We start from the raw sequence: 144,179 nt of genomic DNA, 5'->3' as shown, positions 1-144,179 counted from the left end.
GCGCGTTTGCAAAATCGGTTTGGCCAGTATGCTGTTAATAGTTTCAACTGAGGGTGCACCCATAGAATATGTGCACCCATAGGGTCAGTCGCACTGGTGCTCCTAAATACTTTTTCACTGTCGCACGCAGTAAAGAAAAAAAAAAAAAGAAAAAAAATTGGTTGCACTGTAGAGCCCTGGGGATGTCACCACAGTGCATTTAATACAGCACTGACACTCACCCAGAACCACACTTTTCAAAATGAGCCCTTTGATTGCAGGCTTCCTGCTATTATTTTTTTAAACCAACGGTTGGGTTTGTCCATATTTGACCCAACATGCGTTGAAACAAGTATTTTTTAATTGTTAATTATTAATATTTACAATTTAATATAAATGTTAATTTGCTGTTAATAATAAAAAACGGCTATATAATTATAAAAAAAACGTTTAAGTTTAGCCTAATTAATAGTTAATTATTAATATTTACAATTTAGTATAAATGTTAATTTGTTTATAAAGAATACTGAATTAGAATTATTCATATCCATTGTCATTTACAAACTACATGCGTTCTTGATCGTGTCTGCAGTGTGTGACGCGAACGTGGGTGATTTTATTTAATTTTTTTGGGGGGTGGGGTGGGTGTATTGGAGAGTAGGAGAGTAGAGTGGTTGTCGGTTAACCGCCAAACCGCAAGATTTGTTGCTTCTTCACAGGGTCCGAAATTAACTTTTTGGCTCACCTGCCACGGGGACTGGTAGATGAAAAAATCCACCAGCCAAGCATATTTTTTACCGGCCAAAATAATAAAACAGCCTTTTTGTGTCACATATACATTAATTTCAGTACATTTAATTGAGATAATAAGGTATTATGTTGAATACAAACATAAAAAATTGTCCAGAGCAAAATTTGAAATGTATAATAAATAAAAAAAATCTATATATTAATTTAAACAGTATTTGAAGACAAACATTAACCTAATGTTACAGAGCCATAGGAAAGCATGGAGCTCTCAATGTCAGCATCAGCAGGCCTATTATTTTACTGTATTTACACAACTATTTTGAGGTAAACCAAAAGCTTAACAAAATCTGAGAAATAACCAATACTGGCCCACGTCTGCTAAATAGTCTTTAAAAACTACCTACAAACACACTAGTCTAGCTACAGGAGGAAAAACATTAAGGCGGGCGTACACGGTGCGATTTTTGCGTCATGTTATTTTTGTAGCTCTGAACAATCTGATTATCCCGGCAGCTAGGACATCCCACAAGATTTGTGTCAACACAGAAAACATTTAATCACTGGATAGTTTTTTTCGTTTATTTAAAATGTGGTTTATGTCAGCTGAATGTGCGGAAACGCTTTTCATAGAAGGTGTTTTAGCACAATTCACACCCAGCGGTAATCCAGGAAAAAAATATATCCGAATGCTCCACAAGAAACTATGGTCTTCCGACCTTTTACCATCGTTTCGATTTATTTTGATTAATATATGCCAGGGAGAGAGAGAGCAAGACAGCGCTTAGGAGACGGTGAAGCCTTTATACTTTCGCCTGGCTCCACTGAGAGAGAGAGAGAGAGAGAGAGAGAGAGAGAGAGAGAGAGAGAGAGAGAGAGAGAGAGAGAGAGAGAGAGAGAGAGAGAGAGAGAGAGAGAGAGAGAGAGAGAGAGAGAGAGAGAGAGAGAGAGAGAGAGAGAGAGAGAGCGCGACCGGGGCTGGCTCTCTCTCTCTCTGCTCGTTCTTCAGTTAAACATGCACCCTGTCACACGCGCAGCAGTTCGTCTACATTCGGCTACTCACCGATCAGATAAGACTATGGCGGGACAAACATTTTATTAAAAACATTTTATTACATTACTATTTTGGTATGAACATTCACCCGCCAGTGTGGCGGATAGCCTTTTGAGATTTACTCGCCAAACGGAAAATCTACCCGCATTTGGCGCTTGGCGGGTGTTAATTTCGGACCCTGCTTCACCACGGTAAGAAAAAATCCCATACCGTTACACCCCTAGTATAGTCTGTATGGTCAATACACCACTGACACTCACCCAGAACCATACTTTTCAAAATGAGCCCTTTGAATGCAGGCTTTCGGTTGGCCCCACTCCAATTAATCAGTCTGGCCAGCGAAGTGTTCATTGCTCTTTTCAGGACCCGCCCCACGGTGTCTTTAAGAGTCATGCCTCCGACCATTCCACGGAGAACAGTCTGAAACAAAAGACATGTACCTCATAAGTTATTTAAGGAATATAGTATGAGTGCGAGTGGGGACTGACACTTAGGAATGATCTGATTAATAACTTAACTCACCAGATTCTTCTTCTCCTCTGGATTCTTTAATGTCTCCTCCAAACATTGTAGCTCCTCAATAGTTGAAAGTGGGAGCCCAAAATGTGTTGGGTCTGGCGTGAAGTCTGGAACTGCTTGACTGCTGGAGATTTTTTGGAGCTGCACCAGGATGAGCAACTGCTGCTCTCTGATAGACTCAAGCTGGATGAGGATCTCCTTGGCAATTGCTGAAAGACAAGAAAAAGCAGGCATAGCAGATTAGTAGCAAAATATTGTACGTAGATATGTCAGAGTAAACCGAGAGAGATCACTTTGTAGAATTCCTAACTGTAGGCACAGCCTCCCGAGAAGACCTGTTTTGGGTGTCATGTACTTGTGGGGTGTTCTAAAAAAAAGAAAAGAAAAAAAATCATGTTTTAATCTCATCACACATATACCAAAGTGATTTTTTTTCTCTCCATGAGCTATAGAATAGCTTTCTTGCCCTTCTTACTTGATATCCAGTTTGGCCTGATGACTGACTTCTGCCAGCTGCTGCATGGGTTGGGGTGTCAGTAGGAGGTGTAGCCCTCAGGCTGTTGGTATTGGAGACTGGAGACCACGGTGGTGGACTAGCCGCTGTAATGTTCGCTGAAAAGGGAGCCGCCCACGGACCTACAGAATTCCTACCTGTGGGCACAGCCTCCTCACAGGACCTGTTTTGAGTGCCATGTATGGGTGGGGTGTGCTAAAAGAAAAGAAGAAAGACTTTAAAAAATATATATATCATTACACATATACCAAATAGGGCTGGGCAAAAAAATTATAATAATGATTTTTCGATTAATCGCTTTTTAAAATGTGGTTGATTCAATATCGATTCTCAAAAGCCACGAATCAATTTTTTCTGTATTTATTTCCGCAAACATTGAACATTATATCTGAAAGGCGTTACGGTTGAAGGAACCATCAATGCAGTGGCGTATCCAGGACATTTTTACTGGGGTGGCCAAGATGGGACACAAAGCTAGTGTAGGGTGGCCATTTAAGATCTTGTGAATCTGAATCGATTCGGTACATCTGAAACGATACCCAGCCCTAATACCAAAGTGATTTTTTCTCTCTCCATGAGCTATAGAATAGCTTTCTTGCCCTTCTTACTTGATATCCAGTTTGGCCTGATGACTGACTTCTGCCAGCTGCTGCATGGGTTGGGGTGTCAGTAGGAGGTGTAGCCCTCAGGCTGTTGGTAGTGGAGACTGGAGACCACGGTGGTGGACTAGCCGCTGTAATGTTCGCTGAAAAGGGAGGAGCCCACGGACCTACTGCCGAGCTGTTTGCATCAGAAGGGGGATCAACTGTGGTCTCTGAAATATGGCCTGGGGACCAAAAGCCTTGACCAGCTGGCAGACTCCCTTCACCTAGAACGGTCACAAAGGTACAATTGGCGGTTATGTTAGTTTCACCCAGATGCTTAATAAAAGATTAATGGAAACCACTGTAACAACTGCAACAGGCCTACCACTAAGATATGGGATGCAGGGGGCTGGTGCAAGTGGAGTGTAAGATTTCTTTTTGGTTGGGGCACGAGGTGGAGCAGTACTCCCCTGCTCCTCTTCCTCCTCTTCACTGCTACTTACTATTCTTTTACAGCCTCTAACATTGATTACATTGGGATGTCAGTTTGTCATTGGAGTGAATAATAAATTATATTTATAAATTATAAAGTTGGTTTTGTCAGGAGTGCATTGTCAGGCCCTTTAGCTTGCGGCCTAATTGTTTGCCCAGGTGTATTGTAACTTTTGACGCGGCCATTAAAGGAAATTATGGACCACACTCCTACCTATTCTTTCTCTTCTTGTACTCTGACCTGTTATCCTCATCTTCAGTATTTAGATCAGAGGTTAAAGTTGCCTCTAGCAGCTTTGCACAGGCAATCTCATACACGTCTGTCAACACAAATGCAGATTAGGTCTAAATGGAAGGGCTCCTTATGTTACTTGTGCAGTAAGGTTTCAATTCAATAAGTGTGGAATTGTGTAATTTGAGAATGAAGCATTACTATACCATGTGAATACATCACACGGACTCTGAAACGAGTCCAGTCAGCACCTGGCATCACCCCATCTTTAGTTGCCCTACGCAGCTTTGCAAGAGATACAAAAGGGGGCCAGAAACTTTCGCCTCCTTTCAGCCAATTAGAGTGGACAACTTCAACCTCCTTTGAATTGACAAACTCCACGATATGATACATTCTATAAAGAAGAAACATCATATTACGTAACCTACTTATTCACAAAACTTCCAAAGACTTACAAGTCAAAACACATTGTAGGCACGAAAAGAAGAGAAGAATGCACTATACACACACACAAAATGATTTAATAATATTTGTAGAATGGGTTCACTTCTATAATCTGAGAAACTCGAGCTCCTATCTACGAAAAAACACCAACTAATTCCTACCTAGTCTTCAAAGGTATACCGGGCTCGGGGCGGCATTAAACGCTGAACTCCGTGACGATCAGTTAAACTTAATGTCCGAAAGCGTACCCCCTACAGAGAGTTAAATCTCCACCCAGGATAACCCTTAAAAACAAAAAAGGCAAAATAATAAACAAAACAACAAATAGTGTTTCCGTCGGAAGGATTGTATACACAACCCAGCTGGATACACTCTGACTAACCGGAGTTCTCTCATTCATAAAGCTAAACATTCACAAAAATAATCACAAACTCACCAACATTCCTACACCAAAGGATCACGGACGAGACATCCAATTTATGTCACGGCCAGCTCGTTCTCGACAATAACATAAAGTAGGATCACACTTGCACAGCTCGCGCACTATACCCGATACTGCTATCGGTATATCCCTACTTCCTAACTAAGTGGTAATCAGTGGCATAAGTAATGAGCTAGAACAATATCTCTAAAAATTACACTTAATCTCGCAACACAACCATTAAGTCTAATGTAAATGCAACAAAGGCATTCCCACATGTTTGTCTTTGAAGGGGAGGAGGACATATTTACGAAGGCCATCATCAACTTTAACACACTTCAAACTCTCTGACAACTGTGAGAGAAGAAACACACCCAGGCTAGATGAACTGAGGGGATATGTGTAGAATGGCTCAAAAGCACGGAACTGATAGTACACCAAGTGTATATTACCTTCAAGCAAGATGATATTCTGAAGCAAGCCAATGTCATTACCTATTTTAATACAGTTATCCCCCTCTGTAATTTTAACACAAAATTGATCCGTGCGCAACTCTTTAAACTCCTGTATTCCTCCTCTAACACCCTGTGGTAAGGGGCCACCAACATGCTCTTTCCTTAATACAGTTCCAGCTTTCACATGGCCATCATGGACCCTTCTGTTATTGGTACGCTCAGACAAGCGACGGACAATCTGGGCAACTGGGAAATTGGGCCCCCTCACCATGCGCTTTACCTCACCAAGAAAATTCTCAAAAGGGAACCCAGATATCACATCAATACATCCATGTCTCTTAACATCATCGCTCAAATGAACAAGGCCATGCAAATTGTACACCAGAAAGCCCTCACCATAAAGTCTACCAAAATGTTCAACAAATGACACAAGTAGTGTCTTTGCACAGTCACATATCCCTACATCCACCTCAGGATTAGCCAGCATAAAAATCGCAACCGACAGCAGCATAAAGTTGTGGTAGACTGGAGCAGCCAGAACATCTATGAGAACGACAGGGCCTGTATACAACAAGAACTGTCGTAGCTCCGAAGCCTTCCATCTCCCTCTTTCCTCAAAAGCTCTAGGCTTTCTAGCAAACTCACACGGAATGTTATTATTCAGTTCCTGTAGGTTCTGAGATAGTGCTTTAACCAGCTGACCAGACAAGCGAGTTGGCAAAGGCCCACTACACCACAGGTCAAACAACCGACGTACAACCCCAAGACACACCAAATGCATATAATCGTGAGGAAAATCATGTACCATGTCGATACCAAGTCCAGTCAGAGGAGACTGTGCTACATGATGATCTTCATCCAACATTTGCCTGAAACTAGCATTCGTTCTTAAGGCGGAGTCTGTCTGTGGAAAAGTCATGCGATTTCTTATATATACACCAGTCTGTACACATTTATCACAAGCTGAATAGCCTGAATGACTCTTTATGCCTTCAACATAAGCCCGGGCTGGAGCGTCACACACAACAGAACAGACTCGCAGAAAAAACAGCTTTCCTTTGAACCAAAACCCAGACTGAAGACTACTCAACTCACTCACCAGGTCCCTCAAGTACTCAGTGAGTGATTTGGGTTTGCAATCCCCTCCAAAAACACCAATCATGAAGGGACATTTACCTACTTCCTTCAATAAGCCTAGAATGGGCCACAGCTGCTGGTTATTACTCTTAAACAATGGGAGCCCGTCAAAGTTTAACTGTAACTGCAGGCAATGGTTGCTAGGGAGTTTCATCCACACATTTTCAAGAAGGCCTGTTATAGCATTCAATACGCCAAAGTAAAAGAAGGCACCTCCTGCTACAAGTAGGATTTTGTAGTCTGTGACTGTTTTGAGGAGAGTCCTCCCATCTCTTGGCAAATTGGGGTGGTGAAACTTTAGGATAGACAACAAGGCAGTAAGTGCAACCATGGTGATATTAAACTCCAAAGCCCAATTGACTAAATCATCAACCAGGCCAGGTCTATCCTCAGAAGGGCCCTCTCTATCATCACAGTCACTGTCAAAGTTCCAGTCACACATCAATTCATTACTGTTGTCACAGTTTAAAACAACATCTAAGTCATGTACAGTGTGGTCATCAGTCAGATCATCGTCAACAAGCTTACTGTCATTCTCAATACCTTGCAGCAAATTAGACACTGATTTAACTGCCTTGCGTCTCAGATTAGATTTGAAAGAATGCATTTGATCAGCCATTCTTACCTCAGAGCAGTGTTTATTTAAATAGAACAGCAAAAGCAAGAATACCTGAGGAAAAAAGAAAAAAGATTAGCATTGTACAAAACCATACATAATGTCTTATTATACTAAAGCATTACGATTTCCCTTTTTTAGTCCAAACCCAACCCAATAACCATTATGACATTACCCCACTACCAGCATAACTGTACACAGTGCATGAAGTAGGGTCCATCAAGACATGTGCAAGTTAATTTGATAAGAAAGCATGTCATACATTTCTGAATGAGATTAAGAAAAACTCACATAAATTAAATAAGTCTTTTGACCTACGTTATAACGAGTCATTAATGTATTAACTAAGTGTTTTAACTTCGTTATATCATAAGCCTCATAGCATAATTGCCAAATCATAATTTGGCCAAAAAATGACAATTAAGCTATGAGGCTAACGATATGTTTCACCGAAGCTATAGATTGTGAATTTAAACATTTCTCGTTTACCAGCGGCAAACGTCAGGAGGACCAGCAGTAGGCTAATTCAAGAAGTAAATCTCCGAACGCGCCACGTGAAACTTTGGTCTTCCGACCTTTTACCATCGTGTTAATTGATTTTGATTAAAGGAGAACTCCAGTCAATTTTTTGTAAATTTGGAGTGCTGTCAATACAGAGAACAACGACAAAAATCGGTGTTGCCTACACCGTGTTATCCTCTTTTTAAAATTTGCACCCTGTTGACTTCAATGGGGCATGTTATAAACCCGCTTTTAGCCTCTTAACATCTTTGATGTATCATTACAAGTGCCCAGCCATGTTAGATGATTCCTTCAGAGTGAACACGAGTGCAGTAAGTTAGATGTGAAAGATATGAATAAAAATGATGTTATTTCAGCCAGTGCAAATACCTGTATTTACATCCGGTTTACGGTCGAAGTCCAAAGTAGTCAATTGTCGAGTTCAAGCGCGTGATCATAGGTAACTAAACCTATGCGCGTGAACTCGACAATCGACTACTTTGGACTTCGACAGAAAACAGGATGTAAATACAGGTATTTGCGCTGGCTGAAATATTTGTCGTTGGTCTCTATATTGACAGCACTCCAAATTTACAAAAAAATTAGCTCAATGTTAAATTTGACCGGAGTTCTCCTTTAATATGAGCAAGGGAGAGAGAGCAAAAGTGAATTGAGTGCGCGCTGCGCGCGTCCGGGGCTCTCCCTCGCTCGTTCTCCCAGTTAACATGCACCCTGTCACAAGCGCAGAGAAGTCATCTACATTAGGCTACTCACCGATCAAATAAGGCTTTGGCGTATTGTAGAGTTAATATAGGTTAAGGGAACTCGATTGAAACTATGCGTGAAATGTTGATGCTTGAAAATGAACACACTTACCTCAAGTTCACGGCGCAGGATCGAAAAGGGATGATTCCAAGTCAGGCGTTGACTTTTATTTCACCCAAAGTTGTGCACACGTCACTCCAGTGATGAGCTGAGCATGCGTGCTGACGCTTGCTGCAGTAACCGTTGAAATCGGCTTCATTCTGGTAAAAGGGTCTAAGCCGAGCGCCCAGATTAAAACAGCCGTGGTTGTAAATATTTAAAATAGTCAATTAAATGAATTGCAGAATCAATGTTGCTAAGACGTTGTACATACCCATCCTATCCCATTAACACAAATAAACACGATAGTCATAACATGTTGGCATGAAAATATTTTGTTATACAAATTGGAGTATTATTAATATTTTGTTTTGGACAAGTCATGACATTAACGAGTAGCTATACATTATCAGATACGGTCAATAATTTACGTCAATTTTAAAATAATTTTTATGTTAATTATTCCTACATTAAAACCATCCTTGATTTAACCTAACGTTCAGCCGAGTCATTTCCAGAAGTGGTCTAGATCATACAAAGGGTTACCAGTTAAGGTGAACATGAATCGGCCCAGTGCTTTACAGCCGTAACAAAAATGCATGTGCCAGAGCGAGCTATGTGTATAATGGCAAAGATAAGTATGAGAAATAGAAGGCTAGAGGTACAGCAAAACAAAGATTGCCACTACATCAAGTGAGAACTATGCTCTATGAGTGAAAATTGAGCCAAAGTATTGGAACTGGATACAGATTGTTTTCTTTCATAAAACGGACGCCGCCATTCCCAATCGAGGGAACATTGACGTCACCTGTGCGGAGCTGATTGACGGAGATTGGAAACTCTGAACGACAACGCACAGGCGGAGAGGTATGTGCAACATTAAGCTTTATTGGAAAAGCTATGAAACCGTGACCAGAAACTGCTACACTAATGGATTACGTTGACTAAAGCCTATACTGTCACTACATTATCAGCTGTTTGAAACATTCTGCCATCAGCCGTGTGGTTTCCTGGATCACGCTAAAATTTAAACATGTCTAATGTCAAGTCTGACGTTAGGTCACAAGATGACGATGTTGCACTGGATTCTGAAAAAGAAAAAAGGGTTATTAAACACACTGTTAAAGGTTTGGAAATGTTCATTGAAAACTGTCAGAAAACAAGAAACTTGAAATGTAAAGAGTTCAATGGAATTAAAGAAGGAGCTCATGAAATCAAAGGAGAAGGCAAATGAAGTGCAATCTAACTTGGTTAAATTAATCAACATCTGTGATGAAGCCAAAGGAAATCATGAGTCATTGGTGAAGTTACCACTGCCTGAAAATGAACTTGAAAAGCAAAATCACTGGTTTCAACCAAAAATGGAAGCTTTTGATGGTTTTATACAGGATGTAAAGGTGTGGTTTTCAGACATTGGACATAAAACACACACCATTGCTGAAAGTGTAAACACAGATGACATTGGACCGGATGACAGTGTTTCTAATGTGTCAAAACCTAAATCAAACCACAAATCAAGTTCTTCATCAAGTGCATCTTCAACATCCTCTGCTCGCATTAAAGCTCAAGCAGAAAAGGCTGCTCTCATGGAACGGGTTGCCGCTCTGCAGAAAAAGCATGACCTTGAGGCACAGGAAGAACAACTGAAAAGGAAGAAAGAAAAACTAGAACTAGAGACTGAACTGGCAGCGACCAATGCAAAAATCAACGTACTTGAATCAATGGAATCAAGAAACAGCTCAAGAGTATCTGATGGGATGAACTCGTATTTGAGAAAAGGAACTGCTCAAAAGAAAACGTCAGTCAAATTAAATCCACATGCAAGCACCTATCTACCTGGTCAAGTGCAACAAAGACAGAATGTGTGGATAGGAACTGAATCTTCTTCCCAGCAACAGGTTGTTCGACCAAAGAAAAAAGCTGATGGACCATCTGTTAGAGCTCAGGATATGACTCCTCTAACACAACAACCTGTATTTAATGATGACAATCAAGGTGATATCCATCACATAATGCAGAGGCAAAGTGACATCACAGCTCTTCTCGCTCAACAAAATCTCTCTTCTACTTTACCACCAAGAGACATTCCTGTTTATGATGGTGATCCATTGCAATATGGAGTTTTCATCCGGGCATTTGAGAGAGGAGTGGAAAGAAAGACAGATGATTACAGTGACTGCCTGCATTTCCTAGAACAATACACCAGAGGGCATCCAAAAGATTTAGTCCACAGCTGCCAACATTTGTCTTCAGCTGAGGGCTATAAAAGAGCAAAAGATCTACTTAAAGAACATTTTGGTAATGAACATAAGATTGCCACAGCATACATGGACAAAGCATTTGCCTGGCCAGCAATCAAGCCAGAAGATGTGAAAGCATTGCAAGCGTTTTCATTATTCTTGAGAGGTTGTTGCAATGTAATGGATCAGCTCACCTATATGGAGGAGTTGAATGTTGCTTCCAGTATGAAGACCATTCTTCTGAAACTGCCTTACAAGCTCAGAGACAAGTGGAGGAATAGGGCATGTCAGCTCCAGGAACAACATGGACGGCGAGCTAGTTTCTCTGACTTGGTAGACTTCATGGAGAGACAAGTGAAGATATTGTCGGATCCACTTTTTGGAAACATCCAGGATGCTAAGACAACTTCATCTGTCAAAAGCTCCACCTTTGTCAAAGCAACAGAAAAGCTGAGACCAAGAGGAAGTAGTTTTGCAACTACTGTAACACCTGTAGAAACACTGAAACAAGAAGAAATGACAACAAATGGAATGAAAAAGGTATCTACCACTAATTCTCAAAATTCCTGTTTGTTCTGTGATATAGGTGGTCACACATTGGTGCGGTGTCCACAAATCAGGAAAAAGATGCACAGGGAAAAAATAGACTTCTTAAAGAGAAGGGGAGTCTGTTTTGGATGTTTGAAGGTAGGACACATGAGCAAAGACTGCAATAGTCGTTTGACTTGTGACATGTGCAACAAAAATCATCCTGAAATACTTCACATTGAACAAAAGGACATGGGAAAGAAAACAGAACTGAATGAGAAATCAATTGGGAGCAATGCTGTTCTCTCACCTCATACATGTGGGCATATTGGGGCCGGTGAAGAAGCCTGTCTCTTCTCTATTGTTCCAGTACAAGTAAAGACCCCCAAGGGAGACACAGTGTTGCAAACTTATGCATTTTTGGATCATGGAAGCTCATCTACCTTCTGCACAGAAAGCTTGATGAGAAGACTGAATGTAACAGGACAAAGGGCTAGTATTCTTCTGCGTACAATGAACCAAGTGAAACCTGTGACCAGTCATCATATCTCAGGTTTAGAGATATCAAGTCTGGACAAAAATGATTTCATACAACTGTCCAATGTATTTACACATAAGACCATGCCTGTTTCCAAGCTGAACATTCCCAGACAAGAAGACCTGACTCGATGGCCTTACTTGAAGGATGTCAAAATTCATGAAATAGACGCTGGCATTGACCTGCTCATCGGCACAAATGCTTCTAAGGTATTGGAACCTTGGGAGGTGGTCAATAGCCAAGGGGATGGACCATACGCTGTGAGGACCCTACTGGGGTGGGTCATCTATGGTCCCTTGAGAGGAGACAACATCAGGGATGAGAATGGCTGCCCTGTTGCTGCTGTCAATCGAATGTCTATTGTGAATCTACACAAGCTACTGGTTAAACAATACAATCATGACTTCAATGAAGTAACCAGCATGGAAACAGAGGAAATGTCCAGAGAAGAGATAAAATTCTTGGATATTGTGAATCACTCAACAAAAATGAAAGATGGTCACTACTGCCTAGACTTACCTTTCAAGCAAGAAAATCCCAGCATGCCAAATAACCGTTGCATAGCAGAGCAACGCATCCAAAGCCTGAAACGCAAGTTTGGTAAAAATGAGATGTTTCACAATGAATATACAACTTTTCTCAAAGAAATGATTGACAACGACTATGCTGAAATGATACCAGTAGATCAACTGAATCGTAATGATGGGGAACTCTGGTACATCCCACATCATGGGGTATATCACTCGAGGAAAGGAACCTTAAGAGTGGTCTTCGATTGCGGTGCTGGCTTCAAGGGAACATCGCTCAATGAACAATTGCTACAGGGTCCAGATCTTACCAACTCACTCATTGGAGTACTCATCAGATTCAGACAAGAGACGGTTGCCCTGATGGCTGACATCAAAGCAATGTTTCACCAGGTCAAAGTGTCAGAAAAACATATTGACTATCTGCGATTCCGATGGTGGCCTGATGGTGATGTGCAGCAGCATCTCGTCGAATACAGGATGAAAGTACACCTCTTTGGAGCAGTGTCATCACCGAGTTGTGCAAACTTTGCACTAAGAAAGACAGCTGAAGATAACAAAACTCACTTTCCAGCAGAGGTTATAGACACCATAAAGAACAACTTCTACGTAGATGATTGTTTGAAATCCATGTCCATAGAACAGGACGCTATTCTTATGGTGAGAGACCTGACAGCTCTTTGCCAGAAGAGAGGATTCATACTGTCAAAGTGGATCAGCAACAGCCGTAAAGTATTGGCATCAATTCCACAAGAAAACAGAACTAAAGAGACAAAAGAGTTGGACTTGGACAGGGACAACCTGCCGATGGAAAGAGCACTAGGATTGCACTGGTGCGTTGAAACCGATGTGTTTATGTTCAGAATTACTGCACAGCCACGAGCATACACCAGACGCGGCATCTTGTCCGTGGTTGGCTCTGTATACGACCCTTTAGGATTCCTAGCTCCATTTATTCTGCCAGCCAAACTGATTATGCAGGAACTCTGTAAAAAAAATCTTGGATGGGATGAAAACATACCCCAAACTATTTCTCAACAATGGACAGGATGGATGGCAGATCTGGACAAGATGACAGAGTTTAAAGTGGACCGTTGCATGAAGCCCACAAGCTTTGGTCAAATCAGAAATGCACAGTTGCACCACTTTTCAGATGCCAGCGAGAGTGGACACGGTACGGTTTCATATCTTAGACTGGAAAACAACGACAAGGAGGTGCATGTTGCTTTCATGATAGGGAAAGCAAGAGTATCACCATTAAAGCAAGTAACGATTCCTAGATTGGAGCTCACAGGTGCAGTTCTAGCCGTCAAAGTTGACAAAATGCTTCGGCAGGAATTACAGCTTCAGCTGAACAAATCCATCTTCTGGACTGATAGCACAACAGTGCTGAAATATATCAACAACGAAACCAAACGTTTCTGAACATTTGTAGCAAACAGGATCTCCTTTGTAAGGGATAATACTGATGTGTCACAATGGAGATATGTTAGCACAAAGGAAAATCCGGCAGATGAAGCCTCTAGGGGGCTAACAGCAAACCGCTTCTTAAGTTGCAAAAGATGGATCAAGGGACCAGAGTTTCTCTGTCAACCAGAGAATGGCAGAAACCTCATTTGGAAACTGCAATCTCTGCCAATGATCCAGAAGTCAAGCAAAACATCACAAGCAACCTCATTGTTAAAGATCCATTGAACCCCACCAGCTCTCTGATAAGCTATTTCTCTTCATGGAGAAGTCTGATGACAGCTGTAGCTTGGCTACTTAAAGTAAAAACAACTATCTTACTGCTGACTAGAAAAAGAAAGGAGATCCAGACTGCTGTGAGTAACTTTAAAGATGAGTCCAGCCAATTAAAGGAGATGCAAGTTTTTAAAGAAACACTCCAAAGACAGCGTTTGAATCCTGAGGATCTGATGCAAGCAGAACGTGCAGTTATTTCTTTCAGTCAAAGACAAAGCTTTGAAGAAGAACTATCTGCGCTAGAGGCTGGTAAAAAATTGTGTGAAAAGAAGCAGTCATCTGTACAAACTGGACCCGGTGTTGGATGATGGACTTCTCAGAGTAGGTGGTCGCCTGAGTAAACTAGCAATGCCTGAAGAGGCCAAGCATCCAGTTATTCTCTCGAAAGACCTGCACATATCCACACTATTGCTACGACATATCCATGAACAACTTGGCCACGGAGGAAGAAATCATATGCTGTCTCGACTCCGTAAAAAATACTGGATTATCAAAGCTAATTCAGCAGCAAGAAGGATCATAACAGACTGTGTTGTATGCAAACGACAACGGGGAAGAGTTGGAGAACAGAAAATGGCAGACTTACCCCTGGAAAGGATTCTACCAGACAAGCCTCCATTTACAGATGTAGGAGTAGATTACTTCGGCCCTATAGAGATCAAGAGAGGACGAAGTCTTGTTAAAAGATATGGCGTAATCTTCACCTGCATGGCAAGCAGGGCAGTACACCTTGAAGTTGCATATACTCTTGACACAGACTCCTGCATCCATGCATTACGAAGATTTATTTGTCGACGAGGTCAAGTGTTGTCTTTAAGATCAGACAATGGCACAAATTTTATCGGAGCTGAAAGACAATTGAGAGAAGCACTCAATGCCTTGAATCAGGACAAAATCCAGACTGCTATGCTTCAGAAGGGAATAACATGGTACTTTAACCCCCCAGCAGGATCTCATCACGGTGGTGTATGGGAACGTTTGATCTGCATGGTTCGAAATGTGCTGCACTCTGTCCTTAGCCAACAAGTTCTGGATGATGAAGGATTGCAAACTTTAATTTGTGAAGTTGAAGCAATTTTAAATGATCGACCCATTACAAAGCTTTCTGAGGACCCAATGGACCTGGAAGCACTCACCCCAAACCACCTTCTTCTGTTGAAAACCAAGCCAATACTACCACCTGGACTCTTCGTAAAAGAGGACTTATACCTAAGGCGCAGATGGAGACAAGTGCAATACATGGCAGATCTCTTCTGGAAAAGGTGGACACACGAGTACTTACCTTTAATCCAAGAACGACAGCGGTGGTCAAAGGTAAAAAGGAACTTTGCTCCAGGTGACATAGTTGTGGTGGTTGACTCCACTGCACCACGAGGCTCCTGGTTAATGGGCAGAATACTGGAGACGAAAGCACATGCACAAGGCCTTGTGCGTATCGTTCGACTTCAGACAAAAAACAATATATTGGAAAGACCAATAACAAAGATATGTCTGATTAAAGAGACTGAGATTTAACAAGGACTGGTGGTAAAGACCAGATCCCACCACTTGCCATGTTCTGGAACCTCTGGCCCAAAAAATGACTATTTTGAAAAAAGAAGACTGAAGAATCACTAACGAAAATTAACTGCTTTTTCTTTTCTTTTCTTTTTGTGTGTGTGTGTAAAAAAAGGGGTGTAATGTATATAGCTCCTTTCATAATTTTTTGGTAATTGTTATTTGTTATATAAGACAATTAGGGGCCGGTGTGTAGGAGCCATTTATGTTTATTGTTGGCATAATATTTAATTTTGTTTGGATATATTTATATTATTATTTTGGACACTAGGTGGCAATGATTAGATTCACATGGTTGTATATAAGGGGCATAGGTTACAGGAAGTGGTAGGCACAGGTAGGGGGAGCACACACAGTTCTCACCAGACCACAGACCACAGATCACAGATCACACGCAAACTACTGGAAACAAGTTAAGTTATCAACTGGTATGTTCATCTGTTTGTACTATTTACTGCAATAAACCACAAACCTCAACTGCAATAATCTCTGGAAAACATTTGTGTGTCTGCGTAAAAACTTCACTCCTACCTGTGTATAATGGCAAAGATAAGTATGAGAAATAGAAGGCTAGAGGTACAGCAAAACAAAGATTGCCACTACAAGTGTTATTATACTTCCATTGCTCAGTCACAGCATGCACACAAAAAGTTATGTAAACAAACACTTTGACACGTCTTCCGCGGTATTTTGTACAGTTATTCATTCATTAATTAACCCATCAATGCGATATAACCTAGTAACATTTATTTACAAAATTAGTTTAAATTTTTAACACAAAATATAGGTAGCAGACGCGATCGTGGTCCGCTGGCTCCCATTGGTTTCCGCTGGGTATAGACGCCTAATTGCAGAAATTCAAAGCTTTCTTTCTTGATTCAGGCTGTTTAGGTACGCGGTAGAAGCTCTTGGGGTTAACTCTTATCGAACCTGTTAACACAGCCGATCACACTACACGATACAACCATTTTTCTTCTGTGTTTGCGCTGCGCTTTAAGCGGTCATTACTTTTCTTCTGCCAACCAGAGCGCACGTAACCGCGTCGTGACATCACGGGCGAAGATCGCTGTATTAAGGATTGTTGCGCCACAGATTCAACACCAGTCGCCACATATTGCGTTTCGTTATTTATAAAAACATTTTTTAACGCAATTTAAAACAGGCAGCGTATTCGTTCAGCTGCATTTCCTTTCCCTGCTCTCCCTCCGTCTCTCTGTCACTCACGCGTCTCTCTCACACACACACTGTTAACACACACACCATGCACACCGTTCCTGTCTCCATGAATACTATACTATAACCCCCCCCCCAAAATTAAGTTGTTAACGTTAATTCAAAACAACTTACCACCAGTGTCAGCGAAGACTTGACAGACAACCAAAACTGGCACCAGGAACTAGGCCTACCAGGCAGCAGCTTTCCTAAAATTCAAATCCAAACAATAATCCGTTTTAGTTTTACAGTTTCAAAGTGTACCGTTAAATTAATTTCTCACATTCATTTCCGCCTTCGCAAATTTAAAACATAAAACATAAAATCCGCATTCATATTGGCATTGAGCGCCTGGAGCAGAGACAGTTAGCCTAAACTCTGAGCGGGAAACGTTACCGTTACACGTCACTCGCATATTGAGGTGATTCATTTAACGTTAATTGTCGGCAAAGAATGCAATATACTCAAGCCTTAGTCATGAATACAACTTTTTTTTACAACATTCAGAGTGAGAAAATATTTTTTTCATTTCATAATATCCGCTCAATCAGTCTATCTATATAATATTAAGTAAAATGACGCCATGTTAACGATATAACGTTACCGCTAATGTCTAAATTAACGTTATAATAACTTCTAATCTGCGTGTCTGTTCATTAAAATGATACGTTAATGCTATTCAAGTATTTAAATGCTGAAATATGCTAACGTTAGATAGTTCGCGCTAGCCTGAAAGCTGTAACGGTCACTGCCATTAGATAACCTTGCTATCAGTAAAACTGTGCCGGTGGAATCACCTTATAAAAATTCAACTAGTCACCTTATAAAAATTATAGTGTGAGTGCTGAGATAAAGTGCAAGGATAACGCAGAAGTGTAATTTTGATTAATTCCTCCCTTACCTGACAAACGTGTCCTGTTCGCTTCGCGCTGTTCAGCAGATAACCCTCCGACTTCTGCGCGCTCGGTCTCTTCCAGAACTTTCTCTCGAGTTCCCTTTCGTAGGGAACTCGCACTGCGTCGTTGAAAACGACTCTTTGGGGACGCTCCCTAAGCGTACGCCTCTGAAGTATGAATGAAACTAATCCAATCCTGATTGGTGTTGCGTCGTGACGTAACATGTGACGGCATAACCGGATGCATAAAAGTGTCGCCGGCGCACACACACATTAACTTTCGCTCTTCAGCAAGCGCTCTCTGTTTTTGTCTGTCTTATTTGGTGTTGTCTGTCTGATCCAGTCACTTTATTATGGCGAGTGAGCAATTCATTAGATGTGTGCACCCCTGCCCAAAATATATTACGAGTGGGGACACGCATCAGTTGTGTGTGAATTGTTTGGGAGTGTAACACGCACAGGCAGCTCTCGAGGGGGCTGTCTGTGATCTCTGTGAAACACTCCCTATCAGTACTGCGCTCGCGTTCCCCGTGGTTCAGGTCCCGCGTCCGTTGAGGCGGCGCGGTGACTCAGATCGCGGGGTTCGCAAAGGGATCTTGCAAGACGAGGATGAGACTGCTGCGGCACTTTCTCATTCTTCATCTGAAGGTTCTAGGGCTCTCGTTCATGGTGCAGAAGCCCACGCTGCGGCTTCTTCTGCCCGTGACGAGACCTCGATGTTTGAACTATCTGCTTCCGAGGGAGTGGATGTGTTCAGCATCGAGGCGGCCGGATGAGCGTGAGTTAAATTCACCAGCTCGCGTTCCCCGCGGTTCGGGTCCCGCGTCCGTTGAGGCGGCGCGGCGACTCAGATCACGGGGTTCGCAATAGGATCTTGCATGAGAATGAGACTGCTGCGGCACATTCTCATTCCCTATTTGAAGGTTCTGTGGCTCCCTTTCATGGTGCAGAAGCCCGCGCTGCGGCTTCTTCTGCCCGTGATGAGAACCTGATGCTTGAACTATCTGCTTCTGAGGGAGTGGGTGTGTTCAGCATCAAGGCGGGTGAGCGTGAGTTGAATTCACACAGCTCGCGCGCGGCGAATCAGATCGCGGGGTTTGCGATAGGATCTTGCAGATGAGAATGAGACTGATGCGGCATTTTCTCATTCACTATTTAAAGGTTCTGGGGCTCCCGTTCATGGTGCAGAAGCCCGCGCTGCGGCTTCTTCTGCCCGTGATGAGAACCTGATGTTTGAACTATCTGCTTCTGAGGGAGTGGGTGTGTTCAGCATCGAGGCGGATGAACGTGAATTAGACTCGCCAGCTCACGTTCTCCGTTGTTCAGGTCCGCGACTCAGATCGTGGGGTTCGTAAATAAAATAAATAATAAAATATTAATTTTGCTGATGAGAGTGAGACTGCTGCGGCACTTTCTCATTTTTTATTTGAATGGTTCTAAGCCCGCGATGCGGCTTCTTCTGCCCGTGACAAGCACCCGATGTTTAAAATAAAAAATCTGCAACATCGAGGCTTAATAGCGTGTTGTGATCCGTCAACTGGCCACATGTTAGACAGGAAGCGCTTAATAAATATCTAAGAAAAAAGGATATGAGCACTTCCTGCAGCAACAATCACAACATCAGTGCCAGAGCTTACCATTTTTATTTATTTATTTTTCCTGACTTATATAATGAGTTATCTAAGTCATGGGATATAACCCCACTCCTTCCTCTAGAGCCCCTCTCTCGGGAGTTTGGCAACAGAGAAATCTATCTCGCTCTTTTGATCAGAAGGATGACCAGAGGGCCGTCCTTCACGCAAGAGGGCTTCAGGAAAGAGGTTCTACCTGAAATAAAAATTAGACCCTTAGTTGTAGAGCAATTGAGGTTGTTCTCACAGCGGAGCCCTTAGGAAAATTATGTGGTTGCCCGCCGTCCAAGACCCTTCGGGCCACATCAGTTTCCAGCGAACGCATACCGTTGTGTTCGCTCCAAAAAGCTTGAAAAAGGGCATTGACTATGGTTACAAAATCGGTCTCGACTAATCCCTGCCGGTCATCTGCTTCAGGGGGTCGAGAACAATGCTCAAAGAATACCCGAAACCAGCCTCGAGGGGCTGGTTCCCGTAATAGATTTTGTTGAAGCGTGTCAAACGCTTACCCAACATATCTGCATGGGTCCTGCGTATAAGCAGGATTGGGTGATGGAACAAAAAGTATACTCTTTACTGGTCAGAGAGGCCATATGATGGGTTCCTCCTCCAGACAGGGAGTCCGGATTTCTCAGCCGGTACTTTATAGTTCCAAAGAAGTATGGAGGGTTCCTGCCGATTTTAGATCTGAGTCACTTAAATCGTTCTCTGAGGAGCTTCAGGTTCAAGATGCTCATCGTGAATCAAATCAGGTCCGAGGACTGGTTTATCACGATAGGTCTAAAAGACGCATACTTCCGTGCTCCATCCTTCCAATACACAGGAGGTTCCTGAGGTTCGCTTTCGGGGGCGAAGCGTACCAAATTCAGGTTCTTCCGTTTGGCCTAGCACTCTACCCTCGCAAAAGCTCCAAGTGTATGGATGCAGCTCTGGTCCTACTGAGGCTTCAGGCCATCCTTACACTTAATTTAATCGACGACTGGCCCATTCTGGCTCAGTCTCGAGCAATGACAGTTCGGCATCGAGATGTCGTCCTTGGCCGTATTCCGAGCTTGGGGGTGAGACTCAACACGAAAAAAAGCGTGTTGGTACCAGCTCAGAAAACTACGTTTCTGGGCGTGGTATGGAACTCGGATACAATGTGGGCACATATGTCTCCCGCGTGTATCGAGTCCATCCGGGCCATGGCGTCCGGGATAAAGCTAGGCCAGGCCATCACTATAAAGCAATCTCTAAGACTGCTGGCCCTCATGGCAGCTGTGTCCAACATAATACCTTTTGGACCTTCTACACATGAGGCCCCTTCAGTGGTGGCTGATAGCCAAGGGGATTTCCCCAAGGGGGAATCCGTTCCGAACAATCAGGGTTACGCGCCGATGTCTTTGTTTCCCTAATTAATATGGAAGAAACCTTGGTTCCTGTCCCAAGGGCCAGTGTTAGCAGCGTCATGTCGCCGGAAAACCGTTTTCGACAGGCGCCTCCTTCACTGGCGTGGGCGCGGCCGTGGATGGCCGCTTTGCCAGGGGTCTGTGGCAGAACCATCAACATTTTTGACATATATTTTGCCTAGAGATGTTGGCTGTGTTCAGGGCTCTGAGGAGCTTCCTCCCAGACATCAATTTATCTGAACCGACAAGGGGGACTCAGATCGCGCCCTCTATCCAGACTGGCGCATCAGATTAATCTATGGTCCCAGGGGAAATTATTATCTATTAGAGCAATATATGTCCCGAAGGTTCAGAATCAGGTAGCAGACATCCTGTCGAGGCAGGGGCGGAGGCCCGGGGAATGGAGACTTCACCCAGAGGTGGTGAAGTTGATATGGCAGAGGTTGGACCAATGGAAGTGGATCTGTTTGCGTCTCGAGAGACGTCCCACTGTCCACTTTGGTTCTCCCTCACTCATCCAGCCCCACTGGGGTTGGATGCCATGGTACAGGCCTGGCCGAGGCTTCGCCAGTACGCTTTTCCCCCGATCGCTCTGCTCCCGGGAGTCCTGGAGAGGGTCCGTCAGGAGGGCATCAGTCGTCTTCTGATAGCCCCGTTGTGGCCGGCCCGAGTATGGTTTTCAGACATAATTTCACTTCAGATAGTTCCGCCGTGGCAGATTCCTCTGAGGAGGGATCCGTTGTCTCAGGCGGAGGGCACAATATTCCACCCTCGCCCGGAGCTGTGGAAATTGTGGGTCTGGCCCCTGAGGGGGTCCAGTACCTAGATGCCGGTCTATCAGCTGGGGTCGTCAAAACCATACTTAGCTCTAGGGCTCCGTCTACTAGGAGATTATATGGCCTCAAGTGGTATGTTTTTCCACTTGGAGTAGAGAACATGAGTTAGATCCAGTTAACTGCCCAGTGGCTTCAGTTCTGGAGTTTCTTCAAGATCGTTTCTCTCTGGGTCTCTTCCCGTCCACACTTAAGGTGTACGTGGCTGCCAGTGATGGGCGTTTGGGGAGGCACCAGCTGGTCATACTATTTCTCCATGGTACATGGAGGATGAGACCGACAGTCAGGTCCAGGGTTCCTTCCTGGGACCTGGCGGTGGTTCTCGAAGGGCTATCCCTGGCTCCATTCGAACCCCTCCAGTCGGCTTCGCCTAAGACCTCACGTTCAAGATAGCCTTTCTCTTAGCTATTTCTTAAAATATTAAGAGAGTGGGAGATCTCCAAGCCCTGGCACTAACGCCAGCTTGCTTGGGGTTTTGCCCCCGGCAGAGTTAAGGCCATCCTGCACCCGAGACCCAGCTATGTGCCTTAAGTGCATTCTAACATGGCTAGGTCCATGGTCCTGCGAGCATTTCATCCTCCACCTCAAGTGTCGGCAGAATAAGAGAGGTTCCTTTGCTCTGCCAGTCAGAGTATTTACCTGAGAGGTCCTCTTCTTCGAGGAGGTCGGACCTACTGTTAGTGTGTTTTGGGTCACCTATTAAGGGGCTCCCGGCATCCAAACAAACCATAAGTAGGCCTACAAGGTGCGCAATTTGCCTTCACCTTTGGCCGTAAGGGCTAATTTTAACAGAGGCATGGCGTCCTCTAGGGCCCTCCGTTCGGGAGTGCCCCTCCAGGAGATCTGTGAGGCAGCCGGTTGGGCTACCCCGCACACTTTCATCAGGTTTTATTGTCTTCACCTCCTTAGTGCGTCTGGCGCACGAGTGCTCTCGTCCTAGCTTAAGTGCAGGAGATCAGCTTCACTCTAGGACAGGCTTTTTCGGTGCGTGGCCTAGTGGGTATTCGTTCCCCAAAGAGTCGTTTTCAACGTTTTTACGACTGTAACCCTTGTTCCCTGAGGAGGGAACGAGACACTGCGTCGTCTTGCCACGCCCCTTAACGCCTGGGAGCGGCTTGCTTTATCGCGAGGCTAATGTGTGTGTGCGCCGGCGACACTTTTATGCATCCGGTTATGCCGTCACGTTACGTCACGACGCAACACCAATCAGGATTGGATTAGTTTCATTCATACTTCAGAGGCGTACGCTTAGGGAGCGTCCCCAAAGAGTCGTTTTCAACGACGCAGTGTCTCGTTCCCTCCTCAGGGAACAAGGGTTACAGTCGTAACCCGAGACGTTTTCATGTGTGCGCATGCGCAATACAAATGCTTAATCGAATAAAAGTAGTTTGATCGAATGTATAAAAAGTAGTTTGATCGAATGTATAATTTAAATTTCATTGTAATGTTATAATTTTATATTGTATCAATCTAAGAAAATAGATTGAAAGACACATACAAATTACAAAATGTAATTTTACTTAACAATCTAATAATTTTTGGCTATTGGAATGAAAAAATATATATCAAACGAAAAACAGCAATGTTTTACTTTTTACAGTGTGTGAGTAAATCTATATTTTTTTCTGTATAGTGTTTTTCTCTAAAGAGATATGTTGTTATACGTTTGATTGACATATGAGAATGCAGAAATGTTTGCATTAATGTGAGACAATACAGAGACTCAGAAGATATTGCAGCAGCTCCGTGTCCTGACTCTATATCTCCCCTAACCAGGCGGTCAGGGTGCTACACACACATCTAACATCAGACCGTTTACTTGCACTTTAGACAGAACCAACGGTGTGTGTATTTGGCAGTATTAGATGTGAAAGGGAAGTCCAATAATCAACAGTGTTGCCACTTCCCAGTATTTTACTGTAGAAAAACCTGGTAAGGTCTAACAGTGAAAAAAAAAAAAATGCTTTTCTTATGCTCTTAACAAATGTAACTAATTTTTTTGTGTTTTTTTTTTAATCACAACTTTCCCCCGGTAGTCAGAATTATATAGTAGTTTGATGTTGTACTGACTTGAAAATCTGTAAAATTAATTCTCAGTAATTTTTATTTTATGTGATTACAATACAGATCGCTACAATCCACGATACATATTGTTGTATTTTTTAATTGTGATAGTGTGACATACAGGCTTGGGAGCGTTACTTTAAAAATGTATTCCGTTACAGTTATTTTACTTCCTAAAAAAAGTATTCAGTAACGTAATCCAAGTACCACAATATGAAAGTAATGTAATCTGATTACTTTTGGATTACTTCAAGGTCAAATATTAATAAATAAAAGTTAGAATTTCACAGCCCTGAATATATATTTATGTAAAGGATATACAGACATGTAGTGGCTACAGTATGGTATTACAGATTATTTTGTTTTATTTTTACATATAGGCTGCAAGGAAAAAATAAAAACATTTAAAATTCTACACACAATCTACATTAGTTTACTTAAAAATAGGCCTACATGTTGACTAAAGTCGTGATCTTTCTTAATTTGCCTGACTGAACTTGGGCGTTGGCAGTGGGAGTTCCCCTGTGTTACCTAGACAGTGAACATCCCATTAAGTGAGAAGTGATTAAGAAAGGACATTTTGGGTACAAAAAATAAAATAAAAAATAATAAATACTCTCCTAACTTCTACAGATTCTAGCATCTATGAATTGAAAGCGTTTTTACCCGCGGAAGCATCGTTTCTAGAAGCAGTGATTCATTCTGCGCGTCCGAGGAGATTGTAGACAGCTGTTATTAGCGCATGCGAGTCATTACTGACAACAGGACCATGAACTACTGTATCAAGCAGCGCTTAATATAGTGTTATTATGCCAAAATACTGATTTATTTAGTTTTAAATTAAATCATTGTAATCCTGAAAGTATTCCCCCTTTTTTCAAAATATAACTAATCTGATTACTACGTTTTTTGACGCAACTAACTAATTAGTTACTGGATTTTTGTATCCTGATTACGCAGTTACATGTATTCCGTTACTCCCCAACCCTGGTGACATGATATATTGTTACATCCCTAAATGTTACCATTTGATGCATGCATATAACATGTGATACACACCACACTTCATAATATCATTACCTCATTTGAGCCTTCCTCTGCTGCCACTGCCTGAATGCAGCTCTTTCCACAGCATGGAATTTCCTTGAATTCTGCCTCCAATAACATGAACCTGTATTGACAATACTGATTAAAGTCTGTAACATCACACTTGTAGAAAGGTAATGAGAAACCAAACCCATATTTACCAGTTGTGCCTTCTGACTCCAAGACCTCATTGCCGTGAACATCAGTAATAACATAAGCCTCACTGTTACCCATTGCCAGTTTAATTTTGTCCAGCATGCTGGGTACATTTGCTTCCGACTCCATGAAGCGCACCACCACTACCCTGCTTGATGCAAGGCGCCCGTCTCGGATATCTGACAGGTGTATGGATCTATAAAACCTTACAAAAAAGATATTTGTGAAGCATGCAAAATGATGAATTAACAATAACATTATAACAATGACATTATGAATTAGAGCTAAAAAGCACCATTGATCAGGCCCTTGCACAGGTGCCACTACCACCAGTGGCTTTAGGAAAACAGTGGGCAATATTGCAAATTTAAAAGGGCCACAGACACGCTCTTCAACAATCTAATTAAACTAATTTAGTAGTGTGCACTGTGCAAAGGCCTTTAAATGTACAGACGAAATATCATGTTGATCTGAATAAAAGTCTGGGAGGCATTAGTTGGTGATGCCTGGAAATGGCAATTTTGTTTAGAGGAAATTCAAAATTGCTGACATGATACATGAGCCTGCCGAATATAGTGTACATAAGTAGTGAGTGTGGGGTTTCTTTTAAACTTTGTAGGTATGGAGCAATTTGAGCCATTTTTTCCACACTTAAATCTGAAACCGAGGGAGAGCAAGGCAGCACCGAACATTTCGGTTTTGGCTCAAGAGTAAGAGCCGAGTATGGCGTTCTCATAAGCTACAATTACACCAAAACTGACAGAAATGCAAAATAATGTTACTGTCACGGGGTGACAAATAATCCCCGGAACTGATTTCACAAGAGAAGTGTTCCCGCCGGGGCGCTTTCAGTGTAACACTGTCCCCGGGCCGGTGTGTGTATCTGTTGTCATGACAACTAAACGGCAGATTGGCAACAGGTGCGGAGACTTCACTTTGAGTGTCTGATTGAGGCCACGCCAGCATTTTGAGAGGATAAAACACAAGGGGAAGAGAAGGCTGTTGTTGTTTCTTCTCCGTTGATCTGGAGTGTTCTCTCTCCGTGCGGGCTTGTTGTTTTCTTTGTCTTCCCCCGGCGATCTGGTGTGGTTCTCTCCCGTTGGGAAATGTTTGTGGAGTGTTGCAGCTGAAGGACCATCGTGAAAGAAGAGGAGTGTTGCTTGTGGGATCCGAGGGCAGTTGTGAAGAGTGGAATTCGTCGTCTGGACTGGGAAAGAGTGAGATGAGTGATTGACAAATTGAATCTCATAAACGCATGTTTTCTACACTAAATTGGATACTGGTTTGAAGTGCTTGGATCACGTTGTATACATCGCACTGAGTGAAATATACTGATTCCTTGTCGATCTCTAGCCTCCCCCTCGGCCATTGAAACCAGCGAAGTGAAGCCGCTTGTAGTGGTGAGGAAATTATTCGCCGCATCTGTCCCAACTCTGACTATCATCGGCTCTTCAGATCGAGACCTCTGGGTGAGTGTTGGCCTTACTTTGCACTTGAAGAGTGGATTTGTAGTGCTGAAATTGACGTTTCCCATCACGTTGCATGTTTGGAATTGGACTGTCGTGTGTGTGTGGAAGATTTACCTTTTATCGCCGTGCACTCCCCATGTGTTATGCTGGTCTACCGTCCATCATAAGAGTCTAGCAAGATCGATTGCAGTCACCTGTTGGATGTCAGAAGGAGAAGCCCCCGTGCGCACACTACACGTGAGAACTGTTTTCCTCTGCTTGAAGTTTATGCTGTCTGTCCCAGTGAGAACCCTGCTCAGCTTATGACTTTGTCTCCTGCCACCCATGTGAGAACTGTTTACCTCTGCTTGAAGTCTGTGTGCTGTCTGCCCCAGTGAAAGCCCTGCTCAGCTTATGACTCTGTCTCCTGCCACCAACGTGAGAGCTGTTCACCTCTATTTGAAGTGTTGACTCCGTCTGTTCCAGTGAACGCCCGCTCAGCTTGTGACTTTGTCCCCTGCAACACACGGGAGAACTGTTTACCTCTGCTTGAAGCTTGAATGCTGTCTGCCCCAGTGAAAGCCCTGCTCAGCTTATGACTCTGTCTCCTGCCACCAACGTGAGAGCTGTTCACCTCTATTTGAAGTGTTGACTCCGTCTGTTCCAGTGAACGCCCGCTCAGCTTGTGACTTTGTCTCCTGCAACACACGTGAGAACTGTTTACCTCTGCTTGAAGTTTGAATGCTGTCTGCCCCAGTGAAAGCCCTGTTCAGCTATTGACTCTGTCTCCTGCCACCCATGTGAGAGCTATTCACCTCTATTTGAAGCGTTGATTCTGTCTGGGCCAGCCAAAGCCCCGCTCCGCTTGCGACTTGAGTCTGCTGTAGCCCTGATCCACCTACTTACCTGCGATACTCACCCGTGCAGTACCTACCACTGTGAGTTGGCACCAGCGCCAGAAGGAAGTAAGCCTGACTCATTTACTCATCTGCGATACCCACCTGTTCAGTACCTACCACTGCGAGTTGGCACCAGCGCCAGAAGGAAGTGAGCCTGACCCCCCACTTGCCTTGGATTCCTGGGAAGAGGAAGGAAGAGGAATTTTAGATTAGGATTTTCAAATTGTTTTTATATTTAATAAAGCCTGTCATTCTTTTTATTCCTGTCTCCTGCCTCCTCCTTTGACACGCTCCTCAGGGTGATCCTGGTCTAGGGGTGGGTGCAGTCTGGCTTGGCCCACCTCGACCTGTGACAGATTTTGGCGTAGTCGGCAGGATTCACCTTGAGTTGAGCGATCAGAGGTTGAGATGGCGGAGGAGGAAGAGCCTGGAGCTCGGCAACCTGTCATGCCGATTTTCATGGGTGCCCCATGGGCCTCGAGGTACGGAGGCCCGGGGTCCGAAGTAAGTCTGTCCCTGTGGAAGACCCAGGTGGAATACCTGGCGGGGCTTCAAGGTCTGAGTGCTCTGCAGAAGGTCCAGTTCGTTTTGAACTCTCTGGAGGGGGAGGCGAGAAGAGAAGTTCAGGCAGCACCAGAAGCCAACCGTGCGACGGTCCAGGCTATCTTTGAGTTTCTTACGGGGCAGTATGGAGATACCACTCCGGTAGCCGCTCTGAGGACGAAGTTTTTCAATTCTCGCCAGGGTCCCCGGCAATCTGTTCGGGCATTCGCCTTGCAACTGCGGGAGCAGTTTTCCAGACTCACGGGAAGGCAGGACCATGGCCTGGGGGAAGGAGAGGTGTTGCTGCGAGATCAATTCCTGTTGGGGCTGCGAGAGGGTCCCGTACGTCAGAGCCTGCGGGTGCAGCTTCGGAGAGGACCAGACATGACTTTCGAAGAGCTGAGGCAAGAAGCCCTGGCTCTTGAGCGCGACCAGGCGGAGCATGTGGAAACCCCCAGCTGTTTGGCTACCAATGTCGTTGAATCCCCCTTGGCCATCACGGCACCCGATTGGAAGCAGGTCCTCCGGGAAGAACTGAAGCGAGATGTTCAGGAACAAATGTCCGAGTTGTCCAAGTCTGTCATGGAAGAGCTTCGTCGAGAGCGCCTGCAGCCACCTTTTCACTCTCGGGAACGGGCTTACTCCGACGGGAATCGCCCTTCTGAACGCCGTCCTCCCCGGTCAGTGGGCTCCCGATTCCAGTGGGACGAACATGGGCGGCCCATTTGTAATGGCTGTGGAGAGCCGGGGCATTACTTCCGCCAATGCTCTGCCCGACGGGCATCACAAGGGGGTTTTTAGAGTCTCCGGCCACTGTGGGTCAAGTGGTCGGGACCCCCGTATTAGACCCCTCTTCTTCCACATCCCCCCAGAGTCGCCTGATAGGCCGCTGCCCGGTGGTGGTGGCCCAAGTTAATGGTCAGGAGATACATTGTCTCTTGGACACAGGCTCCCAAGTGACCTTATTCGCCGAAAGTTTGGCCCATGAGCTGTTTGGCACCAACGGTAGATCGCCTGTGGATGCCCCCTGGTTGACGCTGCGTGGGGCAAATGGACTGGACATACCGTACGTAGGATACCTTGTGACCGATTTGAAGATCCATGGAGTTGTAGTGCCTCAGAAGGGGGTGGTAGTTGTCCGAGACCCGTGTCTAGGGTCCCATCGTGCCCTGATTGGGATGAATGTCATCTCGGATTGCTGGGAAGAGCTATTCCGAAGTAGACCGGCACGAGCAGCTGTAACCCCAGCCGGACAGGAGTGGGACCGTATCAGGGCCGATTGCCGCCGGATATGTCTGGCCGAACAACAGCATGACCGGGAAAGCACGGGGAGAGTGGCCTGTCGCTACGCCCTGTCCATCCCAGCTCGAAGTGAGGCTGTAGTCTGGGCCAGGCTGCCCCCTCGACGTTACCATCCGCAAGAGTGGGTGATGGTGGAGCCCCACGAAGAGGGTCCCAAGGTAGAGATAGCTCGAGGACTGGCAACCGTTCAGGGAGGCCGAGTCTCAGTAAGAGTGAGGAACACGAACCCCTTTCTTATCCACCTGTACCATCACCAATGTTTGGCCCGGGTGACCTCAGTAAGACCACAGCAGGTTCGTGAGCAGGGCGAAGTTAACTTTAAGCGGGTGAGTCCTACAGTGGTCGAAGTGGCTTTAGCGCGGGCCGGTCCAGGAGTGGAGGAGGTAGAAGGAGGATTGCCTGCTCACTTAAAGGGAGAGTCTTTACGGGGTGACGGGCTGGAGGAAGAACAAGTGGGACAACTGCAAGAGTTCTTGAGGGGATGGCAACACCTGTTCTCTACGCACGAGGAAGACTATGGCCGCACTGACGTGGTAAAGCACCAGATTCCAACTGGGGATGCTGCACCAAGCCGAGAGCGCTACCGACCTGTGCCACCGACCTTGTACACCGAGGTCCGCACCCTGTTGCGAGGAATGCTTGACCGAGGGATTATTCGTGAGAGCAGCAGCCCTTGGGCCGCACCGATAGTGTTGGTCCGCAAGAAGACGGGTTCCTGGAGGTTTTGTGTGGATTACCGCCGGTTGAACCTGGTGACCAAGAAGGATGCTTTCCCGTTGCCGCGGGTTGAAGATTCTCTTACGAGCCTCACTCAAGCTGCCTGGTACTCTACCCTCGACTTGGCCAGCGGTTATTGGCAGGTGCAGATGGACGAGCGTGACCGGGAGAAGACGGCATTTACCACCCCTTTCGGTCTCTATGAGTGGGACCGGATGCCGTTCGGCCTCTGCAACGCTCCAGCCACGTTCCAGCGGCTGATGCAGCGGTGTTTGGGCAGCCAAGTGATGGATACCACCCTCGTCTACCTTGACGACATCATCACTTACTCCCCCGATTTCAAGTCCCACCTGGAGCATCTTGGGCAAGTCTTCCGCTCCCTAGAGCGCTACGGACTGAAGTTACAACCCGACAAGTGCCAGCTCTTCCGTAAAGAGGTCAAGTTTCTGGGGCACGTGGTCAGTGCGGCAGGGATCTCCGTTGATCCAGAAAAAGTGAGGGCGGTGCAAGAGTGGACCGCTCCCCAGACGGTGCGTCAAGTTCGGTCATTCCTGGGCTTCGTGGGCTACTATAGGCGCTTCATTAAGGACTTCTCCAGAATCGCCAAGCCCATCAACCAGCTGTTGGGAGGCACGGGTCGAGCACGGGGTCGAGGGTCCCCTTCCATCCGATGGGACCCAGCCTGTGAAGCCGCTTTCCAGCAGCTCAAGCAGGAACTCTTGCAGGCCCCGATATTGGCCTATGCCGACTTTACTCAACCATTCATCCTGTACACCGATGCAAGCCAACTAGGGTTGGGAGCCGTTTTGGCGCAGAAACAACAGGGAGAGGAGAAAGTGATCGCCTATGCAAGCCGAAGCTTACACCCCGCAGAGAAGAATGACTCGAATTACAGCTCTTTTAAACTCGAGCTACTGGCCATGAAGTGGGCGCTGGGCGAGAAATTTAAAGACTACTTGTGGGGAGCCAAGGTACGGGTTGTCACGGATAATAACCCGCTGGTGCATCTACAAACGGCCAAACTAGGGGCAGTGGAGCAACGCTGGGTGGCGCAACTGGCCAACTTCGATTACCAGATCCAGTACCGGCCAGGTAGAGAGCACACCAACGCTGACGTGTTGTCCAGGTTACCAGGTGAAGGATCGGCAGGCCATACACTGACCTCAGAACTGGGGTCCGACGAGGGATTAATGGTGGGAGTTGTAGAGGCACCAGGGCAGACACCTGAGGACCCCCCTCCGTGTTGGGGGTGGGACCCGCAACGCTGGAGACTGTGGCAGGGCGAAGATGGAGATGTGCTGCGGGTACGGACCTGTTTGGAGCAGAAGATCTGGCCCGAGGGGGCGGAACGTCGAACTCAGACCCGGAGTGTGCGAGGCTTGCTGGGACAGAGGGAAAGGCTCTATTTGAGGGATGGGGTGCTTTGTAGGACGCTTCAGGACCCAGGCCGAGGAGAAGAGGTCTGTCAGATCGTGGTCCCTGCAGGTCGTTGGCAGGCTTTACTGGAGGCGTACCATTCTAGGATGGGACATCAAGGGCAGGAGAGGACATTGGCTTTGTTGAGACGACATTTCTACTGGCCTGGGATGGAGGGTACCACCAGGACTTACCTTCAGAGATGCCCACGTTGCAACTTGTTCAAGTCCAGGAGGGAGGCGCGGGCACCGCTGGTCCCGATTCAGGCCAGGGCCCCTCTGCACATGGTGGCAATGGACTTCCTCACCCTGGGACGGCCGGTGGACCAGATCCAGAATATTCTCGTTGTCACCGATCTGTTCACTAAACATGCTTGGGCCATCCCCACTATGGACCAAACTGCCCTGACCACTGCTAACGCCCTCTGGAAGTACGTGATCCAGCCATTCGGATGCCCTGAAATCCTCCATTCAGACCAAGGGGCCAACTTCGAGTTAAAGGTGATCCATGAATTATGCCAACTGTACGGATGTAAGAAGACCCATACGACCCCTTATCATCCTCAAGGGAACGGGGGGTGTGAAAGATTCAATCAAACATTGCTGGGCTTGTTGGGGACCTTGGAGGAAGAGCAGCAGGGCCACTGGGCTGATCGGCTCCCAGCAGTGATGCAGGCGTACAACAATAGCATACACAGTACCACCGGTTATGCCCCTACCTACCTGATGTTCGGCCGACATGTGAGGCTCCCAATGGATATGCTTATGGGAACCACTGGGGGAGAAGAGGGAAGTAGTCTGTCCGACTGGGTAGCGAACCACCACCGACGCCTCCAGTCCGCATACGAACAGGTCGCTGGCCGGATTAATCAGGCGGCGTTAAAGAACAAGAGACTGTACGATAGGACGGCCCGAGAAGCCCCGCTACTGCCCGGGGAGAGGGTGCTGCTACGGGACAATCGCCGACAAGGGAAGGGAAAATTGAGCAACCGATGGGAGGCCCAGCCATACGTCGTTCAGCGACAACCCCATCCGGACCAACCTGTGTATGCCTTACGGCCCGAAGGGAAGACGGGCCCCGAACGGGTGTTACACCGTAACCTGATCCGCCCTTGCCCGAATTACCCAAAGCCAGTGGTAGAGAACCCACCGGCCGAGACGACTTGGATGCCCCCGCTGGTAGGATGGGCAGTGATCCCGAGGGGCCTAGGTCTAGGACCACGACCTGAAGCACCCATCTCCCCACCACGACCTGAAGCACCCATCTCCCCACCACGACGTTCTCAGCGAGAGAATCGGGGTCAGCCTCCAGCCAGGTACGGAGACTGGGTGTCTGGAGACCGTTCTCGGGACTAGAACGGTTTGGCAGGGGGGTATGTCACGGGGTGACAAATAATCCCCGGAACTGATTTCACAAGAGAAGTGTTCCCGCCGGGGCGCTTTCAGTGTAACACTGTCCCCGGGCCGGTGTGTGTATCTGTTGTCATGACAACTAAACGGCAGATTGGCAACAGGTGCGGAGACTTCACTTTGAGTGTCTGATTGAGGCCACGCCAGCATTTTGAGAGGATAAAACACAAGGGGAAGAGAAGGCTGTTGTTGTTTCTTCTCCGTTGATCTGGAGTGTTCTCTCTCCGTGCGGGCTTGTTGTTTTCTTTGTCTTCCCCCGGCGATCTGGTGTGGTTCTCTCCCGTTGGGAAATGTTTGTGGAGTGTTGCAGCTGAAGGACCATCGTGAAAGAAGAGGAGTGTTGCTTGTGGGATCCGAGGGCAGTTGTGAAGAGTGGAATTCGTCGTCTGGACTGGGAAAGAGTGAGATGAGTGATTGACAAATTGAATCTCATAAACGCATGTTTTCTACACTAAATTGGATACTGGTTTGAAGTGCTTGGATCACGTTGTATACATCGCACTGAGTGAAATATACTGATTCCTTGTCGATCTCTAGCCTCCCCCTCGGCCATTGAAACCAGCGAAGTGAAGCCGCTTGTAGTGGTGAGGAAATTATTCGCCGCATCTGTCCCAACTCTGACTATCATCGGCTCTTCAGATCGAGACCTCTGGGTGAGTGTTGGCCTTACTTTGCACTTGAAGAGTGGATTTGTAGTGCTGAAATTGACGTTTCCCATCACGTTGCATGTTTGGAATTGGACTGTCGTGTGTGTGTGGAAGATTTACCTTTTATCGCCGTGCACTCCCCATGTGTTATGCTGGTCTACCGTCCATCATAAGAGTCTAGCAAGATCGATTGCAGTCACCTGTTGGATGTCAGAAGGAGAAGCCCCCGTGCGCACACTACACGTGAGAACTGTTTTCCTCTGCTTGAAGTTTATGCTGTCTGTCCCAGTGAGAACCCTGCTCAGCTTATGACTTTGTCTCCTGCCACCCATGTGAGAACTGTTTACCTCTGCTTGAAGTCTGTGTGCTGTCTGCCCCAGTGAAAGCCCTGCTCAGCTTATGACTCTGTCTCCTGCCACCAACGTGAGAGCTGTTCACCTCTATTTGAAGTGTTGACTCCGTCTGTTCCAGTGAACGCCCGCTCAGCTTGTGACTTTGTCCCCTGCAACACACGGGAGAACTGTTTACCTCTGCTTGAAGCTTGAATGCTGTCTGCCCCAGTGAAAGCCCTGCTCAGCTTATGACTCTGTCTCCTGCCACCAACGTGAGAGCTGTTCACCTCTATTTGAAGTGTTGACTCCGTCTGTTCCAGTGAACGCCCGCTCAGCTTGTGACTTTGTCTCCTGCAACACACGTGAGAACTGTTTACCTCTGCTTGAAGTTTGAATGCTGTCTGCCCCAGTGAAAGCCCTGTTCAGCTATTGACTCTGTCTCCTGCCACCCATGTGAGAGCTATTCACCTCTATTTGAAGCGTTGATTCTGTCTGGGCCAGCCAAAGCCCCGCTCCGCTTGCGACTTGAGTCTGCTGTAGCCCTGATCCACCTACTTACCTGCGATACTCACCCGTGCAGTACCTACCACTGTGAGTTGGCACCAGCGCCAGAAGGAAGTAAGCCTGACTCATTTACTCATCTGCGATACCCACCTGTTCAGTACCTACCACTGCGAGTTGGCACCAGCGCCAGAAGGAAGTGAGCCTGACCCCCCACTTGCCTTGGATTCCTGGGAAGAGGAAGGAAGAGGAATTTTAGATTAGGATTTTCAAATTGTTTTTATATTTAATAAAGCCTGTCATTCTTTTTATTCCTGTCTCCTGCCTCCTCCTTTGACACGCTCCTCAGGGTGATCCTGGTCTAGGGGTGGGTGCAGTCTGGCTTGGCCCACCTCGACCTGTGACATTACAACTTATCCCATGGGTGACGTTAATTGTAACACTTGCTTGAAAATATTTTTATATTGAACACAAAGAATTCAAAACTATTCTATCTATATACTAGATGGTTTAAGCATCCGTCTATAATAAATAGATATCCACATATCCATCCCTCATTTAACCATCCTTTTTTTATGGATGATTCATTTGGATGGATATTTTAGAAAAGGCTTGTCACAGTCATGACAAGAAATCATAATTGTCAATTGTTTCACCGGATACTGAATTGGTCATTTCGATAGATGAACTTACATGGCTTCATAGTTTTCAAATTTCATTAGTGTAGCACACTTAATATATAAATTGACAATGAATAAATTGACATGGTGCATAACCAGATAAAATCAGAGAGAGAAAAAAAAGGAAACGAAAGGAAAGTAGAAAGAAAAAAAATAGCCTAAAGAAATGTACCTTTGATATGACCTCACAGTACTCGCTCTCGGTGGCGGGGTGAAGTTAAAAGCTTGTGGTGAACTGGACGGCGCTTGCATAAATGCAAAGCTGCGTTGAGGCGTTGCTAGAGCTGGCCTTTCACCTCCGTGGACCTCGTAATGCCCCCTGTCATCCAAGTCTACACTGCAGAAATCGCCATTGTCCAGTGGAAACACAGCTACGTTGGTCGAGTCAGTTAAATAAAGATAGCCGTATCCACCTATAAAATGTAAACCAAACATGGTCAAATTAAGTAGGCCTCAACAAACGTCCCACGTGGCGAGGCGCATTTATTGTTAATAGCATATCATATTAACAACCAATTAAACTAATTGGCTTATTAGACACACCTGGAAAATCCTAGCGATCTTATCTGCCCGCATGTCCTCCAGTTTCAAAGACACTCTTTTATTACCTTTAAACAAAAGATAATTCATCTTTGCTAGTAAGTAAGTAACCTTCTTTGGGAGATCCAATCTGGCAATGAATTGGCGATGGCACTTCTTCAAATGGAAGAGAGGGGCGGATAGATCTGTATATGGACCATACATGGATACTTCCGATAATGACAAGTGCCGACAAAAGGCCTAACGTGAAGTACGTTTTTAAATTAATTGGCTATTTATTTTGTCTATAAGCACTTTCAAGTTCAAATATAGGCTAAACCATACATTTTTTTAAAAAGAACTCTTAAATGTGTTTTAATGCCTATTAAGCCTATTATCCGAACCCAGGCAGAAATCAGCTAAAGTAATCAGCTATAGTTCCAGAAATCGAATAATACAGTAAAATTATTAATAGGGGACATTGAAGACACTGGCACTGCTTTTTGAATAGCCTATAAGTTGCATTGAAACATTCGCAGAGTTTCCCCTAGAATATAAATAGAACTGCAGATTAGGCTTTTAATCTGTTAAAAGATCACATATTAATAAATTAAATGTGTAGCCTAAGTGATGCAGGTTTTGTGTTTATTTATCTACTGGCACAAAATAAATGAACTCCTAAAAATCCAGAAGCAAAATCACCTTTACTAAAATTACCTACAGATTAATTTTTCTCCAGGATATTTGCAGGTATCCTGTAGGAATGATGATATCATGCATGGCATATTGACAACATGTGAAGGACATTACCAGGGCTCGACATAAGCAATGGCCCGATGGTCCGGGGCCAGTAAAAGAGTATGTCGGGCTAGTTGATTGGCCAGTCACTGGCCATCAGCAAAACAAACAGCAATTCGTCACACACAGTGGCGCGAAGAGTGTCAATGTTACTTCAGGTTATTTAATATTCCGGCTGTGACTTATAAGCTCTGCCTCCGATTGAGCTAAAATCAGCCAATCGTCGAGGTAGTTCAGTAATCGCATACTCTGTTGTTGGGGGGGCGAGCGCCGTGTCCATGCACTTCGTGAACGTGCGAGCCTGCGAGGTGCTAGGGACAGACCGAACGTCAGGACATTGTACTTATAAGCTCAACCCTCGGAGGCGAATATCAAGAATGGCCTGTGACGGGATGCTATCTGTATCTGAAAGTAAGCGTCTTTCAGATCCACTGAGATAAACCATGCAATCTCACGGGCGAATTTGCGCGAGGATTGGTTGTATTGTTGGTTTGAACGAGCATTTCATAAGCGCTTGTTCAAACGTCTGAGGTCTAGGATGAGTCTGAGACCACCACCCTTTTTGGGGACGAGAAAGTAGCGTCTGTTAAAGCCCGACTCGCTCTGCGTTAGAGGAACGGTCTTTATAGCCCCTTTTCCCAGCAGTTTCGCTATTTCGGCGCCAAGTAGATGTGATACTTCGCTTTTCACCGTAGGGGCTGGCCAATGTGGGCCGGCCCACTCGGAAGGCTACACGAATATATTTTAAAAATGACGGAAATCATAATATTACATTTATTTTCTATGCAAATGGATGAGTGAATCGATCGCGCGGGCGCGGCCGACAAGCAGTGTGTTTTGTGTGCATGTGAGTGTATTGCCCTCCCTCCCTGTTAATTAGTTTGGTCTACTCCATTGAGTATCTTGAAACACGCCCCCTTTCACGTTTAATTTTACAGCGAGAGAGAGAGAGATATTGATCCGTTACTGCGAATTTATCTGAGCAGATAATTACAAATAATTGTCTATGGATGAAAAGCTGGAAGAAAAGAAGCAAGTTTAATATCACATGATAGCCTAATAGTAGCCTATGCCATGAGGATTCATGTTAATGCAAAATGTTAATGTCTTGATAGTTTTATATTAATATTGTTGTGTGTCTTAATGTTCTTCTGTTTGTTTCCCTTTGTTTTACAAATATTATTTAATATGTGTTGTGTTATTTAAAATAAATGTTTAAATAGCATTTATTTTTGTATTGTGTAATATTTTTATGCTATAAGTAGTGTTAAAAATTATTCTGCACATTAATGAGCCAATGTGTTATGATGTGGGATGTGGTGGGCTGCTGTGGGTCAGAAAGTCCAGGGCCACTTTTTGGTCTCAGTCCGCCCCTGTGCGGCAGTCTGCGAGCGAACTGCAGCGAGTAACCTCGTTTTATTATGTTCAGCACCCATTCTGATATGCCAGAAATGGTTTCCCATGCTTTTCCTTATATTTCTTTCAGGGCCAGTAAAAATATAGAAGGGGCCAGCAAAACTCTGATCTACTGGCCCCGGGGGCCAGTGGGGAATTTTTTTTATGTTGAGCCCTGACATTACATTATATATTTTGAACTTGTGCTGCAAAGACAAAGAACAAAGAACTGGAAACATTGGACTGTAAATAGTCAACCAAATGAGGAGTAACAAGCTAATTAACAATGGACAGGAATGAGAAAGAAACACATGTGAAAACTGGGTCAGCTGAAAATGAGCGAACAGAAGGTGAACACAATGCAAACAAAGACAAAACAGAATAGTCTTGACAATGTGCACCTCATGCAGAAATAAAACAAATGTACAAGAAGGAAAGTTGTCTTCCTGCAGGGATTATTTCCTGCAAATGAAAAATAAATAAACTAATAAACCAACATGTTTTGGATTCTACAGGATAATAAAGACAGTAAAAGTCTGATATTTTGCAATTTTACCATTTTTGTTTATTAGATTTAAGTACAACATTTTTTTTATATAATAGCTATAAAACAAACTATATATATATAATAAATAGTAGTAGTAAGGGTAAGAATATTACAGGCAGTTATAAAAAATAATGATTACTCACCATTACAAAATTATAAATTTATGCAAACATCCAAGACATTTCAACATTCAAGAGGTATGAGTATACTGTATACACTTTTACTGTATAAATAATATGTCAGTATCCAGCTTTTTGCCCTTTTGATAACACTATTTACATCCATTCTCTCCATTGTTTGACATTCTCAGCACTGAATCACAAATGCAAAGCAAACGGTAAACAAGGACTAGCCTGATTTTTATCCTTTCCACTGGCAAGGAACCCCATGGTTTTCAAGTCTTCGCAATGTCTTAACAAATGATTGCAGAAACTAGTTCATTTCTAGGCCCAAACCACAAACTGCCAAGAATAACATGCTTTGCCCTCAGATTAGGGAGGAGCTTGTTGATTGTGAGTTGATGTGGCCAGATGTGAAAAGATTTGAAAATTGAAACACATTCAACATTCCATGACACTGAAATATTCGTCAATTTTGGGTCATTTAGTGCACCGTAAGATTTGTAAATAGTGCCACCAAATATGTTTTTAACGTTTTTTTAAGTTGCTCTTTGTCCTTGACCTTTGTAATCTGGACTTCAAAAGTGTCACAATGAAAGGATTTCATGAACTTGTATAAATTATCTAGAACACCATTGGTTGAATCAGGATGTGGAGATTGATAAGATCTAACAAGGCACTCAAAGCCACTTTGGATGTTTGGATGTCTGAGGCTGGCAAGTATGCACAGTATAGCTATAGGGATTCTTCATTAGTATTTTTGGTATTTTTTCATATATTTTTTCCTCACTGACACAACACTCTTTCTTCTGTGCTTTCCTCACAAACAGTGGTTTCTGAAATCTAAGTATTGCATTAATTGAGACATATAAGTGTGTAAGACTAGAAATTATCTAGAATAAGCCTTGACTTCAGTCACAGTAAGATGTTTACAAGACACAAGCAAAACTCTTCACTTCCTTTTACATGCAATTTTCACCATTCTGATTATTCACTAAGTATTATCTTTTTTGTGCCTGAACTACAAGAAAGAGCAGACTACTTTATTCACTTCTGAAGGCGGGGTTGGACTTAACATCACAACTCGACGTAGCCTAATTAATATTTATGAGTCGTGGTCGTCTGATTTGGCGCTGAATTCGTTCTTGTCAGTTGAGTTTCCTGCTGTGGCATGGAGTCAAAACTGGACCCGTACTTAGATTCTATACAAAGAATGATAAATGATGGACCCACGGACGAGCAAGTGTCAGATTTTCTTCGATTTGAATGTGGCATTTCAAGGGGTGCATCAAAAGCTAACATACGCCGCGTTAGTGCTGAACGGGGGTTAAAGAGAGTGCGTGTACAGGATTCCCAACTAGAGGTTGATGTCGCAAAGGCAATTACCGAGGTAAGCAACATAAAACTAAATGTAGGCTGTTAAGTTAAATATTTCTTTGCATTTTCATAATCATGAACCAAAACGACCAGCTACAAGTAGTTGACTATATACCTGACCCTAAAAACAAAGAAATGTAGATGTATAATTTACAGGTTGCATATCAATGATACCACAATGTGTAACGTATACCGGTATTATTATTCGTTTAAAAAAATAAGTTGAAGCAGCACCACAAACTATCAAGCCAACCATCCTGGCCGAACTCCTCCATAATGTCATTATTATTATTGTTTTTAGTGATATAAATGTGTGATCTGCAAGTTTCTTATTTTTTTCCATTTAGACTTGTAGCGACAATGGCATCTGGTCAAATTAGGGATACAAACACATCTTCATTGTATGAAAAGACAAGACATCTCTGTAACTCCTCCAAAGAGACATTAGTTAAACACCCCCCCCCCCCACCCCACCCCACCCCACGGCGTCTTTAAGTCTGTTGAAACTGTCTGCGCCCTGAAGCAGTCTGCGCCCTGCTCCGAGGATTAACGAGGGAACGCGCCTCGGCACGAGAACCTGCGCTCCTCTCAGACACTCACACAAAGAACTGTGCAAGTATCAACTCTAACGAGTTTTAATGTTTTAAGGTTCGATGCATTTAATGGCTCTCAAAGGTCTGTGATTTTGCCATTTAATAGATCACTCGTGATCTATTCTCTCTCTCTCTCTCACATTCGAACCTCCTGCTCCAAGTCGCTCTCATCCTCAGAGCATTCTCTCATTCTCTCTCTCTCTCCCTCTCTCATCTGTTCTCCGTTTTGTCTTGTATTTGTTTTACTGTAAGTTATGTACATAGACATATAATCAGTGTATATTGTGTAGTCCGTATATTCTGTAGTTTTGCATTTATTAAAACAATATTATAAAATGACTGGTGACTGTTTTAATGCCATAAACACAAGGTCAATGAGATTTGCGACATAAAAGCTACCTGCTCTTATTATGGTTATTATTACATTAAGGTAGTTTAATTTTATAAACCCAGGAAAGTTAATATTTCTTGGAGTTTATAAGAAGGGACAACTTTATTGAGAAATTGCTAGGTTAATCTTATGGTCGTTTGCTGGACGAACACCGATTTGATAATTACATTAATTTCCCTTAAGGATTATCTCATAATCGATCTGAAATAAGATTATTGAGTTTGTGATTGATTATTCATATATTCATATAATCTATCTATTTTCAATTTCGATAATTTAATGTATCTGTAATATGCAATATATTAAAGGTATAGCGGAGGATTTTCTTCTTCCGGGTGGGTAGTGTATACTATTGGTCCACCTAAGTGTCAATCATTCTGGTGATATGTTTACGTAAGGCCGTTCACACGCTGGCGTGCGCTAAAAGCACATGTTGGGCTTCCCACTGATGCCGCAGTCGCGAAGATTCTACTAGACAGGTAAAGTTTGTCATGCTATTTGGAGAAATCCATTTAAAATCACTGCTAGTAGGCGTTCCCTCTCGGTCGGGAGCAAATAGAAATTGGAGAGGGCGGGTCTTTTCTAAAAGTTGGAAAGATCCTCCGCAATACCTTTAATCATATTCATGATTAGTCATTAAAATTCCCTATAGATCATTTGAGCTAATGTTCATGGTATGACCCAATGCCGTTACAGACTGGACCAACCTATGGAAGGAAAATGATGACTGGGTACCTGGCGTCAAAAGGAGTTAAAGCGTCAGAAGGCAAAGTGGGACAATTGCTTCGAAACATTAATCAGCCCTATCATATGTCACAGGTCGGGGCGGGCCAATCAGGCTGCACCCACCCCTGAGACCCGTACCACCCTTGGGGAGTCGGACAGAAGCCAGGCAAGGAGGACAGACACAAGGCTTCAAACAAACAGTATTTTATTGACTATAAAAATGGATAAAATTAATTAAAATGGTGAGTCTTCCGAGCAGGGTCGTTCCGTCCTGCGGACCCGCCGAAGGCCCACTTACGGCTGGGGAGCTTCACTGCAAAGCAGTCAGGTGAGTATACAGGCACATATTCCTTCTCTTCTCCACTGGGGAGCTTCACTGCAAAGCAGTCAGGTGAGTATTCAGGCACATATTCCTTCTCTTCTCCACTGGGGAGCTTCACTGCAAAGCAGTCAGGTGAGTATTCAGGCACATATTCCACCTCTTCTCCGTTGGGGAGCTTCACTGCAAAGCAGTCGGGTGAGTATACGGGCACATATTCCTCCTCTTCTCTTCTCCACTGGGGAGCTTCACTGCAAAGCAGTCAGGTGAGTATTCAGGCACATATTCCATCTCTTCTCCGTTGGGGAGCTTCACTGCAAAGCAGTCAGGTGAGTATTCAGGCACATATTCCATCTCTTCTCCGTTGGGGAGCTTCACTGCAAAGCAGTCAGGTGAGTATTCAGGCACATATTCCATCTCTTCTCCGTTGGGGAGCTTCACTGCAAAGCAGTCAGGTGAGTATACAGGCACATATTCCTCCTCTTCTCTTCTCCACTGGGGAGCTTCACTGCAAAGCAGTCAGGTGAGTATTCAGGCGCATAACCCTCTTCTTCAGCAAGTGACAGACAGAGAACTTACGGCTGGAGAGCTTCACTGCAAAGCAGTCGGGTGAGTATACAGGCACATATTCCTCCTCTTCTCTTCTCCGCTGGGGAGCTTCACTGCAAAGCAGTCAGGTGAGTATTCAGGCGCATAACCCTCTTCTTCAGCAAGTGACAGACAGAGAACTTACGGCTGGAGAGCTTCACTGCAAAGCAGTCAGGGGAGTATACAGGCACGTAATCCCCTTGAAGGGCCGGCAGACACAGAGCTTACGGCGGGAGGGAGTTCGCTGCAAAGCAGACAGGTGAATATACAGGTACGTAATCCTCTTCACAATGGGCTGTCAGATAATACACTCAAATATCTGTGGAGTACAACAGTGTTAGCCTCTTCTTATGTCTTTAGAACGTGATAGGAACTCAGGTAAGTAATGGACATCCAGCGGGTTTAAGTTTACACTTCACACATCAAATCAGTGCATCACATCACTTCATCACTTCAGTTTCAGCACTCAGTGGGAAATACATATATAAATGGACGTCGCCCATTTTCTGACCTGGCATTCACATCAGGGAGTCCCATAGACACGAGAGAGAGGATGGAGATCGATTGGACTACTCACAGTCTCTCACAACGATCTTACTGTCCAGCGATTTTCTCCTTCCAGTTGAGTCAGCATGGTCCTTCTCTTAAACTCACAGTGCCGCGCCTGTCTGCCAGCCCCACTTCCTCCTCAGCCCCACTTCCTCCTCAGCCCCACTTCCTCCTCTCCCCCGCTCACGCTTCCTCCGAGATGCCCAGTCCCCAAATAACTCTCTCCCTTTCTTCTTCTTTTTTGTTTTTAACGGCGGTTGGCAACCAGCTTTCGGTGCATTACCGCCACCTTCTGCTCCGGAGTGTGAATCAGACGATAGGTTTACACTCTAGGTCCCAAAAAATTAAAAAAATTTAAATAATAATAATTCTAATCACACAGACAGTCAATCATTACCCAACTCACTTTTCAACTCACATATCTATCTCTATTCTTATAACCTATCAAATAAACCCGTTTCCCTTAAAAAAGTTATCAATATTCTAACCTGTGCTCTGTCATCTATGTTCAACAACCCTTTTAATGTTAATTCCTGTACCCCTACTTCCCTCAAATGATTCTTCATTATCTCTCTCTGTACCTCATACTTTCTACATCCTATAATTATGTAACTCTCTCCCTTTGGTCTGTACTCTCTCCTATTATCCTCCCCTAATGGCAACGTGTCCCAATCGCGGAGCTTCAATCCCCTCGTGCACAGCTGCCGGCGATTTTGGCTGATCACCCCATTCGCGGGGATTTTTTCATAGACAGTATATAAACTGGACACAGCGACCCCATAGGTTTTAACGGAGAGAAATGAAGTCAATTAGAAGCACTCACTTCCTGATCGCAAGGCGAACTGCGCAGGCTCAAACTGAGCTTGACGACGTAGATGTGACGTGAGCAACCTGTAGGTCTTCTAGTAGCTGTGCCGAGAGAAATCTGAATCATTCCCTTCCGAATCCCGCAGAGACGGAGAGCGTGGGTATTAGCTGTCCATGAGCTAGCAGCGGGAGCAACTTTATCCCTCTCTATGGGCTTCTCCCTTGACTTTATGCCTCCACGTCCTCCCGATTGCTTGCGAGCTTCTCTGCCTGTCCATACGGTAATTTTTCGACTTGTGCAACAGAGTCGCGCTTCTTTTCGTGTTTCTTTAGAAATAAACAATGGACAAACGGTGTCTTTAAACGCCTCAGATGTAAAGTTATTCGCTGTCAAAGTGACGCCAAAATGAATGGGAGTCAATGGAATGCTAACAGCAGGTGGGGGTCCGCTAGCCAATGGCGGCGCCCGGGGATGCTTCAGTGTCTTCCGAAACACTGCCCCCCTGGATTTTTTGCGCTAACCCGGAACTAGCCCGGTGTTCCGTTGTTATGGGTCCGGCAGGAGGCAATCTCGGCGAATATTAGTTCCGCCTTGCAAGAAAAAAAGTTTTAATTTCGTCACCTTGTGACAATATAGCTCGATACAATGTAGGTGTTGTAATTTTATATTTTTATAGATGTGTATTATATTTGTATTTTGGCAAAAAAACGTGTGTTGTCTGCTATTTCAGTTGGTTTAAATGGCATGCTTTTAAAGTTGTTAGATTAAATAAAGGTTAATACAAAAATAATTCTAGCATGAATGTAAAACTGTAACTGAGAAATCCTGTAAAATTGTGTTGATGTTACATGATATTTCTAGTGTAGGCAATACATAGTAATCGCTGTCTCTGTGATTTATTTTCTCTTTTTCACATGTATGAATGTAATCTTTTAATTTCAAAGGGATGTCGGAACATAAATCCAGTGCCTTACAGCGCTGACTACACGGGTCACAAATTACACATAGACCAAAATAAAAAGATGGTCATGTTTGGTGTGACCCATGTAGCAGCTATAGATGGATTCTCCAGTAAAATTGTTGGACACTCCACTATGCCAGTAAAAAACAACTTGGTCATATATCAAGATGTTTACAGGTAACTTGAAATTTTCTGTCTGTGTATTTTTTGGGCTGTCTTTTTGGGTAGTTTGATGTGCTTCCATAAATTTACGATATCTGGGCTGGATTTCCAGATAAAGCTGGATTTCCCTAAAGCAAGATCTAAAAGCTGTTGAATTTGCTGCCGTGGCAGGCGATTTTATTTTACTTATTTATTTATTTTTCCTCTGACATAGTAGCCAGGGGACTAAAGTTTTTACAGATGAAATAGAGCACATACACTAAATTGGTCCGCGGAAGGTGCCGCCTTTGATATAGCACAAGTTACTATTCGCTGTATCTCTGCCATAGTTTGCCTTTAAATAGACTTCTAAGCCTTTACTAATTAAAAAGCTAACAACCATCAGTGTAATTACAATTTTATTCTTTGCATGAACAAAATTAATTTAGCCTAATTGAACACTGGTTTTATTACTACTTTAGAATTATATTTGTATAGACTGAGATGTAAAGAGACTTTTTGCAGTGGTGGCCATTAGCAAAGTGACACTGTCAACAGTGATAAGGAATAGCTAAGAGTGAACCAGACCAACCTTACAAACGAATGTCTTAAAGAAGGTATACTTAACTAAGAATGTTTCAGGAATCACGTATTAACATTAAGGTACAACTTAAGGTATAGTTTAAGAAACCCAGTCCTGTAGTGAAGCCCGTCTTAATAGATTATTGGATAAAAAGAGATGGCAGATTGTAGTCCAGAAACAGGCCATAGTCATATTCATCCAAAACTTTTGGGAATAAATAGTTGTTTGTTTTGTTGTTAGAGAATGTAATGGATAAAGATTATAAACATACGTTAATTCTCGTTTTTTCCCCGAAACTTTACTTGATTCAACTGTTATCTGAGCATTTGCCCTGAAAATGTGATCATATTCAAACATATTGATTAATGTGTAATGTGTATTTTGTGCATAGTTTACCATCTAACCTGTATAAATATGCCTTTGTTGTCTTGCAGAAGTGCTGTGCTAGAATATGGCATTTGGGACCAGGTCAGGGTGGATCTTGGGAAGGAGTTTTTCTTGACACTTTTCATGCAGGAGAAACTGGTGTGTTAGTGTGTGAATGCTCCACATTTTAGGTTGCACAAACTATGTTATTATTTTCATAGTAAAAAGATGATTTATTATAAACATCATACAACTTTTTTACAAATATTTTTTTCATTGTGGAACATCCAAATTTTTACAATGAAATCCAAATATAGTTTTTGAATTAACTAATAACAAACAGAAATATAATTTTGTTAAAATAAAACTAATAACAAACAGAAATATAATTTTGTTAAAGACAATTTATTAACTTATCTCAGGTAAAATTTCTGATCTGTACAGTGTAGTTGGATTAGGAACAAAACATTCAGAGCCCACAGCCTAAGCACAATCGTTACTCTTCAGCACAATGGTAACCACAAAATTCAGTCACAGAAACAAATCTAAATGTCCAACATAAATGACCTTTAAACATTATCATAAACTACCAACATTGTTCCCTGCAAAACTAAAAAAAAATAACTCTAAATTTACTTTCCTAATGCAGTCCCTGGCAAAGCATGCTGTGAAATACAGATCCGCAGCACATGGCAGCGTTTAGCATCGTAAGCCTAAGTAGATGGTAGAGCCTTTGCAACCAATTGTCTCTACAATCAACTTAGCTCACGATTATAGACGACGCCCTGAGTGGTGGATCTGTAGCATGCTTTGTCAGGGACTGCAATAGGAAAGGGAATTTAGGGGTTTTCAGTAAAGGGAAAGATGTTAGTAGTTTGTGTCAATGTTTAATATTCAGTTGGACATTTAAAGGAGTTTCTGTCATAAAATGTTGTGGTTACCATTGTGCTGAAGAGTATCGCTGTCAATTGCGATTTTCACTTTGATTCAACTAAATGTTTTTAATGATCCCAAATCACAATTTCTAATTGAAGCAAAATTCGTCGATCAGCAAGGAGCAGGTGCACATGTGTCGAACGTGTATTGTATGTTAAGTCGACGTAACTCAATTAGGTTAAAACGGCTTTCCCCTGTTTTATGTTTCAACAAATTGATTGAAGTAGGTCACTACAACAACATTAGAATTTGTATGTAGAATCAGGTAGAAATACCTCCTTAAAGCAACCAGATTTAAGAACCACAGCTCCAGAGGTCCAAGATTGTATGTAATAAACTAACTTCCTTAACTGTATGTAGCTGTTGTGCTAGTCTAATTTTTTTCCTTTAAAAAAATCAGAATCACACTATTGAAAGAATATGGCCTGAAGTAAACAACAGGGTGAATTATCCACTGAAAGGGGCACTAATGCAATCAGTGAACCAGGAGGAGCTGGACATGGAAGATGACCTGATGACCTGTACTATCTTGATGACCTGCACTATCTTGATGACCTGCACTATCTTGATGACCTGCACTATCTTGATGACCTGCACTATCTTGTCAGGTAGCTACAGTTGGTCTTGAACGTGTGGTGCAGTCCTGGAATGCTCACCGGATTCCAGGTAAAACGTTTAAGTGTGAATTATTTATTAGACATGTGCAGGTATCAACATTTAATTTCACAGTAATTACTTAAGGTTACATTTTTTTTTAACAGTATTGCAATAAAGACCAGGTTTAAAAATGTTTCTCTTTCTTAACGACAAGTTACAATTCGTGGGATGTATATTAAAATAGCATGCAATATGCCAAAAAAAGTTTAAACGTTTGATTTAAGAAACAAAATTAACCTAAATAAGCAAATTACTAATTGAAATAACCCCATGCCAAGGTCTGTAGGCCAGAGGGTCACGCTCTCTTTTTTTGGATGCTGGCCGGCTCTTGAGCAAAAGGCTCTCTGCCTTTGTCTCTCTCTCTCTCTCTCTGGTAATATTTACGTATGCTGGGTACAATTAATGGTTTAAGTTATTTTCATATCATGCATCTAATTTTAACAATTTTAAGTGTAAGCATAATCTTATTTTGTCATATTGAACCTTTTTAATTCATGGGTTCAAATTAAAACGAGATAATTGCTTATGAGGAAAATGTGTCTTATTTAACCAAATTACTTTGAGACGCTGAAAAGACGGTAACACGCGCGTCCTTCACCGGCTGGCCGGAAACCGGAAGTTGGGCGATCAGCCGGGCCTTACACTTAACATGTAGCTAATTAATCATGTCGCATTTATATTCTGAGCTCATATGCTTGCCTGTACGTAGTATGCTGTATTAAGAGGGTGTTCTGAATTTCGTCTTTTAGTATAACGGTCTTAATGCATTAAACCTCATGCGTTTTAGAATGTCCCAAAGCAAGTCCACTGTGGATTTGTTTATATTCTCTCTGGGCTATACTCATTCAGCTTGTGTGCGTGTTGTTATTTACTCCATTTAATCTCAGTTGACGTGGTGTGCTAACGTGCCAGATGGACGTCTTTGACTATTAAAAAAAATAATAATAATTATTGAAAGGATCCCCATTAGCTACAGCCGTGCTGCAGCTATTCTTCCTGGGGTCCTGAAAAATATGTACATAAAAAATTAAAAAGGTAAATCCACAAACACATACACATACATATACACATGTATATACACATATCAACGTACATATGTACCCTCATACGGGCATGAGATATACACATATAAAAACACATTCTACACATACGCCTATAAATATACCTACACATGTGCATGTACATACATATTCACACACATCTATAAATAAATATAAACAGTCAGATGTATTATTTTGATAGATGCTGTTTTACATTTAATTTAAATTTATTAGCATTGTTAGTAAGCATGATATGTTTTGGTAGTTTATTCCATTCCTTCATACCTCTGAACATAACAGTGTTTTTTATGGCATTTGTTCTTGCTATGGGTAAGGTGAAGTTGCCTTTAGTTGCATGTCTGGTACTGTACTGATGATTGTCTACACTAAAAGAAAGATGCTTGAACAAAACAGAAGGCAATTTTGAGATGGAAATGTTTCTTATGAAAATGAACAGTGAATACAACAGTCTATCTTCGACCAACAACCAATTAAGATCTTTGTGCATTAATATAATATTTCTCCTAGCTGCACCTAAGTGCTACACGAGCTGCTCTATTCTGTATAAGTTGTAATTTATTCATATTTTCACCAATGGCATTCGACCAAACTGCTGGGCAATAGTCGAGGTATGTCAATATTAGTGCTTTCATCGCATAATTCATAATATTTGTAGTTAAAAAATGTGCATGTCTTCTCATAATAGATATACCTCTTCCCATTTTTGCAATAATATTATTAATATGCTTTTTCCATGATAATCTAGAGTCAACTATTACACCCAGCAGTCTGGTCTCATGCACCTGTTCAATAATTGCGTTATTAATTTTAATATTAATTACAGGATTTTGATTAATGTTATAATTTGAACCTAAAATCATGCAGTTAGTTTTTACTGTGTTTAATGCCAGTTTATTTAATTTGATCCAATCTACTACATATTGTAATTCTATATTTAGAACAGTTTCTAATTCCATATGTGTACTTGCTGATGTATATATAGTTGAATCATCAGCGTACATGACAATGTTAGCCTTGTTTAAAATATACGGTAAATCATTAGTAAAAATATTAAATAATATCACTACAAATAAAATAAATACTATTACTCCATGTCTATGTATTTTTGTAATGTTGTAGCCGTGAGTGTCGTGTTTTTTAAGATGGAATGAAAATACAATTAGTGCTTTAGACACATAATGTAACCTGTAACCTGAAGGACCTCCAACACTGCACGTTTTCTTTGTCTCCCTAATCAAACACATTGGATTCAACTCATCAGCTCATTGACCCATGTGATAATGAGCTGATGAGTTGAATCAGGTGTGTTTGACTAGGGAGACAAAGAAAACGTGCAGTGTTGGGGGTCCTTCAGGACAGGTTTGAGAAACACTAGCGAATAAATGTCAGTTTGAAAACACTGAATGGACCAATTAGATGTACTGTATCTGGAGTTGACCCTTTTCGTTAACCATTCCCTAGTGAAAAAAAAGTATACTTTATTGTATTTGAAATATATTCCCTTGTTCAATAGTACATTGCAAATATACTACAAAAAAATACTATCTTTAAATATATTAAAAGTATATTAGCATCATGCTTATCTATTTTTATAATACAACTTTTAACACACTTTAAAATAATAGTACTTTAGTATATTTTCTAAAAAATATATTTAAAAGCAAGCATACTTTTAACATATTGCTAAGAAGTGCCACTCTCACTTGACATATTGCTTCCGGTTGGGTGAACGCTGGCGTGTTTGTCTGCCGCTGCTCTCCGGTGTTTGTTTTGTTTGTTTTTGACGTTTTGTTTGTTTTATTTTCTTTCCTGAAAACTGCAACCGACTGACACAATGTGGATTTACCATCCTTTCTCATGTGTTGCCATTATCTGGATTGTTTTAACGTCACTGTTTCATTCAACGACGTCGCTGTTTCTGTATACAGCGACTGAACTCCACCGGCTGCGGTGTTACTCTGCTGGACCTCCGCCTGCACTCTACCCTCACCTGGATATCCTTTATCGTCCCCGTCCCAAATACATCCATCGTGGGTCCCGTCGGGGCTTTCGGTATGATGACTCGAAGGATATAAGATAATTCTGGACCTCGACTCCCCGAGCAGCAAGGAAAACTCGGCGGACTACTGACCTGAGCGCGCTGACTACCATATCCAGAATGGCCAGCCCTTTGCTCTGTGGAAATAAACTCAAAGTTGTTCTTCTTAATATCCGTTCACTCTCCAACAAGGGTCTCCTAATCAGTGACATTATCGACAATAGTAAGTTCGATTTTTTTCTGCTTAGTTGAGACCTGGCAGCAAGAAAACGACTTCCTAGAGTTAAATCATGCATGTCCTCCTGGGTTTGTTTACACTTCGCAACCTCGCATCATTAGACGCGGGGGAGGTCTCGCGATACTTCACAACTCTATTTATAAAACATCCCCGTTGCCTGTACAAACGTATGCCTCCTTTGAATCGGCTGCTTTACTCATCAGCGGTCCATCACCCACAGTCTTAGCAGTTATTTATCGACCTCCAAAATACTGCAATACTTTTATAAATGAACTGTCTGTATTTTTAACCCATCTGTGCACCCTATCACCTAATCTTATTATCCTGGGTGATTTTAATATTCATGTGGATAGTCCCAACAACCCACTCACAAGAGAGTTCACTTCCTGCTTAGACAGTTTTGGTCTTCAACAATACGTGAACTTTCCAACCCACTCTAAAGGCCACACTCTGGATCTTGTCTGTTGTTCAGGAGCTGTACCTCAGGACTGTGCTGCAGATGCAATACCTATAACTGATCACAAACTGCTCTCTTTTAATGTTAATGTCCCACTTTCTAAATCTAAACAACTGCGCTTGATGTCATTTCGGAATATAAAAAAGATTGACACCTCAGCCTTGACTACTGCAATTACTAATTTCCCACCCAGTGATCATCTTACTTCTCCTGACAACCTGGTCACCTTTTATAACCTTGAATTACAACAGCTTCTTGACAGTTTTGCACCCCTTAAAACTCGGACAGTATCATTCACTCATTCTGTGCCCTGGTATACACCTGAACTCCACCAGCTCAAAACCAGGGGCCGGCGCCTGGAACGCCTTTACAAACGAACTGGTCTCATGATACATAAAGAACTTTATAGCGAACACATTCATCTATACAAAGATGCTCTTAATGCTGCCAAAAATGTCTTTTACTCTCACTTAATTGAGACGAGAGATGGTAATACTAAAGCATTGTATTCAACTGTAAATCGTATTCTGAAACCTCCTGATGCACTTCCTGCACACCTGTACTGCACTGCTCAATGTGATAAATTCATGTCTTTCTTCAATGGAAAAACAACTTCCATCCACCAACAATTGGCCTCTTTGGCTACTCCTTACTGTAATTCACCGCACAGTGTCTCAAATAACTCTCCCCTCTCGCTCCTCTCTTCTTTTAATTTGCCACCTGAAGAAGAAATTTTGCAGTTAATAAATAAATCTAATTCTTCCACATGTTTACTTGATCCTTTACCAACTCACCTGGTAAAGGCTTGCTGTTGTTCCTTATCTTCTCTTATAACTCGTATTTTACATACCTCTCTTAGCTCCGGCTTTGTTCCACCATCACTTAAAATTGCTGCCATTACCCCAGTTCTTAAGAAACTCGGTGCTGACCCAAACAACTTAGACAATTTCCGTCCCATCTCGAATCTGCCATATATCTCAAAAATTCTTGAAAAAGCAGTGGAAGCACAGGTCCATGCACACCTTAGTCACAATAACTTGTATGAGTGTTTTCAGTCAGGATTTCGTTCTCACCATAGCACTGAAACAGCATTGGTGAGAGTAACAAATGATCTGTTAATGGCTGCTGATGGTGGATTATTATCTATTCTTGTTTTACTCGACCTGAGTGCAGCTTTTGACACAATTTCACACAGTATTCTTTTAAACCGCTTATCTGACATTGGTATCACTGGTATTCCTCATGCATGGTTCTCTTCATATCTCTCTAACCGTACACACTTCATACAATTGAAAACATTTCATTCCCAAATTTCTCCGGTTATATGTGGTGTCCCCCAAGGTTCTGTCCTAGGACCCCTATTGTTTCTAATTTACATCCTCCCACTTGGCAATATTTTTTCAAATTTTGGTATTAAATTCCACTGTTACGCCGATGATACACAGCTTTACATATCTACCAACCCTGACTCCTTCCTTCCCCCTGCCTGTCTTACCAACTGCTTGCATGAACTAAATACCTGGTTTTCTGCAAATTTCCTCAAACTAAATAGCAATAAGACTGAAATCCTTCTCATTGGAACTAATTCTACTCTCTCTAAGTCCAGCAGTTTCTCTCTATCCATCGACGGTTCATCCATTTCTCCTTCCCATCAGGTTAGGAACTTGGGGGTCATCTTCGACAGCACCCTTTCATTTCAGGCTCACATTAATAACATTTCCAGGTCTTGTTATTTTCACCTCCGTAATATTGCTCGCCTCCGTCCATTTCTCACTCCGCACAGCTCTGCTATTCTTGTTCATTCACTTGTCACCTCCCGCTTTGATTATTGTAATTCCCTATTATCTGGTTTACCACATAAATCTCTTCATAAACTTCAGTTGATTCAAAATTCTGCAGCCCGTATCATAACCCGGACTTCATCTATGCAACATATCACCCCATTACTACACCAGCTACATTGGCTTCCTATCAAATTCCGAATTGATTTTAAAATTCTCCTCCTTACATACAAATGTCTTCATAACCTTGCTCCACCCTATCTTTCTGACCTATTACAGCTTTACACCCCTTCTAGAACTCTCCGTTCTTCTTCACTGGGTCTCCTCCATGCACCTTCTGCTCGCCTAATCACCATGGGTCACAGGGCTTTTAGCCGTGTTTCTCCACATCTTTGGAATTCTCTCCCAGCCAACATCCGTAATTCAGATTCCTTAGTCCAATTTAAAATCAAACTTAAAACCCACTTATTCAGAACTGCTTATCTTCCTTGACTAATTTTGTGCACTCAAGTCTAGCACTTTTATTGCTGTTTTTATTGACATTGTGTTTATTGATATATTGTGATTGCTACTTCTCGTTGTAAGGTGACCTTGAGTGTTTTGAAAGGCGCCTCAAATAAAATGCATTATTATTATTATAAGTGCACTGTAAGTAAATTGGTAATAAATATATGCTTAATTACACTTTTAAGAAATATGCTAAAAACAAGCATACTTTTAACATATTTCTAACAAGTGCACTATAAGTACATTGGTAATAAATATGTGCTTAAATACACTTTTTAATGTGCATTTGTTATTGAAGACAAAGTGTGCTATTTGTAGTATTTGGATTAAGCCAAAGGTATTACGGAGAATATCATTTTTACTCAAAAATAATAGACTTGTATATTGCTCGTAATGATTTTGTAATGTACTTGTAACACAGATAAAGTACACTTTATTATCACTAATCAAGTATGTAACTAGTCCCTACACAAGCATATACTTAAAGTATACTAAATATACTTGAAGTTGTTCCAATTTAGCACACAAAAGTACACTAAATACACTTAAAGTTATGCTTTACTACAATTTAAATACAACTAAAATATACTTAGTACAAAATTAGTTGTTTCAAAATAGCACACTTAAAGTTAACTAATCCTTAACACACTTGAAGTATACTTATAATTATTGTGGCTGCAAGTATACTTAATATATATTTTTTATACATTTATGTTATATTTCTTGTATGTTTCGAAGACACTTGTAATTAATTTGTAATGTACTTGTAACACAAATAAAAAACACTTTAATACACTAATCAAGTATGTAACTAGTCCCTACACAGGCATATACTTAAAGTATACTAAATATACTTAAAGTTGTTCCAATTTAGCACACAAAAGTACACTAAATAGATTTAAAGTTATGCTTTACTACAACTTAATTACTACTAAAATATACTTAGTACAAAATTAGTTGTTTCAAAATAGCACACTTTAAGTTAACTAATCATTAACACACTTGAAGTATACTAATAATTAGTCTGGCTTCAAGTATACTTAACATATATTTTTTTCACCAGGGTTTATGAAGGTTAATGTGTCAGTCTCCCTTTTGCTGTTTTTAGTTCAAGAACGTTTCCTCTAAAATTTTTATGTTGAAAATCTTTGGATGTAAATTATTCTACACCACATTCAGGAAAATCTAACATGTTTGGCAAATATTACTTCATGATAGCGCCTGTTAATTATCGCAGTAGATCTTAGTGTTCAGGCATATGTAATTGTGAATCAATCGACTGCCACTGTAAATGCCACAGGCCTTAACTGTCATGGATGCCTCCGATTTTGTAAATGACCTTCTATCATCTGTTAAAAGTCCCTTTCCTTATCAAATTACTGAAATTATGTTGATTAGATGCATGTTCTTTTGTCTAATTTATTTATTTATTTTTCCCTAGCAAAGGGGATTCCTAATGTTTTGGCTCATGGAGGATGCCAAAGAGAGTGTCTGTGGATCTTTTGCCAAATGCAGTGGAGGCTGCAGGCTGGTATGACCATGAAGCAAGTTCTTCATTGACACGAGTTTCAACTTTTGGGAGGAATCATTTCAATCGCCAGAGGACCAGGATGCTGTGGAGAGGCAGTTCCCTTTCGTTGTCACTTCGAGTTACGTCGAATGACGACGAATGGGGTTCGCTTAGAAGCCTATCCTCTTCGAATATTAATAAAACGAGCCAATGGCAAGCAAATGCCATGGGTCTGCTGAATTTGCATAGCGTAACTCCGCCCCACAGTGTGGGTATATAAGGAAGTGAGCCGGCAACATGCAGATATGTTTTCGCTTTCGGAGCCAAGTTAATCCTTCACTCCACAAGCCATCCTGAGTATCATCTCTTTATTCCTCTTCGAGACGAGCTTCCCTCCAGGTGTTGGTGTGACAGCGAGTTCCAGCGAGTGCACATTCCCTGCGATCTGAGCAGTGATCTGCCAGTGTGTGTGTGTTCTCTCCCTGGTCGCTTCAGTATCTGCGGGGATCTTCCTTCTCTCTAAAAGAGCAAAGCGCGTGGCACGTCTTTTTAAAGATGCATCGCCCGTGCCCTTCTGGTTGTGGTCACTGGCTGTCTGATTTAGATGGGCACAATCGCTGTTTTTTTGCGTGTTTGGGCTTAGAGCACGCCAAAGCAGCGCTTGTGGATGACTCATGTTTTCATTGCGGAAACATGACCATCGCGACACTACGGTCGAGACTCAGTGATCTCGAAAGAGTGAGAGTCCCCTCATCCACACCCCGATCTACCAGCTCTAGTGCAAATAGAGCTGGTACTTCGGCTGGTGGCCAGGGTGACCTGAGGGTGACGGTGTGGCAACAACAACCGACGATTCGTCCTCGGGCCACATCCCCCTCTCAAGTGCCGCAACCCGCGAGCCGACCAGATGATGCGCTCGATCAGTCCCGGCCAACGGTCGGCGGCGGACCGAGTGCGCCGTCTGGCGCTCCTAATGACGATGCTATGTCGATCACAGCATCACAAGGTGGGCAGGAGTCCTCGGGAGATGAGGGGTCGGCTGTGCTGCCGCCTCCGGGCGCGTCAGCATTGCCCGATCCTGATCCCGAGCTGACGGCCATGCTTTCCCGGGCAGCCGCGAGCATCGGGTTAGAGTGCAATCCGCCACCCTGCCCCGAGCGCTCGCGTCTGGACGATTGGTTTTTGGGGGCGGCCGCCGATTCACGTCGGCGTCCAACCCCAATGCCTTTCTTCCCGGATGTGCATGAGGAGGTCTCGAGGTCCTGGAAGACACCCTTGTCTTCCCGTGATCGCTCGGCGACCTCCTCCGCCTTTCCTCCTCTCGATCAGGCGGCTGTTTACGGGTACACTGGGGTACCTATGGTTGAACGCTCTGTTGCGATGCAACTGTGTCCTCAGAGCGCTTCTTCCCGTGGTGATCCTAAGCACCCCTCCAAAGCCTGTAGGTTTTCGTCGACCCTGGTGGTCGAAGACCTATAGAGCTGCGGGGCAGGCAGCCGCCTCACTGCATGCCATGGCCACTCTGCAGGTCTACCAGGCCCAGATGCTCAGGGACATGCACGAGGGGAGGACTGACCCAGGGCTCTTCAATGAGCTGCGTGCCGCCACTGACCTCGCTCTCCGGGCGACGAAAGTGACCGCACGCTCCCTGGGTCAGGTGATGTCCACTAGTGTGGTCCAGGAGAGACACCTCTGGCTCAACCTGGCCGATATGAGGGACGCTGAGCGGACTCGTCTGCTTGACGCCCCCATATCCCAGGCTGGCCTCTTCGGCGGAGCGGTTGAAGACTTCGCCCAACAGTTTTCAACCGCCCAGAAGCAGACTGAGGCTATAAGACATATTCTGCCCCGACGGCCCGCTGCTGCCTCCACCCAGCCGTCGGCTCAGACGCCTCAGCCTGCTCGCCGCCGAGGGCGCCCTCCCGCGGCTCCCGCGGCTCCCGCCCCTCCCGCACGGCCCCAGCAGCAGCCTTCACCCGGGCCGCGTCGTGGAGGACGCCGCAGGCAGGCGCCTCAGCCCTCTCCAGCCCCGCGCCCCGCTTAACGCCAGGCCAAGCGGCGCTCCTGAGATGGGCTGCTCAGAGATGGCTATCAGTTTTTCACAGGAGATGGTAGCAGGACCACTTTTGAATCTTTTGTTCTCCACTCCCCGCTGCTCACCCACGGGTGGGCAGCACCCTAATGTGGTTAAAGAAAGAACTGATATCCCCATCTCTGAGCCCCCAGAAGGGAATGACAGTGCGCGCCGCCCACGGGCCCCGCCGCTCTCATCCCCTTCTGTCGCCAGACCCCTGCCAGAGCACGCCCCCGTGGAACGCTGGTCCTTCCCTGGCCTCCTCTGGCAGGACGCGGCTAATGACCGTGCCCCCACACCGGGCCGCTATGCCACCCACGTCCGGGCCGGTCATTCCGCTTCGCTGCACCCCCGGGGGGACGTCTGTCGTTCGCATGACCCCGCTGGCACAGTCCTTGGGAGCCTGGTTAGAGCTTCCCAACCTGTCCCGCTGGCTCGCGCGAACCATCAGGCTCGGCTATGCGATTCAGTTCGCGCGATCTCCTCCCCGCTTCAGGGGAGTCCGCTTCACTATGGTCGTGGAGGACGCCGCAGGCAGGCGCCTCAGCCCTCTCCAGCCCCGCTAAACGCCAGGCCAAGCGGCGCTCCTGAGACGGGCTGCTCAGAGATGGTTATCAGTTTTTCACAGGAGATGGTAGCAGGACCACTCCTTCCCCCGGTGGAGGGCCGGGGGAGAATCTTTTGTTCTCCACTCCCCGCTGCTCACCCACGGGTGGGCAGCACCCTAATGTGGTTAAAGAAAGAACTGATATCCCCATCTCTGAACCCCCAGAAGGGAATGACAGTGCGCGCCGCCCACGGGCCCCGCCGCTCTCATCCCCTTCTGTCACCAGACCCCTGCCAGAGCACGCCCCCGTGGAACGCTGGTCCTTCCCTGGCCTCCTCTGGCAGGACGCGGCTAATGACCGTGCCCCCACACCGGGCCGCTATGCCACCCACGTCCGGGCCGGTCATTCCGCTTCGCTGCATCCCCGGGGGGACGTCTGTCGTTCGCATGACCCCGCTGGCACAGTCCTTGGGAGCCTGGTTAGAGCTTCACAACCTGTCCCGCTGGCTCGCGCGAACCATCAGGCTCGGCTATGCGATTCAGTTCGCGCGATCTCCTCCCCGCTTCAGGGGAGTCCGGTTCACTATGGTCGGTGGCAATGCCCCTGTCATGAGAGCGGAGGTCGCCACCCTGCTGGCGAAGGGTGCGATCGAGACCGTCCCTCCAGCCGCAATGAGGTCCGGCTTCTACAGCCCCTACTTCATTGTCCCCAAGAAAACCGGTGGGTTACGGCCAATCCTGGATCTGCGCGTCTTGAACCGTTCCCTTCACAGGCTTCCGTTCAAGATGCTCACGGCCAAGCGCATTTTCGAATGTGTGCAGCCACAGGATTGGTTTGCAGCGATCGACCTGAAGGACGCCTACTTTCATGTCTCCATTCTTCCTCGACACAGACCGTTCCTACGGTTTGCTTTCGAGGGGCAGGCATACCAGTACGCGGTTCTCCCATTCGGGCTGGCCCTGTCTCCTCGCGTCTTCACGAAGGTCGTCGAGGCAGCCCTTGTGCCGCTACGGCAACACGGGGTTCGCATCCTGAATTATCTCGACGACTGGCTAATCCTAGCTCACTCTCGGGACCAGGTTTGCGAACACAGGGACCTAGTGCTCCGGCACCTAGCCCGTCTGGGCCTTCGGGTCAACTGGGAGAAGAGCAAACTTTGCCCCGTGCAGAGGATCTCTTTTCTCGGTATGAAATCGACTCGGTCGCCATGTGCGCGCAGCTTACGAGCGATCGCGCGCAGTCACTGCTGACTTGCCTGAGACAAATCGAGGGCAAGAGTGCGGTTCCACTGAAACTTTTTCAGAGGCTCCTGGGGCATATGGCATCTGCAGCCGCGGTAACGCCGCTCGGATTACTTCATATGAGACCGCTTCAGCACTGGCTTCACGATCGAGTCCCGAGGTGGGCATGGCACCAGGGCAAGCTCTGAGTACCAGTTACTCCGACCTGCCGTCAGACCTTCTCCCCGTGGACGAACCTCAGCTTTCTACGGGCCGGAGTGCCCTTAGAACGAGTTTCCAGGCATGTTGTTGTGTCAACGGATGCCTCCTCCACGGGCTGGGGTGCCATGTGCAATGGACATGCTGCCGCGGGCTCCTGGACAGGTCCCCACCGCCTATGGCATGTCAATTGCCTCGAGTTGCTGGCAGTACGTCTCGCTCTGAGAAAGGAGGAAGGACCTCCTTTCTCAGGGACGGGGCACCCTTTGGCACCCTCGTCCCGATCTTTGGAACCTCCACGTGTGGCTCCTGGACGGGACGAGGCAGGTTTGAGTACCCTACCACCAGCGGTGGTGGCTACCATCACTTCCGCTAGAGCATCGTCCACTAGACATGCCTACGCGTTGAAGTGGAACCTCTTCGTCTCTTGGTGCTCTTCTCACTCAGAAGACCCCAGATCATGCCCGATCAGTGTTGTGCTTTCCTTCCTGCAGGATGGGTTGGAGCGAAGGCTGTCTCCCTCCACCCTGAAAGTATATGTTGCCGCTATCGCCGCACATCACGACGCAGTTGATGGTAAGTCCGTGGGAAAGCACGACCTGGTTATCAGGTTCCTGAGAGGAGCAAGGAGACTACAGCCTCCTCGCCCTCCTCTCGTTCCCTCTTGGGACCTCTCAGTGGTACTAACTGCCCTGCAGAGTGCTCCCTTTGAGCCTCTGCAATCAGTGGAGCTTAAGTTCCTGTCAATTAAGACAGCGCTCCTGGTTGCTTTGGCCTCCATCAAGAGGGTAGGGGACCTGCACGCATTTTCTGTAGACGTAGCGTGCCTGGAATTCGGGCCGGCCTTTTCTCACGTGATCCTGAGACCCCGGCCTGGATATGTGCCCAAGGTTCCCACCACTCCCTTCCGGGACCAGGTGGTGAACCTGCAAGCGCTGCCTCTGGAGGAGGCAGACCCAGCCTTGGCATTGCTCTGTCCAGTACGCGCCCTCCGTGCTTACGTCGACAGAACGCAGTGTTTCAGGACCTCAGACCAGCTCTTTGTCTGTTATGGTGGGAAGCTGAAGGGAAGGGCTCTCTCCAAGCAAATGTTGTCTCACTGGATAGTGGACGCCATTGCTTTGGCTTACCAGCAGCAAGGTCGACCGTGCCCCCTTGGTGTGACGGCCCACTCCACCCGGAGTGTGGCCTCCTCTTGGGCTCTAGCGCATGGCGCCTCGCTAACAGACATCTGCAGAGCTGCAGGCTGGGCGACACCCAACACATTCGCCAGATTCTATAATCTCCGAGTGGAGCCAGTGTCCTCCCGAGTACTCGCTTCAACCAGCCGGTGCTAGGACCCGCTCAGGTGTCTTCGCTTGCTCGCCATTCCACTCCACGGACTGGATACGTGCGATATTCTCCTCAGGTGAGCCTGATAAGCCCTGAGTTCCTCCAGCGCTGTTGACGTCAACGCCAGAGTTATGCCTCCGGCAGCTTTCGCGTTGGCTAGGTGCCACCATGTGCATGGTTCCCCCGCTGGGCGACCCCCACGTGTGTATTTCCACTGTAAGCCTCCTTCGAGCATGTGTCTTTCCCTTGGCAAGCCAGTCTGCCACCCCTGGGGTTGAAATACTCCACCCTACGGGCTGGACACCCCAGTGTTTTCCGTATGCACCCCCCTCCGGGTCATATGTGTTTTCTTAAGTCCCCCCCCCCCCTTCGGGCGGGCACTGATTGCATATTTCCACTGTGATATGCTTCCCAGTGTACCTTGGTATTCCTGTTTTAAGTAGGAGTCCTTCGTCCGTGCTAGTCTCACGACAGGGAGCTCAGACTTACGCAGGGCACTGGAAGACAGCCGAGGTGGCGTGATTGGACTGGGAACCCCATTCGTCGTCATTCGACGTAACTCGAAGTGACAACGAAAGGGAACGTCTCGGTTACGGATGTAACCCTCGTTCCCTGAGTAGGGAACGGAGACGTTACGTCTTCCTGCCACTTCCGCTGTACCGCTGGAACAGCCGAGTTCAGCCTTGGCTCCTTCAGCGAAGAAACATATCTGCATGTTGCCGGCTCACTTCCTTATATACCCACACTGTGGGGCGGAGTTACGCTATGCAAATTCAGCAGACCCATGGCATTTGCTTGCCATTGGCTCGTTTTATTACTGTTCGAAGAGGATAGGCTTCTAAGCGAACCCCATTCGTCGTCATTCGACGTAACTCGAAGTGACAACGAAAGGGAACTGTACATCAGACACACACATAACTAACTTCATATACAATAAAACAATAACAATAAACATTCTGTGTTAGAGAGATAATGTACATGTTTAAAAGTTACATGTAAACTTTATATCTTTGAAACATTTGTGCTATACTTGTCAATCACATTCATGATTAGAAATATTTTAATAATTATGGATGAGTTCAACCCAAACATGATTATATTTGCAGGCCTGATAGTGGAGATTTCTGCGGACACTCATCTGAGCTTCTTCCTCTGTTCACCTTTAATTACAACTAAACCATCATTTGGCTGAATAATAAACCAACATTAATCTTTCAATATCACATGTTTCTAATACGCATGCTAACACACATGCTGCTTTATTGAACTGTGAAGTCTGAGTCTCTTCCTCCTGTATGACACACATTAATCACACAGTTATTCTCCTCATAGACAGCAGTGACTCTTCTGTGGATCTCCTAATGGTTTCTGCTCCTCTCATCTCCGTTTCACAGATTTAAACCATGATGTAAACAATCCACCGACGTTTGGTGATCGATCTTCATCTACACTGTAAAGTAGAACAGAAGAGAAAACAATCAGAGGAACAAAGAGCAAATTATTATATTTCAATTACATTTTTTTGAGTACAAATAAGTTAAATTGAATTCCTGTAATCAGATTAATTACCAACTTTACATGATCCTGCATATGTATTTGTGTATTTAAATATACAGTAATAGATTTAAAACCTGAATAATGTTTGTGTGTGTGTGTGTGTGTGTGTGTGTGTGTGTGTGTGCGACTCCTATTGAGTCTCTGTAAAGGAGAAACTAATGAGTGTACGGCGTATGGAATAAACCACAGGGAGCAAATACTAATGTTACTTTGAGTTCAAACACACACCTTTAGTTAAAGCCGCTTGTCCTCTAGTTTAAACATGTCTGTCGGCTCTTAGTAAATCACTGAGAGTAAAGTAAGTGTAGAGGAGTGTGACGTGTGGCTCGTCCCAGTAAAAACACACTGGAGACAGAGACATTTCTCCTGTGAGCTGAAGCTGGACCTGCACTGAGTTTAGCAGGAGTGCAGCGCTTTCCTACAATCTGACCAAGTCTGTTTTCACACTGAAATGATTCACTTCTACTGACACTGTTCATAAAGCAGGTGTTGATGTGTAAGCTGTGACCGTGAGCTTCTGTTCTCTTTCCTCCTGTGTGTTCAACATTTCAATAACTTCACATTGTGTTCTCACACAAACCCTTTGTTGCAATAAAGCTTAATGATCATTTCCTTTCACGAATGTTTGAAAGGTGTGTTCACATATCAGAGGAAAATGAAGATGTCTTTAATGTCTCAGAGTGATGTTTCCTCACCTCAGGACACAGTTTGAGTCTCGTAGCTCGTCTCTGAGCCGCTGCTGTGGGTCTCCTATATTATTGTCTCTCAGCTCAAGCTCTTTTAAAAACTGCAGTGCTTTTGAGTCAGTCAAAGACTGAGTTAGAGAAGAAACATCTGTAATGCCACAGCGATATAGACTAGAAAGACACAAAGGAAGAGAGGAAGAGAGATTATCTTACAAACAAATCATGAATTTTACACAGATATAATGTGAACTCAGACTCACTGTGAGATATTGAGAATAAAGTGTTTTAGTTTAAAAATAACAATAGTTCACATCTATGATGATCATCTTATTGAAGAGCTACAGCAGCATTTAGTGTCCAATAGTCTGTTCTGAAACCCAGTCACACTAGTTCTGTGCGCTGGAAGACACGGTTTCTTCTCTTTCATTTTAACTATTTATTTGACGTCTCTCTTCTTTATTCTCTGTTGAAAAGGCAGATTTCTGCATGTACACAATCAGTACATTGTATCAAATGCTGGAAGTTAAACAATTACTATCTAGATAAAAACATAAAATGTGAGCAATAGGGAAACTCCAGAAAGTGCACTGCTATAAACAATGAAACATAAGCCCTGCTGTCTTCAGATAAATAAACTTCAGTCACACTGTAATTGCTGTACAGTATAATAACACTAACTGTAGTTCCTCCAGCTTGAGTTGTGGGTTCATCAGTAGATCACTGAGGTTTTTCACTCCAGAGTCTCCTAGTTTATTCCCGCTCAGGTTCAGTTCTCTCAGGTGTGACGGGTTTGAGTTCAGAGCTGAAGTCACATCAGAACAACCTTCATCTGTCATATAACAGAAACTTAACCTACATTAGCAGAGAGAGAAGAAAATAAGACAGAAGAAAAGAAAACTGTTTATTCTGTAACGTCACATCATCTTCATCAGCAAATAAAGCAGACAGAGGAAGAGAGATCTTCATCTTTATTTCACCAGATCTCAAAATACTACGGTGAAAATGTGTGCAGAAATATAATGTGAACTCAGACTCACTGTGAGATATTGAGTATAAAGTGTTTTAGTTTAAGGAGAGACACGGCAGGCAAAAACATTGTTTTTTTTTTCACTGGTCAATTTTGAGATTTTGGGATATTTGTCTTCAATAACATGTCTTCTTTCTCAGACTTGTGGTGGAAAAAAGTCAGAAATACACATTTAGGTCTTTATTTTATTACACTTTGTCTGTATGCGTGTGTAGATTTCTCATAAATTCAACAAAAGTTGGTGTTATAAATCATCCGCTGCTCCGCAATCTCTGTCAAGTCAAGTCAAAAATATTTGTATAGCGCTTTTCACAATACAGATTGTATCAAAGCAGCTTCACAGTATTAAATTAAAATACTAATAAAACGTCCATGTTTGGTAATGCTAATCAATAGTATTATTCATTGATTAATTAAATTGAATATCCCCAACTGAGCAAGCCAAAGGCAACAGTGGCAAGGAAAAGAAAAACTCCATCTGTGACCCAATGGTGACCTAAAACTCCATCAGGTGACCTAATGGAGAAAAAAAAAACCTTGGGAGAACCCAGGCTTAGTCAGGGGCCAGTTCTCCTCTAGCGGTTATGAACTAGAGGCCGGATTTAACTGTAAGATTAAAACATTTATATGAATACCTGGCTGAAGAGATGCGTCTTTAATCTGGTTTTGAACTGTGAGAGCAAATCTGAGCAACGAACAGTATCAGGAAGGCTATTCCAGAGTTTTGGAGCTAAATGTGAAAATGCTCTCCCTCCTTTGGTGGACTTAGATATCCTAGGTACGACCAAAAGCCTCGAATTTAGCGATCTTAAAGAGTGCAATGGATTATAGGGCAATAGAAGATCCGTTAAATAGACTGGAGCTAAGCTGTTTAGGGCTTTATAAGTCAGTAACAATACCTTATAATTAATACGGAACTTTATAGGTAACCAGTGTAGAGATGATAAGATTGGTGTTATATGATCATATTTTCTTGATCTAGTAAGAACTCTAGCAGCTGCATTTTGGACTAACTGTAGCTTGTTTACGGAGGATGCAGGACAACCAGCTAATAGAGCATTACAGTAATCTAGTCTCGAGGTCATGAATGTGTAGCAGTAGAGGATTTTCACTTTCCTTTGTTGGCGTCATTGCCCTTATATGGGAATGGGTGGATGAGGTAATCAGGGCCAGCGTATTTAAATGTTTAGACAGGAAGCCCTAGAATGTAGGCTTTGTCACACCCGCACCTCTTCCCGTTTCACTATAGTCCAGGTAAGCGACGGAGGTTATGCACGGCTTTGTGTGGTTTTAAAGTGTTTAGACTGTTTTTATCTTTGAAGGATCGCTGTAACAGTTTCGTCTGCGTACCCTGGGAGTTGCGTCGAGCGCTCGTAGAAAGCTTTGAGGTATGAGGTATTAGTCAAGTTTAATGGGGGTTATTGTGTTTTAGTGGAACATTCGCGAGTGCATCCTGACATCGTGATGTGTGATTCGTGATGTGTGTGTGATTCTCGTGTGGTACGTATGATTTAGTAATGTTTTGTATTTGATGATTGGAGTAGATCCTTGTCTGATTGTTATGTTTTGTTTTGCAGTCTTCCGCGTACCACGTGATTTAATTCAGGTCGTGCTGCTGTTTTTCTTTGACTAGATTATTCCCTTTGTCCTTCGTGAACAATTATTTTGTTAGGTTTTCATGACTTTAATAGTCACTGTGTGTTTTTGATTTAATTTTATGGTTTGGGTTATCTTGCTATTTCTGTAATGGAGTTGGACTGATCAGTGTGATTTGGACAAAACAACCAAGAGAAATATATGTCTACTTCAAATGTAACATTTGATCTGTACATCAGCATCGGGGGAATAACATTATAATCTCAGCTGTAAAAACAGCTCTCGTAATAATCACAAATACACTTACATTTCTATAAACGGGTTTTTATGAATGAACTGTTGCTCTGGTCTTCGTCAACAACACGTGCTTGCGCCCCCTGCTGGTGAGAACGAATAACAGCAGGTGGAGAGTATGCTCGGTAATCTACTGCTTTTCCTGCAGTTCCTGGATGTCAATGTTGAATTTACTGTCGAATTTTAACCACTGAATTTGAGGAAGCGAATTTTTAAAGCGAAATAAAATGGACTGAAAATTCCCTGTTGAATATTAAAGGTTGTATTTTTAAACCGTTAGAATATTTTGGAATTGAAATATGAAAGGTGAATATGGATTATTGAATTTTTAATAATGAAAATGTGTTTGAAATGTTTTGAATTGAAATATTCACAGCTTAAATATACAACCATGTTGAATTTGAGGCAATAAAAAAATGCAAGTCCTAAAATACAATGCATTAAAATGCAAGCATGGTTAATGCAATGCATATTTTTTTCAAGTAGTGCAATTCAACAGGCTTTTTGTTTCAAAAACATTTGTCATTAATTTACTTCCATACCTGCAGCTCTGATTCTGAGAGACATCCCTGGCCTTATTTAAGCAAGTTATTTGAAATTAAAGGTTCAAAGAATGACTCCTGGCGTTTTCAATGTGTCAAGTGCCAACCTTAACGCAAAGAACTGTTGGCGTTTAAAAACTCCCCTTCAAATTTGAAGAAACATATAGAGGTAAGACATGCAATGCTAGTTATTCATATTTAAGTTACAAACTTGCTATGACATGGTGCTATGACTGTTATAGAAAAACGGATGTCAACATAACAAAAATATCACACCAGTATAATATTTGTTTGACGAAAGTTAGTGGTACCCTAACAGGGCAACTTCATTAGCTGGTTATTAGCACAGCAGGGCACATTTTTTCTCCCAAAAGAGGCAGGCTAGGATCAAAAAGCTTTAAGAACCAAATTTAGTTGAAATTGAACAAAAACTATTGGTAATGCTATGCGGAACCAAATACAGTATTAGGGCTCTAATACTCTCATATTCTATAGGGGCATTTTGCCCTTTGATTGCCTGGCCAAAATTTTTATTTGAAGGTCCTTTGTTTTTAAGTTTCTTATCGTAACATCTGCCTTTATATTGACTTCATTGTTTTTCACATAGATTCTTTTATTTTTTTGTCCTATTAATGTTAGGTTGATCAGAGTTCTAAATAGCATTATTGCTTGCATGTTTTAAGAGAAGCACTCACCCTTGTCAAATTTTGTTTGGTGCTTATTTTTTCTCATTCTAATGTGTTATACATTATTAGCCTAATGCTTTTGGATTTTCTGCAATCAATGGAGTATAAGCCTCAAATGCAGTTTTAGCTACATTTTCCCCATGCAGGCCAAGGTAAAGGACTAAAGCAACTGTTGTCGAGCAGAATAAACTGGTCATACGCATTTGATTAAAGTGTTCAGAATAACACTCACCTGTGTGCTTTTGAGTTTTTTTTTTACTGCTCTTAATAGTATAGTAAAAATAAAATAAATTGTATGTCATAATTGGCTTAGCTTAATTAATATTTAATGAGTAATAAGTAAATAACCAGATTTTTACAGTGTGTCAGTATTGCAGAGAGCTTGCACAACAACCCTTTCCAGTACACAATATAAATTGTTTGTGATTATTACAATTGAACAGCCCAGACATCGAGACAACTGATTGTACTTTTACTTAAAAAAATACTTTAAAGTAAATTTAAAAGTATGTACTTATGACTTTTAGTAGATGATGGGGTATGTGAAAAAAAAACTTGCATCACAATAAGTTGTGATTGTCAAAACATTTGGTAACTTATTTTTATTAAGTTTACTGACAACATGTTACAATGTTTAGCTGCATGGTTACAATTACTGGCTGGTTACTGTATTTATTATTGCTTGACATCTTGATTCAATATCGATTCATTTTTATAATTATTAGTTACAGTAGAAACATGTTAAAAAATAAATCACTAATGCTGTAAACAGAGAGCCCTAGGCTATTTTTTTTAAAGGTTAAAAATAACAACTTAAATGAAATATAATGCGTTCTTTATTATAATAACAACTTTATAATATTTTAATGATATAAGTAAAAATATAATATGTAGCCTAATATAGTGGACATATTTAACAAAACTCTATAGCTAATTTTTCCAGCCTATAAATGGTCATTAAATTGCTTTCCTGATGTAAATGTAACTTATGTGACATTGTTCTAGCCGACCTGTTTTATTGACTTCTTACCGCGGTTGAAAAACACTGATTGATCCGATATACATTTCGGTAAGTTCGGGTTTATTTACTAATAGTAAAGAAGAGCAGAGCCGAGAAGAGTTAGAGATGATCGGTTCACGTGCCGCTTGAACTGAGGCACTACAGAGATCTGTCACGTCAAAAGCGCCAAAACGGTATTTATTGTTTGAATTGCGTAATAAAATTGACAGAATCTGAGAGCTGATCATTTATTTTATATCAAAAGTAACCCCTGCTCTGTCTTGTCTGTCGTTGTCAGTGTCCTCTTTGCTTCACAATTTTTTTCTGCGTGAGAAAATGGATGTGTGGCTTGAGAGCGTGTGAAAAGGGCCAATTGCGTGAGTTTCAGGCTCAGTGCGTGAGAGTTGGCAGCCCTGACTAAAGCTAGAAAAGTGAAATCATAATCAACCACCCCTTTAAAGCCCGTTTTCTCAAAATTACTTTTCTCTCATTCTCCAAGTCTGAAATCTCCACTTCAGTCGCACCGATATACACCAAACCTTCCAGTCTTGTGCCTAGTTATATTACGAAGACATTTACAGAGGGATTTGTAAATATATCATTCCTTGCCTGATTTATATAACATTTTATTCCAAAAAACGTGGCGAAAATCTATTTAAGGCTATTCACAGTATATTCTGATTTACAGGATAACAAAAGTAGATATCCATAAATCCCTCTGTAATTTTCCCCCATCTAATATGTGAACACAATAAAAAAAGAATTTTGAACCTGGCTTTATCCAATACTCGGATATTATTATTTTTTTATATGCAAATTAGCACATATTTAATTAGACAATGCCTAATTTGCATATTTAAACATTAAATGACAGAAAACTTGTAATACATTTTTTTCTCATCTTAATGTAGGCAATCAACTGGGAAAGTTTCATGGTGATATCTGCTAGTTACACATTTTACCCTATTCACCTGTAGTGTCTCGCCTTAAACTGTTGAAGTGATTTTAAAGGGTTAGTTCACCCAAAAATGAAAATAACGTCATTAATGACTCACCCTCATGTCGTTCTAAGCCCGTAAGACATCTTCGGAACACAGTTTAAGATATTTTAGATTTAGTCCGAGAGCTTTCTGTCCCTCCATTGAAACTGTATATACAGTCTACTGGCCATGTCCATAAAGGTAATAAAAAGATCATCAAAGTAGTCCATGTGACATCAGTGGGTTAGTTAGAATTTTTTGAAGCATCGAAAATACTTTTTGGTCCAAAAATAAAACAAAATAAGACTTTATTCCGCATTGTATTCTCTCCCGGGTCTGTTGTGAATCTGCGTTCAGGACTCCACAGTGACGCTGCTGACGTAAGACGCTGATGACGTGTTATCTGGTGCGCCCGAGCTTCGTTTACAGTCTGAGGGAGACGCACGCTATATTCAAGCTATTCTACATTGTTTGCGTGGATATCATTTTTTTAATGGTGCGTAAATGTGCATGTCGCGGATGAGACACTTTTACAGCGTGCGTTTCCCTCAGACTGTAAACAAAGCTCGGGCGCACCAGAAATACACGTCATCAGCGTCTTACGCCATCAGCGTAACTGTGAAGGATTGACAACAAACCCGGGAGAGAATACAATGCGGAATAAAGTCTTATTTTGTGTTATTTTTGGACCAAAAAGTATTTTCGATGCATCAAAAAATTCTAACTAACCCACTGATGTCACATGGACTACTTTGATGATCTTTTTATTAACTTTATGGACATGGCCAATAGACTGTATATACAGTTTCAATGGAGGGACAGAATGCTCTCGGACTAAATCTAAAATATCTTAAACTGTGTTCCGAAGATGAACGGAGGTCTTACGGGCTTAGAACGACATGAGGGTGAGTCATTAATGACATTATTTTCATTTTTGGGTGAACTAACCCTTTAAGCATTTTGATTCTTGTATGTGAACGTGACTGACCTCAATCTCTCCAGTTTACAGTGTGAATCCTTCAGTACGGCACATAAGTGCTTCACTCCAGAGTCTCCTAGTGTATTCCCGCTCAGGTTCAGATCTCTCAGGTGTGACGGGTTTGATCTCAGAGCTGAAGTCAGGATGAGACTCTGTTCCTCTGTAATACTGCAATAACTCAGACTGAAGACAGAGAAATAACAATAGTTCACATCTATGATGGTCATCTTATTGAAGAGCTACAGCAGCATTTAGTGTCCAATAGTCTGTTCTGAAACCCAGTCACACTAGTTCTGTGCGCTGGAAGACACGGTTTCTTCTCTTTCATTTTAACTATTTATTTGACGTCTCTCTTCTTTATTCTCTGTTGAAAAGGCAGATTTCTGCATGTACACAATCAGTACATTGTATCAAATGCTGGAAATTAAACCATTACTATCTAGGTAAAAACACATAAAATGTGAGCAATAGGGAAACCCCAGAAAGTGCACTGCTATAAACAATGAAACATAAGCCCTGCTGTCTTCAGATAAATAAACTTCAGTCACACTGTAATTGCTGTACAGTATAATGACACTAACTGTAGTTTCTCCAGCTTGAGTTGTGGGTTCATCAGTAGATCACTGAGGTTTTTCACTCCAGAGTCTCCTAGTTTATTCCCGCTCAGGTTCAGTTCTCTCAGGTGTGACGGGTTTGATCTCAGAGCTGAAGTCACATCAGAACAATCTTCATCTGTCATATCACACCAGCTTAACCTACATTAGCAGAGAGAGAAGAAAATAAGACAGAAGAAAAGAAAACTGTTTATTCTGTAAAGTCACATCATCTTCATCAGCAAATAAAGCAGACAGAGGAAGAGAGATCTTCATCTTTATTTCACCAGATCTCAAAATACTACGGTGAAAACGTGTGCAGAAATATAATGTGAACTCAGACTCACTGTGAGATATTGAGAATAAAGTGTTTTAGTTTAAGGAGAGACACGGCAGGCAAAAACATCGGGTTTTTCACTGGTCAATTTTGATATTTTGGGATTTTTGTCTTCAATAACATGTCTTCTTTCTCAGACTTGTGCTGGAAAAAAGTCAGAAATACACATTTATTTTACTGCACTTTGTCTGTTTGCGTGTGTAGATTTCTCATAAATTCAACAAAAGTTGGTGTTATTGTCACGACACACACACAAGACAGGTCCATGGAGGGGAACAGGAACAAGGGGGAACGGCTTAAGCGACGGCCAGGGCAAAGCAGAAGACCCCTCGGGCAGCCACGGCGGTGAAGACCCCTCGGGCGGCCACGGCGGTGAAGACCCCTCGGGCGGCCACGGCGGTGAAGACCCCTCGGGCGGCCACGGCGGTGAAGACCCCTCGGGCGGCCACGGCGGAGACGACCAGGGTGAGGACGACCACTCGGGCGGCCATGGCGGTGAAGACCAAGGCGGAACAGAAACAGACCCTGGTTCAGGAACAGTCACAGACACCACCGGCTCACGAACTGGAACAGCAACAGACACCACCGGCTCAGGAACTGGAACAGCAACAGAACCCTATGGCTCAGGAACTGGAACAGCAACAGACACCACCGGCTCAGGAACTGCAACAGACACCACCGGCTCAGGAACTGCAACAGACACCGGCTCAGGAACAGCAACAGACACCACCGGCTCAGGAACTGCAACAGACACCACCGGCTCAGGAACAGCAACAGACACCACCGGGTCAGGAACAGCAACAGACACCACCGGCTCAGGAACTGGAACTGCAACAGACACCACCGGCTCAGGAACTGCAACGGACACCACCGGCTCAGGAACTGTAACGGACACCACCGGCTCAGGAACAGCAATAGACACCACCGGCTCAGGAACAGCAACAGACACCACCGGCTCAGGAACTGCAACAGACACCACCGGCTCAGGAACTGCAACAGACACCACCGGCTCAGGAACTGCAACAGACACCGGCTCAGGAACAGCAACAGACAAGGCGGCCATCTTCTCAAAAGACCCTGGATCGGCAGATGCGCTGCGAACAGTCTCTGGATCGGCAGACCCGCTGGGGCACTGGGGTGGCGCCGGGAGGGCGAGACGCTGGGGCGGGGCCGGCAGGGCGAGCAGCTCGGGCGGGGCCAGCAGGGCGAGCAGCTCGGACGGGGCCGGCAGGGCGAGCAGCTCGGGCGGGGCCGGCAGGGCGAGCAGATCGGGCGGGGCCGGCAGGGCGAGCAGCTCGGGCGGGGCCGGCAGGGCGAGCAGCTCGGGCGGTGCCGGCAGGGCGAGCAGCTCGGGCGGGGCCGGCAGGGCGAGCAGCTCGGGCGGGGCCGGCAGGGCGAGCAGCTCGGGCGGGGCCGGCAGGGCGAGCAGCTCGGGCGGGGCCGGCAGAGCAGCATGCCTGACCGGCGCGTCAGGGATGGCAGTCACCTCTGGGATGGTCTCTGGGTTAGGAGCCACCTGACAAGTCGTTGAAGCGACCTTTCTCCTCCTCCTCCGTCTCCGGACCACCGGACTCGGGACCACCGGACTCGGGACCACCGGATTAGGGGCGGTGCTGGCATGGCGAGGCTCCGATACATCCCACTGGCTCCGATTAATTAAATAGCTGGTAAACCCCCAAAAATCCAGTATCTCCAGCCCCTTCATCTCCCACACAGGCAATGGATCATCGAGACAAACATTAAAAAAGTCTTTCAACGTTGCCTCACTATAGTCCAAACTAGAGGTCTTCACGGGTCCAAAAATTCTTACCCGAACCGGAAGGGACCCGTAATTTGCTACACCGAACCGACCCGGACCAGACTATTATTTCAAAAGCTGGACCCGGACCCGTGCAGACCCGATAAATGCCTAACCGGACCCGACCTGGACCCGTCGATTATTTTTGTAAGCTGGACCCGAAACTGCCGGGAAGACACAGACCCGACTGGACCCGATTGTCACATTTTCCACCTTAAACTGCTATTACAAGTCAATAAACCTGTTGCGAAAAATTACAACTTTTTGTCTTACCTAATTTAAGGAGCCGTAGCAGCGTAGTAACGTTAGTCTCTCCATCCTTTCCTTGTAACGTTACGTTACCTGACTGGCTGTGATGCATTACAATCCTTCGGCTCCGACAAGAAAGTTATCCATGTTATTCCTCTCGTTATTCCACCAAGTCCAAGCTTAATCCTTGTTATTTCAGCTTCAAAAGTCCACTTGATGTCACGGACTCACGGTGACGGATGACAAATTAAACGAGTTAGCTGCTAACTCGCACAATAACTTTTGGCTGTTTGCCTTTTTGAACTATAATAACGATTGCTCGTTCAGTGCCATGGCCGCTGCGCTGACGTTATTTATCATCTCCGTGCTCTCTGCTCTGCATCATCGAGTCTGAATCTGACCACTAAAACTTTAAGATTGAACAAAACGATTAATTGACATTGTAAAATCTAAAGCGCGGTTTGGCTGTCCCTCACTGAAGCTCTGCCTCTGGTAACTGGTTGCCATAGAAACATGACACGCGCTTGACTGCAAATGCGCGCTAGCTGGATGGATCAACCTAAAATATGCTTTTTAACGCAATTTATTTTGAGTGTCAAAGTAAACATTCATGTGACAGTTCACCTCAGATTATGTTACTGATTTAAAATATATTAAATATGAGTGTGACAAGACGCATTTTTGAGATTTGATGACTCGCACGGGTATTACACACAATGTTAAACAGACCCGGGACCCGAAGTAATAGATTCGACCCGACCCGGACCCGGCTGATCATTTAAAATATAGACCCGAACCCGTACGGGTCCCGGGTCGGGTCCCGGGTCAACGGGTCAACGGGTTCACCTGAAGACCTCTAGTCCAAACCTCTAGAGAGAGTCCAAAACTTCTGAGCCAGACAATCCACCGTCTGGCCCTGCTGTCGCAGGGTCATTAAATTTTGGACTCTTCCCCTCCTCTCCTTCCCCGTTCTGGGGGAAAGGATACGAACCCCCATACCGCTGGATCTTTGCATTGACGGAGTCCTTCTGTCACGACACACACACAAGACACGAAGATCCAAAAGCAGTATTCTTTAATAGGGTAATCCGTACTCACAAAACCAGTCCAGGCAAGGGTCAAAATCCGATAGGGCAATCCAAAGACACAAGACATGAACAAGGACAAGAAACGGGCAGCAACAGGAACGGAAGTGTGGGGACAATAAACAAGGACTCCGTGACAAACACTGAAACAGACAGGGTATATATACACAAGTGCAAACAAGGTGACGAGAAACAGCTGAAGGAAATGAACAATCAGTGACAGACAGGATTATGGGAAATGTAGTGAAAATGCCTAGACACCGTGAAAACTGAGACCTCTAATGTTAAACCCAGGGAACCACCAGACACTGTGACAGTTATAAATCATCCGCTGCTCCGCGATCTCTGTCTGCTCCCTGTCATCACACACACCGTTAGAAAGCTCTCTCTCTCCTGTATAATGCTGTCGGGTCCAAATATGGTCGTTTCCTGTTTATCAGCAACCAATCGTGAAAGTAAAAGGGGGATTTAACTCTAAATGTGCAATCTCATTGGCTGATGCAATCTTTAAAGGGGCGGTATAATGCCCTTTTCACAAGATGTAAAATAAGTCTCTGATGTCCCCAGAGTGTGTGTGTGAAGTTTTAGCTCAAATACCCCAAAGATATTTTTTTATAGCATGTTAAAGTTGTCACTTTTTGAAGTTGAGCAGAAATACATAGTTTAGTGTCTGTTCCTTTAATGCAAATGAGCTGCACAGGGGGCGGAGCTTCAACAGCTTGTGTCCTTTTACCTCACACACACACACACACACACACACACACTGGAAATTTCAAAAACTTTTAGTTCATGTTCAACCCGGAGTCAGACAATGATGGAGAGACTCAAGAAGAAGTGACAACATGTAGAAGCAACAGGACATTTCTGAATGGTTAGTTGATGAGTTTATGCAGCTGATGTGGAGTTAACTATCTTCTAGTCATTGATTAGCATCAGTGTTTGGGATTACGCCGTTTAAAAGAACGGCGTTAGGTAACAACGTAATTTTTTCAGTAAAGGGGTAATCTAACTAATTACTTTTCCCGTCGCTACAACGCCGTTAACGTTACTGGACGTTAAATGCGGTGCGTTATATGCATTGATTGAATAAACTGTAATCCGATTCCGAACGCACCGCTGGCTCACAGCTAGTGAGGAGGTGGGTTAATAACGAGGTGAGCAATTATGATTGGCTAAGGCTGAGTCATGTTTCATGGTAGCCAATCAGAGCCAGTGTTTTTACACACATGCCAGCACACGCGCCAGGCACCACACACACACACACAACAGCTAAACAGATTTGACGGAGCAGCAGAGATGGCGAGTCAGGAGCAATCCGATGAAAAGCTGGCATTTTCAAGGTGGAGATATAAGCACTACTTCAAATTCATTGTGGTCAAAGGCAAGAACGTGCATGTAATGTGTACATTATGTCCAGGAGCGAAGACTTTGTCGACACCCGCTGTAAGCAACTCTAATTTAATGAAGCATCTCACATTGACACACGCATCTACAAAGCTAGTGGCAAAAAACACAGATACCTCCACCACAGATGCTAGTTCGCCAGGTTGTTTTCTTGACCAGTTGTCTCAGGTTGAGAGAGTTTGATTTAATTTGCTAAAGTTAAATGCACTTTATATGGTGTAACTGTTTACTTTTCTTACAAAGATAATACTTGAAGTGCAGGATAAACCTCTTGCTGTCTGTCGACGTGCAATAAATATAGAAAATGATGTACAAACACCGTCTGTTCTACTCATTTCAACTGAAAACTGCTCACAAAAATCTAAATTCTTTGGATTATAGCAACTTTTTTTTTTTACAGTAACGCAAATAGTTACTTTCCATGGTAACGAGTTACTTTTATTATAGAGTAATTCAATTACTAACTCAGTTAGTTTTTGAAAAAAGTAGTGAGTAACTATAACTAATTACTTTTTTAAAGTAACGTTCCCAACACTGATTAGCATATTCTGTCATGATGATCTATAAATCGTGTTCAGGGGGCGGGGTTATGTAAATTTTAGGGTTGGTGATGTCACTAACCCGGGAGGAATGTCGTGTAGTTCCTACCAGCCGTTTGTTGTCGTCCTTTTCTTTAAAAGCAAATATCTTCCTTTGCTTTGAACTCTGAGCATTGTAACTTTGCAGATGTTGTTTATGATCAAACAGCAACATTACACACTAACTAAAGCAGCGCTGCCAACTTTTGAGTTTAGCTTGGAGTGAGATGGTGGTGATGTTGGGGTATGTGGAAAAAAAACTGGCATCACAATAAGTTGTGATTGTCAAAACATTTGGTAACTTATTTTTATTAAGTTTACTGACAACATGTTACAATGTTTAGCTGCATGGTTACAATTACTGGCTGGTTACTGTATTTATTATTGCTTGACATCTTGATTCAATATCGATTCATTTTTATAATTATTAGTTACAGTAGAAACATGTTAAAAAATAAATCACTAATGCTGTAAACAGAGCCCTAGGCTATTTTTATTAAAGGTTAAAAATAACAACTTAAATGAAATATAATGCGTTCTTTATTATAATAACAACTTTATAATATTTTAATGATATAAGTAAAAATATAATATGTAGCCTAATATAGTGGACATATTTAACAAAACTCTATAGCTAATTTTTCCAGCCTATAAATGGTCATTAAATTGCTTTCCTGATGTAAATGTAACTTATGTGACATTGTTCTAGCCGACCTGTTTTATTGACTTCTTACCGCGGTTGAAAAACACTGGTTGATCCGAGGCATATATATTTCGGTAAGTTCGGGTTTATTTACTAATAGTAAAGAAGAGCAGAGCCGAGAAGAGTTAGAGATGATCGGTTCACGTGCCGCTTGAACTGAGGCACTACAGAGATCTGTCACGTCAAAAGCGCCAAAACGGTATTTATTGTTTGAATTGCGTAATAAAATTGACAGAATCTGAGAGCTGATCATTTATTTTATATCAAAAGTAACCCCTGCTCTGTCTTGTCTGTCGTTGTCAGTGTCCTCTTTGCTTCGCAATTTTTTTCTGCGTGAGAAAATGGATGTGTGGCGTCAGGGCCGGATTAAGAGTTCAGAGGCCCCTGAGTTTTTTTCCTACTATGGTAGTCAATGGGGACCAGCAACCGCCCGGTTAGCCACACTCCTCAAAATATCTTCTTTTGTGTTCAGCACAAGAAATAAATTAATACAGGTTTGTAACAACATTAGAGTAAGTGAGTAAATAATGACAGAATTTTTATTTTTGGGTAACTATCCCTTTAAGGATAAGCGGCTGCATGTTTACTAGGGCTACTGTCACTTTAAGATCTGCATGCGACGAGTCTACACGCATTTGACAAGCAGATTTTTTTCTTATTTTCTACTACTGTTCTTTCACTTTAGACATAACCAACTTTGTTTATGTAAACCTTGTGTGTATTTGACAGTATTAGCACAATAAGACTCGAAAGATAACTTAGTCCAGTAACAGGCGCTGTTAGACAGGCTTTTAGTGCATGCGCGCGTCGGGTGTATTGCGCTCAGATAAGCGCTCGTTAGAACAGCGCATCAGCAGCGAATGACATGTTTAACCGGCAAGCCTTTAAAGCACATGCAAATAATACATTTTTATAAACTACAGTGTCCCGTTCCTCTGCATTTCATGTGAATGTACGTCGTGTTGTACAGTATGTTGAGACGGAGGCGCCAGAACTGCAAACTGATAGAATGCACGATCCTACGATATTTCTTCAAAAGCAGATCGTGGAGATATTTTAATCGTCCACGATCAAAAATCGTGATATCGCACACCCCTAATCTAACATAATATTTGACGGTGCCCAGGGCCCCTTAGATGTCCTGGGCCCCTGCCCAGTTGCCCTAATGGTTAATCCGGCACTGTGTGGCGTGAGAGCGTGTGAAAAGGGCCAATGGCGTGAGTTTCAGGCTCAATGCGTGAGAGTTGGCAGCCCTGACTAAAGCTAGAAAAGTGAAATCATAATCAACCACCCCTTTAAAGCCCGTTTTCTCAAATTGACTTTTCTCTCATTTTCCAAGTCTGAAATCTCCACTTCAGTCGCACCGATATACACCAAACCTTCCAGTCTTGTGCCTAGTTATATTATGAAGACATTTACAGAGGGATTTGTAAATATATCATTCCTTGCCTGATTTATATAACATTTTATTCCAAAAAACGTGGCGAAAATCTATTTTTTAAGGCTATTCACAGTATAATTCTGATTTACAGGATAACAAAAGTAGATATCCATAAATCCCTCTGTAATTTCCCCCATCTAATATGTGAACACAATAAAAAAATAATTTTGAACCTGGCTTTATCCAATACTCAGAATTTTTTTTTTTAAATATATGCAGCAGCTACAGCAGCAATAACTCAGACTGAAGACAGAGAAATAACAATAGTTCACATCTATGATGATCATCTTATTGAAGAGCTACAGCAGCATTTAGTGTCCAATAGTCTGTTCTGAAACCCAGTCACACTAGTTCTGTGCGCTGGAACACACGGTTTCTTCTCTTTCATTTTAACTATTTATTTGACGTCTCTCTTCTTTATTCTCTGTTGAAAAGGCAGATTTCTGCATGTACACAATCAGTACATTGTATCAAATGCTGGAAATTAAACCATTACTATCTAGGTAAAAACACATAAAATGTGAGCAATAGGGAAACTCCAGAAAGTGCACTGCTGTAAACAATGAAACATAAGCCCTGCTGTCTTCAGATAAATAAACTTCAGTCACACTGTAATTGCTGTACAGTATAATGACACTAACTGTAGTTTCTCCAGCTTGAGTTGTGGGTTCATCAGTAGATCACTGAGGTTTTTCACTCCAGAGTCTCCTAGTGTATTCCTGCTCAGGTCCAGATCTCTCAGATGTGACGGGTTTGAGTTCAGAGCTGAAGTCAGGATGAGACTCTGTTCCTCTGTAATACTGCAATCACTCAGACTGAAGACAGAAAGAGAAAAGAAAATGAATCAGATTTATGATGATCAACTAGCGTGTTTAGCTTCATCCAGCAGACTTTTGCTGACAAATAAATAGGGATATCCAGATGCAGGTAACAGAGAGAAAGACTACACACTGTTCATTTAAATATACTACTTTATGTTCGGTTACACATTCATTTCATATAATTTTTAAAGGGTCATAAATTTTTTGAGATGTGAACAGATATGTACAGGCTGCACATCACTGAAAATAATAAAAGCACTTATAAGTTTGACCAAAATAAGTGGAAATGGGTTATTTTTGTGTTTTTCTGAGCAATACACATAAAAACTGCCCTCATAATATTCACAAATACACATACATTTCTATAAATCAGTTTTTATGAATGAATGGCTTGCTCTAACTGTTGCTCTGGTCTTCGTCAACAACACGCGCTTGCGCCCCCTGCTGGTGAGGACGACTAACAGCAGATGGAGATTATGCTCGGTAATCTACTGCTTTTCCTGCAGTTCCTGGATGTCAATGTTGAATTTACTGTCGAATTTGAACCACTGAATTTGTGGAAGCGAATTTGTAATGCGAAATAAAATGCACCGAATATTGCCTGTTGAAAATTATAGGTTGTATTTTTAAACAGTTTGAATATTTTGGAAGTGAAATATGAAAGGTGAAAATGGATTATTGAATTTTTATTGTCCAGGAGTAATTAGCTGGTGAAGTGGATTTACTTATTGTAGAGTTAATGAAAGTTATCATGAGCATGGTAATGTTTTAAGCAGATGTCTTAACAAATGTCAGTAGACCGGGAGGATTTTAAAACGGCTCGTTCATTCATAAATACGCAAGATCGCTGTGAAATGCAGACCGGAAGTCAAAAGACAACGAGCGCAGCGCTGGAAAGGGGCTATACAGTATATGGTCTATATAATGAAGGTTGTGAAATAATTGTCTAATATTAACTCTACTTTGGTGCTGTAATGATATTGCACATCACCACGATAAAGACCTCATCTGAGCTGCTTCAGCGGACTAACAACACTCAATGTCAATGTCACCATGTTTTAGATGACCAATCAAGTAGACGCGCTTTATGTTCACAGAAGCTGCGAGTCGAGCGCGAATTCCAGCGCCGCTTCACGACCCGCTTCAGTTAACGGTCATAAAGTGTGAGATATGATGCAAGCAGCAAAACTAACCCGCTGTTTTACGATAGAAGTTATGAACAACAGACAGAAATAATCAGTTTGCAAAGACTGTATCAATCAAAGCTCAGCTTTGGGAAGGGAAGATATACAGGTGAAGATAAGGAGATGAGAGAAGAAGAAAGAGAGAATGTGATGAAGATGAGAGAGGAAGAGCAGGTATTGCATACTGTGCCCACGGTGAGATTATCATTATTACAATGGATTCATATTTAACACAGATATTATGTTCTTCACTATTACAGCGGAAACTATAAACTCAGTTTAACAGCACAAGCACCTATTAAATATATTTCCATAATAGTATTATTGTATAAATATATATTTGTATACCTCGAATGTGTTTGAATACTTCACCAGTATCAGCACTGGGACTGTTCACTGTATTACTCCACTTGTCTGTGTAACTTGCATCATTAAGCCAGAAGGGGGCGACACGTGACTGTCTTTATGAGTGAGCAACTGAACCATTAATTGAATCGATTAGTCCAAAAACATTGATTAATTCAGGAAAGAAACAAGTTGCTGAAACTGATCTTTGATGCTCACACATATTGCTCATATGCCTCTGGACACAGAAGGATTGCATTGGCGTTTGATTGAAATGTAACATCTATGCAAAATAATCATTGAATCATTTCTCATTCCTGTTTGGAATAAGTGATTGTGTTTTGTCCACAATAAGCATAACATCTATGCATTAAATTGTGTAGTGTGGATCATTCATTGCGACATTTAAGCTAAAAAAACCGCTATATAAATATTAACAAATTATTATTATGGTTATTAATCTGATTCTCATGTTTAAGAATCTGTTTTCTGCTTGACTAATAATGTATGCTTCTGCCCACTGACATGCTTTTAAAGCTAATGATATCCATTTTTTGGCCTTCAAACACCTTAAATTGCACATGTGTAGATCAGGAAAATCACAAATGTCCCCCGAACCCCCACAGCAACATCAATTTTGGGACCTCAGTCTTTATAAAGTCCTGCGTACGGCCCTGCCTTCATGTTGCCATTGTCTTCTGTCTGGCTTTGTTCCCTGTGACTGCTGTTGGTGACCTTCATGTTTCTCAGTCAAGTCTTTGTTTTTTTAGTTTTGTTCACGTTTATTTGAATACAAACAAAGCTTTTCAAAGCTTCAAATCAATTAAACCAATTTTGTCCTGGCAGAAAGCAAAGCATAAGGATGTAGTGTGATGACACTGGTGAGTTTTGCAAGGGACTTTTACTGACTTTTCTCAACTCACCGAAGTGACGTCAACGTCCGGTCTAGCAGTAGCATAACCCATCAGGCAAGTGTTATTTTAATAAACTTATGATGTACATTGGAAAGTTTGTGAGTTTGGAACCTATTTGCACTAATATAGAAGTTTGGTAACATTATGGACATTATTAGTGGGGTAAATTACGAGATACATATTTGGAGCCGTTAGCGCCTGCACTAAGCCATTCTGCTGATTTCTCTAAATAAGCTATAACTTTAATATTTACAATATTTCACAAACACTTAATCTCAGTAAATCTGCATGATTCATGGGTTCACAGAGATCATCGCCCCTCAGTGGTGAACCATTGACATTTTGAAATGTGTCGAAACAGTCATAACGTAACGAAGCCTCGTTTACTGAAATCATGTGACTTTGCCAGTTTGATACACACTCCGACCCACTGATTTGAAACCAAAGATTTGTAAAGGTTTCGTAGCTTCATGAAGCGTGTTTCTAAAGCACTCATCACTAGTGTTCAGTCAACTTGTCTTCAGTGGATCTTATTACAGGCAGACACTGATCACAGACTTTTAAAATGCACTTCTTCAATTTTTACAAGTTGCATTATATACTGCACCAAAATTAGATATTTTACATTTTGTGAAATATAAACATTGATTGAAAGCAGTTATGAACAGTTCTGATTCTGATGTTACAAAAACATTGTTCTGCCTCTACAGTTACTGAAATAATTATTGACCCATGATCAAACTGTCTGTCTTAACCAAATATTTAAAGCTTGATATCACGTTTTAAGTGTGTTTTTAATTTGCTGTTTAATTGTATTACTTTAAATTGTTGTGGCTCTTTGTGACGCTGAGGAAAAAACTGCTCTGACTCAAACAAGTGAGGAAATATGATCATCAGCTAACATTACAACTAAAAGTAAAGTAATATTATAAATAAATGAGCAATACTCACGTCAGTGTGTTGAGTCGACAGTGTTTATCCTGCAGTAGAGCAGCGATCTGATTCACTCGTGTGTCTCCTAGTTCATGTCCACTCAGATTCAGCTTTCTCTGAAGTAACGGGTTTATACCCACAACTCTATTCACATACTGACAGGCTTCCTCTGCAGCAGGACTCACAAACCTGCAGAAGAGTCAATTCAGTTCTCAACTCAATGTCTGTTGCACTACAAAAAAGATTGATACGATATATGTATTTTTATTTTTATTTGAACATGTAAATACACAAATAAATATAAATTTGAAGGAAACTAGAGCGGCACTCAGTCCTAAAGCAAACTCAGTCATCACTTGGTCGCCTCCAGTTGGTACAAAATGCAGCTGCAAGGCTGCTGACCGGGAACAAAGAAATATGATCATGTCTCCCCAATTTTAGCGTCCCTTCATCGGCTCCCGATTCATTTTAGAATTCAGTTTAAAATCTTGTTTCACTGTTTGTTTTGTTTGGTTTTACGTTTCTGTGCTTTTATTTATATATTTTTCATTACTATGTTCAGCACTTTGGATAGCTCTGCTATATTTAAATGTGCTTTATATATATAATTTACTTACTTGCATAAGAACAGAAACGTCTCACAGAGCAGAAGGACAAAAGCTCACTAGATCATGGTTTTCAGTATGAATACAGAGTGTGAAATTAAGATCTTTCAGGCTTTTAAGCAGGAGAAGTGAGAAACTGCATGTTTGTGAACATCTGGAGACTCATAGACCTGCTGTAGAAATGCAGTGAATCTGGGCTTGATGCAAAACTATTGTATTCAGAAAACTATTTCACTAAAAGGATATCTAGAATTTTGATGAGAAGTGTGCACAAAAATAAAATTGTTCGTTTCAATTATCAAGGTATACTCCAGAATAGCAGCCCATATACTGACCCATAATGTCTATTTGACCTTTAGCTCGTATCACAACTAAACTGTTTTGACGTTTATCATCATCGTGACAGAAGCTGCAGCATATGATCTGAGGGTTGTTCCATAAAAGACGCCAAGAAAAGCAGGGATTAAACTCCAAAACCTGACTTGAATGAACCTAACAAATAAGTTGGGGCTAAAGCGGTTTCATTAAAGGTCATTCAAGTTCACGCAATCCCACTAATTTGATCCAGGTTTATCTAGTCTAGATAACTGCGTGTGCACGCGTTTCTTAAGCAGCCCTAGAGGTCGATCATAGATCAAATCGATCCACCATCAAACTGCATATATTTTGTGCCATTTTATGCGTTTGAAACATGGTGTTTGCAAAACTTACATTTCACAGGAATATTCTCCATCTGTAAATCTTAGAAAAATCGAGCAAATATTTCCATTTTGCTGCTAAACCTCATATAGAATGAGCGCTGCTGCGCGCTTGTGCGCCAAATCGGAGCGCGATAATTCTGACTATATACATTTTGCTTGGAAAAATGATAGGCTATGCGATATTTTATAACATCAGAAATATCTTCTAATTATAATAATTTATCTTTAGGAAGTGAACAGTGAACTTAGCTCATTACACTTATATTTTATACTTAAAATAATAATAAAAATTAAACGGAAGTAATTCAGGGAAGAATTTAAGAAACCAAATATAATAAAGATACAAAATATAGTTTTGGGTTTAGGACCTAAGCTACTTAATAAAGATGACTTATTTAGAATGCTGAGAATTACAGCTTTTTTTTCCTTTTTTTTTTGGAGAAAGCAAGAATGTTTGTTTGGATTTAGTTTATACGGTACATTATGGAGAGGATAACATGAAATTAAGAGCAAAAGTATACATTTTGAAAAGATATGTGCAACTCTAAAATCAAAGAATATTCCATAAAATAAAGGAATACATATTAGCTCTCCACCGGATAAACACACATCTGTTCTTCTGTCCCTGTAACATCCAGACAAGACTCCCATAACCTCTGTGATTTATGAGCTCAACACTACATTTACATGTTGAGGTTGTTTTAACTTTTTATCCAACATAGATGTTCCTCAATTTATCAACAGTACTAATGGACAAATAAAATAGATAACTTATGTTTAGTTAATTTATAGATTTGTTCTACATAATAGCACACATACCACTCAGATGTATATTTCATGTTGTGCAATACTGCAATACTTATAAAAGATTTTCCTGTCAGATGTAAATAGACGTTTAAAATAAGCGTCTTTAAGATGTTTATGTAAGTCCCTTTTAGAGACGTAACTTAACGTTACGTGTCCTTACTGGAGCTCCCCTGTCAGCTAGAGCTATACATAATAAAACGTGTTTTTACAGCAAAATCACAACTATACTATACTGTCTAACTCCTTTACACCTTCAACAGTTAAAACGTTTACTCTATAGTAGTTTAACACATGCAATTTTAACACAAGGAACCGTGTTTACTCACATTTGAAACCCCGCGCGTCGCTGATCTCCGTGATGTTTGATAATGACGTATCCCCTCGCGTGGCCTCCTGGGATAGAAGAGTATCCATCGGACTGCACTCGAAAATCTGTCTGGAAGCAGTAAGCCATCCGGGAACTCCTCGCCTACTCTTTTATGAATACTGATGTTTCGAACGTACTTCTTCCTTCACGTACTGTTTTCGCCTACTATATAGTAGGAAAGTAGGCATATTCGAACGCACTTAAGTCCGAATCTCGCGATAATTAGTACGTCACCCAGGTAATTCTCGCCTACTCTTTTATGATTCGTACATACTTTTTCGCTCGCCTACTCTTTTCCCCTACTATATAGTAGGGAAGTATGCGGTTTCGAACGCAGCCATTGGCTCATTGAATGCATTGTGTTTGTGTGTGTGTGTGTGTGTGTGAGAGAGAGGGTGATGAGCCAGGTGGTTGATTGGATCATTCCATTGGTTGCCATCATTGATTGGATAATTTTTGTATGTGAGTGAGTTTTTATTTGAAAAAAAAAAAGAAAAAGCCCAGCTCTGTCATAGGCTCATTGAATGCATTGTTTGTGTTTGTGTGTGTTTGTGTGTGTGTGTGTGTATGAGTGAGAGTTTTTGCCATGTTGAGAATGTTGTACAGGATCAGCCCCTCAGTTGTGTGTATGTTAGATATACATTGTATTGGATTTATTGGATTTATTGATTTTTTTTTAACAAAAATACAACAAGAATACTCTGAATTTCAGTTTTTCCCATTCATTCCTATGGGTGCCCATTTTTGTCCACAAACACAAGATTAAGGAGTTTTTTTTTTTCACCCACTTAACATTGTAGAATCGAGTATTTTTTTTTTTTGTGTGTGTTCAGGTGGCAAACTTAGGAAAAGTAGCCAAGTCTTGTACCGGTCAGATCAAGGGAAGTATTTTTAAAAAATAAATCAAAATTATTTTGCCCACATTTGTCCACAATACGGTTTTAGGGTTAAGTTGATTTTCTTGTCTATTTATTTTTGGACTGATAGTGGTTAATAAAGTCAAATAATGGTATGAGAGAATATCAGTCATTGTGTTCCTATTGGTCAGTGTTAGAGGATCTGTGCAGAGGATCTGTGCAACAACTGAGGCTTAGCCTGACAGTTAGCCTGCCCTGGACCAGGCTAGTTTCCCAGCATAAGTTGCCAGAGTAACTGAGTTTGAACTATTTTAAGTTTGCTTTATGAAAAAGAATCAATCGACAATAAGTTTGACTAACCAAAATAAGCCTGGCTTGTATTCTAATCTTGTTTTATGGAACAACCCTCTGATCTTGATCATTTTGATGCAACAAATTGTCAAGCTAATTGTATAGCTAAAATAATATATTAGTTATGAATATTTAGCCTCCATATAACTAATTTAGTTAATTATTAGATCCCGTCTCACCTCAGTGTCTTCAGTTGACAGTCTGGATCCTGTAGTAAATCACTGAGCTGCTTCACTCCTGATTCTCCAGGATCATTCCCTGTGAGATCCAGCTCTATCAGGTGTGAAGGGTTTGATCTCAGAGCTGAGGCCAGAGCTTTATAACCTTCTTCTGTCACACTGCAGTTAGAGAGTCTAGAACAGAGAGGAAAACATTCAGCTGACTAATCAGTTAAACCTGAACAATATAAATCTGAATGATCGCTCTTCCAGTCGCCTCTACAATAATGAAGTCCCTCTTCGTCGTCTTGTTAAAGGGATAGTTCACACAAAAATAAAATTAGCCCATGATTTACTCACCCTCAAGTTATCCTAGGTGTATATGAAATTCTTTCAGATTAATACAATCGGAATTATATTAAAAATATGTCCTGGCTCTTCCAAGCTTTATAATGGCAGTGAATGGCTGTATATTTTTCCATCAAAGTGCATCCATCCATGATAAAAGTGCTCCACACAGCTCTGGGGGGTTAATAAAGGCCTTCTGAAGTGAAGCGATGGGTTCGTGTAAGAAAGATTTCCTTATTTAAAACTGTATCGACTAAAATAACTAGCTTTTTTATTAACCCCCCAGAGCCGTGTGGAGCACTTATTTTACAAGAAAAGATATTTGCCAATGGCCCTCAGGATCTTTAGCTCTTATTCTGATATTTAATGTTAGATCTTTCCTTGTCTTGGAACAAAATTAATGCTTAATGTCACTTCAATATTTCTCGATGAAAAAACACAACAACAATAAAATAACAAAATGACAGGATTGATATGGTACACCCACGTTGTAACAAATAAATAAAAGATCTTTGAATTTTTCACAAAAGTTCTCTTGCGCTTTTGCCTCCGGCATCGTCCTGTCAGTCATCGCACCTCACTCTAGTCATGTGACTCCTGTGGCTCAACTTACCTCAGTATCTCCAATTTACACGTTATATTCTTCAGTCCAGTGCAGATCAGCTCCACTCCTGAATCCTGCAGATTATTACTGTTCATGTTCAGCTCTTTCAGATTGGTGTCTGATCCAAGAACTGCAGCCAGAGCTGAACAGCTTTTGTCTGTTAAGTTACAATCATTTAACCTACAATAAGTCACAACACAGAATTAGATGGAACACATACAATACATGTTCTATATACAAATATTAACCCCCTGGGGTCTGAGGTGTTTTCTGGGTCCTGGAGGTGTTCTGACATGCTCTAACATTTGTGCTTATTTCTGTTACTTGTGACATTTTCATGGCTAAGGTCTTATTACACTGCATTCAGCACAAACTCTGCTACAATAATATGTCAGCAGCATGTATGTAAAAGTTTGTAGTTTTGAGATAATAACATTTATGCGTGGTTTGTGAAAATGACCCAAAAAAAGTCACTGAAATAATGTCATGAAACACAAACTAATTATTTGTTCGCAAGGCTTTTGAAAATTGTATCACGTAGCCTAGAATATTTGCTCCAAAACTATGTGAAAATCATCCTGAATACTCATTCAGATAAGACAATATATTGATTTAAAATTTGTATGACATGTTTTGTGTAAGAAAGCTTTATGCGAGGAGGCGTTAACCACCATGAATATTGAGTGTTTCACACCTGAGAAAAGACAAAGGCCCTCCCATAATGGCCCTATTAGGAGCTCTCAGGCACTATCATTACATTACCTTGCACAAAGAATGAGGATATTTAAAAAAGAACGGCTTTTTGATTGTTTGAATTTATTTACAACACAACATAATCCAAAGATACACAACAAATGGCAAAAAGCACATTATTTAACACACTGAACTAAAGACAGAGACTTAACCAGTCACACACCTTTCCTTTCCTGAAACATAGTGCATACCTGTCATTTCCAAGGTGTTTGATTTTTCACTTTACCTCCTCATGCTCATGTTGAAGTCAGCAGGACGGGTAGCTACCTAAAATAAATATATATATATAAAAAAGCTGTGAACATGCTGATATCAAGAAGAAACCAGGGCTGCATGATTGTGGGAATACATTTTAGATTTCTGGTGAAAATTCCTTTTTAAAATTTACAAAATACACACACACACACATATATATATGTATATATATATATATATATATATATATATATATATATATATATATATATATATATATATATATATACATATATATACATTTGTTGTGCCTTGTAGGCATATACCTGCAGGGCTGAATCAAATAATAAGAACAATAGTATAGCAGGCATAGTTAAAAAGGAACACTTCAGTAACACTACACTAGAGAAAAACATATTGATTATCATATGTTACTTCAAATGTTTACAATCGATATGACGTTATGAAATGAGATTGGAGTAAAATCATGGTGCGTTTTGCTTTTCAAACGCACGTCGCGCGAATGACTCAAACTCTCACAGCGCGTGCAGGGAACATTCACTGAAGCATCGAGCAACAGTTCAATGGCAATGTGAAGTTTATGCAACAATAACACTAACTAATATAATTCAGAATTATTTCTTACCTTAAAATCGTTCTTGTCTTCAAATCGCGATCTTCTTCTTCAGATGTAAACCCTATAATCTCACAGCATGTCTTCTAAACTCGACGACTGCAGGACTGATAAAGTTTGCCGCTTTGTTGTTGAGGTAATGGGGGCGTTCGCGCGACACATGGACGATTTGCATCTCTATATGTTTTGCGCGTGTGGGTGTGGTCACATTAAAACTAATGAGGAAGGGTTAGAGAAACTGAATATCTTGTTGGTTTTATACAAATTACTTAAACAGAGAATATTTGTTTCCGTTTTGAATCAGATAATTTAAAACTACACACTTAAATGATTATAAATATATAGAGCTCACAAACGCTGAGTTTTTTAAATGTTTAGAGAGGTGCTCAAGAAAAAAAAGTTCACGAGACGGAGAGGCAGAATGCACACCCTGTTTAATTTCTTTATTTTACAAAAGCACAGCGTTTTGTTTTGATTGTAAGTGGACACATACAAAAGTAGACATCTCACAGATTCTTTTTTAATTTTTATTAAGTCTGTATGACCATATATGACGGAGTATTTTAAGTTTATTCAGCTGCTATGTGAAAAAAAACGTGCAAATCACGCCGGCGTGATTGCCGACCCCAGGGGGTTAAATACATTTTCCATTTATTTTGTTACATAAACAGCATATACAGCACAGAGGCTTTTTGTGAAATCGATGGAAACCTGTTGAAATATGAACTATAGACAGGTAGGCAACCTTTCAATGATATATAAATATAGCCTATACAACACAAGGATGTTTTTATGTTCATAATAAAACACAGCATGCTATAAAAGTAGGATATGAAATGTATGATGCATGTTATAATGTTTAGACTAGTGTTTACTGTTAAATGCTGTGTTCATTGATATCTGCTCAAACTTGGATGTTTATAATGTGCTAACAATAATATTTCATAGTTTAGAGCGGTTCGATCGCTTCAATAATGTTCTCTGCACGCGCTGTGAGTTTGAGTCACTCGCGCTGTGGCTTTGAAAAGCAAAACGCACCAAACATTAGGCTTCATGTTTTTACACCAATCTCATTTCATAACGTCTAAGGAATATATTTATATATTTCCCTCTAGTGTAGTGTACTGAAGTGTTCCTTTTTAACCATTTATTAAAATATATATATACACCATATATTTATATACCATAATATATATATATATATATATATATATTAAATTTGAACTTTAAAAATAAAAAAATGTATTCCCAAAATCGTGCAGCCCTTTAGTTTATCTTGATATCAGCATGTTTAAATTTTTTTTTTACAGTGACCAGATGACACTGATGGAGTCCTGCTGACTTGGTAAAATGAAAAATCAAACAATATGGAAATGACAGGTATGTACTATGTTTCAGGAATAGCACAAAGGTGTGATCAGTGTGTTCAATAATGTGCTTTTTGTCCTTTGTTGTATATCTTTGGATTATGTTGTGTTGTAAATAAATCCAAAAAGTCAAAAAGCCATTATTTTTTAAACTCACTCCTCATTCTTTGCGCAAGGTTCCTCATAATGATATGGCCTGATAGCACCTGATAGGGCCATTATGGGTCTTTGTCTTTCTCAGGTGTGAAGCACATCAATATGCATGGGTGGTTCACGCATACCTCGCATACAGCTTTCTTACACAAGACATGTCTAACAAATTTTAAATCAATATATTGTTTTATCTGAATGAGTATGCAGGATGATTTTGATTCAAATATTCTAGGCTACGTGATACAATTTTCAAAAGTCTTGTGAAGAAATAATTAGTATGGGTTTCATGACCTTATTTCAGTGACATTTATTTATTTTTCACAAACCACGCATGTCATTATCTCGAAACTACAAACTTTCACATACAAGCTGCTGACATATTATTGTATCAGAGTTTGTGCTGAATACAGTGTAATAAGACTTTAGCCATGAAAATGTCACAAGTAACAGAAATAAGCTCAAATGTCAGAGCATGTCAGAACACCTCCAGGACCCAGAAAACACCTCAGACCCCAGAGGGTTAAAGGCTTTTCAATATAATTCTAAAAATGCCTCCATTCACATGTACATGTCATGATTCTGTCACCTTGTCCTTGATTTTCTCTAGTCTTAAGGCAGGATCATGACAGACCCATGTTTTGTGTGCAAGCACATGGCCTTTTGTTTGGGCCATGTGCTTGTTGTCTCGTTACTCAACCCCGCCCACTGGTTCTCCTCGTTAGTCATTATTGTTTCATCTGTCACCTGTTGTCATTATTAGTTTCTCCCTATTTAGTCCTGTCCTGCGCTGGTTCATTATCTATCCCTGATTTTCATTCTATGTCATACTTTGTGTGAAACAACCCATGAGTAACCCGTTGAAAGTCTTGTCTGGAAAGAAGTGTTTGATCCTGTCTTTACTGTTAGTTTAGTGTCTAGTTTATTGTCTGAGTCTTAGTCTAGTGTTGTCAGTCTAAAGTAGTCTAACCTGTCTTGTTTTGCCCCCTCGTGGGTTTTGTTTTCTCTGTTATTTGTCTTTAAATAAACGTTAAACGTTGTGTGTTGCATACTGTCTGCGCTTGGGTTCATCCTCATAACAGAATGAACCGGCCAAAACAGAACCCAGCAGACAGTATGTCTTCTCCCACCATTCTACAGTCGACTGACCAAGGACTATGGTGGCAGTCAGCTATCGCTGACAGCATGAAGGGCAAGCTTCCATTCCCTCCCCAGGGTGAGTTGCTCCTGAGGAAGTACGCCCAGGTTGTGGAGGAGAGGAGGTTTTTCTTGCCGGAGATCCTGGTCAATCGCTACCTCATCGCGGGTCTCAATGTCCCTCCTCCTCTGGCTGAACGGGAGATATTGGCCTGTCGCCCGTTCCACAATGTGGTGGACTGTTTGTCTCAGAAGGAGCTGCGGGGTCCCACCGTGTCTTCATCGCCTGGCATGCCTGTGATCCCAGAGGGTCGCATTTTGGCCATCATTACGCTTGGGGACCAGACTTGTTCCACCACGACTTCTGAGACACGATCCGTGTCCATCAGTCTTTGCGGAAAGCGTGGAAGACGTCCGTCGTGGGAGTCGGAGTCGTCCTCCACCGAATCCTCCTTGCCTGCGGCGGGCTTCCCAGTTCGTGCAACGGCCTCCGCTGCGCCCCCCTCACTGGCCACAAGTCCGGCTATGGTCTCTGTCCCATGGCCAAGGAGAAAGAGAAGGAAGAAGGGAGCTTTCTGTCCTCCGTCTCACTCTCCCCCTGGGTCCGTGTTGGCATCACAGCCTGCCGCTGAAACTGTGACTGCTGATCCTGAACTTGCTGCAGAAAGCGCAATTCCGAAGTCTGCAGCAGCAGAGTGCTCTGTTCCTGAACCTGCTGCAGAAAGCGCGATTACGGAGTCTGCTGCGGGGAAAGCTGTTCCAGAGTCTGCTGCAGAGAAAGCTGCGGCTGACTCAGCTGCTGAAGCTATCCTGCAAGCCGTATCAGCTCGCCGAAAGATGCCTGTCGTCATAGCCGCAGAGGCTTTATCTGATTATATCTCAAGTCTAGTCAAGATCCTTGAGAGTCCTGTCTTACCTGTCGAGTCCTCAAGTCCTGAGTCCACACCTGAAAGGCACGCTGTTCCTGAGTCAGCTTCTGTCGACGCCGTTCCTGAGTCTGCTGCGGAGAGCGCCATTCCTGAGTCTGCCGCAAACAACGCTGTTACTGAGTCTACTACAGAGAGCGTAGTTCCAGTTTCAACCGCTGAGAGCGCTGTTTCCGTGACTGATTCAAGGAGCTCTGTTTACGAGTCTGCTTCGGAGAGCGCTGGTCCCGAGTCTGTTTTCATGAGCGCCGAGTCCGATTCAGAGAGCTCTATTCCTGTTCCCGCTCCCGCTTTCGTGTATGCCATTGTTGTTATTTGTCATGTTTTGTAGGTTTGTGTCTTTATCACAGTCTGTCTTGTCTCGTGTTTGATGTCCTCTTGAGGAGCGTCTGGAAGCCGCTCCTTAAGGGGTGGGTTCTGTCATGATTCTGCCGCCTTGTCCTTGATTTTCTCTAGTCTTGAGGCAGGATCATGACAGACCCATGTTTTGTGTGCAAGCACATGGCCTTTTGTTTGGGCCATGTGCTTGTTGTCTCGTTACTCAACCCCGCCCACTGGTTCTCCTCATTAGTCATTATTGTTTCATCTGTGTCACCTGTTGTCATTATTAGTTTCTCCCTATTTAGTCCTGTCCTGCGCTGGTTCATCATCTATCCCTGATTTTCATTCTATGTCATACTTTGTGTGAAACAACCCGTGAGTAACCCGTTGAAAGTCTTGTCTGGAAAGAAGTGTTTGATCCTGTCTTTACTGTTAGTCTAGTGTCTAGTTTATTGTCTGAGTCCTAGTCTAGTGTTGTCAGTCTAAAGTAGTCTAACCTGTCTTGTTTTGCCCCCTCGTGGGTTTTGTTCTCTCTGTTTTTTGTCTTTAAATAAACGTTGTGTGTTGCATACTGTCTGCGCTTGGGCTCATCCTCATAACAGTACATGTCTCTTTGACATAAAATCTTTAATGATTTAAATAAAGCTAATATTATTTAAACCTAATAGCCTACATTTTATTTGTTTTTAATATTTCGAAATTAAGGTCAATCGATGGCTGACGCAGATATGTTAGAGAGCAGGGTGGCCAATGGGTGATGTATCATTAATTTAAAGATAGTAAAAAAAAGCATCCATAATTGCTGAAATTAAATGTATAATTATTTTTCTTAATTACTAAATTAGAAAAATATATTTAAAAAGATTATATGAAAAAAAAGATTTGGAACGATAAACTTTTTTTGTAGAAAAAACATCTTAAAATGTGTACATCAGATATGATACAACAGGCTTTTGATAAATGTTTATTTGTAAATCTCTCGATCTACATATTGCATAAAAATATTATTACTGTCATGAACTGCTCCAAGACAGGAAGGTGGAGAATCCAAATGCAGTTTATTTAAGGGGTAATCCAAATAACAGGCAAGAGGTCAAACATAGGTAGGCAGTCCAAACAAAGAAACAAACAAAACAGGCAGGGGTCAGAGGCAAAAGAGTAATCCACGGAACAGGCAAGAAATCCAAAAAAACCAAGAGACATGAAAACCAGGAGAAACGCTCGGAAATGCAGTGTGACAACATACACAGTGGAGAAACTTCGCAGTGAGTAATGGGGTGAACCAGGCTTATATGGGGTGAACTAAACAAGAAGATGAGATACAGGTGAATGTGATAATGAGTGCTGATGAGTCCAGGCAGAGAATGATGGGAGATGTAGTCTGTGAGTGAACATGAATATCTGGTGTGGAGTGCCCTCTGGTGGCTCTCAAGGGCACTCCAGCTGGTGACCGTTACAATTACATTAAACTACAGAATTACTCATAGAAATAAGCGTTTAACCCTCTAGGGACCAAGGTATTTTTGGGGTCCTTGAGATGTTTTAACATGCCCTGATATTTGTATTTTTTTCAGTTGCTTATAAACATATTAATTGCAAAGGTGTAATTACACTATTTAGCACAAACATGGCTATCATAATATGTGAGCAACATGCAACATGTATGTACATGTTTGCATTTTTGAGTAGGGATGCACCGATTGGGAAATTCTGGGCCGATACCGATGTTTAACATACCAACTTGGCCGATGTTTTTTCTTTTTGTTATTTATTCTTTCTTTTGTGCCACGGAAACATACAAGACACTTTGTTGACCTCTTTCGGCTCTTGATCACACTATACTAGAATGAGCAAAAATTAAATCAGACCAATTTATGAAACAAAAACAACCTTTAATGTCACTTTCTGGTTGACATTAGTTATAACCTTATATATTATATATTATTTTCTGAAAAATAACATTCAAAAACCTTTGACTGCTAACTAATCAATGAAAAGATTGTTTCAGTACATTGCCCAACAAAATTATTTGAGTGGTTTCAATGAGATTATTTTCATGGCCCAATAAAAAAATATTTTTCTGATACATACATTTTTTTAAAATACAAATGTGTAAATGCAAAAACAAGTGAAATAAAAAATATATGTTATTAAAATTAATAAATTATGTGATTCATAAATACAAACATAAATAGGGCTATCTTTCACCTTGTGTATTTCTCATACAGAATAAAACATTACAGTGTTTCAGAACTCACAGGCTGGAACATGGGGCATCTTATAAAACAAAAACAGTACCTCCACTTCTGATCATTAATGACACATAAGTGTCACATAAGGGTGTTTGTGTTTGAAGCTCCGTCGACTTGATTCATAAATCGTTGATTTTGTTCTTTACACTCATTTAGAAACTAGCATTTTCTATTTTTCCAGCGTATGAACATATCTCCGATACTACTCTCTAAAAAAAACAATCGGATTGCTTTGATATCGCTAGTTATATCCAACTTTCCGAACTTCCGTTACTATCTCTAACGATAGCCCGCTAGCATTGCACGCGTGGCCTCGCCTATCGACCGTCTTATTTACACTCGAATCACTGAAATCGCTCTGTTTGTGTTGGAGTTTGTGTTTGTGCTTGTGCTTCGAATCGCTTGTTTGTGTTTGAAGTCTGTGTTTCGAATCGCTTGTTTGTGTTTGAAGTTTGTGTCTGTGTCTCGAACCGCTTTGGTTGTGTTTGGAGGTTGTGTTTCGAATCGCTTGTTTGTGTTTGGAATCGCTTAACTGTTAGTTTGTGTTTCGAATCGCTTGTTTGTGTTTGTGTTTCGAATCGCTTAACTGTTAGTTTGTGTTGTGTTCGAATCGCTTTGTTGTGTTTGTGTTTCGAATCGCTTAACTGTTAGTTTGTGTTGTGTTCGAATCGCTTTGTTTGTGTTTGTGTTTCGAATCGCTTAACTGTTAGTTTGTGTTGTGTTTCGAATCGCTTTGTTTGTGTTTGGAGTTGTGTTTGTGTTCGTATCGCTTTGTTTGTGTTTGGAGCTCCGTCGAATTGATTCATAAATCCTTGATTTTCTTCTTTACACATTTTTGTGTTTCGAATCACTTTGTTTGTGTTTGGAGATCCGTCGAATCTCCATTTCTCTATTTTTCTCAACTTTTCCAGCGTGTGAACATATCTCCGATACTACTCTCTATAAAAAACACTCGGATTGCTTTGATATCGCTGGTTATATCCAACTTTCCGAACTTCCGTTACTATCTCTAACGTTAGCCCGCTAGCATTTGCACGCGTGGTCTCGCCTATCGACCGTCTTATTTAAACTCGAATCACTGGAAGGATACGGGTTCTATCCATGATTTCAGTCCTAAATTAGTAGTGATATTGGTAGCATCACTGCTAATTTATTGTTCATCTGTCATAATGGCGAATACATCGGATGTGTGTCTACCTCTGAGTGCAGGTGAGGACACGTTTGAGCTGCATTCGGTGCGGTTGGAGCTGGAGTCCGTGGAGAAGCAGATCCGTGATCTGCTGGGGAGGCAGGCCGAGCTGCGAGACCGACGATCAGCGCTTGAAGCATCACGCGCCGATGCTCACAAGTCAGTGGTTAGTAACTTTTCGACTCCGGCCTCCTCTACTCCGTGTATTTCTCTGCACAGGACCCGAGCACCCCTGGTTTCGTTTACCCCGACACCGACACAGCACCATGGACCCTGGATGATGCCACAGCGGAAGACACGAGCCAGGACCAGAGCAAGGACCTCTCCGCCCCTCCCGGTCTTCGAGATCTCCACCCGGAACCGCTTCTCCCCTCTTCGCGAGACGGAACGCGACGACGCTGTGATCATCGGCAGTTCCATGGTCCGGCATGTCCGCGCTACCTCAGGTAAAGGTATGGTGCGCACTCACTGCTTTCCTGGTGCTTGTGTTCTCGATGTCGCTGCGCAGGTCCCCGAGATCCTGAACGGTGACGAGCGCGTCGGAGCTGTCGTGCTGCACGCGGGGGTGAACGACATCAGGCTGCGGCAGACGGAGGTTCTGAAGAGGGACTACAGGAGCCTGATCGAGACGGTACGCAGAACATCACCTGAAGCAAAGATCGTCGTGTCTGGACCGCTTCCCACGTACCGACAAGGACAAGAAAGGTTCAGTAGATTGTTTGCACTAAATTAATGGTTGATGTCATGGTGTAATGAACAGAGACTGCTCTTTGTAAATAATTGGAATCTGTTTTGGGAGCGACCTAGGCTCTACCGTGCTGATGGCCTGCACCCCAGCAGAATCGGAGCGGCTGTTCTGTCGGACAACATCTCCAAGACGTTACACACCATATGACTAGTAAGTCAAAGTCCTAATCACATTCTTTGCTGTCCCAAATTAATTGATATAAGTACCAGTGTAGAACACTATATAGAAACTGTGTCTATTCCTCGTTTAGTGAGGCCAAACAATAAATCTACTGCGGGATCTAAGAAAAATCTAATTGTGATTAAACCAGAAAATCTCAATATTAGTGAACAAAAACAATTTCTAAAGCTAGGTCTTCTAAACATTAGATCGCTTACACCTAAGGCGGTTATTGTAAATGAAATGGTCACTAATAATAGTTTCGATGTACTCTGCCTTACTGAAACCTGGCTTAAACCAAATGATTATTTCGGTCTTAATGAGTCCACTCCACCAGGATACGGTTATAAGCATGAGCCCCGTCTGATTGGTCGTGGCGGCGGTGTTGCAACAATCTATAGAGATATTCTTAATGTTACTCAGAAAACAGGCCACAGGTTTAATTCGTTTGAAGTACTTGTGCTAAATGTTACGCTCCCAGATGTAAGAAAGAAATCCCTATTATCTCTAGCCTTGGCTACTGTATATAGACCGCCAGGGCCTTACGCTGATTTCCTAAAAGAGTTTGCAGATTTTCTCTCAGATCTATTGGTCAATGTCGATAAGGCAATAATTGTTGGAGATTTCAACATACACGTTGATAACACAAATGATGCGTTAGGGGCTGCGTTTACAGATTTACTAAACTCCTTTGGGGTCAAGCAAAACGTTAGTGGTCCCACTCATCGTCTTAATCATACTCTAGATTTAATTATATCATATGGAACCGATCCAACCGATATAGATATTATACCGCAAAGTGATGATGTCACTGATCATTACATGGTAACTTGCATACTACGTACGGCTGAAATGTGCCATGTTGCGCCGCGTTATCGACCAGGCAGAACAATCCTTCCAACTACTATAGATAGATTCTTGAATAGCTTACCTGATCTATCTCTGCTCCTCAGTGAACCCAAACTAACAGATGAGCTAGAGGAAATGACTAGCAGTATGAGCACCATTTTCTCTAGTACATTAGAAACTGTTGCACCAATTAGATTAAAAAAGGTTAGAGAGAAAACTAAAGCACCATGGTACAACAGTGCTACGCATGTTATCAAGAGAGAAACTCGTAACTTAGAGCGCAAATGGAAACAAACTAATTTAGAGGTCTTTAGAATCGCGTGGAAAGACAGTATGTCACGTTATAAAAAGGCTCTAAAAGCAGCCAGGGCTGAGCATCTCCGCAAACTAATAGAAAATAACCAAAACAATCCAAGGTTTTTATTTAACACTGTGGCTAGATTAACAAATAAACAGACATCACCTGAACAAAATATCCCGTTACATCTTAATAGTAATGATTTCATGAGTTTCTTCACTGACAAAATAGAAAGCATCAGAAACACAATTGTAAATGTACAATCTTTGACAGCATCTTATGATTCAGCCTCAATTATCGCCCCTCAAGAACAACTACAGTGCTTTACAACTATAGGACAGGAAGAGCTAAATAAACTTATTACTGCATCTAAACCAACAACATGTTTATTAGATCCAACACCCACTAAACTACTGAAAGAAGTGTTACCTGTAGTGGAAAAGAGCCTCTTCTCAATATTATTAACTCGTCTCTATCTTTAGGACATGTTCCAAAAACATTCAAGCTGGCAGTTATAAAACCTCTTATTAAGAAACCACAATTAGATCCAAATAACCTAGCAAACTACAGACCCATCTCAAATCTTCCATTTATGTCTAAAATACTAGAAAAAGTTGTGTCCGCTCAACTGTGCTCTTTCTTGCAAGAAAACGATATCTATGAAAAATTTCAGTCAGGATTCAGGCCACATCATAGCACAGAAACTGCACTCGTTAAAATTACAAATGATTTACTTTTAGCTTCTGACCAAGGCTGTATCTCAATACTAGTTTTACTCGATCTTAGTGCTGCGTTTGACACTATAGATCATAAAATACTCTTAGATCGACTTCAAAATTACACTGGTGTTCAGGGACAGGCATTAAGCTGGTTTAGATCGTACCTATCAGACCGTTACCATTTTGTCCATTTAAATGGGGAAAAATCAAAGATAACGTCAGTAAATTATGGAGTGCCGCAAGGATCTGTGTTAGGCCCTCTGCTATTCTCAATTTATATGCTGCCACTTGGTAATATTATAAGAAAACATGGAATAAGTTTCCACTGTTATGCTGATGACACTCAATTATATATTTCATCAAGACCAGATGATAACACTAAATTATCTGAAATGACAGAGTGTGTTAAAGATATAAAATATTGGATGACGTGTAATTTTCTTCTATTAAATTCAGATAAAACGGAGGTATTACTGATTGGTCCAAAAAACTGCCCACAAAACCTCTTACAATACAACCTTAATCTAGATGGACGTCCCGTTACTTTATCCTCTACAGTAAAAGATCTGGGTGTTATACTAGACCGCAACTTGTCTTTTGAAAATCATATTTCAAATGTCACAAGAACAGCCTTTTTCCACCTTAGAAACATTGCTAAGCTACGTAATATGCTATCAGTTTCTGATGCAGAAAAGTTAGTTCATGCATTCATGACCTCGAGACTAGATTACTGTAATGCTCTATTAGCTGGTTGTCCTGCATCCTCCGTAAACAAGCTACAGTTAGTCCAAAATGCAGCCGCTAGAGTTCTTACTAGGTCAAGAAAATATGATCATATAACACCAATTTTATCATCTCTACACTGGTTACCTATTAAGTTCCGTATCAACTACAAAGTATTGTTACTGACCTATAAAGCCCTAAATGGTTTAGCTCCTGTGTATTTAAGAGATCTTCTATCGCCATATAATCCATCGCGCTCTTTAAGATCGCTAAATTCGAGGCTTCTGGTCGTACCTAGGATATCTAAGTCCACTAAAGGAGGGAGGGCGTTTTCACATCTAGCTCCTAAACTCTGGAATAGCCTTCCTGATATTGTCCGAGGTTCAGACTCGCTCACCCAGTTTAAAACTAGATTAAAGACGCATCTCTTTAGCCAAGCATTCACATGATGCATCTCATACCTTTTATACTACAGTTAAATCAGATCAAATGCATTCATATTATGAACAGCAGCTACGCTAATTATTTCCCATCTGCCTTCTTTTGTTGTTATCTCGGGACGCCTGTCCCGAGATAACTCAAATAGAGTTCGTCAGCTCCAGTTATGTATCCAGCCTCTCATGGAGACTTCAGATGCCCCAACGCCTGTGATGAGACGACTCGACGCCTGTGAAGAGACGACCCAACGCCGGCAATATGTTATGCCCTAAATTTTATGATTAACTTACTGTATTTTGTGTGTATATTTTTGAAATGCATTTTCTGTAAAGCTGCTTTGAAACAATATGTATTGTGAAAAGCGCTATACAAATAAACTTGAATTGAATTGAATAAGTCACCTGCTGTATCTCTGGCCTACTTCTTAATAAGATGCATGTTTTTCTTTACAAAGATAAGCATCTCTGCCTTGTCACAGCACAGCCTATTTCTCTTTTCATCCAAGACATGAGACACAGAGCTGAATAAGCGCTCACTGTCGGTGCTCGTGCATGGCGCACTAAGGTATTTGCGTGCCATTTGTGCGAGTTCTGGAAAACGCAGGTGGTTATTTCTCCAATAGCAGAGTGCGCTCTCACCTCTGGGAATAGTGGTCTCTGCCAGGAAAATACCCAGTTGTTGGGATACAGAGGTACTTGTTCTCTCTGGTCCATTTTCTTCCAGAATCTCCTCAAACACATCATGCAGGGAGGGCCCTGCTCTGTCGGATCGTTGCCTCTTGCGCTCTATGTGATGTGCGCGCTCTCCATCGCGCGTCACGTCCTCTGCATCGGCAGCAGGCAACAGGTGTGCCTCAAGTATTTCTCGAGCGCGTTGTTTAACATCCTCATCAAAGTAACGATCCTTGTATCTGGGATCCAAATAGGTGGCATTGCAGAACATAGGATCGTACTGGATTTGATCGAAGCGTCTACTTAAAGCCTCTAATAATGAGGTCTTTGTTGTTTTAACGCCGTGGTCTGTTTCAGCCTGCTTACTCAGAAGACGTCTCAGGGCTGTCACAGAGGGGATGACATCTGCAGCTGATGCTTCTGATGAGCTATTTTCTCTCGTTATTGTTCAAATGGGGAGAGGAGTGTTATAAAGTTTTCAATTAATTGCCACTGCGCACTGAGAGTGGCCGGGAGGTCGTAATCTGCGGCATATGTAGCAAGTGCGCGCTTTTGTTCCAGCAAGCTCTCTATCATATAAAATGTACTATTCCAGCGAGTGGAAACATCTTGCTGTAGCCTTTTTGGTTTCATTCCCAACTGGATCTGCACAGCCTGGAGACGTGAATAGGCGAGGGGGGAGTGCTTAAAGTGGCCGACGATTTTTCGGCAAATAGCCACAACATCCGTGAGGCTGCGCTGGCTAAAAACACCGTCATGAATAGCCAGTTGCAGTGTGTGCGCCATGCAGCCAAAACTAGCCAGACCACTGTCCATCATAGCTTTCGTCATATTCCTAGCATTATCTCTCACGACAGCATGCACTCTGGTTTTGTCGATTTTCCACGTCTGGAACAATTTCTCAAATGCCTCCGAGATGGTAGATGCTGAGTGGGTACCTGCAAACTCCTGGGAGTGCAACACTGTCTTCACCAGGTTGAAGTCCTTATCAATCCACTGTGCCGTGAGGCTAAGCATGCTCACATGGCTTACATCTGAACTCCATATATCTGTGGTGAAACTGATTGCAGTGATGTTCACATTAAACAATAGATTGATTTAAATTTTGGGTCCCACTTTATATTAAGTGGCTTTAAGTACTATGTACTTACATTGAAATGAATAATTTGATACAATGGACTTATTGTGTACATACATGTTTTTACATTGTACTTATATTTTTAAAATACCTGCATGCAATTACAACTGTAATTAATTGATGTAATTACATTTGTAATTACACAGTTGACCCTTCCCTTACACCTTAACCCACCCTTAAACCGACCCATACCACCACACCTGACCGTAACCTTACCAGTATCACATCTCAATAGCAGCAAAAGTGTTTTACAATACAACCTGAACACAACAAGTACATTGTACTTATTTGTCTATGCAAGTACATAGTACTTAAAACCACTTAATATAAAGTGGGACCAAATTTTGTAAGACACTTTTTGTTTGGAAAGGCAATATGCAGGTGGGCGTGAATAATCCAACAAGGTCATGAATAATGTCCTAATTCACACCTGAAGACAAAGACCTGTATGCTAATGCTACATACTAATGAGCCTTTCATTCAGGTGTCACTGAGCCACAAGAAAGAATGCAAAGACAACACACACATACATTATATGTATATATTACTACAGAATTGGTTCAGAGTTGGAAACATATTGAAAAAAAGTGTATTTTTCCCACAAACTTCGTATGCTTGCAAATTGTATAATATCCAAGGTAAACATTTCTAGTAATTGTGCAGTTAATTCTCATTCGTATTTTCAGAAAGTTTTGGAATATGTAGGCTATCCTCTCCCTAAATTTGTCACTAATAAAACACAAAAATAATTTAAAGAGAAGGCTTATATTGACCTTTTAAGATTTTGTTAATGCACCTTGTAAATTATGTTTTGATGTGGCAGTAAAAACTTAATAATTTATCCAAAACGAAATGTTGTCTTTCATATTTTGCCTGTAACATATCGTCTTTTATAATATATATTAGGGCATAAATTTTAATTTGCAGTTTAATATGTTGCTTATACAAAGACTTTTATTTCAACGTATTCAGTCGATTTTTACTCATCTCAGTAGGCAATATAGATAGTTTGCTAAAAGCTAAACTAAAGGTTAATTCATTCAAACACAGAAACGCGATTCAAATTTAAACAGTCTTGTGCGGTTTGCAGACACCATTTCATATGGTGATTAGAACAAAGCACTTACTGATGATCTGCAGCTGGATACGTTGTTAGGCTACTCCAGCACGTTTGAGGTAAAACTTCCAGGATTATCACAATATTATTATTCCTTAACAGCGCCTCAACATAAAGTAGGCTACAGTTATCCAGCTGTTGTGGGCGTTGACTGGTTTGCATGTGTTGCTTCAGGTTATCTAGTGCACGCTCTCCATGGGCGTGTCAAATTAGCAGAGTAATGAGCTGCCAAAACGATAATGAGAACGGCTGATCTCTCTCTCTTTTTATATAGATTACATAAACAGAGAATATTTGTTTTAGTTTTGAGTTAGATAATTTAAAACTACACACTTAAATGATTATAGAGATATATATCTCATGTCTGAGTGAATAGTATTCGCTGAGTTTTGTTTATGTTTAGAGACGTGGTCTTGAAAAAAAGTTTAATATTTTGTCTTAAGGTTTGATAAACTGTCTACACAAAAAAAAAGTCATATGTCAGGCTTTACAGGTATAGGCTCATGTTTATGATGCGGAATCACTATAGAGTAATGTAGATAAATGCATTTTTCAGATGAGAGCTAAACATGACAAAATATATTAAAAGACTTACAGGGCTCTTCTGGAAGTTTTGATGACTGCCGATAATCTAATGAGACACTCGTCTGATTTCTTGAATTTCTGAAGCTCAAACTCCTGCAGCTCTTCCTCTGATGTCAACAGCATAAAGACTAAAGCAGACCACTGGGCAGGTGAAAGGTCACCAGATGAGAGACTTCCTTTGCTAAGGTGGGTCTGAATCTCTTTCACCAGAGTTTGGTCGTTCAGTTCATTCAGACAGTAGAACAGATTGATGGATCTCTCTGCAGGAAGATCATCTTCTAATTTCTGCTTGATGTACTGAACTATTTCCTTGTTGCTCTGGTCATTGCCGTCTTGCTGTGTCAACAGACCTCGTAAGAGTCGTCGATTGGACTGGAGTGACAGACCGAGGAGGAAGCGAAGGAAAAGATCCAGGTGTCCATTGTCACTCTCGAGCGCCTTGTCCACTGCAGTCTTGAGAAAATCAATCATGGTTTCATTTCTGTTCTCCGGTTCTGTAGACTCATGATCAAACACACTTGTCTTGTTGATGTCTAGAAACAGATGTGCATAAAGGGCTGCAATAAACTCTTGAATGCTCAAGTGAACAAAGCAGTACATGGTCCCAAGAACGATCCCTGTTTCCTCCTTAAAGATCTGGGTACACATGCCTGAGTACACTGATGCCTTATAGGAGTCAAGACCACAGGCTTCCAGGTCTGTGTCATAGAAGATCAGGTTGCTTCTTTCCAGCTGATGAAATGCCAGTTTCCCCAGTGAAAGGATGGCGTCTTTATCCCAGGAAACATCTGGTGTGTATTCTCCATCATACTTTCGGCGGCTCTGCTGGATCTGAAAGCGGAGAAAGTGTGTGTACATTTGTGTCAGAGTCTTGGGAGTGTCTTCAGTGTTTGATTCCTGCTGTGTTTTAGAGATCTCATCAGCCTGAGTGTTTTTCACATCATTATTTCTTTTCTCCTCCAGAATGTTCTGGAGAACAGTGGCTGAAATCCAGCAGAAGACGGGGATGTGGCACATGATGAAGAGACTCTTTGATTGTTTAACGTGATCTATGATTGTGTTGGCTTGAATATCATCAGTGAATCTTTTTTTGAAGTACTCTTGCTTTTGTGCGTCGCTGAATCCTCGTATCTCTGTCAGCCGGTCGATGCAGTCAGGAGGAATCTTACTGGCAGCTGCTGGTCTGGTGGTGATCCAGATGAGAGCAGAAGGAAGCAGATTTCCCTTCATGAGGTTCGTTAGGAGAACATCCAGAGAGGCTGGTGACGATACATCACGCCACGTCTCATTACAATCAAACTTCAGAGGAAGGCGACATTCGTCCAGTCCATCAAGGACGAACAGCACTTTGAATTGATTCCTTCTTGTAAGGTTCATTCCTTTTGTCTCTGGGAAAAATTGAGTTATAAGGTCCTTCAAACTTAGTTTTTCTTTCTCCTTTAAGTTCATCTCTCTGAATGGAAGAGGAAATATGAAGCTGATATCTTGATTCTCTTTTCCTTCAGCCCAGTCCAGAACAAACTTTTGCACAGAGACTGATTTCCCGATGCCAGCGATTCCTTTTGTCAGTACAGTTCGGATCTCCTTGTTTTGTTCAGGCGCTTCAAACAAATGTGTGCATTCAACCTGTATCTCTTGTGCTTCATGACGCCTGGAAGCCACTTCAATCTGTCTCACCTCATGTTCAGTATTGACCTGTTCACTGCCACCCTGAGTGATATAGAGATCTGTGTAGATGTTATTCAGAAGTGTGGAGTCACCTTGCTTTGCAATTCCTTCAAACACACATTGATACTTCTTCTTTAGGCCACATTTCAGCTGAGGAATGAAGAACAGCTCATCTAAACACAGGAACAGAACATAGAGAGTTTGAGTCTTCATTTTCTCTCCTACATTTATAAGAGACAATCTGACAGATGATCATGAGTCTCTCACCTTCTAGAGCATCAGCAGCTTCATCTTGCTTCATCTCTCTCAGGTAATGTAGTGTGAGATCAAGAGCTGATTTCTTGATACTGGATCTGTTCTCAATAAAGTCCTTCACAAAGTGTTGGGTGTTCTCTTTTTGTAATATTTTCTTTAACTTCTCCAGTTCATTCCTCAAAAATGTGATTATTTTGTTCTCAAGATCCTACAAACAAAAGTAAGGGAAATGACAGAATAACACAATTTATGACAAATTGTACATCTACATTTGGTCAACACTATTTATTCAATAATTATAAGACATGTACATAAACAAAATCCAGTTAAAAGACTAACATGCTAACCAAGTTGTGCTAAAATGTGTTTTAAAGGAAAAATAAGTTATCAAGAAAAAAATTATTAAATGTCTTTATTCAATAACATATTTGTTAGAAATATTAAACATTTATAAAAATGTGTTTTCCTACCTGGAAGATCCCTAGAAGATTGTATTTGAAATTCTCGTGGTTCCTGTGAGTCTGAACGTCTGAGTCTAATGTTCCACATTGAAGCCTGTAATCAAATTAGTAAAATAAAATACTAACTGATATTTTACAGAAAGAGAAATAAGCATTAGCTGTGAATACTCTGACAAATGTTTGATCTAAACATGTTTCATGATTGGTATTCACTGATACAACTTTTAAACACAGTCAATGTGTGATGAAAAGTTAGTAACACAAAATACCTTTTATTAGATGATGGTGTTTTGCTGGACACATGTGAGCCTGATCTTACACTGATGACACAAATAACAGAGAGAAAACACTTTTCTACAGGAGATACTTAGTCTCATTTGAAAATGTTTAATGTTGCAAATAGTAATCAAATGCAGTATATATGTGTATTTGCTCATTCATGACCATGGTTGGATGGATGGATATGTTTAGTTGCATGATCTATTTTCCATAGTGAATTTATGCCTCCTTGTGGCTGCCTGTGTAATTGTGTTACTGGAATGAGTTTTATAAATCACCTTACACAGTCAAGTTCAATCACATACACCACTGTGGACAAATAATACAACCATATAATGTAATGTAAACACACAAAATACCTTTTATTAGATGATGGTGTTTTCTCACTGAAGTTTGGTGGTCTTCCACCTTTTGACCAGTCACTCTTCAGAGACACAGAGCTGGACACATGTGAGCCTGATCTTACACTGATGACACAAAGAACAGAGAGAGAGAAAACACTTTAGTACAGGAGATACTTAGTCTCATTAGTCTCTTTGTGAGAGAGAGAGAGAGAGAGAGAGAGAGAGAGGTTTAACAATACCTTTATTTATAAAAAAAAATATTCACAATTATGAACCATAACCACCACTACTATAAATACATTTGTACTCTTATTATTATAAAACCTCCTTTAAAATGTTTTTAAAATGGCAAAACAAACTGATCTTCATGTAACATGCACAACACTTCATCAACACAACATATATCACAAAAAAACAAATAAATTATTTGTCAACCTATAAAATGCAAATTCAATCTTAAGCCTCCCTGCTACAAGCCGCTTGCACATTTCTTCAGTTGCCAATTGCAAACCTTTATTTTTCCGTGTTTTCCACACTGCCAGTTAGGGATGGGCGATATGGCCTAAAATCCATATTGCGATATACATTGCAGCCTCTTGCGCTAACGATATATATTGCGATATATAAATTATAATAGAACCATTTCAGAACAGGCTATATAGACCCTTAGGAAAGCCAAACTGCTACATTTTTTTTTATTTTTTATTTTAAGAAATAAAGAAACGTTGTATGTCGTTTTGAGAACATTTATTGTGCAAAAGCAAAACTGCAACTATACAACACAATGTTGCAGATAAATGGCCTTCTAAAAGGCACTACACTTAGTTTGTTTAAGTCTTTGGTTCTTAAATGCCACCCAAGTTGCAGAGAGAACTGGTGTCTTTTTAGTTAAGGAACAACATACACACTGTACTGAAAATACTTCCAGTATTAATTAGGCAAAGAAAATTATTTTGTGTAATGCACAGATACTTTAAATAAAAACATATTTCAAACCTGCAGCCTAAGGTAACACATTTGGTTTTAAACATTTTGTTCTCCTAATGAAATTAAAACTGGTGTCTTGTTAATAGAGGAACGGACACCGTGAATTAGGGATATACTTCCAGTATTAGGCATGGCTATTTTAAATAAAGAAAATTCTTCCAAGTGTACTGCACAGATACTTCAAATGAAAACATTCTAAAGTGCTAAATGAAAGCACTAAATAAATAAATAAATAAAATACTTCCAGTATAAGGGACATATACGTCAACAAAATAATTTTTTTAAAGTATACAAGTTTCTTTACAGTAGAGCCATGCCATATATACAGTAAAAAGTGCAAAAAGTGTCTTAAAGGACACAAAATATGCAAAGAACAGAAAAACTGTCTGGTGTCTTCTCAGTTAAAAAGAATCCTAAAATCAGGCACAACACTGAGAATTTGTATAATACACACCATTTGTCATTTGTAAGGCCCTAAAGATTATTAGCCAGGAACACAAGCTTGTCCACAGTCTCTGGCTTCAACAGAGACCGGTGGCATGTAACAATGTTGCCACAAAAGCTAAATGCCCTTTCCGAAGGAGCACTTGTGGCCGGGATACAGAGATATTTCTGGGCCAGTCTAGCCACCCTTGGAAAATTAGCTTGGTGCAGCCGCCACCAGTCCAGTGGGTCAGTCTCTCCATCAACCTGCATTGTCTGCAGGTAACTTTTTAGCTCCACTTCGATGACCTCTCTGTCAGCGAGAGCAGCTGTGCCATCGGAGGCCTTTTTGAAAAAGCTTCCCATGCTCCGTTTTACCCATAGACAGTATATAAACTGGACACAGCGACCCCATAGGTTTCAACGGAGAGAAGTGAAGTCAATTAGAAGCACTCACTTCCTGATCGCCAGGCGAACTGCGCAGGCTCAAACTGAGCTTGACGACGTACAGTAGATGTGACGTGAGCAACCTGTAGGTCTTCTAGTAGCTGTGCCGAGAGAAATCTGAATCATTCCCTTCCGAATCTCGCAGAGACGGAGAGCGTGAGCATTAGCTGTCCATGAGCTAGCAGCGGGAGCAACTTTATCAATCTCTATGGGTTTCTCCCTTGACTTTATGCCTCCACGTCCTCCCGATTGCTTGCGAGCTTCTCTGCCCGTCCATACGCTAATTTCTCGACTTGTGCGACAGAGTCGCGCGGTTATGACGCAATCGTTAGCCTATTTTTACAAAAACTGCTTCTACGGGGCCATAACGTAAGATACAAGGTAATGGAGCCTTTTATACATTTTCGTGTTTCTTTAGAAATAAACAATGGACAAACGGTGTCTTTAAACGCCTCAGATGTAAAGTTATTCGCTGTCAAAGTGACGCCAAAATGAATGGGAGTCAATGGAATGCTAACAGCAGGTGGGGGTCCGCTAGCCAATGGCGGCGCCCGGGGATGCTTCAGTGTCTTCCGAAACACTGCCCCCCTGGTTTTACCTTCTTTGATTGCCTCTCAACAGTTGCTTCAGCACCATCAGCTGCAGCTTCTGTGCTTGTGTGTGGCAGTGGCTCTCTGACCGTTGCAGCTTGCACCTCCAACAGTGACAGAATTTCTGCTACCGCTCTGGTGTTGATGAACTCCTGGCGGTCATCAGCTATATATGCATCTTTAAACCGTGGGTCGACCAAGGAGGCCATATACAGCAGGTCAACCGTTTTTGGGTCTGAGTACTTCTCGTTTAAGTACTCTAGGATGACTCTTTTCATGTCCTTGGTCAGCTCTGTGTCCTCATCAGGTGCAGCAAGAACAGTGTTGTTGAAAAGATGGAGAACAGGTTTTATGTACGACACACTGACATAATCTTCTCAAGACAGCGCGTCTGTGAATTCCAGCAGTGGGCCGAGGGTCCGGCTTATAGATTCCAAGACATCTGTATCTTGCCAAGTGGGTACCAGGTGTTTGGTTTTCCTGTCTGCTTTCAGTACCTGTGATAGGGCCTTCTCTTGTTCAAGCACCCTCTGGATCATCATCTGGCGTGACCCCCACCTTGTTGGTGTTTCTGTGATGAGCCGATGAAAGGGAAGATGGTGCTCTGCCTGGGCTTTCTTCAACTCTTTTCTTCTTTTCCAAGAGTATGAAAAGGCACTCACAATCTTCTTGCATACGCCAACAGCACGGTCAATTCAAGGGTCTTTCACACTTTTTTCTGTTGACAAATTTGTAAGATATTATTAGTTAATTTCATCTATAAATCTCTCTCTCTCCCCACACACACTGAACAACTATCATTACAACTATTGAAATGCTTGATTAGGATTGATTGAACATCATTTAACACAAATGTAACATTAAAATAGCATTGGGTATACAACTGAACAGAGGCAAATTCTCTAAACGCAAATGCAACATTACTGTGCAGTAATATAGGCAAATATTACAGTAGTATAATGTTAAAATATAATTATGCACTATTATATGAATATTATATTAATTATTTTTGTTATATATATATATATATATATATATATATATATATATATATAAACAAAAATAATTAATATAATATTAATATAATACCAAGTGGGTTTATATAAATATTTATTAAAATATTAATATTATGCAAATGCACAAAATGTTTTAACCTACCGATGGCGAGGTGCAGCCTGTGTCCAAAGCATTGCAGCCTGGTCCAATCATTCAGAGACGCTGCCTTTACCACGTTCGTTCCGTTATCAGTAGTAATGCAAACTTGGCTTTCTTCTTTAAAACCCCATGACTCAAGCGCTTCCTTGAGTCCTTGTGCGATCTCCTCGGCCGTATGTTCAGCGGGGAAGTACGACGTCTGCAAACACCGGCTGCCAAGATTCCAATCATCCGTTATATAGTGAACGGTCAGACTGAGGAAAGGCTCCATGGTACGGCTCGACCACAGGTCCGTTGTAGTAGCAAAGTATTTCAAGTCACACAGCTCTTTTTCAACATTTTCGCGGAGCTCGGCATACACTTTTGGCATCTCTGTTTCTGTGAAGTATTTGCGGCTTGGCACCTCATATCGTGGATCAATAGCTCTGATCATGGCTTTAAAGCCGCGTCTCTCTACCGTTTGAAAAGGGACCATGTTCTTACACAAGTAAACAGTTATGGCCCTGGTAATTTCAATCCATCACGGGCTCTTCCTAATATAAGGAGTGAAAATGACTGTTGGATTGAGGTTTGGATCAGTTCCTGTTTTTTCTGTCCTATTTTCCTGCTCTAAATCCTATTTTTCCCCACAGAATCGGCATTCCCCCTTTACCGCTGCATTCAGGTGCGCCACATGTCCGTCTGTTGCTATCGCCCCGTATATAATCCTCCATGGCAGATCCCCCAAACGCTTCTCTACCGGAGGTTTATATAGGGCTCTCCACCTGTCTCTTATCAGGAAGTCTGGCCTCAACAAATCTGGCCACTTTGAAGCTTTTTGTTTTCTCAAAGAGTCTTGATGGCTTGTTTTTACTGTAATGTTGTACAGTTCTTTCTTTGACGTGCTTTTAAAGGAATAAAACTTAGGATTCTTAAAGGATAAAATGGCGTCCACCACTTCTTATTCATCCTCCTTTATTGCTGGAGAAATTACCAGGTCTGGAAATTGCACATTATTCCCCATGTCCTGGATATTCTCATGTCTCTGTGCAATAAATGTTCTGTATCCACTTGGTAATGTGTTGTAAATTTCTTCTTTTAGTTTTGACACCAGCCGTGAAGATCTCAAGCCTGTTGCTTCTTGAAGTTCGTCAATCGATTTCCATCCTTCGCCATTCAATAAATGATCCAGCTTTACAATTCCATTCCTTAATAAACATTGTCGTACAGTCACAGAAGACAGCAATCTGGTTTGAATCAATGGATTAAAAAAAGTGGCTCCTCCGGTGCTCAAAGTTCAAGATTGTCCATATTCCGTTCTGTTTTCATAACAGTTTTCCATGTTTGCAACATAGCTCTATAAAAAGCAGTGAGCTCAGACAAGTTCATCTCTTCCTGCATCATTAAAAATAGTTGCTTATCCAGTCCAAAGCCACCAACTCTCCTCATGATCGCACTTGCCGTTTTTCCCCAAAGCACATCTTCATCATATAGAAATCTCTGTGCAGCTTGTATCCTGAAAGCACGAATTCTGTTTCTCACATCCACCAGTCCTTGGCCACCTTCTTGCACTGGTAGGTATAATACTGCCGCACGCAACCAATGCTGTCCATCCCAGAAAAAGTTCACTATTGTCCTTTGTATATTGGAGATCAACTCCTCTGGTGGCTCCATGACAACAGTCCTATGCCACAGAATAGAAGCAGCCAGATTGTTTACTACCAAAACTCTTCCTCGATATGACAATTGTGGTAATAGCTATCGCCACTTCGACAATCGGGCAGACACCTTTTCTATCAAACCCTCCCAGTTTTTCTTTTGAAATTGTTAATTTCCTAAAAACACTCCCAATATCTTTAGTCCATCTTTTCTCCATTGCAACCCTCCTGGGGTTTTTTCATACAATTCAATCGTTTTTGTTAAAATTTCAATATTTTCTTTTTCTGTAATAAAAACTGTAATGTCATCTGCATAGGCTGATAAAACCACCTTAAAATGACCATTAACATGAGGGATCAAAGTTCCATTTAAATTCCTCCTCAACCTACATCATAAAGTTTCAATAATTAGGCTATATAGTTGTCCAGAAATTGGACAACCTTGCCATATGCCTCTTGTCCCTGGTATTGGAAAACCACCCCCTACTTTCACCATCACATAAACATTAGAATACAACATACATTACATTTATATAGCGCCTTTCTGGACACTCAAAGCGCTTTACATAGAAGGGGGGAATCTCCTCAACCACCACCAATGTGCAGCATCCACTTGGATGATGCGACGGCAGCCATATTGCGCCAGAACGCCCACCACACACCAGCTTACTGGTGGAGAGGAGACAGTGCACAACAACTTAATATATGAAATAAAAACATCACCAAATCCATAACTCTTTAACACTTTAAAAAGATATTCATGATCAACGCGATCAAACGCTTTTTCTTGATCCAATGGCAACACTCCTATATCATTCTTAATATTTTTATTGAATTCAATTATATCTCTCACTAAGAAAAGACTATCTATAATAGATCTCTTAGGAATGCAATATGTTTGATCATTTTTGATCAACAAGTCTAGACAGTGCTTGAGTCTATTTGCTAAACACTTCGAAACAATTTTATAGTCCAGCCACAACAGAGATACCGGTCTCCAGTTTTTGAGCAGTCCAAGGTCTCCTTTTTTTGGAAGCAATGACAAAACTGCTCGATGACAGCTTATTGGAAGTGAATTATTTTTTATGCATTCTAAAATGACTTCATATAAATCTGGTCCTATTAGGTCCCAGAATTGTTGATAAAATTCCACCGGTAATCCATCAATTCCAGGCGATCTACCTTTAGATATTTGCCGCATTGCCTCTGTGAATTCTTGAAAGGTGATTACATTGTCCAACGCTTTCTTTTGTTTTTCTCCAAGTTGAGGTAACTCTTTAAGCAAGTCTTCAGTACAGTCAATGTCACAACTCTCAGCTCTAATCTCAGTTCAATTGTTCATAAAAGTCTCCTGCCAGTCTCCTCATTTCTGTAGGATCTGATGTAACTGATCCGTCTGGACAACGAAGATGGCACATCATCTTTTGTTGGACATGTTTTCTTTCAAGGTTAAAAAAGAAAGTACTTGGAGCATCCATTTCTTTTATGGAACAGTGTCTTGATCTTATTAATGCTTCTTTTGCTTGCTCATGTAGGAGAAAGCTCAGCTCTTGTCTTTTCTTATTTAACCCATTACACTGTACAGCTTCATTATTATTTACAACTTGTCTTTCCATTAACTCAATGTCACTTTGTAAAGCTTTCACTGTTGCTTTCAATATCGTAGATGAGTGGAAAGCATAGTTTTGACAAAACATTTTTATATTTGCCTTGCCCACATCCCACCATTGGCTTAGGTTTTTTTCTTCAATTTCCAAATATCCCAGAACAATTTACATTTTTCACAAAAAGAAACATCCTGTGTTACGTGCCACACGCACTAACATACAGTATAGAGCGGAAACCTATTAAAAGGTGCCGCCCGGAGTTCCATCTCCTGCTCCATTAAACACACAACGAAACATGGTAACCCCCAAAAAAGTCAATGTTTATTGTTACATGTAGGGGTAAGAATTAATTCGGTTTGAAAGGTAAAGTATACTCAAAAAGGAGAGGGTTCAGTCAGCCGCAAAAACAACAAACAAAACGAGTCTTCTAACTAAATTTTGGTTAATCTTGCCTGGATTTTAGAAATAAACAAAAGTATACAATTCTTACCTCCCTGCTAGCCAGTAAACAGGAGAAAACAAGGTTAAAAGAAAATAGGGCTTCTGACCCCCTCAATAGTATTAATAATGAATGCAGGACGTCACATTTACCGGCCTATACCGCTAACAGTCAGCACGCCGTTCACAGGCGGGTTATTCTATCAAAGAAGCACACGACAACCAACCGGCTTTCAACACCACTGTGTTGCGCAAAACTCGTTCACAAAACACACGTTTTACAACAGCATGAAGCAGGAGGGGGAACTCGATGAACGAGCCTTCCAGACAGCTTATATTCACGCGTTGAGTCCATCAGCCCCGCCCATCTAAGCAGCTGCACCTGTTACACTCAAATGAGCGTAAAGCGACAGGGAGAGAGATAGAAGAAAAGAGCACAAACACAAACCTGCACACACTCACTGTTCTTGTTAACACATTTACGTTCTGACACGTAACATCCTGTAATAACTTAATGTTAAAAATCCAGTAATAATTAGATATGTGTGTCTTCTTCAAATTAACATCTAATATGACCAAATGATGGTCTGAAAAACCATTAGGTCTAATAAAAGAGTTCATCACCTTATTGTTCCATGTCTTTTTTAAATAAAACCTATCCAATCTCGCTCCACTAATTCTATTATCAACCACTCTTAGCCATGTATACTGCCTTACTCCTTCATTTCTAATTCTTCATACATCTGTTAACTGGAATTCATTGATAACTTTTTTTAATGCATCACTTGACTTATTATGAGGCTCTTCTCCATTTCTAGCCACAACAAAGTCTGTTGTACAATTCCAATCACCACCAAGTATTAGACAAACATTATCATCATATTTTTCGATCACCTTTCTTAAAGGATTAGTTCACTTTTAAAATGAAAATTCTGTAAAAAAATATACTATGGAAGTCAATGGGAACCAGAAACTGTCTGGTTACTGACATTCTTCTAAATATCTTCCTTTGTGTTCAGCAGAGGAAAGAAATTCATACAGGTTTGAAACAACTTAAAGGAACACTTCACCCATTTGCATTAGACTTTGTATCTTTAGAAACCCAGTCACATTTTCGAATGGTCATGGTTTATTCCCTTATTTTCCTCTGAGATGGGAGAAATAAGGATTTAAGTGTTCCACTTCCTGCTTTTTATGACGCAAAAATCGTCATTTTGCGTCATAAAAAGCAGGAAGTCAAATTTCTTTGAATAAGGGTAAGACTACAAACACTAGCTCATCATTTATCCAGTAGAAGGCGCTGTTCCGCATGTTTTCAACCCGCCCATAGAGGGATCTCACTCACAGAATGTACATATAGTGTCAGCCATTCTTTAAGCTAAGCTAACAGTTTCTTATTCTGTGGAGAAAGCTGAGTAGTAGCGGTGACCATCCTCTTTTTCCCGGACATGTCCGGCCGTCGAGATGGTCCAAATTGTCCGGGATTCGGCTTTTGCTTTCTGCAGTCGCATTCATAGTTTACATGCACACCTTTTGTTTCAATCTAACGGAATTCATCCCGATCGGTGAATCTGAATGTAGTGTTTACATGAACGCTAAACAAGTGATCGTTTGATGTGCGTTTTAACATTGCTAGGAAAATTCCCGCTCCTCCGTGAGAGATACGAGACCGGTGCGTCTCACAGGCGCCGGCGCCACTCATCAGTAATCACGCCACCGGGCTCGCATCGTTCTCCGCGGCCGTCAGTCTCGTTCCTGCTCGCCACAGTAAACATGATGAATGGCGACTGTAGAACGCAAAAGCCGAATCCTGGACATTTTGGGCGACATCAAAATACCGGGCAGACTCACGGAGACTCACTAGTAGCATAGCCTTGTTGTTTACTGTGATCTCTTACCGGTAGGCGTGGCCTCCTAGGGCAGCGAAGCAAGTGCATTCTGGGAGTTGTTGTCTTTCATCCCCATAAGCCAAAAATACATTTTCTGGCTTTTCTCAGTCTAGAAGGCTCCAAATTCAAAAATAATTTCACATTTCTTCTACATAAATGACCCATTTTAAATACACATTCATCTTTCCAGAGGTGAAGTGTTCCTTTAAGGGTGAGTAAATGATGACAGAATTTTCATTTTAGAAGTGAACTAATCCTTTAATTCCATAAAAAATATCAGCCTCTCTGGACCATTACTAGGTGCATAAACATTAACAAATACAGATTCTATTCCTTTATATTAAATTTGTGTTAACCCCCTGGGGTCGGCAATCACGCCGGCGTGATCTGCTCGCTTTTTTTATTATCAGTGCAAAAGAGATTCAAAATACTCTGTTGGTTTTGATCTTACATTTAAGTGCTTTACATCATTCGATCCAGTTAAGTTTCTATTTTTTTGTGTATACTCACAATAAAAACAAAGTGTTGTGTCTTTCGCCAAATAAAGAAAAATAAACATGATGCGAGTTCTGCCTTCTCTCTGTCAGGGAAGTCCATTCTGAAACGCGTCCGAAAAAGAACTGTGACTCAGCGAATACTTGTCACTCAGGAACGAGACATTTGTCTTTATGAAGCTAGAATTCTCTTCTTTTAAATGAAGTAATTTATATAAAAAACAAATATTCTCAGTTTATGTAATCCGTTTGAAACCAAGGAGAGGCACAGTTGTTTCGTTCTCTCTTCATTATTTTTAATGAGCTGATGCCGCCACGCCCCCCGGCGCTATTCACATGCTAATAGTTGAGGTGATCTATATGCCTCGCATACGCCCTCCGATCAATGCCATGAAAACACGCAGTTTCTTCGTCAGATTCACGAATAGTTCATCGCGTTTTGAGGATGGCACGCTTCTCCGGTAAAGACACCCTTCAGATGATTCTAGACAGCGAGGAAGAATTCACCTTTTCCTCAGAGAAAGACGATTGCAAAACAGACGACGAACGGCTGCATTTTCAAGAGCGAATTGATCCCGTCGAAGATACAAGTTCGAGTAAGTTGTTTAGTGTTATATAATTCTTTTTCTGATTATATAGAACTCGTATGAATTTTCAGACTATATTTTGCTTAGTTTTGGTTAGCTTTTGACATCTTAGAGGAAAGATTGCCTTACAATATCCCTAACATTCGTGTATATGGTCGTGTAAACTGTTTCAATGTGATATTGCTCTCTAAACATATTTGTATATATATTTCACTCCGTTTTGATTAGCTTATGACACTGATTATCATGCTAAAAATACTTTCTTATGCATAATGTAGCTTATTTGCGAATATCTGCTTAGGTGTATATATTTAGTGCAAATATATTTCAGCCTCCGGTAAAATGTGATGCTGTCTAAATACTAGACAGTATCACATTATATTTTTATATATAAATGTTCGGTTTTGGTTAGCCTATGACACTTATCTTGCTAAAATATTGCCTAATGCACAGATGACTGTGAATACAGGTGTAAATGTTTGAAATGCTCTAAATGCGTGCGGTCTATATGGCCATCAACACTCGCGGTGCCGCGGTCTATGGCCCATAAATATATATTTCTCCGTCCTATGGCCCATCAACATACATGCATTGTTTGTCCATACCCATTAATCACCCATCTTTGGATAATGTATTTTAGGAACGTGTCTGCATCACGCTCTCCTTCTCCAGCACCGCAGAGGGGCACGCAGGTGTCGTTCAGTTCTCAGTGCGAATCATACAGAGTAAGTGCACAGACGTAATATTTTACTGATGAAATGTAATTGTGTTTACATCGTCATAATATACAGGCCTACCTATTCTTGTGTGAAATGACAAAAACTGTTGTCTTTTTTTTAAATCCATGGCCATTAGTTATTGATAATGATAATAATACAGTTTCTTTGATTGTGTTATCAACAGATGTGACAATGAACATGTCCAAGCACCGGTCCCGAAGAGAGCCAAGGCAAACAAGCAACAGGTCCAAGTCCACCCTGTCATGGAAAACCAAGACTGATGTTGACATGGCTGCACAGACTGCGCGATTCCTGCCCGCACGGGAAACTGGACTGCAACTGAGCTCTGTTGACTCACATTTGCCCATGAGCCTTTTCAAACTATTTTTTTCAGAAAGTGCTGTGTCAACTCTGTGCCACAACACCAATGCTCAGGCTACCAAGGCAACTGCAAAGGGCTGCAAATATAAATGGACAGATGTCAGCATCAGTAATATGAACCGCTATATTGGGCTGCTGTTTTACATGGCCATGGTGAAGGTCAGCTCCATCAGGAACTACTGGCGGCAAATCAGGTTATATAGCAGCTTATACAGTTATATATATATATATATGTTATGTCTATATAGGTTATATTGGTATATGTAGAAATTTATATAGGTATCCGTCAAAAGTTTGCAAACATGTTTTATGTTTTTAGAAGAAGTCTCTTATGCTCATCAACTCTGCGTTTATTTTATAAGAAAATACAGAAAAAAAAACAGCGATATTGTGAAATAGTATTACAATTTAAAATAGCCTAACTCTATATTTTAAAATGGTATTCATTTATGTGATTCATCATTACTGCAGTCTTCAGTGTCACATGATCCTTCAGAAATCATTCTCGTATGAAGATTTTTTTTTAAATCAGTGTTGGAAACAGTTGTTGCTTAGTATTTTTTATAACCTGTGATGGTTTTTTCAGGATTCTTTGATGAATAAAAAAATATTAAAGAACAGCATTTATTTTAAAATCTTTTGTAACAGTATAGGCTACACTACCTTTCTTTCTTTTTTTGAAAGGATGTGTAAAGTGATAGTAATGACTTATATTGTTAGGAAATATTTCTATTTTGAATAAATGCTGTTCTTTTTAATCAGTGAATCCTGAAAAAAATATCACAGGTTATAAAAAAAATATTAAGCAGCACAACGGTTTCCAACATTGATAATACCTGATTATCATTTCATGATATTAGAATGATTTCTGAAGGATCATGTGACACTGAAGACTGGAGTAAGGATGCTGAAAATTCAGCTTTGATCAAAGAAATAAATTATATTTTAAAAGTATATTAAAATAGAACATCATTATTTTAAATTGTAATAATATTTCACAATATTACTGTTGTTTCTGTATTTTTTATCAAATAAATGCAGCCTTCTATCAAAAATATTAACCCCCTGGGGTCGGCAATCACGCCGGCGTGATTTGGTCGCTTTTTTTCTTATCAGTGCAAAAGAGATTCAAAATACTTTGTTGGTTTTGATCTTACATTTAAGTGTTTTACATCATTCGATCCAGTTAAGTTTCTATTTTTTTTGTGTATACTCACAATAAAAACAAAGTGTTGTGTCTTTCGCCAAATAAAGAAAAATAAACATGATGCGAGTTCTGCCTTCTCTCTGTCAGGGAAGTCCATTCTGAAACGCGTCCGAAAATGAACTGTAACTCAGCGAATACTTGTCACTCAGGAACGAGACATTTGTCTTTATGAAGCTAGAATTCTCTTCTTTTAAATGAAGTAATTTATATTAAAAAACACATATTCTTAGTTTATATAATCCGTTTGAAACCAAGGAGAGGTGCAGTTTTTCGTTCTCTCTTCATTATTTTTAATGAGCTGATGCCGCCACGCCCCCCGGCGCTATTCACATGCTAATAGTTGAGGTGATCTATACGCATCGCACACGCCCTCCGATCAATGCCATGAAACACGCAGTTTCTCGTCAGATTCACGGATAGTTCATCGCGTTTTGAGGATGGCACGCTTCTCCGGTAAAGTCGTCCTCCAGATGATTATTGACAGCGAGGAAGAATTCACTTTTTCCTCAGTGAAACGTTTGCATCTCAGACGGAGAACGGCTGCATTTTCAAGAGCGAATTGATCCCACAGAGGATACAAGTTCGAGTAAGTTGTTTAGTGTTTATATAATTCTTTTCTGATTATATAGAACTCATGTGAATTTTCAGACTATATTTTGCTTAGTTTTGGTTAGCTTTTGACATCTTACAGGAAAGATTGTCTTACAATATCCCTAACATTCGTATATGGTCGTGTTTCAATGTGATATTACTCTCTAAACATATTTGTATTATATTTCAATCCGTTTTGATTAGCTTATGACACTGATTATCATGCTAAAAATACTGACTTTTGCGAATATCTGCTTAGGTGTAAATATGATTTCGTGCAAATATATTTCAGCCTCCGGTAAAATGTGATACTGTCTAAATACTAGACATTATATTTTTATATATAAATGTTCGGTTTTGGTTAGCCTATGACACACGCTAAAATATTGCCACAGATGATTGTGAATGCAGGTGTAAATGTTTGAAATGCTGTAAATGCGTGCGGTCTATATGGCCATCAACAGCTCGCGGTGACGCGATCTATGGCCCATAAATAGATATTTCTCCGTCCTATGGCCCATCAACAGATATATAGACTACATGCATTGTGCGTCCATACCCATTAATCACCCATCTTTGGATAATGTATATGCTAACACAGTTGTTTTTATTTTTTTAGGAATGTGTTTGCATCACGCTCTCCTTCTGCAGCACCGCAGAGGGACACGCAGGTGTCGTTCAGTTCTCAATCGAGAATGATGGTAAGTGCACAGACGTAATATTTTACTGATGAAATGTAATTGTGTTTACAATATACATAATATACTCGTCATAATATACAAGTAGGGCCTACCTATTCTTGTGTGAAATTACAAAATCGGTTGTCTTTTTCTTAATCCATGGCCATAGTGATTGATAGCGATAATAATACAGTTTCTTTGATTGTGTTATCAACAGATGTGACAATGAACATGTCCAAGCACCGGTCCCGAAGAGAGCCATGGCAAACAAGCAACAGGTCCAAGTCCTGTCATGGAAAACCAAGACTGATGTTGACATGGTTGCACAGACTGCGTGATTCCTGCCCGGGAAACTGGACCGCAAGTGACCTCTGTTTACTCACATTCGCCCATGAGTCTGTTTGTAACAGTATACACTACCTTTCTTTCTTTTTTTAAAGGATGTGTTAAGTTATATTGTTAGGAAAGATTTCTATTTTGAATAAATGCTTTTCTTTTTAATCAGTGAATCCTGAAAAAAAATATCACAGGTTATAAAAAAATATTAAGCAGCACAACGGTTTCCAACATTGATAATACCTGATTATCAAATCATGATAGAATAATTTCTGAAGGATCATGTGACACTGAAGACTGGAGTAAGGATGCTGAAAATTCAGCTTTGATCAAAGAAATTAATTATATTTTAAAGTATATTAAAATAGAAAATCATTATTTTAAATTGTAATAATATTTCACAATATTACTGTTGTTTCTGTATTTTTTATCAAATAAATGCAGCCATCTTCCAAAAATATTAAAAATGGTAATGTGTCCAAACGTTTGACTGGTACTATATGTTTATATATGTACGGTAGCACTGTGGTCTTGTGAGGCACAACATTTAGTTCCTCCACATAGAGGAATTACAATAAAAACAGATTAAAAAACAAAACCTTTGAATGTCCTCTCATTCTCAGATTCTCCTCTCTGCCTCACAGCACCGTGATGGGGCATTAGCCATTGGGGGAGTGTCTATTGTCTCCCCTCATTCATATTCATGGCCATCAACACCCCTACGCATAAAGCAGTACTGGCACAAAAACTGACTTGCAAAGTTTAAATCATTATATTGTTGTTTTGTGAAAGAGTGATCAGAATGATTTTCACATCATTTTGTAGTAAACATTCTAGCCTACAAGAATTGTAACTCAAAAGTATTGTGCCAAACTATTCAGTATGAGTTATATGAGCTCATTGCAGTGACAAATTTTTTCCCAAAACTTACTAACCACGCATAATATTTTTTTTCTATAAAATGCAAACATGTAACTTCCATTTTGCTCACATATTATTGTAGCAGAGTTTGTGCTGCAATACAGCAGAATTATGAGTTGACCAAAGGTATGTTGTAAGTAGCTGAAATAAGCACAAATGTCAGGGCATGTCAAAACCTCTCAAGGGCCCCAAAAACGCCTCAGACCCCAGGGGGTAAAAAATGGTAATGTGTCCAAACGTTTGACTGGTACTATGTTTATATATGTACGGTAGCACTGTGGTCTTGTGAGGCACAACATTTAGTTCCTCCACATAGAGGAATTACAATAAAAACAGATTGAAAAACAAAACCTTTGAATCTCCTCTCATCCTCAGATTCTCCTCTCTGCCTCACAGCACCTTGATGGGGGCATTAGCCATTGGGGGAGTGTCTATTGTCTCCCCTCATTCATATTCATGGCCATCAACACCCCTACGCATACAGCCGTACTGACACAAAAACTGACTTACAAAGTTTAAATCGTTATATTGTTGTTTTGTGAAAGAGTGATCAGAATGATTTTCACACCATTTTGTAGTAAACATTCTAGCCTACAAGAATGGTAACTCAAAAGTCTTGTGCCAAACTATTCAGTATGAGTTATATGAGCTCATTGCAGTGACAATTTTTTTCCCAAAACGTACTAACCACGCATCATATTTTTTTTTCTATAAAATGCAAACATGTAACTTCCATTTTGCTCACATATTATTGTAGCAGAGTTTGTGCTGAATACAGCATCATTATGAGTTGACCAAAGGTATGTTGTAAGTAGCTGAGATGAGCACAAATGTCAGGGCATGTCAAAACATCTCAAGGGCCCCAAAAACCCCTCAGACCCCAGAGGGTTAATAGTAATCTTCCTTTTACAATTTCTTCTACCTTTACAATATTCACACTTTCAGAAAATAAAATAGCTACCCCAGCACTATTTCTTGTCCCATGGCTCAAGGCAAACTTTCCTTTCCACTATAGCCCCCATTCAACTTCATTATCTGTTTCTGTGTGTGTTTCTTGTAAAAAACAAACATTAACCTTTCAATTCTTAAAAACTCTGAAATCTGTGCTAATTTATTCCTGTCCCTGCCGCCATTAATATTTAAAGGGCACCTATTATGGAATTTTGAAATTTACCTTTCATGTAGTGTGTAACATAGATCTAAGTGAACAAAAACATCCTGCAAAGTTTGAAATATGAAAGTGCACCGTATATAAAGTTATTGTCTTTCAAAAGTGAGAGTCGACTCTGAGTCATTTTTATGAATCGTTAGAAGACCGAAGCTTTTTCTCTTACTAGATGACGTCAACTTGTCAAGTTATTTGAATACGATACGCCCACTTATTGCGCTCCAAGGCAAACTTGAAAACATCACGGCGACAAGACGCTACACACACACACGCGCGCGCGCGCCGCGCGCACACACACACACACACAAGCTGCGTTCTGAAGTGCGATCTGCCCAAGGAGGAGCATTTGAAGACTAAGTGGCTACAATTCATATATACAACTATACCACAGAGGTATAGTCCGAGCCTTGTGCTTTGTTCGCGCCATTTTGAAGACGATTGCTTTACCAACTTAAATGCAATCAAACTTGGATTCGCGAGCCGAATGATATTGAAGGAAGGTTCATGTATTTGCATCAGCTTCCTCCTCCGTATCACAACCTGTAAGTGTTATTAATAATTGTTGCTTTTATGTTTTATGTAGCATGCTTAATAATTATTTTGTTTGTTGTGTAAGCACCGTTTAGCTTCTAGGTCTTCAATGGCAATTGTATTGAGATATGTGAAGTGTTTGTCGTTGGTTTCGGAGTTGTCTTAAAGAATAGAGTAATACCTCGTAGTAACGTAACTGCATTTTTTTTTTTTTTTTTTTGTAAAAACGTTATGTTTATGCATCGGGCTAACGCAAACAAAGACTGATTGTGCTTTTACAATATGAACTCTGGGCTATGCGTGCTAACATAACATTACATTCTTTATCTTATTTTTAGTTTTTTACTACAAACTACAAAGCAGTGGACTATAATAATTATTATAGCACAATTTAATTGATAAAAGCATCATTGTACTCCGTGTTAAACAATAAGTATTATCTATGTAAACACTGCTGGTCATCTGACCAATCAACGCAGATTAGCGTCGCGCAAAGGAGGGGTTTGAAAAACGAGTCGTTAAACGAATCATTTGGGAGTCGGTGAGCAAATCAGGTAAAAATAAATGCATATTATACGAAAACAAAAGTGTTTTTTGTCATTGCATGCATGTAAAACTGTTGTTGGGGACTCCCTAAACAACATTAGGAACATTTTAAATGTCATAATAGGTGCCCTTTAATGATCCCACTCTCCACACATCCATATAGAGAAATAAGAAGTAGACAGAAACTGAAAAGAAAAAGCACAGAGTAAAGAACACCACTTGTGATTTATTCATATCTATTTTTGTGTAACTTTTCTTCTCCTCAATTTCGTTACCATCTTTTTCAGCCTGAATCTTTTATTTTTATCCAAAACTTCATAACTCACTGTTTTTTGCAGCAACAACACTGATATTACAAATGTATCCACATCTGGAAAAAAATCTTCTACCTCTACAACTTTACCAAATGTTGTATCAAGAAATTCATTAATTTCCTCTAAAGAGTATGTCTTCTATCACTTGTGACCCAATGTCTGAAAACTCAGAAAGTGCATCTTCATCTCTCATTTCTGCATCACCAATGTTCTCACTTCCAACATCATTTTCTCCACTACCTGCAACATTTCCCGTATCTTCACTCCTTACATTGTTTACAACCGTTCCTGTGATTTCATTATTCACAATCTCGCTTTCCTCAATTTGGTTCTCATTTTCTTCATTTAATTCAACAGCTTTCTCAGCTCCCTGGGTCCCATCTTCCTCTACAACTTCCTCAGTTCCCTGAGGCTCATTCTCTTCCACATCTACAGACACATTTTCAGGATCATTCACAGGCTCAACTTCATCAGTGTGTCTAGCAGCTTCTTCAGCAGCTCGAACTTTATGTGGGCATGCTAAACGCTTATGGCCAACATCTCCGCACTCAAAACCTTTCATGCTTCCGGTATTTGCGTAAACCATGTACGCTGGATGAAAGGCGGCACGTTTGAAACGGTCACTTTAATAGTTGGAGCAACCAGCGGCAAAACAGTAATAAAGTCTCCACTTACCACTATTCCGCTGCTTATAAGACGATTCACTAGGTTCTCTTCTTTTACAAACACAACCACCGCTTTGTTCATTCGCGAAGCAGATGAAATGTTTTGATAGCCGATCTCCTGTCCAACTGCAAGTAACACTTCCTCCACATTCACCCCATTCGCCGTCACACACCTGACTCCATGGCGGAGTGAGACAGGTGGCGTAAGGGACGCCATCCCGCTCTCAATCTGATCCTCAAAAATACTCTTATCACTACAAAATTAACTCTGATTAGGAAAAATTAACAAAAGTTTAGAAAAGTTTGAAACAAGCACACGATCGCCCTCCCCTCGTGGGAACTCTCACACGCATAGATATTATATAGAGACTAGATGCCCTATTGGCCGCTGGTGTCACGGTGCGGGTTGTTCCTTGTTGTCTGTCATGTGATTCCTTGTTTGCCATGTGTCTTGTTAATTGTCTGATCATTGTTCCCAGGTGTTTCTGATTAGCCACGCCCCCTTGTTAGTCTTGTTTGCCTGTGTATTTATAGCCCTTGTGTTTCACTTGTTACCTGGTCAGTTGTTGTACATGTATGGTTGCTGCTAGTTTGGTCCTGCTCGTGGTTTTGTTTCTTTGTCGCTCGTGTTCCTTATTGTTTTGTTCTATGTGTGATTTCATTAAAACCCTGCGGATAGATCCTTGCCTTCGCCTGCTTTCTCCAGCACATAACAGAACAACTGACCCCTATGGATCTAGCAGGTACTATCCGGAACCCACTGAGCAAACTTTGTTCAATTTATCAATTAGATCGCAGCATTGAAAATTATGTGGAAGAGTTCCTTTTTTATAGTCACCTCATTCCTGGTGATGATGCTATGCTAAAGGACTGTTTCTGGAGTGGACTAGAACAGGATATTAGCTTCAATTTACCAGAGGAAGAGCCTAGCTGGACCCTGGCACAGTATATTGACTTTGTTCTGCAGTTTTGTGGATCCCCCTTCACTGTAGGGGAGGTGGAGAAGGATGTTGTCAGTCCTGCCGAGCCTGAGCTCCACGTCAGCCCTGCCGAGCCTGAGCTCCACGTCAGCCCTGCCGAGCCTGAGCTCCACGTCAGCCCTGCCGAGCCTGAGCTCCACGTCAGCCCTGCCGAGCCTGAGCTCCACGTCAGCCCTGCCGAGCCTGAGCTCCACGTCAGCCCTGCCGAGCCTGAGCTCCACGTCAGCCCTGCCGAGCCTGAGCTCCACGTCAGCCCTGCCGAGCCTGAGCTCCACGTCAGCCCTGCCGAGCCTGAGCTCCACGTCAGCCCTGCCGAGCCTGAGCTCCACGTCAGCCCTGCCGAGCCTGAGATGATTCACGTCCAGCCTGAGATGCTCCAAGTCACGTCTGCCCACCCAGAGGCCGTTCAAGTCACGTCTGCCTATCTAGAGCCTGCCCTTCACGCCAGTCCAGCCGAGCCTGCCCTTCACGCCAGTCCAGCCGAGCCTGCCCTTCACGCCAGTCCAGCCGAGCCTGCCCTTCACGCCAGTCCAGCCGAGCCTGCCCTTCACGCCAGTCCAGCCGAGCCTGCACTTCACGCCAGTCCAGCCGAGCCTGCACTTCACGCCAGTCCAGCCGAGCCTGCACATCACGCCAGTCCAGCCGAGCCTGCACATCACGCCAGTCCAGCCGAGCCTGCACTTCACGCCAGTCCAGCCGAGCCTGCACTTAACGCCAGTCCAGCCGAGCCTGCACTTCACGCCAGTCCAGCCGAGCCTGCACTTCACGCCAGTCCAGCCGAGCCAGTGTCTGCGCACAAGATGGCCGCCGCCGAGCCAGTGTCTGCGCACAAGATGGCCGCCGCCGAGCCAGTGTCTGCGCACAAGATGGCCGCCGCCGAGCCAGTGTCTGCGCACAAGATGGCCGCCGCCGAGCCAGTGTCTGCGCACAAGATGGCCGCCGCCGAGCCAGTGTCTGCGCACAAGATGGCCGCCGCCGAGCCAGTGTCTGCGCACAAGATGGCCGCCGCCGAGCCAGTGTCTGCGCACAAGATGGCCGCCGCCGAACCAGTGCCAGCGTCTGTTCCTGAGCCGGACCCAGCGTCTGTTCCGGAACCTGTTTCTGTGTTTGTGTCTGTTCTTGTGGCCGTTACTGTTCTGGTGTCTGTTCCTGAGCCAGTGGTGTCTGTTGCAGTTCCTGAGCCGGTGGTGTCTGTTGCTGTCGCTGTTCCTGAGCCGGTGGTGTCTGTTGCTGTCGCTGTTCCTGAGCCGGTGGTGTCTGTCGCTGTTCCTGAGCCGGTGGTGTCTGTCGCTGTTCCTGAGCCGGTGGTGTCTGTCGCTGTTCCTGAGCCGGTGGTGTCTGTCGCTGTTCCTGAGCCGGTGTCTGTCGCTGTTCCTGAGCCGGTGTCTGTCGCTGTGCCGGGTTCTGTTCCTGTACCGTGGTCACCCGAGTGGTCGTCTCCGCTCTGGCCGCCAGATGGACTGTCGTCTCCGCCCTGGCCGCCAGATGGACTGTCGTCTCCGCCCTGGCCGCCAGATGGACTGTCGTCTCCGCCCTGGCCGCCAGATGGACTGTCGTCTCCGCCCTGGCCGCCCGAGGGGTCTTCACCGCCGTGGCCGCCCGAGGGGTCTTCACCGCCGTGGCCGCCCGAGGGGTCTTCACCGCCGTGGCCGCCCGAGGGGTCTTCACCGCCGTGGCCGCCCGAGGGGTCTTCCCCGCCGTGGTCACGCCCACGTCCTGCTCCGCCCTGGTCGCCTGTACAGCCTCAATCTCCAGGCCCTCTTCCGCTCCACGGGCCTGGCCCTCCATCCCTCCCCCGAGTCCGCCTCCGCTTCACCGCCCACCTGAACTTTCATGTTTTGTTTTAGTTGTCTTTGTTTTTTTTCCCCTTATGGGCGTCAGGAGCCGCCCATAGGGGAGGGGCTATGTCACGGTGCGGGTTGTTCCTTGTTGTCTGTCATGTGATTCCTTGTTTGCCATGTGTCTTGTTAATTGTCTGATCATTGTTCCCAGGTGTTTCTGATTAGCCACGCCCCCTTGTTAGTCTTGTTTGCCTGTGTATTTATAGCCCTTGTGTTTCACTTGTTACCTGGTCAGTTGTTGTACATGTATGGTTGCTGCTAGTTTGGTCCTGCTCGTGGTTTTGTTTCTTTGTCGCTCGTGTTCCTTATTGTTTTGTTCTATGTGTGATTTCATTAAAACCCTGCGGATAGATCCTTGCCTTCGCCTGCTTTCTCCAGCACATAACAGCTGGGCACTGAGAAATACGGCCGCCATCTTATACCGGTCGTACTCCTAGTTTTGTTGCGTTGCAGCAGCAAGGATGCCAGAGCACTGGAGCATTTCCTGTTCTAATCGGCGGACCAGCGCAAATAGGGCCCGGGATTACTTTTCACAAGTAATTTTTAACATTACCGTACTATTGGTTGTATTTTGTGAATAGAATATTACCAGATAATTGAGAAGGAGCAAGGATCTTTGATATTACTGTACTGAAATCGAAGCCAGCTAATGTTATGTTTACTGCACCAGCTAGTGTTCACCCGGCATGGAGAGGTGGGGTAAATTAATAATTACAAGAGCTTCTCGGTTATCAGATACAAGCATTCAACGGCCCTGTGGTATAAATATTATATATATATATATATATATATATAAATATAGGTTATTTGTGTTTGCGCACGTGATATCAGGAAGCAATGTAATAACGTTAGACGTTACCTCTGTGTAATACACACATGACGGCGATGCGCAAATCGAGCGTGTGTGTGTGTCACAAATCATTATATTGTTTCTTCAACTTATTAAAATATCTTACTTTACTGCAACTCTGTTTCTGCTTATTTATCATATTTATAGTGTGTGATTTATAAAATACCTTATATCCTACATCACATATTTTGATTTTGGACGTCTGGTCACTTTATATCTTATATCAGTATATTATATATGACTGTTAAGCCTACTATGTATATTAAAATACGCCGAACCATGTGTCCTGTATCATAGCTACATGAATGACCTTTGCAGAAAAAAACCCTGCGTGAAAATCAGTTGGGTATTCAGTGAGGTATGATTAATTAGGCAGTGGCTCAGTCGTTCATGTAGGTTGTTTACAAACCAGAAGGTTGGTGGTTCAATCCCCGGTTCCACCTGACCAAGTGTCGAGGTGTCAATGAGCAAGTCACCTAACCCCAGCTGCTCCCGACGAGCTGGATGGCGCCTTGTATGGCTGACACCGCCGTCGGTGTATGAATGAGTGAGTGAAAGGGTGAATGTGAGGCAATGTAAAGCGCTTTGGTGGCCATTGGGTCTGTGAAAGCGCTATATAAATGCAGTCCATTTACCATTTACCAATTAAATGCGCTGACAGCTCATTGCAGCTGCCATACAGATTACACTGAGTGGAGCGGGTGACCGGTTTAAGATGGCGGCCGCGCTAGTAGGCAGTAGCGGTCAATAGGGCGTCTATCTATATGATGTCTATGCTCACACGCACCGCGCGAGAGAGAGAACACACTTTAGTAAAGGAGGATCAACTGTGTCTGAAACACATCTGTGTCTTTATCCAATCCTCCACAGAAATACACACACTCACACAATTTACAGTTAACCATCATTTTATTATACTGGCTCACATTAGTTTAACAACTTCTTTAATATACATGAGTGAGATCAAATAGGTTAAGGATTTAAAAGATACTTGACCATAATTTAAGAGAACATGTCAAGTTTTTGTTCATTGACAGAATAGAGAGCAGAAATGTCTGTGCGACACAGTTTTGTTAGCATACTTGAATTAAATTAAGTGCATAGTTGTTTTCTAATGTATATCAATAATTGTATGATCTAAAAACTAAAGTCATTTATTTTGATTAATTCAGCGTCTAGAACGTTATTAAATTATTAACTCTGATATTTTCTATAAAGCAAGCAGGGCTTTTTTAAGGGTAATTTAAGAAGTTAAAAATTGAAGTTGTGCAAAGCATTTGCAAATATAAAGCAATGCGTAAAGTTGTGTTATCGACAGGGAAACACAAAGTCCAGTGGAGTTTAAACTGCTAGTGTGAAACAGACGCAGTCTTACCTGTGTTTCTCTGAGAGACTCATCTGAGAGAGAGAGTCCTTTCCTCTTTCCTCTGACATACTGCAGCTAAACTGACCCTGGAAACTGACCAGCACTGCTTTCTGCAACACTCAATCCTTCAGCATCACCTGCAAATCACACCATTTTACACAGATGAACAACATCTTATCTAATGCAGAGTTATCATCAACAACAGCAAAAACAATGTATAAAATAAAGTGAGTTACAGACAAATATATTGCCACGTAAAATAACCGAATGGTCTTAATCTTTTCTGATTGTTTAATGAGTTTAACTGGCTCTAAATATGAATTCATTGGGGAACAGAAATTTACACTGTGCTGGGAAAACTGAACCCAATTTGATATATTCTCTATTACAGTATAATATCATTTTACACTCATATTTACCCAATCTTTATTAATTGTTGAATCGTTTGTCATTTAATCATTACTTCAAGTTCACAATGGTGGTTGATTTCATTATGATCCTAAAATAACTGAGTAAAAGTAACCAGAATTATAATAGACATACTGTATAACTGTTAATCATAATTGTTATGAACTGAAATATTCAGTTTAATAACAGCAGATTGTTGTTCATTGACGTTAGGCTTCATCTGTCTGTCTACTGTAAATGTCTGCTTCAAAAATACTTTCGATTTCACATCACGAAAAAACAACAGCCGAACACGGAAGAGGAAATGGGATTAAACTTTTTAGAAAAATATTTGTTTTCAATAACCCTTTCTCAATAAAACTTTTTGTGTTTCTACTTCAAAAGATTGTAATTTCTGAAAGATTCTTCTTCTGTTCGGAGTAGCATAAGAACAGCCTTCTGTAACTTATTTAAATCACGCTTAATGTACAATATGCAGTTCCTAATAATTATAAACGACTGTAATGAAGAATGTATTAAACTTACTTGCAGTCTTGTCCACTAAGAAGTGAATTTATAAGTATTTTAAACTCAGTTCCGCTTGTTGTCAGTCCGCGCGCGTCGTTCTCAGAATCTCTCGCTGGTCTCGATGGATTGTGGATTAAACACATAAATGGCCGCGAGTGTTATTATATTTGGTAGCCATTGTGCTAAATTGATATCTGTAGAAATGTTTTCTGGATCATAGATGAAATCAAATCCAATGAGCAACAGGTTCAGGTGTTTACAGGTGTTGTTGCTTTCGTTTTCCTCTTCTTCGTGTGTTTTACAGGAGGGTTTGTAACAGCTGAACAGTTGCACACCGACATCTACTGCACTGGAGCGGGACATTATACCACATATATCTCTAAATCCTGTTTAAAACCTCTTAACTAGACATTTCAACAGTGCATCTGTTATATTCCCTGTTTCTGGACTATTATCTTAGATGCTGGATATTGTAAATGACTGACATCCTGAGGTTTGTATTTTTATACATTTAATCAATAATTTGTTTGTTCACAATTAAACTCCACAGAGTAGCCTAAGCTACCTTTTAATTTAGGGCCCAACATTTTTTTATTTTTCGCTAAAGTTTGTTTTTTATTTATATTTGTCTGGATTCTATGTTTTATTATTTAATACAATGTATCATCAAATATGGTGTCTTTTGAAATTAATTCAAACTTTCTTGTAAGATGTAATCAGACAGTTTCAGTGTGTATTTGACAGTAGTTTTCCTCAGATGAAACGGGGAAAAGCTTGTGAAGTGACTCTGAAAAGCAGCTCTGTGTGTGTGTGTGTGTGTGTGTGTGTGTGTGTGTGTGTGTGTGTGTGTGTGTGTGTGTGTGTGTGTAAGGTAATTTTCTCTATGGGACTTAATCATATATGGAAGCCACTGAGAGTGCATTCAAGGAGCACAGTTTTGCACACCTTTTGTGCAATATATGGATTAACTAGAACGTAAATGAAGCCTTTACGTCAGTTATCCAACATGGCGAACGAAGAACGGGATGCACGGTGCATTTCACGAATCTCTTTGCTAATTTGTTTTGGTTCCGTGCGCCGGTGAGCAATGGCGAGCGAAAGAGAGAGAGTGTTGTTGCAGCTGGAGCTAATCGACGTTGTACAACAAATGATTTTATTGCAAATGTTTAATCGCAGAATAAAAAGAAGACGTCAGCGAAGGTCGTCTGTACGACCAGTGCACAAAGACAGGGAAAGGAAAGGTGAATTTGTTACGGTTGTTCAACCGCTGAGGGACTTGGACGATGTCGAAAGGTCGATTTGACGATCTTGTTCATCGTTTAAACCCGTTAATACAGCATCAGAGTACACACAGTATGCCTACTGACCTCGCTCAGAGACTGGCAGTGAGTTTGAAGATTTTATCTTTAGGTGCAAACAAACAGATCACCAGGTTGGGCTACAAAATGGGTGCGACCACAGTGTCCCGCATAGTATCGGAGGTCTGCAAAGCGTTGTGGACTGCGCTGCAGCCACAGGGACGAGGAAATATACAATTACCGCCACTCCAGAGGAAGGCGGGTGATTGAAAATGCCTTTGGCATCATGGCTGCACAGTGGAGAATTCTGGAAAGACCAATTGAGTTCCATCCAGACAAAGCTGTGAGTGTCGTTAAAGCGCGTGTTGTCCTGCACAACTACCTCACCTACACAGACGAAGTGAACACTCCAGAGAGCCGATATGTACCACCACATTTTCCAGACTGTGACTCTGAAGTGACTGTGTAGCCTGGAGAGTGGCGAAGAATGGTGGCAGACGACACAAGCTTTGTCCCCATAGAACCAACACGGATGTCCAGGGCCCGTTCCACCCGAGCTGCCATAGCTGTTCGGAATGACTTGAAGGCTTTTTTTCAGTCTCCACATGGAAATGTGACATGGCAGGATAATGTTGTGTCCCGTGGCAGACTTGGTTAATTACTATTTATCCATGATGTAACCATGAACATTGTATTGTAAATAAACAAACTTTTTTTCAAAACACACGTTGATTTATTGATTGAAGTTTATTTTGAGCAACAAAAAAAAAAAAAGAATATATAAATATATACTTATTTTAACAATAAATAAAATAAAAATAAAAAAACAACAGTTTATCACCGATATACATACATATGCATATATTTTTGTGGGCTTTATACAAGAATTGAGCAGAAAAAAAAAAAAATCAACTAGATCAAAAAGTTAAAAAAAAATTACATTTGTGTGATCAAAATATTGTCACAGGTTGGGTGGGCCAAGGTAGACTGCACCCACCCCTGAACCAGGACCACCTCGAGGAGCGTGTCAGAGGGAAGAGTCAAAGACAGAGAATAAATTTGACAAGTTTTATTTCGAAGTAAAAGCAAATTGGAAATCCTAATCTAAAATCTTCTCCCTTGTTGCCCGCAGGGATCGAGGGTGAACGGTACAGCGACTGGGGACTCTTCCGCCCTCTTCCCTGGTGCAGACCCTGCAGCAGATGACCGGCGAACCGGTGGATGGTCAAGTAGGCAACCGAGCGGTCCCGTAAGTCTCCTCCGGTAAGTAGGTAATTCCTACCTTACTTCTTCCTTTCACAGGCGTGGAATTTGGGGCAGATGGATATCAATCGGATACGTATATGACAGGTACACGGTCTTATGGAGGGATGGCTAGGGGAGTCTTCCTTGGGTAAGGAGTGGTCAGGCTCTTCCACTTTCTTTGCAACACCAGATCAGGGCCTTCAGCAGGAACACGGCAGCCGGTAAGTAACTAGGTAGGGGACACACTGAATGGCGGCTACAACACGGCACACTGTTCCCACGCTTGCTCGCAGCGGGGGCGGGCACTTCTCCAGTGAAGGGGGTTACAAAGTGGTAACGGACTCAACGTCGACAGCTGAACGGGGCTTCTTCTGACACCGACCGGGTGGATATTCCGGACAGAGTGCGCCAGCCTCACGTTCGTGACAGAGGGACAGCCACTTCTCTCAGCACAAGTGACTATAAGGATGCAGCAGACTCGAAGTTGACAGGCCGCACGGGGCTCCTCCTGAGACAGACAAGAGTGGATGTTGCAGACAAATATACAGTTTCCTTGCGATGAAAGGAAAGAACACTTCTCACAATGCGGATGAATTGCAGGGATACAGCAGACTCGAAGTCAACAGGCTGCACGGGGTTTCCACTGAGACAGACAGAATAGATGCTTCAGACAAAGCATACAGTTCACATGCGTTGGAAGGAACGAACACTTCTCACAATACAGCTGAGTTACAGGGATACAGCAGACTCGAAATCGACGGGCTGTACGAGGCTTCTTCCGACACAGACAGAGTGGATATTCCAGACAGAGCGTGCCAACCTTGCGTTCGTGACACAGGGACAGTCACTTCTCCCAGTACGGGTGGGCTACGAGGATACCACAGACTCGAAGTCAACAGGCTGCACGGGGTTTCTACTGAGACAGACAGAATAGATGCTTCAGACAAAGCATACAGTTCACATGCGTTGGAAGGAACGAACACTCCTCACAATACAGCCGAGTTGCAGGGATACAGCAGACTCGAAGTCGACGGGCTGTACGAGGCTTTTACTGAGACAGACAGTGAACATTGCAACAGGGCATCTCTTCTCCTATTAGTGCGAACAGAGGGGTTAATTCAAAATCCCAGATGATAATTCTTCAACATCCAGACAGTTAGAACAGATCGAAGTCACAGAACTCTCACTATTGACAGTAGACCAGCGTAACACAGGGAGAGTACACGGCAAGGGAATATATCTTTCACACACACACGGCAATTCCACTTCAAACATATAATGTGGGGGAAACGTCAATCCTAGGCACTGCAAAACTCCCTTCACAAAGTGCAATTTAAAGCCAGCACTCACCCTTGGGTCTCTGTGCGAGGGGACCGTGATCATCAATACTGCTGAGGATGTTTTGGGATGTTCTTTTATTCACATATACAGGCAGAGTTCACATCATCATTTTTAATGGAGGGAGAGATAAGAGGTCGGTAATGAATCAGTACAATCCACTCAGTGATATTTACGATCGTGATCCAAACACTCCAAGCCACATCCCATTCAGTGTCAAAATGCATGCAATTACGAGACTCAGTTCTCAGTTACTTAGCTCTCCTCCAATGCGAACGGGGTATTTTACTCTCCCTCTGTTGTCCTCAAGTCCCTCATCAAGCCAACACTCTCCTCTTCATTCACTAGTACTCCAATAGCAGCAACCGCCCAATAAACACGACTTCTCATGGGGGGAGAAAGGCCACCCTGACCGCTTCCTCTCCTGCTTGTTTTATCCTCTCAAATGCTGACGGGCTTCTTCCAAACCCTCCGAGTAAATTCCCCACACCTGCTGCCAATCTGTTGGGGGTTGTCATGACAACAGACGCACGGACAGGCCTGGGGATGGGGTTTCACTCACAAGTGTCCCACCGGAAACACTGCTTCAGGCGGGAATAAGTTCCATATGCTTTGTCACATCGTGACAATATCCCACCTTGTGTATAATTCTAATCCTCGTTTTTGGAGTAAGAAGACGGTATGTAGTGAACTTTTGTAATTATTGCCCCAAATTTCTATACGAAAAGTTAAATTGGGCAAAACCAGTGAACAATACAATATATATAGTGCATTATATTCCAAGACATTTAACTTTATTAATTATAGAAATACTTTTAGATACTTTACCTTGTATGTATCTGATGTGTGGTTTCCAGCTTAATTTACTATCTAGAGTTATTCCCAAGAATTTAATTTGATACTATTTCTAAAGCAACACCATCAATACTTAATATTTCTTCATTTTCTTTATAATTACCAAACATCATTACCTTAGTTTTATTTAAATCCAAAGATAATTTATTATCATCCATATTTTTAGTTTTACTAATTCTTTATTTACTATCTTTATAAGTGTATTATAATTATCAGTACGAGGGTGCAAATGTTCAGTCTCATACAACATCTTGTGAACACTTGAAGGCTTTGAAGGTAACTGAACATTGTATTGTAAATAAACAACAAACTTTTTTTCAAAACAAATGGTAATTTATTAATGTGCAATGAGTAAAAAAGTGCCAAGAACAAAGGGCAAAAGTTTAAGTACAATAAAAAATATAAGAGTAGTAGGCACAAGAAACACACAATATAAAACACAATATAAGTTAACTGTAATATAAAACATTATCTAAGAAAATTAAATATTTACAAATATTTTAAAAAGTGCACTGAATCAGTACGAAGGTGCAAATATTCAGTCTTGCTCTCATACAACATCTTGTAAACATTAAGTTCTATTTAAGTACAATAAAAAAATATAAGAGTAATAAACAAAAAATAACCATACAAATATTTACAAAAGTGCACTGAATCAGGACGAGGATGCAAATGTTCCGTCTTGCTCTCTGCTCTCATACAACATCTTGTGAACATTAAACATAACATTAGCCCTGCGCCCCTCTGGCACTCTTCGCAGGAGATCAGCCACTGTCTGGCCGGCTACACTCGTCGCTGGTGTCCTGCACCAGCTTTTCTTGAAGGTCCATGCGGCGTTCGTCCAGCTGCGTCATCTGCTTTATTAGCCAGTCATCCTGGTTCCTCTTCCGTTTAGACCCCACTCTGGACACAGGTGACTCGGCAAGGATTGAAGATGGTGGGCTACACACAGCAGGCACAGGTGGTGGTTGAGTAGACAAAGAGAATGGCCGTACAGGTGAGGTTGGTGGCTGGGAGGACACAGAGGATGACTCAGAAGATGAAGTGGATGGCATGGTGCCGGAATCAGAAGATGGTGAGGTCTGTTCCTGTTAAAGACAGAGCAGATTAGATTAGATTCAACTTTGTCATTGTGCAGAGTACCGGTACAAAGACAACGATGATTTGTTGGTTGGTCTTTGTCTGTGCAGGTAATTACAGTGTGGTCTATGCAGTCTGATTTACGACCAGAGGTCTGGTATAAGATATGGAATTAGCAGCGCCATGCAGCAAAGCAAAACAACATTTTCAGCATGTTACGTTACATTTTGTTTGCACAGACGTTACAGACTATACATGACGACATGCATTCGGACAACCTGTTAGCTAGCTAGCTTAGTAACGTTAGCACACACAAAAAGAGGTACAACAACAAACTTATATTTACCTTAGGTTCGAAATTAGACTCGGTTTCTCTGTGTTTGACAAGGGGTGCCAGCCAGGACAGAAAATGGTAAAATGCAGGCACCTTTTTGCCGCCTGGATCACCGCTTCTTGGTGCCAGCTTTTTGCGGAGACGGACAAATCTGTCTCGCAGGTTTTTCCACCGCTTCATGCAGTCGGTGACGTCCAAGCCAACATTTTGAGCAATCTCTTTCCATGAATTGTTTGCCATCTGGCAGTCTTTGTAGTGCGCTGAAGAGGAATTGTACAGATGGTCATACTTTCGTACTTCCTCGATTAAACGTTCCTCAACTTGATCCATCGTTGAACACAAACAGTGCAGTGGTCACTTTAAAAATGGCGCTATAGCGGGAGGGGGAAACCGGAAAAGCTACACTCCGGAAATGATGTATAATCTGACCAATCACAGCCCTTGTGGTCTGCGTCGCCTCGACGCGTAGTTAATTTTTTTTGGAGGTGCACGTCGAGCTACGGCGGAGGGGGCGGAGAGGGGTTCGCGTCGACGCAGAAGGGTCTGCGGGGGTACGCCGCCGATTCGACGTAGAAGCATAAAACAGGCTTCACTTTGACTATCAAAAAACTGTACTTGTAAAAATAACATACAGCTCAACTAACGCGATCATTATAACGGTGTTTAAACAACAATACACTTCCACTTGCATGTATTTGACAATCGGAATATCAGATATTTCATGCCATATTCTGAATAAAAAAGGACAAATTACATAAAAGCAGTTTAAGCAGATCATCATTCATTCAGCCAGAGAATGTCTAATAAGGGGAGAAGGTTCACTCTCACTACACTTCCGGCTTCTGAACTGGCTGCAGTTCCACTCTGATTCCACATGAGGGCGCTCACAGGACGAGTGCAGAATGAATGGAGGTCTATGGAGCTATACCCCTCAAAATCCACTTTTCTCAGGATATAATTTTTTGTCTAGTAATTTGAATGTTGTATTCGAAAGGAGATACAAAATAATTGCACATTGCTGGGTGTTAGATTTTTTAGAGTAACTTATTTGCTTTAAAAAGTATTTTAAAATGTCAATGACGTCATACACATCGTACGACCAGAGATACTGCTTTACGGCAATCATTCATTCACTTTGGTGCTCTCGCGCTCTGCACTTTCTTTTCTCTCGAGGCATCGCCAGCACAGCTGACACAGGTAAACACACGTGCTAGAAGAGTTTCTGCTAGAATACATTCTGGTCCCGCTTCGGATGCCATGATGCCATCAAGCGGTATCTCTGGTCGTAACCAGTCCTTCACTGACCAATCAGCGTTCATTAGCAGAATGCTAGCGTGTTATGGGCAACAACAACTCAACCTGTAAGAAATTGAAAGGACATAAGTACTCGTTCATTCAACTTTCGACCTATAACCCATATTGAACTTGCAAAACCTACAATAAAATCTGAGATTTCTCAACAGCAATCAGGTTAAAGAGACAAATTTAGCCGTCTAGCTCCATAGACTCCCATTCATTTTGCACTCGGTCGATCGCCCCCAGTGGAACTCTGGTGGAACTACAACCAAAAATTCAGTACAATCGGACTTAATAGGGAGTGGGCAGGCTCTCCGTAGACGGGCTCTGATTCAGCGCTGTTGCTGCTGCGGTGTGTCACGTGACAAGCAATGACGTGTCACCATGGAAACCATAAAGTGACACATTCTAAATAACGGTCGCCTTGAAAAACTCACCCTGGGGGTCAGCCAGATTATTTTACATTTCGTGTGAAAGGATTATATGTTGTATGCGCAGCTGCAGCGGAGACATAATTTAAGAGCGCGAGTCCCCCCCTCAAGAACAGTCTTGCCCGGGCCCAGGACGAGATAATCTTAGATAATCCTCTCTGACGGAGCCAAACTCAACTGTTTCTGTCAAAGATGACGTGTTGTGTCAGGCTTTTATACAAGCTAATGGACGTTACATTACAGGGTTTTTCCAGGGTCAAAATTGGTCTTCGGTGGTGGCCGACAGACATTGTCATCCTTTCTTTTTCATCCTTTGATTTTACCACTTGATATCATAGCTTTGTAAGATAAAAATCCTTCTTTGCTAGACCTGATCATTATTTTGTATATCAATAGCAAAAAGTAGAATAAAAAAGTTTATTTTAGCAAATAGTCTAATTTTCTACCATATTTTGTAATTTTATATTTTTAATATAATTATTCAATTATTTTAATTATTTCATAATTTTCTAATTGCATAAAATTAGCTGCCAGATAAAAAATTTGCTGCTAGATAACAACAACTTGCTTTGCAGTTTTTTGTGTGGGTTCACCTCACTCCAGTCTAAATTTAATTATTTTTTGTTTTGTGTAGATGTTTCTAACTTTCTACACATTATATCCACGAGTTCACATCTACATAAAATGAATACAATAAAGGTTATGCGTATTTGGCGTGCTGACCCCAGTTGTGGTAAGAGTCGATGGAGCTAGAAGTGAGGAGATGGGGTGGAGGATGGATGCTGATAAACAACCATATGCTTTTAAATGCCATTTAAGGCGTTAATTTTTACAAAATCCATTTAATGACTTTTAATGCCCCCGGAAACCCTGTTAATTAAAGCAACAGTTTTTTTAATAACAGTAGAATCAACTGTTTTAGTTTGTGTTCGTTGTCAAACTCAAAAATATATATATATTTTAATTATTAAAAAAATGCCATTATTTTATATGAAAAAGTTAATTGTATAATTGTTTTTTTTATATTGTATAATTGATAATTGTATTTTATTGAGAAAATATTTTAGTTTGTCTTGTATATTTATTTGATTAAATCAGATAACATTTTAATCTGTCATATGGTCATGTTACAATGTGCCTCTCACATGTTATAATGTACATGGGGCATGTTGTCACATTTCACTTCCATTCTTTCGGCTATATCAAGAAAAAAGTATACACTGTATTAATAAAACAAAACCACATATTTTTACTAGACATGTGGGAAATTACTGTGGGAAAAAATAAATACTCTGAACCCTAAGTAGATTTACACAAACTGAGAATGTTAAAAAGCGTTAGGTTGTGCCGCTCTCCCTTATGTCACATCACGTGACTTGGGAGGTGAACTAATCAACTTTATTCATGAGCCATATAAAAGTTTATTAAAAAAACAATGAACTAATCATTATTGATCGACCCATCACTACTGGCCATAGCAGAGTCTTAAGTAAAGATGAAATATAACATGTTGTTAATTGAAGCTCTCGTCCACAGTGCCCACTGTTACTGTACGTGCACTGTAAGGTTATAGCATAATTATGCTAATGTTAATGTAGCCTGGTGATGCGTTGAACACACTGTTCTGATGACACAAGAGTTGCAACTATGGCAGCTGAGAAGGCCATTCTTTGTGTTCTTTGTGAAGAATGTTCGGAGCCTGATGAAGTCGGTATACATATGTGTTTAATACTACAAAATATGCCTGATGTTACAGTTACTGCACTTGCCGCACAGAGCAAAAGAGAACATCCCAATCGAGTGAAGGGATTTGTGGAAACTGTGGTTCCTCATTATTGTGATACAACATTTGCCTCGCATTTTAGGATGAAAAGACAAACGTCTTCTAATATCCTCAGTCGTTGCGTATACTGAGCTGCATCGAACACATTTGTAAATGACTTTCCTTGAACCCATTGTGCGAGTTCACTTTAATACCGCGTGCTTTATATACATGTTGCTGCTGATTGGACTGCAGTTCTGACACACCCACCAAACAAGAGAAAACGTATCTCTAACCCCGTTGCACACCGGTGCACGCCGTTTCCAGGAAACATGACGTTCAACCCGGAAACCATAGCAAACCGTTGCGCACCGTTTTGAACTTGAACGTGCCCCTGGTTCTACCAGACTCTCGAACATTTCATTTGTACAGAGAGTCTGGCCTCTCTCCATTGACAAGCGTTAACTTCCTTGAAGGCGGTCCTCTGTTGAAGTTTAAAACTATTGGATCTGCCCAGAGTCACTCAGAATCTGCCTTAACCAATCGCTAACGTTTGGTCGTGACGTATGATGACTCAAACTAGCGCACAACCTCAACGTCATCGTTCTCAGCCACTCTGTTCGCCGATTGGACCGGTAATAAATTTGACTGGAGAAAACCCAGGAACATACCACAATCCCAGGCCCTGTCCCAAATGGCATACTTCGTATGCACTTTCGGTCTTGTGGACTTACAATGGCTGCCGTGTGCACGTGTCCGTTAAGTCCGTGAGACCGTAGGGTGTCCCATTTGTCATTGTAGCTCTCAGAAGGTGCTCGCGAGCGCCCCCTCTGCGGTCGATTTGCGCCCTCGATGCGCACTTTTGCCGATCCGCACTGATGCACACTCCGCAGCAGACTTCTTCCCGACAGTCAAAGCGGCGTTACGTCACGAAAGTGCGGACTCAGAGGAAGACGCGAGTGCTTAGGGTGTCATTTGGGACAGGGCCCCAGACGTAGTACTGAAGGGAAATAAAAATTGAGCGGAAGTACGTAGGAGGGCGGAGCCAGGCTAGTAAGGTTACACATCGCGAATGACTGTCATGGTTACTTACAAAATCATTCAGCTAATTTCTCTGCAGAAACATTAATATTTAAACATTTCCCCCTGAAATACCTGAGATGGCAAGAGTTGAATTGACAAAATAACTACTGTTTGCTAGTTAACAATTTGCTGAGTTATCATTGTTAACTCTAATATCACATAACATGAAATACTCCAACTGAATAAATCGCCAACAGAAAGATTTACAAGATTTGGCCAACATTTCTCCATTATTTTTTATGAAATCTTACCTTAACTTGTGCAGTTTACACCGTCAATTCTCCAAACAACAATCCTCCTCTGCCTTTTCTGCGCGGCTAATTTTACATTTAAAGGGCCGGAAATACGGAATAGAAACCTCCAACCAGTTTGAATTTTATGGAGGACCAAACCTGCAGAAATTAAAAATGAATAAATAAACAAATAAATATGCGAAAGAAATAAAAAATAAAAAAAGGACTATTTATACTTTTATTTCCTTATTTATGTATAATTATATATTTTTCCACATTTATTTGGATAATTTGACGCGCTTCTGTGTCAAAGTGTCTGTTATCAGCGGATTCTTTTCATGTGTGGCCAGACATTTTAGAAATCCCGACCTGCTGATGTTTTACGGCCATGTCCGGAATAAAGAGTAGGCCTATGTATGGTAAACCTATATAGCTACATACAGTTAGGGTGATATTAAAGGACATAAACCGTGATATAAGATTTTGGCCATATTGCCCAAGTAATTTATTTCCTGCGTGACCTGTAAAGTCACGTCCACAAACCTCTTGCGTATTGTTTGGTCATACCACAAGGTGTCACTGTGGCCTCAAAGCTTCAGCACTGAGTTCAGAGGGAATTTGAGTTCAGCACTGAGCAAAATTTTAGAAGAAACCGTACAGCACTTTAAAACATCAACCTGCGCCCTTGACGCTCTTCCCACATCTTTCTTCAAAAGTGTGTTAAACTGTTTAGAAGCAGATCTCCTAGAAGTGGTAAATGCCTCACTTCTCTCTGGAAGTTTTCCAAACTCCCTGAAAACTGCAGTTGTCAAACCCCTCCTGAAAAAGAGCAATCTGGATATGACTATATTAAGCAATTATAGACCGATCTCAAATCTTCCTTTCATTGGCAAGATCATTGAAAAAGTTGTTTTCAATCAGCTGAACAAATTCTTAAGCTCGAATGGATACTTTGACAATTTTCAATCTGGTTTCCGATCGCATCACAGCACAGAGACAGCGTTCATTAAGATAATTAACGATATTCGCTTAAATACTGATACAGGCAAATTATCAGTGCTGGTACTCCTCGACCTCAGTGCTGCTTTTGACACTGCTGATCAAAACATACTTCTTGACAGGCTGGAAAACTGGGTGGGGCTTTCTGGGATAGTCCTAAAATGGTTCAGGTCATACTTAGAAGCGAGAGGTTATTATGTGAGTATAGGAGAACCATAAGTCTGAGTGGACATCCATGACATGCGGAGTCCCTCAAGGCTCAATTCTTGCGCCACTCCTTTTCAACCTGTACATGCTTCCAATGAGCCAAATAATGAGAAAGAACCAAATTGCTTACCACAGCTATGCAGACGACACACAGATCTACTTAGCCCTATCACCTAACGATTACAGCCCCATTGACTCCCTGTTCCAATGCATTGATGAAGTAAACAGTTGGATGCGCCAAAACTTTCTTCAGTTAAACAAAGACAAAACTGAAGTTATTGCGTTTGGAAACAAAGATGAAGTTCTCAAGGTGAACGCATACCTTCACTCTAGAGGTCAAACAACTAAAAATCAAGTCAGGAATATTGGTGTGTCTCTAGAGTCAGACCTTAGCTTCAGTAGTCATGTCAAAGCAATAACTAAATCAGCATACTATCATCTGAAAAATATTGCAAGAATTAGATGCTTTCTTTCCAGTCAGGACTTAGAAAAACTTGTGCATGCTTTGGGGGGGTCGACTAAGGTCTACACCTTCCCCTTTAACTAGTACCACTGAGGAGCAGACCAGAAACCAGCAGACAAGGTATTAAAAAATAAACAAGCTTTATTTTACTTAAAAGCAATTTGAAAATCCTAGTTAAAATCTTCTCCTTCTTCTTGGGTTCGGTGAACGGTGGGGGAATGGCCACAACCCAACTGCGTGGGCACCTCGAGTCCAAAGGGAACGTACGCTGAACAGCAGGTAAGGGCCCCTGGTACAGTTGGCACTTCCGGTGTAACAATGCAGGGGGCTTACGGCTGTGAAAGGGGCGTCGACTGGACAGCAGGTAAGGGCTCCGGGTACAGCTGGCCTTGCCAGCATAGCAGTACAGCGGGCTTACGGCTGTGAGAGGGGAGTCGACTGGACAGCAGGTAAGGGCTCCGGGTACAGTTGGCTCTTCCTGTATAACAGTACAGCGGGCTTATGGCTGTGAGAGGGGCGTCGACTGGACAGCAGGTAAGGGCTCCGGGTACAGTTGGCTCTTCCTGTATAACAGTGCAGCAGGTTTACGGCTGTGAGAGGGGCGTGGACTAGACAGCAGGTAAGGGCTCCGGGTACAGTTGGCTCTTCCTGTATAACAGTGCAGCGGGCTTACGGCTGTGAGAGGGGCGTCGACTGGACAGCAGGTAAGGGCTCCGGGTACAGTTGGCTCTTCCTGTATAACAGTGCAGAGGGCTTACGGCTGTGAGAGGGGCGTTGACTGGACAGCAGGTAAGGACTCCGGGTATAGCTGGCTCTTCCTGTATAACAGTGCAGCGGGCTTACAGCTGTGAGAGGGGCGTTGACTGGACAGCAGGTAAGGACTCCGGGTATAGCTGGCTCTTCCTGTATAACAGTGCAGCGGGCTTACAGCTGTGAGAGGGGCGTTGACTGGACAGCAGGTAAGGACTCCGGGTATAGCTGGCTCTTCCTGTATAACAGTGCAGCGGGCTTACAGCTGTGAGAGGGGCGTTGACTGGACAGCAGGTAAGGACTCCGGGTATAGCTGGCTCTTCCTGTATAACAGTGCAGCGGGCTTACAGCTGTGAGAGGGGCGTTGACTGGACAGCAGGTAAGGACTCCGGGTATAGCTGGCTCTTCCTGTATAACAGTGCAGC

General features: G+C 42.1%; 5 protein-coding genes across 5 annotated transcripts; 3 read left to right on the top strand and 2 right to left on the bottom strand.

Annotated features, from left to right (window-relative positions):
• Nucleotides 1-39,400: 39,400 nt before the first annotated feature.
• Nucleotides 39,401-45,799, top strand: LOC306998327 (uncharacterized protein; the record flags this gene model as incomplete). The annotated part of the gene is made up of 4 exons (XM_079612292.1): nucleotides 39,401-39,619; nucleotides 41,287-41,415; nucleotides 44,525-44,718; nucleotides 45,700-45,799. 4 exons carry the CDS (start codon nucleotides 39,401-39,403, stop codon nucleotides 45,797-45,799), a joined length of 642 nt encoding a protein of 213 aa, XP_079468418.1.
• Nucleotides 45,800-61,006: 15,207 nt separating this feature from the next.
• On the bottom strand, nucleotides 61,007-130,675 carry LOC306998035 (NACHT, LRR and PYD domains-containing protein 12-like). Its single transcript, XM_079611767.1, has 16 exons — nucleotides 130,399-130,675; nucleotides 129,475-129,602; nucleotides 106,131-106,238; nucleotides 105,762-105,812; nucleotides 105,502-105,586; nucleotides 105,044-105,239; nucleotides 103,119-104,949; nucleotides 86,749-86,919; nucleotides 85,809-85,982; nucleotides 81,960-82,130; nucleotides 78,386-78,559; nucleotides 70,138-70,311; nucleotides 69,566-69,739; nucleotides 63,131-63,304; nucleotides 62,462-62,623; nucleotides 61,007-61,659 (listed from the first exon to the last, which is right to left on the bottom strand). Exons 2-16 carry the CDS (start codon nucleotides 129,531-129,533, stop codon nucleotides 61,587-61,589), a joined length of 3,777 nt encoding a protein of 1,258 aa, XP_079467893.1. The 5' UTR covers nucleotides 129,534-129,602; nucleotides 130,399-130,675; the 3' UTR covers nucleotides 61,007-61,586.
• Nucleotides 93,269-99,912, top strand: LOC306998051 (uncharacterized protein). Its single transcript, XM_079611800.1, has 2 exons — nucleotides 93,269-96,561; nucleotides 99,746-99,912. The coding sequence occupies exon 1, from the start codon at nucleotides 95,644-95,646 to the stop codon at nucleotides 96,394-96,396; it is 753 nt and encodes a 250-aa protein (XP_079467926.1). The 5' UTR covers nucleotides 93,269-95,643; the 3' UTR covers nucleotides 96,397-96,561; nucleotides 99,746-99,912.
• LOC306998053 (uncharacterized protein) lies at nucleotides 124,984-127,598 on the top strand. The gene is made up of 2 exons (XM_079611803.1): nucleotides 124,984-125,171; nucleotides 126,582-127,598. Exons 1-2 carry the CDS (start codon nucleotides 125,159-125,161, stop codon nucleotides 127,253-127,255), a joined length of 687 nt encoding a protein of 228 aa, XP_079467929.1. The 5' UTR covers nucleotides 124,984-125,158; the 3' UTR covers nucleotides 127,256-127,598.
• Nucleotides 130,676-135,458: 4,783 nt separating the features above from the next.
• Nucleotides 135,459-136,860, bottom strand: LOC306998311 (uncharacterized protein; the record flags this gene model as incomplete). Its single annotated transcript, XM_079612276.1, has 2 exons — nucleotides 135,459-136,204; nucleotides 136,543-136,860. The coding sequence occupies 2 exons, from the start codon at nucleotides 136,858-136,860 to the stop codon at nucleotides 135,881-135,883; spliced, it is 642 nt and encodes a 213-aa protein (XP_079468402.1). The 3' UTR covers nucleotides 135,459-135,880.
• Nucleotides 136,861-144,179: the final 7,319 nt, after the last annotated feature.

The sequence above is a fragment of the Phoxinus phoxinus genome (genome assembly GCF_949152265.1).
Source record: "Phoxinus phoxinus genome assembly, chromosome: 5".
NCBI classification, from domain to species: Eukaryota; Metazoa; Chordata; class Actinopteri; order Cypriniformes; family Leuciscidae; genus Phoxinus; species Phoxinus phoxinus.
This window is presented reverse-complemented; position numbering and strand designations above follow the sequence as displayed.

What these genes read in the sequence shown, in the direction of transcription:
- LOC306998051 (XM_079611800.1), top strand. Translation starts at nt 95,644, where the DNA reads ATGGCGAATACATCGGATGTGTGTCTACCTCTGAGTGCAGGTGAGGAC.
- LOC306998035 (XM_079611767.1), bottom strand. Translation starts at nt 129,533, where the DNA reads ATGTCAGAGGAAAGAGGAAAGGACTCTCTCTCTCAGATGAGTCTCTCA. An exon ending in AAAACTTCCAGAAGAGCCCT is followed by an intron (nt 86,920 to 103,118) that starts GTAAGTCTTTTA and finishes GACTTATTGTAG; the next exon opens with GTTAAATGATTGTAACTTAA. An exon ending in CTCAAGCTGGAGAAACTACA is followed by an intron (nt 69,740 to 70,137) that starts GTTAGTGTCATT and finishes CTCTGTCTTCAG; the next exon opens with TCTGAGTTATTGCAGTATTA.